Here is a 107,369-nt window from a genome sequence, read left to right on the forward strand (position 1 = left end):
GGAACAGTTTACAAGTATTAGTGCAGAGTGGCCCGGCAGTGTTCACGACGGCAGAAAGTGGAGGAATAGTCATGTCAGAGACATCGTGTCACAGTATGATGGAGCAGTTTGTCTTTTAGGAGATTCAGGATACGGTTTATCGCCGTGGTTGGATTACACCGATCAAGCCTCCACGAACGCATCAAGAACGAGAGTTCAATCTAATCCATGCTAGAGAAAGGGTTATAATAGAAAGATGTTTTGGGGCCAGTGAAAAAAGAGATTCCCAATCCTGGGAAACTGTGTTAGAGTTGCAATAAACAACATTCCACAAGTGGTAGTCAGTTGCGCTGTGCTACACAACATTGCCAAGCATCTAAAGGATGACATTTGAGTATGGGGATCTTGATTAGCGTCCCAAATGAAGATGACCAACCTGGGGTGGTTCGTATGAAAATCCCGATACAACATTAAGAGGCAAAGACAAGCGTGCCAATATGATGGCGTATTTGAATATAATATTCAGTGAGGAAATTGTTTTTTTTTGTTAAATTGAACTTAGTAAACGTTTTCATGTTTTTTCTCACACATAGCACCTACTTGCACACAATTTTGTATATATATATATATTTTTTTTTGTTTGTATGGTTTTGTTTATTTACTGAATAAAATCATCTTATTTTATATACTAGTTTTATTCACACATTACTGATTTATTTCAAATTACAAAGTTTGATTACAATGGTAAGAATTTATAAGCCAAAAGAATTACAATCCAAAGGAAAATTTACAACTTATGCAGCTTACAATGTGAATAGAGTATGGCAATCATCAACAGTTACATCAGGTTTGAGTAGACTTTTCAATGTTTGCTTCTTCATGGTTTCCAACAATATAGTTTCCTTCTCCAGTTTTGATCTTATTCAGTTTGTATTGTTGCAACAAAACAATCCTTTGCAACTGCGGTGTGAACAGGTCTTTAGTTTCATCTGCATCATGATTCGGCACCATTTTTTCACTTTTTTCTGATCTTATTTTTGTGGTGGTCGGCATCAGATTTAGTTTTTCATCGGCTTCTTTTGTTTCTTGGCTCTTCGCTTCTTCATTTTTATTTGGTTTCCCTTCAGTTTCTGTATTCGGCAAAACTTTCTTGGATGTCGTCACTGGTTGTGTTGGTGAACTGGGGGCCCGGCACTTGTGCCAACTGAAATATTAACCCGGTATTTTATGGAATACTGGGTTATCATCTTCTATAAACTCCAAGAATGTTTTCGCCCACGGTTGTAACTTTTATTTTCCTGTTTCCCGTCACTTTTACGTCAGTCTTCTTCTTGACGGTAGACTTCACATTGTTTCAATGCTTTTATTAGTTGGCCTACAGTAACTTGTTTCCCCAATGCACCACAGTAGTCCAGAACGTAAGGTTTCCCAAGCTTCTTTCTTAGCATTCATCACAGGCAGGGGTTTTTGATTTGCTAAGTAACACACTGTGATCCGAAAGGAGACGTACAAACAGAGCGCGATCAATTTTTTTCTATTTTAATTAAATAATTATTGTCAGATTCTTCTGATGAATGAACACATCTTGGTGACATACGTGGTTGAACAGAGTGAAAGAGGGATATGCCCACCGATGTGGAGTAGACTGAAAGGTAGTCGAGGGGAGAAACGTGTCGTGACAGGAACGTTAAAACTTAGCATTTTACTTGGTCTAGCATGAACTACGCCGCGAGTAAGTGCTTGGGTTTTTCCGGATTCTACTAGACTTGCCCTAGTATTTTCTACAAATCTTTATTCACACTGATTTGACCAAATACTTACTAGGACCTAGCATATGCTAGTTAGAAAGTGCTCGTTTTTATTCACTTTGTTTAAATAAATCAATACTTTAGGTAATACTTTTCCATAAAGTATTTTTATATAAATTTTAAACTTAAAAAATATAGAAAGAAGTCGGCTTTGGTGATAAAATACTTATTATTACCAATCATGAAAGACCTTGGTGACAAATATTTGCTAGCGTCATCTGATTTTTTAAAATAATTTTACAGCTTCATTGGTCTAGAGCTCTTATTAATAATATAACCAAGGCCGCTGAAGGAAAGGTCATCACCAAAATGGCTTGTACAAAGCAAACTTGAGGCACTCGAGATAAGAAGCGTTAACATACCTCATAATTTAATAGTATTTTGGGAAAATTATATATCATATTATTAACATCATGTATAATTTTTCATTTACTATTTCCACTTTTTCTGAATAAATCCAGACTTATAAAAATCGACAGCGGAATAATTTTTAAGATAGAAAAACATGGTAAGCTGTATTTTTTAGAAGAGGATACAAATCTGATTGTGGAGAAAGGGTAATAAATATCAAACAAAAGGTATACTATCCCATCTCTTTAATCTTGCTAGCTGGCACAACAGCAGTTATTTTTTTTGTGGCAGATTTTTTTTTTTTTCAAAGAGTATCAAGCCTTACAAAGTTTACAATTATTACTAAGCTTTGGTTGTTATTTTATCTGTTTTCATATGTATTTTGCTCCGTTTTCATGTATACAGACACATACAAAACAATGTTCAGTAATAAAAATTGGCGGAATTAAATATTAAAATTGAATTCTCCTTTGGATCACTTACTAATTTATTTTATAATTTAGCTAACAATAATAATACAGTAGTTCTCTTTATATAATCAGTTTAACAAATTCAATGATAAACAATCCACATATGAGTAAATTGGTAAAATTTCGTATCTTTGCAGAAATCTCAAAACCCACTAAACAGATAACTACAAATTTTCGTATGATAATCCGGAATCATAATTGCAGTTTTATAGGACACTATATCCAACATAACACTTTAAAGATTAAGGAGTATGGGAGAGTGTTGTATAAATTTATTTTGATAATTCGTTCGGTAAAACATACACATTTCCGATTCACAATAACAAAAGAAATATTTTATAACTCCAATAATACAGACTTCTATAAAATCTTTTGGCTGTTTCATTAATTTTAGTATCATAATATCTAAGTAGAATTTGTTTACTAATTCATGTATTTACTTTAATGTGCGATATTTTCTGTCTGATAAGTTTTGAATTTATGGTATTACATATAATGCTTCTTTCCATTAGCCATAAGGAAACCAAGGGTTGACCTCACAAGATCAGCTAATACGGACTATAATTAAATCGTGTACACTTTCAACATTCTTTCATGGATTTTCATTACTTTGTACACTCTTTGCAACTACCTTGCAACAACCTCTGGATGTTGTTTCTTCTGTGACGCAATACTTCAGCGGAGTTGTGAATATTGATTAGATTTGATGTTATCTTGACCAAATACTCTCTATCAGCTTATAAGAATAAAAGTAGTCAAATTGTAATTTAACTAAAATTATTTTATTTGATTAAAACCACATGTGTCTGAGAGATTGTGAGAAAAACTACTAATTGAATGAAACGTACCTATCATGATAGCCTCTTAATATGCTTGAACGTTTTGGTTACAGAAAGGAGAGGACCCAATAGCAGCATCTACAAGGAAAGCATTAATTCTATTATTTGGAAAGTGGAATACATGTTTTAATCTAGTTATTTATTGTAAAAACCAGAAGTTAAATTATGTTTTTAAAAACTATTTTTTATACTCGTGGTTGTTTTTTTAATGCGTTAATTTTTTGTTAATCATACACATTTTAAAATATGAAATTAAAAATGTCATAGTAAATATTAAAATGACTTGTTTTGTTTGGTTTTAAATGTTATTTTTTTCATGACTTTACATCAGATAGTTTATATTTGTTGTATTCTTTAAAACTTAATTTCATTAAGTGTAGTTTGTTGTTTTTCGAATTATATTATTAATAAAAAACAAAATTAGTAGTTTGATATAAGACCAACTTTCCGATATTTTTCACACTTGTAGAGAAATGTTCTACAGTTTTATTTTAAGTTTTAATTTTTTCAGTTTTCTTTAGTTCGCTCTAAGTTAGGTTTAGTTTTAAAAGGTCTATATTGTAATGTTTATTGATTTATGTAAGTGTACAACTTTTAATGTATATATAAGTTTATATCTTCACGTGGTTATTTAAAATATCAATATTTGTTTATAGTATGTATATGTTTAACTGTGTTTTTTGTACAAAATAAACTTTAATAACATGTTTTTGTTGTTTTTTTTAATTTCTAACCAATTTTTGACCCTTATTGTGTTTGTGAATCTACTGTATTATTTACATTCAACAATTCTTCTTTAGGTTTCAATTAATTAAAACTTTTCCTTTGATAAAAATATTGTGTAATCTTATTCCTAACTAAGAAATGAAACGGTATTTTGTAATAAACACAGTTTAGTTTAGTTCTAGAAATAGCCAAAAAACGGTATATACAAGTAATTAAACAAAAAACAAACTTTTAATTTGTTCTGTGTTCATTCTTGCTTTTCACAAAAAATTCTAATATAATGTACATTTCAGAGACTAATAAATGGTAAATAAAATGCACCAGAAACGTGCTAGTTACGTATTTGTTCATATATCGTAACCAATGTTTTCTTTGAAATATATTAAGTTACGTTACTTTGAAACATGACTTATACTTTGAACCGTATCATATATGTTACTTTGAAATGTAACATACACATATATTAAGTTACGAAACATGAGAGGACATTCTCGTCAGTTAGATACTTGTATGAAACTAAGCAGATACGTTTCAAAATGTATCTGAAACATTAAACTGTTTCAATGAAAAATTTATTGATACGTATTTAGATACTAATGGGTGCTATGTAAGGTGGTGGATGATCTGGAGTCAGAAAAAATCTTTCTTTCTTGCGCCTCCAGGGCACATGATATACCTATGTACTAAATGTACGGTATCTACCTTTAAATCTATAGGTTATGCTGGGAATTGATCAATCAGTCAGTCACAACATCACACCTAAAAATTTTAAAAAGAAACGTAAAGTAAAAGCAAAGCAAATCAGAGAAAAGTATAGCGGAGCAGAGCACAGTAAAAACAATGTATAATAGTAAAATAAAGGAAATCAGACAAAGATAAAGTAAGGTATGTCTTATTTTACCATTCGAAATTGGTCAAAATAATCCACTGGAAAATTGTGTTCGATATGTTGTGAGTTAATTTAGTAGTTGGAGAATATAACAATTGAATTTATTTGAATTTACTAAAACGCCTTATCATTATTGTTTGGGTGTTCCCATATGGGAAATTATGTAAAACTTTAGGTTTAAATAAACATTCCTAGTCCCTAAAACCTCAATGTTATTAGGTCATTTGAATATGTTGTATTATTCATGGCACATACAATGTTGAAAACTTCATGCCTTTTGGTAAAATTTGTATAGTATTTTCCTCATCTACTGTAAGTGTACAGCAGTGGTCTTAAAAGAATTGTCTGTTAAGTACTTAAAATGTTTTCGTAATAAATCAACACGACGTAGGATTACAATAGTGTTGTTTATAATAAACAGTATTATAATATAGATGTTTTCAATAAAAAAAAAATACTGATTCATCCAATCCATCCACATATGCATTTAATCATTTTAAAGGGATCTTCTACCTTATAAGGGTTGACTTCAATAGCTAAATACTTTATTTCCTGTCGTTAAACTAAGCAATACCTGCAAAATATCGCAAAGTTCTCAAGAGCAATATCTGCAAAATATCACAACGTTCTTAAGAGCAATATCTGCAAAGACATCCATTATTTGTATAAACATTAAAAACGTTAATAATATATATATATATATATACTGAGTACACAAAGTATCGTATCATTCAGTATTGCTAACATGTTTTAATGTACATTGAAGTAAAACTCAAACAATTGTAATATATATATATATATACACATATATATATATATATAATACATGTATATGTGTATATATATATATATATATATATATATGTATATATATATATATATATATATACTAAACACGACTGATACAGAGACAAAACAGTAGAATATAAAGATTTATTTTCAAACAATACAAAACACCACTATTTATATATATATAAATAAGAAGTACATGAAGTAAAATAACAGACACATACGTACATTTTATGTTATATTTCTAATAAAAATATAAAGTAAAAACAATGCTTGGATGATAAATTGTGAACGAATTAATATGGCACGGGATGAAAAAAATTCATTACATTTATTTTTTTATAAAGAACAAAATATCAGTAGTATTGGGTATATTCATGTATAAAAGTATATCCACTGTTTATAATCTAAAATCACTATTATATATAAAAGTATATCGTTGGAATAGTAGGAGCTGGTTCTAGAGTCTCCATTCCAGATTATAAATAAAAAACCAATTACCGTAGATAGAACAAGGATTAAACAATGATGGATACAGAGACAAAAACGGTGAAATAATAAAAAAATTATTTTAAAAGAAATCAAAGAACAAAACACACATATATTTATTGACTTTACGAAGAAGAAAATTAACTAAAATAATAGACACATGTGTACATTTGATGTTATATTTCTAATAAAATATAAAGTAAAAACAATGCTTGGATGATAAATTTGTGAACGAATTAATATGGCGCGAGATGAAAAAATACGGTAAAATTAATTTTTATAAAGAACAGTAAACTGTAGTATTGGGTTATATTCATGTAAAAAAGAATATCCACTGTTATAATCTAAAATCACTATCATTAAGTTGGGAATGCTCAGAACTGGTTCTAAAGAATCTCCATTCCAGATGATTCCCTTTCCTGTAAGATGAGGGATCATGCGAACAGAATCAATTCTTTCCTTAAACTACGTCTCTGATAACCTCTAGATTTGAACATCCCTTTTCTTCCTTCTTTCTCCAAGTCATAGAAAGCCATAAATTAGAAATACAGACTAATTTTGTAATATTAAAATGTAATGGATGATGTGTTCACCAGCCGTTTCATCATCAATCATATTTTAAAGATTCATAGTTGAATATTCCTGAGGGTAAGCATAATGTTTACAATGTTTTACATTTAAATATGCGAAAACTATTGGAAAATGAAAGTGTATGTTTATAAGTGTACTTAAAATTATTGCTACAAATTACCAAAAGGTGATAACTTTAAGCAAATACTGGTTATTGCCAAAACATTTAAAAATAAACTTAGTAAAAGAAGTATTAAATTTGTAGCTTACAAACCTATGCATTGCTCCCTGAAATCCATATTACATGTTCCGAAACAGAATTCTTTCCATCCTCCAAAGAACTCCAGTATATTGCCTGTACTAAATTGCATATAGAACCCTATCCAACAAGAATTCCTCGAATTGATACTTCGACGTGCTTTCATTTAAGTCGGCAACTGGTAATGGCTCTACTTTTAAAGTACGACAATCGAAATTTGCTTGCATTATCCCTTCTTCACAAATCACTACGCTTAGAACACCTATTTCAGTGAAAAGTGAGACAGTTGGTAGTACCTCATTACTGGTAATGTTTTAGGTTATGTTCACCCAAGTTGAACCGATATCGATGGAATCTGTAATGGTAGTAACCTGATTACTGACAACGTTTACGCTTAGAACACCCAGAGGACCCATATGAGTGAAACGTGAGACAGTTGGTAGTACCTCATTACTGGTAATGATTAGGCTTTGGTCACCCAGAGAACCGATATCGATGGAATCTTTAATGGTAGTACCTGATTACTGACAACGTTTACGCTTAGAACACCCAGAGGACCCATATGAGTGAAACGTGAGACAGTTGGTAGTACCTCATTACTGGTAATGATTAGGCTTTGGTCACCCAGAGAACCGATATCGATGGAATCTTTAATGGTAGTACCTGATTACTGACAATGTTTACGCTTAGAATACCCAGAGGAACCATGAGTGAAACGTGAGACAGTTGGTAGTACCTCATTACTGGTAATGATTAGGCTTTGGTCACCCAGAGAACCGATATCGATGGAATCTTTAATGGTAGTACCTGATTACTTACAACGTTTACGCTTAGAATACCCAGAGGAACCATGAGTGAAACGTGAGACAGTTGGGTAGTACCTCATTACTGGTAATGATTAGGCTTTGGTCACCCAGAGAACCGATATCGATGGAATCTTTAATGGTAGTACCTGATTACTTACAACGTTTACGCTTAGAACACCCAGAGGAACCATGAGTGAAACGTGAGACAGTTGGTAGTACCTCATTACTGATAGCGTTTAAGCTATGTTCACCCAAAGAACTCATATCAGTAAAATGAGAGAATTCGTAATAAAATACCAATGTATAGCATCTTGTTATTGTCTTATTATGAAATGGCAAAATTTCTAGGGATGTTTTAAAATACTTAAGATAAACATAAGAATCAGTTCATAAGTTTGTTGTGTTCTTTAAAATTAAGAATTATATCTAATTACGTAACGTAATGTAAATCAATAAGTAAGAGCGACACGTAAGTCTAGTTAAAGCGTGACATATAAATTAAAAAGTTTTATGTGGTAAAACGTTAGACCACTGTACATTTTTGTCTCCTATGCTAAAGACCTGTGTCAAAGTAACACAGCAGTTAAAACACAGGATTACTGTTTAGACAACTTCAAGTATGATAGATTATACAACCATATTACTATAAAACAACATATTTTATACACTTTAAAGACAAAATATTCTCGAAAAATGAACTGTCATGATTGGATTAAATCATTAACGTCTATTAAAAATAAGACTATTTACGCGGAAATTGAGTCTGTATTTTATAATTGAGGATATTACCAAAAATATTCACAAATAAAATAATTTGTAGGTCCATATGGTTTAACGATTAATTTAGTATTTGATCTGTTAATGTTGCTATGTGGGATATAGTCTAAATGTTCTAGCCATGTTACTTCTTCTGCCATTAGGTTTCTTCCTATCTCCCATAACTTTTGCATGTACGAGATTATCCGAAGTGTAAAAAAAGTTACTGTATAAAATTTTTCCAAAATAATCTACCGGAGGAACTTCTCTGTTATTGGTCACTCTTACGTTTTTAAGTTTCTAGAGTAGTTGTATTGAAACTCTTGTAAAAACATTCGTTGTTCAGAGAACAAAATGTGATTGTTGACCGTAACACAGTTGGTTATAGTTGGTATTGTATGTAGTAACTGTGACGTCACATAATTATAGATGTAGAGATGTTCATTAACTGTAACACCGAGAAATCTGTCTTGTAACACACAACCAATTTTTTAAATTGTTATTCATTTCATAGGTTTCGTGGAAAGGGAGGAAGTCCCAAATGTTTTAAACTGTAAATGTATACGTGAAATTCATCTTTTAAATTTCTCCAATTCCAGTAAACCACTACAATGTCTAGAGATGGTTTGTCAGATTTAACAATGGTCCATATCTTGTAACACTTTCCTGATATAGCCTTACATTCAACCGTCTTTAACTTTTTCCCTTCCTCAACATTCCAAATGTGTAAAACTGTTAGGTACGTTAAAGGAGTAACCAACGAAAAGATTGCCTATGACAATCGGATCTTCATTAACAAAAGAATCTTCAGTTGTAACGGCCATAACACTGACCGCCTCACTAGGAGAAACACTTTGAGTTCCATCAAGAAAGAAAACGTGTTTTAATTTCCCAAGATTCGTCTAAAATGGATTTAAAACAGTAAACTTGTACAGAAAATTCTTGAAGAATCAACATCATGTTGGAGTTGATCAATTGTCCGAACATGTTTTCTTCTGATACAAAGCGTAAACCTATTGGTTCTCCTATATAAACTGGAGAGCCTCTAACGTCCCACAACATTAACGTTTTTTCCACTTGACAGTAGCACATAATCGTCAGAGACAAACATGCAGAACTTGTCTCGGAAGTTCTCTACGATGCTTATATTTTCCTTGACGGATCTGCCATGTCTCCAGTTGTTCTGCAGGTGAGTCTCACGCATGTAAACATATCCGCCAGCGACAGACAGGACTCAGGGTGCTGTCCTCCAACTCCGGAGACTCAAAACTTGGCTCCACTCTACTCTCCGCAGTCTCCAGGTACTCTGCCGTGTCTTTGTTGCAGTGTGGCCTCCACAGACTGTCCTGGTTGAAGGCATCTCTCCATCCTACACTAACGCCAGAACACGCTGCCAGCTCGTAGGGTGTCAGGTGCTCTGCAATTTTATCAAGAACTTCTAGTGGGAGTGAGTCCATTGCGGTTTCTCCTGAAAATCATAAATTCTCTATAAATTACAGAAAGTTTTATTGGTTACGTATAGGTTTCTTGGCACTGTTCCACGCCAGCATAAGAATGTGTGAGAATACAGATTTAAGTATTCTCCGAGGAATTTCTGAAAGTATCTTTGTAAAGTTTAACAACAATTATATAGACTGCTATTTAATATTTTTACAATATGTGGTTCCACTCTTCGTGAAAATCTTTTTATTTATTACTACGCCGTGCAAATCGTTAAGGACTTTCTTGTCGCTATCAGTGGAGATCTAACAATGGCTGTCCTTCTTAAACACTCATTCCAGAAGGGAGACATTGGTGAGAAGATTTCATTTATAGGCCGACTCTGGATTATACACGACCTTGGAATTCAGGCTTAAGATTTATTATAATCTATCAAAGTATTTGGCCTTGGCTACGGAAAACGAATTCAACGTACATAGTGCTATTAGATAGAACCTACAATACACATTGTAGAATACGTCGGTGGAGGCACAAAGGAACATCAACATCAAATACCCTGACGGTTTGTTAACATAGTCAATCGTTTTTATAACATAGTAATAACACATTTAAATCAAGTTAAGCTAGTTGCGGAGCGTCCGAAATGCCAAAGGTAACGAAAAAACATCTGTACTATCACTGCTTCCCTAATAATTTAGAACTGTCAGGACTCAAAGGATAAAATACCAAAATAGGACGCATTGGTTAAAATTATTGTTGAGCAAATACTTGTAAACCCCGAAAGAGGGTTTAAATACATTGACACACCATTGACCTAATATAAGATGGTATAAAAATGCCTTGAAACGTATAAAGCTCTTTGTAGAAATCATCATCAACATGTACTGAATTTAATTATGATGCTATATGACCAGAAGTTCTAGGGGTCGTTTATTTTTGCGAGAGAAGTCATCAAGCTATAGCTTTGTAGTCCTAATTGTAAAATAAATCCACCAAAACAAAACATTCCCCTTTCACTATATTAGTTTTACCATTTCACTACCAAAAAACTTCCCCAATTATAAAAATTGTAAAGAAATATACATAAATGAACACCATTAACATTGCATAGTTTCTATTAAATTTCGGGAAATGATTTATTTCATAGTGCTAAACTAAGACGATTAAATTATAAACATTCCTACATCAAGAATGTACCCGGCTGGTTTAAAAATACTGTAATAAAAGTGTGGAAAAACCAGAAGTGATAAGACATTATTTATATGATCAGAAAGAAATGAAAAGTCATGAGTTATGGTGTAAATATTATGTAACTACCTCAACGAACTTTTGTGTGTCCCAGACTGAATGTTTCAAGGTCACGTGACCTTAGGGTAGAGAATGTTATTTACTTTTTAGGCCCATCCATACAGTGCCTTTTGTCTTGAAAGTGTACAGAACAGACATGGACTTTAGAGATCAATTTTACCAATACTTATCATTTTCAATGTTATTTAAATAGCCTAAACATACAGTTCTGAGCATATTAATTTTTTTTTCTTTTTTAGTCGAAGGTAACCTGACACTTAAAAAATACTAAACATGACCCTTGAATAGATGAAACTCAGCAATTGAAAAAAAGTGATTAAAAACTTTACATAGATGAAATTATTTCAATCACTGAGGCCATTAATTAAATACTACAGAATTGTAGTAAACAGAAAACCCCGGGAATTGCGCTACGATTTACAGTGTTAGGCCCCCTTATATAATTTACTTTGTTTTCTAACAATTCGCAATTTATAATGGGTTAAATTCAGGATATTGACGATGGATGGTTTGAAAGGACTTTTAAGCACGGTAACTAGAACAAGATGGTAGCGCTCAGCGGGCAGATGACCGTCACGAAGGACCGACCACCTTGCACTAAATACAGCGCTCTAGTGTTGTTAGTTGTTTGTAGTGCAGTCTTTCGCCACGACGGTTGTGTTTTGTAGTTTTTGGACTGTTTTTACTGAGTTTTATTGATAGACTGAGTATTTATCTCTCTTTAAAATGCTGTGTTGTGCCGTTACCGGTTGAACAAACCATTCGGATAATGCGTAACCATTCGGAAGGCCTACCAGCCAGACGTAAACTGAAAGAATCCTCTGTACCAACACAAAAAATACCAACAGTTCCAACTTCAAACCGACACGTTGGGATCCATTGAAAGACAAATTCGTGCAGATAAACGTAATTGTAAGAAAACTTTAAAATCGTTAATAGAAAATTTGGCAGAAGAAAGAAGCAGCGAAATTACAGGAGCCTTGGACGAACTAGAGTCAGAAAATCAACATTTATATAATAATGACGTGCAGAACGGTCCAATTAATAAACGAAAACAAAGAACTAAAAGAAAAAAATCATTTTTAAACAGAATAACTAAAATGTGCCCAACAAGTTATAACTAAATCAAAACATGATTTAATGAAATTTGAACAGATATTTTCTCAAAGTCAACACCAAAAACTTTTAAAAGCAAAATGTACAAATTGGTCTAGTGAAGATGTTGAAAAACTGTCGTGATTAGGTGTATTTTAAATAAAAGCCTTTGCGTATGTTAAAGATACTTTAAAATACCCCCTTACCAAGCGAGGCTACTATAGGAAGACGGTTGTCACAGTTCTCTACTCCTCCTGAATTTTCAGATATAAGTTAAAAAATTTACTTAAAGGGCAAATCGGCAGATTTTAGCGATGATTTTTCACAAAGACGTTGTTATGAGCTTTGACGAGATGAAGGTAAATCCGATGTTTACTACGACGCCGATCAAGACATGTTTAGAGGGCCACATGTAAGTGTTCAAGTAATTATTATTAGAAGCCTAAGTATTAATGGGAAATTCGACCAAAGTGTAACGGTTGAAACATTTATTGAATGTGTCAAGATGATTGAAGAGTCAGGGTTTTTGTATACGTAACCGAAGGTTATAAAATATTTACTATCAGTGAAGTGTAATCAAGATGTTCTGGGAGTCGTATTTTTCACTAATTAGAGGATTTGGGAAATTTTACGACTACCCTCTCTCCACAGCGGTGACACATAGAATAAAATACCCGTTATTCAGCAAAAGTGCGTGTGACATATTAAAAACAGACAATTGTATTGCTGAGCAGTGTGAAACTTTAAGTGTGGACGTTCTTAAAAATATAGACTTGGCAGAACCGGTACTAGATTGTGAAAATACAGACTTGATATAAGGCAAGTTGGAAGCGAACGATATCTATAATGAAGAATTTATTTTCATTGCAGAACCACTGATTGAAAAGTTGACTGAAATAACTAATAATAAACTAGTTTATCCTGAAGAGAACACAGATGTAATAAAAATGTTAGCTGGTTATGTAGCATACCATGTTAATAAAAAAGGCCTTAAGAGTGATTTTCAATATGGAGAAAGGACTGGAAACTCAAACAATTCTGACTGGGTTTCGGTTTTGTCAAGGGGTGCTCTAATAAATCCGTCACCAAAATAGTTAAGCATTGTTTTAGAATTTAAAAACGATTTCCAACGATTTCACGGTGATAACTTAAATAAAAGTCCTCAAGAGATGAAGAAGCTGATTGATATAATCAAAGGAAAGTTCTGTGATGTGGACGTTTTTGCTATTTTTATTTTATTTTACATTTCAACGGACATCTCCATTTTTTACAGTTTTGAACAATAATTAAACAATGAAAGTAAACAACCACAGTGACAAATAGAGCAATAACGATTAATAAACTATTTAAGTGACGAAACGGATACAAACTATGAATGACAATTAACGTAATTAATTATTAGTGTACCGCGATTTGAACTATGGAAAACAACGAACAATAACAGCAATAAATTAGCACGAAACAATGAGAATAAAACCATGACTAAATAATAATAGACAAAAAATTAACAAGAAACAATATATAAATAACAGCAACTGAGAGACGTACAGGTAAAGTATAAGAACGCGATCCTTTATAAGAATGAAAGAACTGAACAAAAAGAAAGAACTCAAAAAGAGCAATAAAGAAAAGATGAAATTTCTGACACTGCGAGAAAAAGTCAAAAAAGATGAACAAAATAAAGAATTTATGTAATGATTTACGCCAAACACAATGCACTATTGTTCAATAATTTTAGTTTTGTAACATTTCTAAATGATTAACTTAAATATATATTAATTAAGTTTGCTTATACAAAATCCTTTTAAAATTCTATTTATTAAATTGGTCTTTACAACTGTTTTGACATTTTATTCTATTCAATGTTTTATAGTGTATGTAGAAGATTTTTTCAATAATAAAATACTGTATATGAAAAAATCTCATTTAACGAAATTATTATTTAAACCCCTGAACCTTTTCGGAAGATTTGAAATGAAAAATAATTAAAGTTTTGAATGTACTTGTAAAATAGATAAAGATTTTTAAAATCAATTACCCTAAGTAGTTCTTCAGTAGTAACTACCTTAGCCTACAAAACTTAGTAAAATAATTAATTTCAAAACAAATTTCTTGACATGCGAGTCAGTGTTAAAGTAAGGCAACACGAAAAGCCAACCATAAGCTTGATAAAATCGCTTCCTGTTAGGATTAGAGCAGAGAAGCTAGGCATACATAGTGGACGGCACGGCCCGACTTGGTGCAGGTGACGTCACGGCCTCACAGTCAGATGCGCGTGAGCCCTACCGTCTAGTTCTAGTTACCGTGACTTTAAGTACGAATGTTAGGGACATAATATAACGCTCCAAGAATATTATTATCTCTTTTCTATTTCAATTTAAACTTAAAGAAATAACAGAAAACAAGATCAACCATGACAGCTCCATGCTATATAATTGCAAAATCAAATATAAAATTATCTATACCAAGCTATACATGATCAATGAATTATTACTGAGTTTTAAGGAAATACACAAACATTATTAAGTATTGGCGTGTCTGTTCTAAATGAAGTGATTAAGTTAAATTAGTAACTTTACAACCAATTACAATACTAATGTAAATTTCTTAAGAGCTGTTTAAAACTAAGCCTGGATTGAAGTCTAACTAATCACTCCAAATATGTCGTCTGTTAAATAACCTATAATCTTGCACCGCAGGACGTTGACGCAATTATCAAGGCATTCCTAGAAATATTGTTATTCCACACAATGTGTGGACGTAACACTGGTCGCTTTAGCGGCAAAGCTGACGTGGCATGGCGGGAAATATCAGGTCAGATCTTATCGTGATACTTGGAAGCATCCTTACATCCTTATCCCTACCGTCTTTTTAGTATCCGTGGTATGGCCCGGTACAGTGGTACAACGCATAGACGTACGCATATCCGACTTCCACTGACGCACAGCAGTCGTATCGATATACGTCAGCATATGTTTTTAAAACTAAAAAAGTACATAAAAGATAGCCCTTTTAAATACAAACATTATGATACTTTATTCAAATTCGTAAAATAGCATAAACAAACCTAGAATTTTTAAATTTAATACCTCAAACCGTTACACAGATAAAAAAAAATCAAAACAACAAAAAGAGAGACAGACGGACAACTAAGCAAGATAGGAATATAAATTACATAAATTATTTGTTTTGGGCTATTAAATAATATGGTCATAATTTGGGCAGTTTTTACGAGACACCCTGTTAAGAGATACTTATTGTAAAAAAGAATATATATTGGCAAACACTCAAATGATTGTGAATAATGACGTAATTATTTGGGGTGTTTTGGCTGATTAAATAACATGGTAACATTTTGGACTTTTTTTACGGGAAAGTTGCTATTGTGGAACAGTTGCAGCGCAACGGTTCTTTACAACCGTTGTGTGGCTGCAACCGAAACTACCGTAACTGTTGAGGAGGTTACCGGTATTACTGTGCCGCGCCGCTTAATGTGCGTTCGTCTGCGTATGTGCGTTATCACAGCGCGTATCAGTAACCTTGACCCGTCGCTACAGTACAGATGGAGGAATATAGCTGCGCGCACGGATACCAAATACTACCCTTTCAGTATCGCTATCTGTTCTGTGTGTTGCGTTTACGTGCTCGCCGCTGATATGAAGGCGCAATAATCTCTTTAAAAAGAAGAATCTACCAATTTTCTTGGGATGCACCTTGGTCGAGGGCTGACATGGAAAGTTCACATTGATAGTGTCTGTTCAAAGGATGGTTCAGGCATTTATTTCTTACGCAATTTGGCAAAAGTCTGTTCATAGGACATTCTGAAGACAGCTTACTTTAGAGCTAATATATAACCTAATACATCCACATTTAGCTTATGATCTGAGATCATGGGGTGGCTGTTCTAGATACAAATTAATTAGATTGTTTAGAATGCAAAAGACAGCTGTCAGAGCCATTTACAAATTAAATAAAAAAGCGGTAAATATAGCGGTACATTGTGAATAACAGTCAGGCCTGATCTAGCGCATGCGCATAACCTTTCTTTCAATTGTTCCAAGGTTGTTGGAATATACTACGCAATACAAAGAACTAAATGTAAAAATAATTGTTACGAGTTAAAACGCCGGATTATCTACTGTTTTGGAATGACACTGTAAAATACGGCTTCAAAGCCTACACCAAGAAATGAATGTCCGTGAATGAATGTCCTAATTTCCCTTATATTGATAACTGTCTTAAAGTGAAGAAAATAAGACATTCTACCACATATCAAGTCAGTTTAAATGTTGTATTCAATAGTATGGATAGTTATAATCGATAAAATTTTGCTGGTGGGCGCTTATTATACTGATGCCCGAAGTTATGGTTAGCGATGCCACATTCGCCGGTAAAGTCCTCGATTTGTGTGTCGTGCCGGCCATATGTCTAGTTCACACACATCGTATCGTGGACTGGCGGCGGCGTGGCGCCTTAGCCGTACATTGTGAATAACAGTCACAGCTTGATCTAGCGAATGGGCATCAACTGTCTTAAAGCGAAGAAAATAAGACATCTTCTACAATATCTGTCAGTTCAAATGTTGTATTCAATAGTATGGATATTTAAAATCGATTAAATTGTGTTGGTGGGCACTTATTATACTGATGACCAAAGTTATGGTTACGTTAAATCTGCTTGTTTATTAAACGTATGTTTGTTTTTAATACTATGAGTTGGTCTGTCCAAAATTTGATTTAATGTGTATGCATTATTTTAAACAATTTTTTACCACATTAGAAAGGACATTCGCATTAGCTAATAATCTATTGCTATTGTCTTTGTAAACAAAAATATAAAAGATTTTAGAGTATTAAAATGACAAATAATGAATTTTAGAACATTCAAAGTGGAAGTAATTTTTTTCAAGAGAGCAGGAAATTATGGTTAGGTGAATTTACAATATTTGCATTTTTTCAAGTTGCATTATCCTGTAACACAGCAATGGCTGGAGACATTCGGGATGAAACCATTTATAATTTTATTTTTTACTGATAGGTACTACCTCGAGGGATATTTATCATATATCGCATCCAGCACTGATAGCTGGAGACACCTATGTCACGGTTATATGAAATTTTATTCATAGAAGGTGTAAATTAAGAAAAACATTTTTGTATGAGTCTAATTCCCCAATTTCAACATTACTTTATTCTACGCATCCAAAGATGGTGTAAAGGATGTCAGCAGCAACCTATAGGAGGTTTTTCTTACAATCATCACAAGCCCACGTGATGCCCGTAGAACAATGAAATATTTACTCCGTGCTAGAGAAGTAGTTCCATATTTTAAGTTCTATAACTTTGTTATTTGCCATTTCCACCCATAGAAAGCTATTATTGTTTTGTTCAGGAGGACGAATAGGAATAGGTTATTAACAGAAAACCCGTATTTGCAGGGCCAGCAGTTAACTTAACTATTACAGATAACTATAAAATGTGTTGAAAATAAAAGAATTTACACACAAACAATTTAATTGAAATCAGACAAATGATTAAATAAACAGATGATGTCTAAAGCGGGAGAGGGGTAAGGTAAAATATGCCATCCTTTATTTAAAATACCTAGGCAAACACCAGGAAAATTCGTAAACATCTCAGGTAAATTATTACATATACACCCACAAATAATACTGCCTAAAATTACAAATATAAAAAATTTTGGTTTGATTAAGAAAGTGCACTAGATAGCTAACAAGTAGGAACTATGGTCACACATGATCTCCACCTTGCTGTAAGCGACGACGTAAAATTGGCCATAGATTCCATAAAAAGAATGAGTACCCGGACTTAGTTCCTTACGGTAACCTAACCTAGTTCATCAACTTAAAACCACACAAAATATATATTATTTTAATAACAAAAATAGGCACACCCTAAGAATGAGGTTTATATTGTAGTACAGTAGACAAAATAATAAGTGCCTATAGAAAGTTTTATCAACGTCGGCTTGTACGTTTTTGAGGTAAAGCCATCCATATATTAGATTTTACAACACGTATACTATAAAACCGGTGTGGCTCCTAAAATAGATGGAACCTAAGAATGTAGGTTTTATCAAAATCAGCTAGTACGTTTTTGCGGCATGGCCATTCATATCTTTTTCCAGTATTTGATATGTAAAATAGATGTATCTAAAAAATCAGATACGGCCTATGAATGAGGCTTACATTGTAGTATAGTAGACTGTGTCTTAAATGTGTACAAAAGCTTTTATCAAAATCGTATCGTACGTTTTTTTAGGTACAGCCATCGGTAGGGTACGATAAGCGGACTCGGTTTTTATATCGAAATTAGCAAACGATATTACTTAATCACAACCACCGATATAATCAATCGGTACTGATTTATTATTTTCAACAAATAACTTAAATAATCTATATCAACAGCTGTAAACACTTTCAAATAATACACGTAATGTTTCATTTTGACATAAGCAACATTTGATTATTAAAAATGGCAGTCAATTTAAAAAAACTACACGACATTGCTTTGAAAGATGATAACACATGTTTTATGTGATTCAACATGTTGGACGGGTAGGGTACGATAAGCGGACCCCGTTTTTTATATCAAAGAGTGTAATCATCAATACCTAATATTCGCATCTCAAATCCTAGACTATTAATCGATATATAGTATTTATAGTTCTCAATAACAATCATATGTTTTAAATTAAAATATGAATCTAATATTTACAGTGATCTAACAAATTATTATAACTAAAATTAGGAAAACTGAAGACGACCATATTTGTTCCTCTTACAGTTACAGTTGTTTCTTTCCCACGAATTTCACATAATGGGTTTTTCCGCACGAGTCCAGCATGTTGAAGTCATGAAAAACATGTCTTACCATCTTCCAAAGCAATGTCGCGTAGTTTTCTAAAATTGACTGTCATTTTTAATAATCAAATGTTAATTATATGGTATTGAAATATTACATTAAGTATTATTTGAAAACTTTTTATAGCTATTGATATAGATTATTAATTAATCGTTTAAAAATAATTAATTAGTATCGATTGATTATATCGATGGTTGTAATATCGTTTGCCAATTTTGATATAAAAAAACCAGGTCCCAGGTCTCACAGAACAACTGTAACTGTGAGAGGAGGATATATGGTCTTCAGTTTTCCTAATTTTCTTATAATAATTTTTTTCATCACTGTAAATATAAAATCCATATTTTAATTTTTAACATATGATTGTTATTGAGGACTATAAATACTTTTATGGTACTTTGAGATTATACCGACCACACCAGTATGAAGAACACAAAAATATAAATTCATAGAAACAAACACGATAAAACGAAAAAACAACTCTGTAATTACAAGCATTTCCAAGTATTGTAATCGGTATTGTTGTCGCTGTAATCTTATCTTTCTCGAAAATCCCGATTACGGCAGGCCGCGCGGCATCACATGATTTGCAAGGTACATAATTGCCTTTCCATTACAATTCAATTTATATTTATGATCAGCCCCTCTAGAATTTGATATTTTACTGATAGGTACTATCTCGAGGGATGTTTTTCTTTCGTTGACAGAAGGTGCTGCCGAAGCCCGCGCTGATGGCTGGAGGCACTCGCATTCTGGGTGGCGGAATGTGATCAAGAATAAAAACAAGTTTTGAGTGTTTTTTTCAATAAAGAGTTTAGTTTTAGTTTGGTAATGTTTGTTTTTGATGAATTTTTGTGTTTGGAGAAATGTAGAGGTAAAACACGGAAGTACAACAAAGCGACGCGACTCTGCAATCACGTTATCTACTAGACCGCTCGACTTTGACCTCTGTCTGAGGATGGGGAGTGGTTTGCGATAAGACAATTCCTGTTTAATATTGACAAAATATTGTTTTTTAAACGCTAATCTTGTAATCAGTAGAAGCAAAATGTCAAATAACGATTCATGTCTGGGTGTGGTCGGTATAATCCCAAAGTACCCTTTTATATCGAATGATAGTCTAGGATTTGAGATGCGAATATTAGGTATCGATGATTACATTCTTCGATATAAAAAACCGGGTCCGCTTTTTGTACCCTACTCCAGCCATCAATTTTCCCCCCCCAGTATATGACATGTAAAATTGATATACCAAAAATAGGTGCGGCCTAAGAATGAGGTTGGTAATATAATACAGTATACAATGTATTGAATGTGTATAGAATATTTTATCGAATTCTGCAGTTACTTTTTTGAGGTAGGCCTACGGTCATTTACAGAATTGTTATTTTCTTTATTAGGCCTGTGAAATTAAGTACAGTTTGTTCATGAAAAGCGGATTTTTAGTTTTAGAATGCCCGTTAAGTAGCCTAGATTCTATTGATTGTTTTTGTATTTGTTCAATTTAATTTAGTTTTGTTAACTGAACTGGTTCAGGAACTAGGTTAATGATAGTTACGGAACTTGGTCAGGAGTAGTTCATGAACCAGGTTAGGATTCGTGTCAGAAGATTAGCTCTTGAATCTATGGCCGGTTTCAAACTGCAGGTGTGAGTGAGGTTATGTGGGAGTGTGACAATAAAACTACCTAAGTGGGGTTTTCCCTCATCAATTGATAATTATACAATTTGACATTTAATAAAGTGGTACTATCTATAGTTATACATACCGCAAGATTTCAACTCCGACTTTATAGATGACAACACAGACAACAGCACCGATGAGAAATATCATTTATTTGTTATACTTCAGTAAGTTTACACTCAAATGTCACAAAGATAACTAAACCGAAGTGCAATGTGAAGTGACTAGAGATTCTTCAAACACTAAGAAACGTATTACTAAAACAAACCCACCTACTAATACTGCCTATTCCATCTACAACGTGAACAAAACGCCTGTCTCGTGTGTGTAGTGGCAGTGGGGCGGATAGTGATGGGGGAATCGAATACAGAATCGAATAGTATTCGAATACAGCCAGAGTATTCACATATTCGAATACATCAAAATGGAATTCGAATACTTTTGAAATGAACACAATTTCTCTGGAAGAATTGAATTCAAACCTGGAGTATTCGTTTATTCTGACAAATAGTATTCAAATAAAATATCCAAGAGCTGTATTCGTATTCATATGAGGTTTAAAATGAATACAAATATGGAGACTTTGAAATGAATAATTTAGGGGAGATTCATAATTTGAAAAAAATAATTACAAATTTTAATACTAAAAAAAAGTATAATTAATTGTATAATTATTAAATTTAAAAATATATGATATATTATAAATATATATATAATAATTATATATGATATATTATAACTGAGTTACAGTTCTAAGCAAATAAAAACAAATATGAATATTTATTTATATAGTTGTGTAAAAACAAAATATTATTGAGGTTTTCTGGCTTCAGTCTATTTCTACGGTAATTAGTGACAGGACCTGCTGTGGAAAATAGTCTTTCAGACGGAACTGAAGTAGCAGGTAAACAAAGATATTTCTTCTAAAGTTCGTATATCATGGGTATGACTTGTTTATACGAGGCACCAAAATCCAAAGTATTCGAATACATATTCGAATACAGTGATGAATTTGTGACAAACAAGTAAGACAGGTCTAGACCTGTCTGTTAGAAACGCTCAGCTGAGCAAAAGTATTCAAATACAAGTATTCGAATACATATTCGAATACAGGGGTGAATTCGAATTCACTGTATTCGATTCTTTAAAGTATTTCGATTCTCCCATCACTAGGCGGAGTCTGTACTGAGGATGACTCACTGCAAAGCTTCAGAGTGGCCAACTATGCCGCCAAATGATGGAGTGAAAAATAAATATCGTAGAAGTGCATTGAATAATAGCTGTATGACAATATTTTGTTCTTTACGCTATGGGCATAATTTGTGAATGTTATTTGTAATAAATTTTTACTTAGCACTATTAAGTTCCTGAGATATATATATTGTGTTATAGTTAAGTATTGATAATAATTCAAGTAAATAATGAATTATATCATTATAACAACAAATAAAAATATAATGTTTATTGATATTATTTTGATAACGGTACGAGTATATCCCAAGCAGTTATTAGTGAGTTGGCTGATTTCATACTTGTGATTAATGGATCCATAATATTCATCGGAGATGTGAATATCAATTTGTTAAAAGATAACCAAGAATTAATAGGTTATAATAATTTAATGATTTACAACGGTTTCTTATCCTTTCTAAATATACGTACTAGAATTGTTGTAAACTCGCAAATTTGTATGGACCATATTTTTATTAGAAATAGGGTTTTATATGTATTCGGAATTGTCCGATTTGATATTGGTTTAAAGGATTATTGCCTATTAGGACTTATAATACTAGGTAAAGAAAATAGAGAAAGTAGTGTATTAAGTACAAAAATATATTGAAAGATGTTGAATTAGAAATTGATTATAATTTAGTTAAGGAGACATTAGCTTCAGTAAAATGGTCTGGTTGTTTATCAACTGATGACGTTAATATAAGTTATAATGACTTTCATACAATTTGATCAGATATAGTAAGCTCATGTAGTTGTATTAATGAAGAGGGAAAATTGAAGAAAGCTAAACGGATTAGTCCATGGATAACGAAAGATCTCTTACGTAAGATTAAAACTAGGAAAAAACTTATAGAAAAGACCTTAAGAAGATGTTTTAAAGAATTATTACTATATATATACTGAAAAAATAAATAAAATATTTACTGAAAAACAACTACTAGGCAAGTAGACTAATTCATTGTGGCAACGACATTTCTAATCAATGGAAGGTTATAAACGAAATTGCAGGAAGAAGGAGGAACCAATACGTAAATAAAATTATTGTGGATATTGGGTTTACGGTTGTCAATGCGAGGACGGTCGTAGAGCTTATCAATAATTATCTTATCAGTAGCCTTACAGCTGTTACTGGCACCGCAGCCCGGCACTTCCTACACGCATTCCTTCTTCTTATTGCCAGTTACGGACGAGGAGATAATTACAATGGTCGACCAAATAATAAATAAGAAATCATCACGTTTTGAAAAATTTTCAATGTTATTATTTATTGTGTTATTATTCCTCATCTAATTGCGCCTGTTTCAAACATTTCAACACGGTTTGTTTACTTCATTAAAAACTAAGAAATCATCACGTTTCGACAAATTTGCAATGTTAATTGTTGTAGTATTATTCCTCATCCGATTGCACCTATTTCTCAAATTCAAACAACAGGTTTACTTTCATTAAAAACAAATGTAAAAAAAAGTGATTGAAGTGAATTGAAATAACGTATTTTCTAGACAATTATTAGTACTACTTACTTTCTGTTGTGAGGGTATTTCAGGTTGTATCTTAAAGTCAAACTAAAGTAAATATATTTCAGCATGGTACAACTTTGGTTATCACATTTATTTGGATTTTAACCATAAATTAGAACGAATCCTGTTGATAGAATCATAATTTACTATCTAAATGTTAGAGGTTTCTGTATCGAAACACATGAATTATTTGAGTTTGTGTTAAGCGAGCAGTATGACATTATTGGTCATACGTGAAACGTGGTTGACAGAAAGCATATGTGATAGGGAACTATTTGGTGATCGTTATGTTGCATTTAGACAAAACAGAATTCCGCTTATAAACTGGAAAGAGTGATGGGGACAGGGCCCGATTAACCAGTAGGCTAAGTAGGCTGCAGCCTAGGGCGCGAGACCGGTGACGATTTTAGGGGGGCGCTTCGGAGTTCAAGATGAAGTGCTTTTTTATATGTAGTAAATAAAATGGTATGGTCTAAAACTTCACTATACATTTTTGTACATTATTTACACATCCACCTAGACCTTAGATTTACTCCATTTACTTAAAAATAACTATTAAGTAGAAAAAGAAATTAATTAATAGCGATTAGTGACAACGCATAGTAATTATCGTAACGGTAGGGAAACTAAAAGGGAAATTTTGCTTCGCGCGAGGGGCGCCGCCGGCCGCCGCCCTTCGCCGTTTGCAACACTGACGCTCTCTGACAGATAGAGACAGAGTGTAGCTGCAGCTGCAGTCAGTCGTCTCCTCGTCTGCACTGTTTGTTTTAGGCCTATGGCCTATGAATTATTTGGACTTTCGTTGTGATTGATTGGTGTCATTGCTCGTTATTATAAACACTGACATTTATTCGTAAGTCGAGTAGAGTGTTTGATACTGAAATATTAGAAGAAGCAGTGGTTTGCTTGTTTTACATATGTAGGCTACATTATGAGTAAAAAACCAAGTGGTTCCGAATACCGTAAACGGGCCCGGGAGCGTAACGAACGGGAAAGTGCTCTTCTAAATAAAATTCATAGACTAGACGATTTTTTTCAATAAACCCGAAACTCCCAGTTGTTCTGCTGAGACATTGCCGGTCGTCACGGGAACTGAACGAAACGTTTGTGAGTGAGGACAGCGGTGTTATAGTGGAAGTGGAAGTGATTCAGCAGCCAGCCAGTGCCACTGCTACCGATGTCTCAGACACCACAACGGAAATTGCACCTGTACACGTCCCTTCACCACCATCAACCGAGCAAATAGCAGATTTGGGACATCAGTTGCAAGATTGTGTACCAGCAAATAAAGAGGTAACCGATTCAAAAAATCTTGATGATCCCGCTTTATGGCTGGTAAATGAGGCATTGCGTGAATACTTTGCAGTGCACAGCATCAATCAAAATGACAGTGGGGATTTTTCCCAATCAAAGCGGCAGTATTCTGACCAAAAACCGTTATTTGAACAAAGCTTGTTTTTTCAAAAAACTTGTAAATGGAGAGATTGTAAAAAGAACTCATTTAGTTTATTCCAAATCAACTGGCTATGTATACTGTGCTCCTTGTAAGCTCTATGGGGGGACGACTGCCTTAGCTACATGCGGCTTTAATGATTGGAAAAATTCACACAAAATTCAAGAACATGATAATAGTCTAGAGCACAGAGAATGTGTGAACAAATATTTGACCCGGATGAATGCACCTCAGAGAACTGATGCAAAATTACTTGAGCAGCATCAAGTAGAAGTGAAGTATTGGAGAGATGTATTGTCAAGAGTTGTTGAAGTAGTTAAGTATTTAACTTCTCGAGGGCTTCCGTTTTATGGTGAAAATGAAATTTTGGGGTCAACCAGTAATGGTAATTTCCTTGGCTGTATCGAGCTTTTGTGCAAGTTTGATCCTTTCATGGCTGACCATGTTGCTCGTTTCGGAAATAAAGGTAAAGGAGTGCCCTCATACTTATCTTCCACGATCGTTAACGAGTTTATTACTCTGTTAGCTGACAATGTTAAATCCAAAATCGCGTCAGATATCAAGAATTCTAAGTATTTTTTCGATTATTGTCGACTCTACTCCAGATGTTTCCAATGTGGATCAATTGACTTTTGTCATTCGTTTTGTAGCACCTGACGGGTCACCTAATGAGCGGTTCATAACGTTCATCCCAAATTGTGGCCATAAAGGGGAAGATATGGAGAAGGCTGTGATGAATACTCTTGAAAGTTTGAACTTAAATATCAGTGACTGTAGAGGTCAGAGTTACGACAATGCAAGTAACATGTCTGGGTGTTACAAGGGGCTTCAAAATCGAATCAAAGAGCAAAATCCTCTTGCTCACTACGTTCCTTGCGCAGCTCATTCGTTACAGCTAGTAGGTTCGACCGCTGCAGAAAGTAGTAGTAGTTCTTTTGAATATTTTGCCCTGGCACAGCAAATGTACAACTTTTTCCATTCATCTACACACAGATGGGAAATTCTCTTGTCGTAATATGACAAAGTATGTTTGACAGTCAAGACCCTTTCGAAAACTCGATGGAGTGCAAGAGCAGATGCCAGTAAAGCCATGCACAAGTCATATAAACAAATAATCGCAGCGTTACAAGACATCACTTCAAACGAAGAAAATAAAAAAGACGTACGACTTGAAGCCAAACAACTGATAGAGAAGCTCCAGTCTTTGGAAATGACCATGATGATTTGTTTTTGGAATAAAGTACTCATGAAGTTTCATGACATCAGTGTACGACTTCAATCTGAAGATGGAGACTTAGATCAGACAGCACTTTCGTACGAGCTCCTAGAGTCTTTTCTAAGTTCATTAAGAAATGAGGAACAATTTTCTAACTTTGAAAGTGAGGCAAAGCTTATGTGCAATTCTCAAGAGTACAAACAAGACAATACAAGGAAAAAGAAACCAAAAATCCCTTTTGGAGAAAGCAAAGAGGGGCACACTGAGTTTGATGGGCGGAAATCATTCCTGATAAATTGTTACTACAAAGCAATTGATACACTCCTAGGGCAACTAACAAGGAGAAAATCAATTTATGTCACACTACGAGACTCCTTCAACTTTTTATGGAATTTGAATAAAATTGAGAGTTCAATCTTGAAGGAAAAGGCAACAAAGCTAATGAATAAATATTCAACAGACCTAGATGATTCATTTCCAGATGAGTGTTTGTATCTTCAAAAATTTTTAAAAGATGATAATACATTCTATGAAGAGGAAAATGTACTGTCAGACAGAATGGAGGAAAAGAAGAAAGTCAAACGGACCGGGACTAAAGCCTACAGGCTATTGAAACATGTAAAAACCCTAAAACTTGAATCTCTTTTTTCCGAACGTGGAAGTGGCATTGCGGATCTTCTTGAGCATGGCGGTGTCTAATTGCAGCGGAGAAAGATCCTTTTCTGCTCTTACTCGAGTCAAGAATTATTTGAGGTCGACTCTACGGCAAGAAAAACTCCAGGCACTCGCTCTCTTATTTATAGAAAGTGACTATGTACAGCTCGTTCCGTTTGATGACTTGATCGATGCGTTTGCCTCATCAAAAGCACGGAAGAAAGGCTTTGTTTTAATCAGGGAATATATCGTCATGAGAAAATAAAAAGTTCTTTTGTTAACAGTAGGCCTAATAATTTTATAGTTCTAGCTCATTGTTTGTTATTGTGATTAAATGTTCAAGTCACCAAGTTGTATACCAAAGTCTAATGTCATTTCTATGTAACATAATGTACTTGAATAAACCAGAGAAAGTTGATGACCAATTTGACCATGTTCATTGATTTATTATAAATCCTTTTCAGTGATTTACAGTTAAAACGCTAATTAAACAGGCTATACGTAGCTACTAAGCTTTCTTATTAAAATGGACAACAATAAAATCTCCATTATTATGGCAGCATTTATACTGAAGTAAGAGATAAAATTCACATAATTTTAACAGCCTTAAAATTACAGTATGCATTTTAATTTATTTTGAAAAAAATAAGCCTACAGATTTTTTGAAAGTAACATTACAAAGTGCTGAACTTTGAATTTTTGTGACTATTTAATGATAGTAATCTACAAAAAATGTATAAGAATTAAAAACTCATGTAAGGTTTGGCTGTAGCTAGGACACATTTTTGTATGTCCTACAAAACCAGTGGTAAATAAGAACCCTTGATTCTCTTTAAAGAATGTTACCTACAAGTCTACAACAATAGACCATATTCCATTTTAAAGATACAAATAAATGCTCAGCAGTAAGCATCCTTTCCCTTTGCAAGTTTGCACTTTCTATAATTTTGCTGTTTTCGTTCGTTTGTTTGTGTGTTTTTAGGAAATGACAGCAAACAGCATAGTTCTTTTAACCGTTGAATTTGAACATATTACATAGCAGTTTATACATACATGTATCATTAGACCTTTGAACAATAATTAAAGTTTATAGTTAGTTGCTGAATGTTGCTCTTTTCCTAAAGTTTAATACTCTAAATGGTCTCTCTCTGTAATGGTCTTTAAATTTAAGTAAGTTGAAATTTTATTACAAAAATATAATATGGCCGCTATACAGCAGAACACTTTTTATTATTGAAAATTGACAGAGAGAAGCCGGCCGGAAACCGTTGGGGGGGGGCGCGAAGTACAAGATAGCCTACGGGCGCCAAAAACCTTAATCGGGCCCTGGATGGGGAGGGGTATCGCTAGCAGTTGACTGCCGAGTACAAAAGTATGCGAGCTGTCTGACAGTTGGCGATCAGCTGATTCGCCGCGACCTTGAATCTATTTGGCTGCCTCGCTCAAACGTATCTTTCTGTCTGTGTAAACATTGTTTATTTTATACGTAACAGTAATCGTACTTTCTGTGATGACTATTATCTTTCTTTTCAGGATTTTTAAAAGTATAGATAGATTTCAAAGTCTCTGTTTGATAGTTTAGTGATAACTAGGTGGTATTAATCTACCCGAAATTAATGGATTGAACTGCGATATGTTGTTTGAAAACACTGTGTTGAAAACATTATATGACTTTATGGCAATGCACGATCTTGAATCTCACAATGACGATATTAACTGAAACAGTACTACTTTTGATTTAATAATTAATTTAAGAAATCACTGTCTGTTGATCACTGTAGCTGTCCTTTATTGACCCTAGATGAGCACTATCCACCGTTGTGTGTAGGTTCCTTGAAAAATCTTCCTTGTTAATAATTTAACTAACAATAAATTAATATTTAACACCTATTACTATTTTGAGAAAGCTGATTTTTGCAGCTTGTTAATAAATTTAAATAACGTAAGTGGAATGAAGTTTATAGTGTAAATAACGTAAATGGAAGAGTAGATTTGGTCTATAAAACAATTCTTAACGTTTTTAATCAAAGTTTTGGCCAAAGTGGAATTAATATTTAAAAGTTAATATCAGTTTTTGTTTTACAAAAGATTATTTCTATAAAGATAAAAAAAATAAAATGTGCTAAAAAGGAATTTTTTAAATTTTATGACAGTTAGTTCAAGGATCTCATAGAGGTGTTAAACTGAAAATACATTTGGCTTATCGAGAATATATACGATACATTGAGTTTTGCATAACGTAGACTATACATTTGTCTGGAGTTTTATTAAGTCTAGACGCTCTTCTTCTAATTTCGAGTTGTGCTCTTTTGAAATAAAATTCAAAGACAAAGTGGTTCCAGTTAATCACATTTTCGATTCGTTTTTCAGACTTTTTTCTACAGTTTTCTCGGTTAACTCCGGAAGTAAACCTGTGACATCGTGTACTGAAAAACTTATATAGTGGAAACATTTAAAGGATTTTGTTTACAGTTCTAGCGGCGTGTTAAAAATGAAACCGAAGAAATATTCTGAACCTGACTGTATTCCTAAATATGTAGTAAATGGTTGCACTGAGGTATTGTGTGTGCCTTAGTGCCATTTGTCTTTACCAACCTGTATTTTTTTCCGGAGAAATGGATGGAAGCTAAGGTTGTTCCTTCTTTATACCAGGAAACATTTCGATATGGATCATCACCATCCGATTTCATTATTAGATACATTGGCTAAAATATTTGAACCCCTTCTTTATGATTATATTTTTTAATTGTAAAATCTTACCTTCTCCTTAGCAGCATGGCTTTCTTTCTTGTAAATCAACAGTCTCCAATCTAATGGAATTTTCTTTTGATATAGCATCTGAATTGCATATTGCTGGTAGGGTTAATTTAGTTTATAAATATTTTTCTAAGGAGTTTTTTAAAGTTGATCACGGTGTGTTTGGGAAGTGAATCATCTTTTTTATCATTTATCAGTTTCATTAAAACTTATTGTAAACTTCGCAGTCGGTTTGTTATTACGTTTAACGTTATGTCAAAAAGCTACATTAGCACTTCAGGTGCTCCTCAAGGATTCTATTTAGGATCATTGTTATTCTAATATTTATTATTGATCTTCATAATTATGAAACACGGTCTAAATGCCTTTTGTATGCAGATGATTTCAAACTATATAGAGAAATTTGAGACGATAACGACGTTGCTGATCTGCAATCAACGCTAAATCATCTTAGACTTTGGTAAATAGATAAAAACCTTATTTTTAAAAAGAAAGAAGTGTTTTGCTATGTCATATACCAGGGAAAACATGTTTAACTCTACCAGAATACTCTACCATGGCTCACAATTAAATGTCTTGGCGTAACTCAAAAAACGAGCAACTCTGCTTTTACGCTCGACAGTCACCTAAATGTTCCCATAAATGGATGCCAAAGGATGTTGGATTTTGTCATTAGAAACTAAATGGTTTATCTATTCAATGCATTATATCAATAAACTATAATTGCATTCATGACAAGTAGGGTGGAATATTGTGCAATAATTTGGAGGCCTTCTTTATTAAATTAGCATCGCTTCTATGACACTAATTCAAAACGATATTTTTAAGTTATTTGTATTTTAAAACATTTAAAAGAAAAAACTGTCAACAGCTATCTCAAGATAAATTCTTTATCTACAAACAAGATCCATTATTTTATTCATTCATAACATTCAACATAACTTAGCTTTTTTTAGTTGGAAAGATGTTTCTGTATGTTCCAAGAAGTAATCTTAGAAATTTCTTGGCTTTGTACACCACGTTGTCAGACAGAGTAGTTTTACAAATTTTAATTTTTAAAGGTATTGGATTTTTTTAAAATGTATAACAACCCATGAGAGTGCCGATAGCCGAGTGGTCTGACATTAAACTTTGGATCTGAGTTAGAGACAGCACAGATTCAAATCCTGTTTGTGACTGAAGCACTTTTTATCAGTATCATCGACCTTGTACTGTATCGATTGTCCCCTTAATTTTGTTTGATAAGATCCTCGCACAGGCCAGTGACCCATGAGGGGATCGCTTAAAGGGGGATCGGCCTCTCTTTTACATAAAAAATACAATGAATTGGATATATTGAATAATAATTTTAATTCATTCGTAAATAAGCTAACTTAAGGTGTTAACCGATGTTAAAGTTTAATATATTTATATATTATACTATTTGTATGTTTTCTAGTTCTGTAATATAAACAGTTAATTTGTACACAGCTTAATAGTGATTTAGTAATTAAACCTTTTCATGCACTCACACATTATATTGTTAATTTTTATTATCAACTTGTGCTGCCAACATAGCTGTTTTGGTATAATATTCCTGTAGCTATTATATACAAAAACTAACAAATAAACTACTGGTAATGCTTTCATATAAACAATTCCTATTAAGCCTACTAATTTAATGAAATTTCATCATCAATATGTTGAGCAGAATCACTTTTAGGTCCCTATCACTATCAATATATAAGTCTGCTCAAAATTAATTAACTAAATATCCCAGAATCCATTTATGATAAAAATGGTTTAATGCAAAATATACCTACAATAAACAAACTGTGGAAAGTCGTTTAACAGTAGCAATATAACTTAAATATTTAGATCAGACACTTCGGAAACTCTAAAAAACTACTTTTCCCTACCAGTGATTTTTCGAATCAGAACGCCTGGTAAAAGAAAATGTTTTAAAGCAGGCTTATAGGTTATGTTGCACTGCTAGCCAATATACTGTCTTAAAACATTACAAATCACTTGACACTGTTTTTATAAACTTGAAATTCTATTATTGTATTGTATTCTATTATTATTGTCGCATAAAAAAAAGTATACTTCAGTAAGTTTACACTCAAATGTCACAAAGATAACTAAACCGAAGTGCAATATGAAGTGACTTTGGAGATTCTTCGAACACTCAGAACGATTACTCAAACAAACTCACCTACTACAATACTGCCTATTGCATCTACAACGTGAAAGAAAGACCTGTCGTATCACGTGTGTGTGGGGCTTAGCGGGGCCTGTTCGGAGGATGACTCTCTCCAAAGCTCCAGTGTTGCCAACTATGCCGCCGGAAATTATGAAGTGAAAAAATTATACCAATAGGTTTCTCAATAGAGGTTTGCATTTTTAGGATCATTTAAATTAAAGAAACATTGTCTATTACGACTTGTAGTACTAGGCCTAGGTAATAAAAGTAGAGAAAGTGTACAAAATGCATAGAAAGTTGTAAATTTAAAATGCATTATAATTTAGTTATAAGGGAAATAATTGATAATAAATTAAATTAAGCTAAACGGATTAGTCCATGGATAACTAAAGATCTCTTAAGTAAAATTAACACTAAGAAACAAACTTATAAAAAAGATCTTATGACGATGTTTTAAAAAAATAGATATTGTAAATTACTGAAAAATTAAATTTTTAATAAAAACAACTATTTGGCAAATAGACTGTTTTAAAAACAACATTTCTAAACAATGGAAGGTTATAAATTAAATTCGAGGAAGAAGGAGAAACCAATGTGTATATTAGATTACGCTGTATAGTGGGGAGGCGGTTGTTGATGAGAGGTGGATAGCAGAGCTTATCAATTATGATCTTATCTTAAAGTGGAGAAAACAAGATATATTCATATATATATATATCATATTAAACCATATAAAATCAATATTAATTTAATAACAAAAATAGGCCTAGCCTAAGAATGAGGCTTATATTGTAGTATAGTAGACCATGTATTTAATGTGTAGGCCTATAGAAAGCTCTATCAAAATCGGCTTGTACTTTCTTGAGGTATGACCATCCCATATTTTTTCCCAGTATTCCACATGTAAAATCGATGTATCTCCGAAAAAAACAGACGCCGCATATGAATGAGGCATAACATTGTATTATAGTAGACTGTGTCTCAAATGTGTATAGAAAGTTCTATAAAAATGGGCTCGTACGTTTTTGAGGTACAGCCATAGGTACATCCATAGATTTCGTTGTTCAGTATTTCACAGATAAAATCAATGTATCTCCAAAAATAGACACGGCGTATGAATGAAGCTTACATTGTAGTATAGTAGACTGTGTCTCAAATGTGTATAAAAACTTTTGTTAAAATCGTCTAGTAGGCTACGTTTTTGAGGTACAGCTATCCATAGATTCCGTTGTTCAGTATTTGGCTTATAAATTCGATACATTTCGGAAAATAAGCGCAGCCTAAGAATGAAGGTACTAATATAATACTGTATTCTATATATTGAATGTTTTTTATCGAAATCTGCACCTACGTTTTTGAGGTACGGTCATTTATAGATTTGTTTTTTCTTTATTTGGCCTAAAAATTGAATATACTTTGTTCATGAAAACCGGTATTTTTAGTTTTAGAATGCCAGTTAAGTTAATTTTATAGATTATTTTTAGTATTTGTTGAATTTAAATAAACTATTAAAGAGTCGTCATAGCTGCAAATTTAACATGATCAACTGTTATATAATCTGAAGATTTATACACGATGTAAGAAAAAGTTTGCACTGACTATGTATATTAAGATTTTATGTGTAATTCCGAACAAAAAGTGAGAGAAAACTCCACATCGCTTAGCAACTATACACAAATTTTCTATAAGACTTGGTAAAAGCGTCTATGTCAGAAGGTATTAGACTATATCAGAACAGAATGCTTTAGATTTCAAAGTGGAAGCAAGTTAATATTTGTTTTATGAAATATTAAATAAATTTGTTTTCATACAATATTTTACTAGACAAAAAAGTTTTTAAGATAATTTTCTCTTCAAGGAAATCTTATTTGTAAAAATCGGTTAAGAAAATAGAAATTATTAGGTAGGTCTCTCATTAAACATGCAAACCAAATAGCCCATAATTTACCAGTATTTGAGCAGCTGTTATTTAAATCAGCTGTCACCGTAATTAAATTGGAACAACCGAACCTAACTACTTGACCTTTAACGTCTAATAAATTTAAAGATAACCAAAATTAACACATTTTTTTGCGTACATTCCATCTAATACAGGGAAGAAACTTGTTGAGTACATTATTCATTCTAGTATTAGCTAACCTACTTAACTCACTCTTGTAGTAAAATTAAATTGATTTACCTTGTATGGTTTAACTGTCTTACTATGTTTAGATACTAACACAAAATGCTTTTCCTATTCTAACATTTTACAATCGCTTTTAAAATTGCGTGCGTTGTCACGAGTAACAACTAGTTTGTAAGAAACACGATTTCCGCCTTATAACATGGTTAATGTTATTATTTATTTACCGTATGTAAAAAACACACAAACTAATATGTTAAAAAGTCAAATTTTAGAAATATTGACTAAACATATTATTTGATAAGTGATAGTCATTGTAGGATATTCTAATCTCCTCAACCATTTTAGATTTAAGTTGGAAGAAGTTGGAGATAAGTACCTGTGGAATAACTTTAATTTCTCTCTGGCATTCCATGTTATTTTATTGAATAGCTCCAAAGATTACAGGACAATTTGAATTATTCAGACCACTGGAGGAATTCTAATGACTCAGTTATTAGCGTTTCAGGTTGGTGCGTTCATGTTGTAATAAATTATGGGGCACTAAGTAGTTTAGAAACAAAAGTACGTATATTTTAGTTACGTGTTTCAGTGCTCTTGGTCAACAGCTTCAGACGTGGGGCGAAATTGTTTAATAATTATAATGTTAGGCTTTGCACGTGTATAGGCGCTACTTGTAACATATCTCCGACACCAAAATTAATTTTGCTTTGTTACCTTGGCCAAGAATACATCAAACACTGTGTATTTAAAATGTATTTCGTTCTTAGTATATCTAGAACCGTAGTTGCGTTTGCCTTGTCTCTACAGTAAGGAAAGTATATGTCCGTTTCGGGCTTACTTCTGTCAAAAAACAACGAATGTGGGATTTTATATGTTTTTAAATCTGTCGTAAAATTGCGATAGGAACTTTATCTTTGATATCTTCATAACAGTACTAATCAAGCATTGCATACTTAATAATATTATTTACTAAAAGTAAAAAACTTTTCAATTAAATTTAAATTAGTTTCATATTCAAGTAAAACTCAAACAATTATCATAGATAGATTTTGGTAGTAAACACGACTGATACAAAGACAAAACAGTAAAGGTAAAAAGATTCATTGTCAAAGAATACAACACACCACTATTTATAGATAAAATTAAGAAGTACATGAAGTAAAATAACAGACACATATGTACATTTTATGCTACATTTCTAATAAAAGATAAAATAAAAAGAATGCTTCGATGGTAAATAATTGTGAACGAATTAATATGGCACAGGATGACAACATTCAGTAAATTATTGTTTTTATAAAGAACAAAAAACAGCAGTATTGGGTATATTCATGTATAAAAAGACTATCTACTATTGTTATAATCTAAAATCACTATCATAAGTTGGAATAGTCATAACTGGTTCTAAAGAGTCTCCATTCCAGATGATTCCCGTTCGCGTAGATGACAGATCATGCGAAAACAATTAGTTGTTTCCTTGATCTACCTCTCAGATCACCCTTAGAAATCCTTTGAACATCCTTTTCCACCTACTTTCTCCAGGGCACACGTAAGCCATAAATTAGAAATACATACTAATTGTAATATTAAAATGTAATGGATGATGTGTTCACCAGCATTTCACAACCATATGTAAAGATACGTAGTTGAATATTCCTGAGGGTAAGCATAATGTTACAATGTTTACATTTAAATATGCGAAAACTATCGAAAGTTAAAGTGTATGGCTATAGTAGGCCTATATTTAAAATTATTGCTACAAATTACCAAAAGGTAATAACTTTAAGCAAGTACCGGTTATTGCTAAAACATTTAAAAACACACTTGGTATGAGATTTATTAGTTTTGTAGTTTTCCAACATATACATTTCTTCTGTAATCCATGTTACATCATCTGATTCAAAACTCGTTCCACCCTCCGAAAAGTTCAGTATATTGACTTTGCTAGTTACATAAAGAATCCTATCCAACAAGTATTCCTCGAATTGATACTTCGACGTGCTTTCATTTAAATCGGTAACTGGAAATGGCTCTACTTTTAAAGTGCGACAATCAAACTTTGCATGCATTCTCCCTTCTTCATAAATCACTATGTTTCTTCCAAACGCTAGAATGTCAGAAGAAGTAGTTGATACCTTTACAATTAATTCCGACGTCATATAATTGTATAAGTGAACAGGACCACATGTATCAGCAACAGCAACGAATTGGTCCAATAAAATACATTTAACATCTTGGTAAGGGAAGTCATGACGCACTTGGAAAGGGAGAAGAAACTTTAATATATTCAGGCTGTAGACACGGAATACGTTGGCAACTACGTTTTCCGCTTCATAGCTCTGGACTAAGACAAAATCTTTGGAATCATTCTCGGATTTGATAATGTTGTAAATACTTTTCAACATCTGGAACAAGTTCGTCATACACGGGAAACTTCACTCGATTTAATTCTGTACCAACATTGAGATCCCATATGTGAAGATCACTGTTGTTTGTTGTAACGTAAACAAAATATGTTCCTGTAAAATAATAAGATTTAATACATTCGTGCACATTATCGTTAGTCAAAATCTTGTCTTTGTCACCAGATAGATACGTCTCAGTCCCACCAACAAAGAAAAAATACCTCATGGGCCACTCGCAGTCACAGGATGCCTCACAGTTGTAAACTTCCACGTGATGTATCTTCACAATCACTAAACATTTTTCGTTGACCATTATAATATCACCTCCATTGAACGAGATACTAAATGGGTGTCCTAATCTTACTGGAACGCTTTTGACGTTCCAGAGTGAAACATTCACTTTGTGACTGGAATCTTCTTGTGTGTTAATGACCAAGTCATTACAAACGAAATTATACATATCATTAAGATATAAATCCTTGACCAGTATGTCATCTTTGATACAGTTACACTGCCTCCAGTTTTTCCGCAGGTGAATCTCACGCATGTAACACATCCGCCAGCGACAGGCAGGACTCAGCGTGACGTCCTCCGACTCCAGAGACTCAAACCTCGGCTCCACTCTACACTCCGCAGTCTCCAGGTACTGTGCCGTGTCCTCGTTGCAGTGTGGCCTCCACAGACTGTCATGGTTGAAGGCATCCCTCCAGCCCACACTAACGGCAGAACACACTGCCAGCTCGTAGGGTGTCAGGTGCTCTGCGATTTTATCCAGTACTAACAATGGGAGTGAGTCCATTGCGGTTTCTCCTGAAAATCATAAATTCTCTATGTACTTAATGCAATAGTACATTGCGTGTCGAATTTGGAAGATCCATTTTCAAGAGGACTATTTTTGTTATTAGAAGGTATAGTCACAGAGTAATAAGGTATATACCTTATTACTCTGTGGTATAGTCCTTCTTTAAATATCGCCGTGGGACAGAAATTATTTAGTAGACAAACGTTATAGTATAGATGTGTTGGTTGATAGGGAAATGTATGTGTGGGTGTAGGAAATTGTACAATGGATGGTATTTGTTTAAAATCAAATCATATTATTTATTTTTCTCAAGAAACATATTGTACATAGCAATATTATGAAAAACATTATGCATATCAAGTCAACAATTATCACTTTGCAAAATATACTTTTTTCCCAGGCTGACCTATATACTAACTTAACTTTTAAACTTATGATAACATTTTTACTAAAAATATAATACAACTTTGAGAAAAATATAGGGCCCCTAAGATTATAAACAATCTGATTAGGGGTTCCTTCATTAAAATTAAACCAGAAATAAACTTAAAGTTTTCAGAGCTCAGATCGAAACAGTTAATTTGAAATAGAAGTAGAAATTAAAAATCATCTAACATCACAATCAATACGTGTGGTTACTGCCTATTGTTTTTAAATTTCAGATAATAACAAAATTACTAGACTATTAATAAACAAAACAAAATCAGATAATACTACTTTTAGTCAAAAACTAATCAACCAACTTTAAACGCAGTTTTGAAATATAAATTGAACAATAATTAAATATACCTAACTTGCTATTTGTAAAAATGCCTCCGTGTTGTGCTGAATCATTAACCATTTCCCTCAATAACCTCAAAAACTTTATACAACTTGTCTCACTTTTTATGTTGCTTGGCAATTTATTAAATAGTCTAGGTGCTATAAAATTGAACGTTTTAGTATAAAATGTTGAATTAGGTTTCGGAACTTGACATTGATTTGAATTTCTTAATCTTAATGTGTAAATATTCTCCTGAACTAAGAGTCTGCCACCAATAAAAAACATTTTTATTACTTTATATAGAAATAGAGATCTTAGTGATAAAATATTTAGCTGTTGAAAACATGGAAAAGACGAATACAATTTAGCCTTCTTTAAAATCAATCTCACAAATAATTTTTGCAATGTAACAAGTGGTTTTAAGCTCGTAAAATAAGTTCTTCCCCAGCACATTATCCCATACTATAACCTGCTATTAATCAAAGCGAAATATAATGATCTTAAAACAGCTAATGGACAAATATCTTTAAAAAAATAAAACAATCGCACACTGGTAATTACTTTGTTTTTCAACCTCTCTATATGAGTTTTCCAGTTTAATTCACAATCCAAAATGATTCCCAAGTATTTCGTTTTTGAAATTTGGTTAATTTTTGAACACTGAGTGCGGGGTTTTTTTAGTTTTGCAAACAATCAATACATTTGAAAAAAAACAAATATTTAACGTTCTTTCGTAATGAAAAATCAACATACATGGATTTTTCTATATTTAATACTAACTTATTGTTTAAAAACCACCAATTTTATGAATTTAAATCCTCATTCATATTATAATTAATTAAGTCCCACGACCCCCCAACATAGCAAAGAGCAGTGTCGTCAGCAAATGCTGTTACTTTACCCTTAAACGTGCCATTGCATGTCATTAATAAATATTATAAACAGGACCGCTCCAAGAACTGATCCCTGTGGGAGTCCACAGCATATTTATCCCATTTGACTTATCTTACAATTTACTTTAACACACTGCTGCCTCTTATTCAGGTAACTTTTAAACAAATTCTGAGCTACACTTCTAAAACCACAATTATATAATTTATTTAGTAGTAAATCATGATCTACCGTATCGAAAGGTTTTTCAATATCCAAAAAATTCCCCTCACATTATCTTCCTATATTTATACCTTCATTCATTGATTCCATTAAATTATAGAAAGCGAACTCTGTACTCAAACCCAACCTAAATCCAAACTGAATTTCAGAAAAGAATTTTTGTTTTGTTTAAGAAAGTTGATATTTTTTCTTTCATGACCTTCTCATATATCTTTGTAAATGTTGAAATTAATGAGATAGGCCTAATATTGGAACAATTGCTTGCTGAGCTACTCTTATGTATTGGCATTATTTTTTAATTTTTCTGGAAAAACTGTTTTGAAATAATGAAAACATAAAACGCTCTATAGATTAGGCAGGAACACTATCACTCGTCGATACGTCTTATCTGAGCGCTGACTCATCACTGTGCAAATAAACGCTGAAAATATCAAAGAAGAAAACAATTGAAGTGTTTTAAGGAATAACCGACTATTTCAACACATTTTGCTATCTTCTTCGAGACTTCTTTAAATGGAAAACTTCAACGTAATTCAATATTCTACGTGGTTCAGATGAAAAAAATGTTAGTAATTGTAAAAAAATTTATAATAGAACAATTATTATTGATATAGAATCTAAAAACATTACAAAATATTTTCTGCCCGAATGCTCTATAGATATAGATTTAGAAACTCAACTTATGGCTATAGAATCCATATTTTTTACGATTGTGTGATAATTTAAATGCTAAACATAAACTAATATTCACTAGATTATTAAGCCCAGAGAAAACTAAGTACATCAATTTTAGTTTAAAAACAGATCAGCAAATTTTTAGTAATTCAATTTTGTATCGATGTGTCAATTGTTTGTGTAGTAACATTCAGTGCCAACAGAACTGTGCTGTAGTATCCCAGTGCGAAAATGTAAAATATTTAGGAGTCATGCTAGATAGAGAAATCAACTGAAGACACATATTGAAATTTTAAAACGCAAACTAAACAATATTTTAAGATTTTTTTAGTTTTTACAATACATTTGCACTGAAGAAGTGTTAAGAATGCTGTACTTCTCTTTGGTCAATAGTAGGCTTGACTATGGAATATTTTGTTGGGGTGGAGCCTATGAAACAAATCTAAAGCCACTTCTAACTCAACAAAAGAAATTCATAAGGTTGATTAAACGAAAACGAAGAATGGAGAAATCTTTTCCTCTTTTTGTTGATTTAAATATTCTTTCCCCTTAAATATATGTTTGTTTATAAAGTTTTTAAAAATACTTTATGTCATAAGTGGCAATTTACCAGAATTAAAAAATAGTTACAAAAAACAAATTAAGAAAGCAAGAACCAATACCAGTTCCAAAGCCTAACTTACCATTTTTTTCAAATAGTTATTGTTTTTTTGGGACCTAAAATGTTTAGTATAATTTCTCTTCAATTATTAGTTGTGAGAATATAAAGTTATTTTCAAAAACATTAAAGAAGTGGTTATTGGGTTTTGATAAATTAGATTTTCTTCTCTCTGCATAGATTCCTAGTTAATTAAAGAAAGTAACAGTACATTTTAGTTTGAATTTATTTAAGTGGATTTTCATTTGCTTTGTAACTGCAGGAGCACACTTTTAATCAATTTTTTTAGGAGCTTATAAAAAAATCAAAGTTTTATTGAAATTTTCTTTGAGCTAAAAAATGTTTTTGTAATAAAAGGAACCTCTCCACAGGCACTTGCCTCTAGAGGCCCTAGTTATTTTTGAAAATATTTTTTAATTTACGAGTGTTTTTGTTTTAATTTTATTTACAAGAATGTTACATTTTTATTTAAGTTTGCTCATTAGGTTTGTACATTGTGTACACATTTGGTTGTTTAGGTTACTTTATTGATGTATTACATTGTGTATACCATTGTATATAATGTGTTATTGTAATATTTTCAAAAATAAATCATATTCTATTCTATTCTATATATATGTATACTGTTTTTATAATCCTAGTATGGTTTTTTATTAAACATTAAATACTGTACAAATATGTCAAAAATATGTCTGCATGTTTATTTGGAGTAGTTTTATTTTGTGTAGTGTATAGTTAAAATTATGGTTTAAATCAATTATTCTTAAATTACTTATTTTGGAAAAAATTATAAACAACAATCATTCTGATTTTATAAATTATAGTAGATAAATTAATTATTTTTTATTCTAATCAGTCTTGGAAATCCTATAATCTGTGAAAAACCTTTGCTTTAAACCAACTTAAAAAAACTGAGTATTTATCCATTATAAAACGTGTTACTCTGTCAGTGGCATAGCAACCTTGGGTTGCTTATATAAATATAAGATATAGATAGATAGTTTATATAGATAAATTACTAATCATCTTAGCATACAATTACAAATAAAAAAAACAATTTCGTTTGATTCGGAAATTGCACTGGATAGCTAACAAACAGGAAGTATGGTCATTATGTAATCCCAGACCTGTTGTAAGTGATGTTATGTGTATGCATGTGAATACAACTACCTGGGTGGGATTTTCTCTAATCAATAGTTAATACAATTTGATCTATAATAATAAAGTAGTAAGTATCTATAGTTATACATACCGTACTTGAAGATGTCAACTCCGTACCTATAGCCTACAGTTCTAGAAAACAGACAACTGCCACCAACGAGAAAGAACATTCAGTTATTACATTTCAGTAAGTTTACACTCGAACGTCGGAAAGATAACCCAAGATAAGACAAACGAAGTGCAATCTGAAGTGAGTGTGGAAATTCTTTAAACACTAGAACGTAGAACTCAAGACAAAACTCCACCCACTACAAAACTGTTTAATGCATTAACAAACGGGACCAAATGACTATGTAGCCGACAGCCGTAGTCTGAAGGAAAGATGACTCACTCCAAAGCGTCAGAAGTTGCCAACTATGCCGCCGGAAATTATGAGGTTGGAAAAATAAATCCTTGTAACATGCACGTTACATATTATTGAGTCAATTTCATATACGTATCTAAGACTATGACAATGCCATTAAGACACCTGCCTCGTATCATATACGTATCAGAAGTTTCGTATTACATCCCACAATGCAACGGCCTATTGCGCATGCGTATCATGGCAATTTTGAGTTTGGTAATGTCACTGTCACTTTGCGCCGTCGTAAAGTTTCTGTTTGCATTCACTTCCTTAACCGATATTTCCGCGTTTATTTTATTTGTTGTGTTCTAGTTGGTTCAAGACTCAAAAAGCTAACTTTCATCGAAGATTTATTAGGAATTAGATAAGTTCAAATATCAGTAATTTTTTCTAGTAAACTACTATTGTTATAGTTCACCCATCTAATATTAATCACTATTTGTTTACCTATTATTACTAGACTTTTTCTAGAGTTTAAAGCTTTATAAATCGAATTTCACAGTAATTTTAAACACACCCCTTTGATATTATAATATTATATATATACAGGGTGTACATAAAGTCCTGCACTGGTATAATATTTTCTAAACGATAACAGATAAATGAACAAGATTTGGTACATCAATACTACACCTAAAAATCTACTTTTTGAAGGAATTATCAGTTTTCTGTAATATCATGGGGACGTCCCGCAAGGAGTCGGAAGGAAATCTTAAATAGGAGCATAGGTCAATATGCACATCATTTTAAAGGGCTTATCTAGCAGAGTTTAATGCCGCAAACCGCACTCAAAAAGATTGATCCAGTACAAAATGGCGGTTGTTCAAAGGTTTTACTTGGTTACATTTCATTAGTAGCCATAACCCCGGTAAAGCAAAACTGCAACCAAACGAATACTGCAAATAAATACTACATTATGATTGTCAGTTGTACAGAAGTGAATTATGACGTAGGTTATCCTCAAGGGTTACAAATTTGGTCCTAATATATTGGTAACAGTGTTTAAATAGGCTCTTACGTCAATGCCGTAGTGTGGGGGTGCTCCGTCCTGTTGAAACCAGATATTCTGGTAATGTTCTCCAAACATGTTTCGAAGTGCTGGTGTAATTTCATTTTCTAGCAAACGTTAATATGATATTGCACTTAAAATTTCCTTCAATAAAGAAAGGACCTACCAACTGGGTACCTATCACACCAAGCCAGACATTCACCTTTAGTGAATACTGCGTATGTGCTTCCCGCATCCAGTGAGGATTTTCGCTACTCTAGTACGTAACGGCAATTGTGCCTGTTTACACTTCCATTCAGCATAAATGAACAATCGTCTGAAAACACAATATTGTTTGCATCAATTTCGTTGCAATCTATTTTGGCCATCATAGTTTCACAAAATTCTATACGTCGATCGAAATCAACTTCGTTGAGTTCGTGCACCAAATGAACTTTATAAGGCTTAAAATTAGACCCTTTCAGAATCTTTTTAACAGACGTAACAGAGATGTCATGAGTTTGTGTTGCTGAGCGTAGGGACTCTTGCGTATTCTCAATAAATGAGTGCAATACATCTAAAGAGTTGCCTTCAGTTGTCGCAGTAGCGGGCCTTCCTGTCCTATGACGATCGGAAACACTTCCTGTTTCCATAAAGCGTTGAACAGTTCTCCCTACAGTTGTCTAGAAATTGGCTGCCTCTCGTGAAAGTAGTCATGAAATAAATGGCATGCTTCCTCGTGTGATCGTCCGTTGTTTCCCCAACCAACCATCATAAGAAGTGTTATACGTTCACGTTCGTCAAGCAACATAGTGTAGTTGAAGAACTACAAGCAATACGACAAACTCTTTTGTACTAAAGTGCACTGATAGAAAGGTTGGACATCACTACTAAAACAAGAAAACTAGAATAGCCTACTATGAATAGACTGGCTAATTGGATAGTCCAAACTGCGACCCAAAGATAAGAGCTTTTTAATTGTTACTGTTATCAGGTTTTCCCCGTTATCAATATATTAGGACCATATTTGTACCCCTTGAGGATAACCTACGTCATAATTCACTTCTGTACAACTGACAATCATAATGTAGTATTTATCTGCAGTATTCGTTTTGTTGCAGTTTTGCTTTACCGGGGTTATGGCTTACTAATGAAAATGTAACCAAGTAAAACCTTTGAACAGCCGCCATTTTGTACTGGATCAATCTTTTTGAGTGCGGTTTGCGGCATTTAAACTCTGCTAGATAAGCCCTTTAAAATGATGTGCATATTGACCTATGCTCCTATTTAAGATTTCCTTCCGACTCCTTGCGGGACGTCCCCATGATATTACAGAAAACTGATAGTTCCTTCAAAAAGTAGATTTTTAGGTGTACTATTGATGTACCAAATCTTGTTCATTTATCTGTTATCGTTTAGAAAATATTATACCAGTGCAGGACTTTATGTACACCCTGTATATATATATATATATATATATATATATATATATATATATATATATATATATATATGCTTCTGTTTCTCGAAATATGGCTTAAAATAATTAACTAAAACTTTATCAAGTGACTAACCTATAATATATCTTGGCTATTTTGCAAATAATCCGCGAAATTAGAATAAGACTGTTTCTACAAGAATGTGATACGACGTGTGCATTGTCTGTTCATAATAACGTGTATTATTATAATTCAAAAATTAACCTGTCTTGGCAAATAATCTGCAATAAACTTAAATCATGTTTTTACAAACTCATATAACTTAAGTAACATAATATATGTTATTGCCTTTGTATATTATTAGCTATCAAGTAGTTTACGTTACACACCATAAAATTGCCCTACAAAAAACCCATTAAAGTTTTTCAATCTTGTTTATAAATACAAACAACTTCATAAGTAAGAAATATAATTGTCCTACACCGTGGACTAATGGTTATAGTCTCGGCACTCTAACCGACAGATCACGGGTTTCAAATCCCGGGGAGGTTCAATCATGTACTTTGTACTTTAATAAAAAACTAGTGCACTTCGAAGCTGACGCTGAGGCTTAAATGAGATCAAAAAAAGAAATATAATTGTTTTTGTTAGATGTCAGCTGCTGTACATAGAAATAGATTCTTACAGAGAAAAAGACAAAACTAATTACAATAAATCAATACTTTACGTAATACTTTTCCATAAAGTATTTTTATATAAATTTAAACTTAAAAAATATAGAAGTCGGCTTTGGTGATAAAATACTTATTATTACCAACCATGCCAGACCTTTGGTGACAAATATTTGCTAGCGTCATCTGATTTTTTAAATAATTTTACAGTTCCATTGGTCTAGAGCTCTTATTGATAATATAACCAAGGCCGCTGAAGGAAAGGTCATCACCAAATGGCTTGTACAAGGCAAACTGAGGCACTCGAGATAAGAAGCGTTAACATACCTCATATTTTAATAGTATTTTGGCAAATTATATATCATATTATTAACATCATGTATAATTTTCATTTACTATTTCCACTTTTTCTGAACAAATCCAGACTTTAGTAAAATCGACAGCGGAATAATTTTTAAGATAGAAAAACATGGTAAGCAGTATTTTTTAGAAGAGGATACAAATCTGATTGTGGAGAAAGGGTAATAAATATCAAACATAAGGTATAATATCCCTTCTCTTTATCTTGCTAGCTGGCACAACAGCAGTTATTTTTTGTGGCAGATTTTTTTTCAAAGAGTATCAAGCCTTACAAAGTTACAATTATTTACTAGCTTGGTTGTTATTTTATCTGTTTTCATATGTATTTTGCTCGTTTTCAAGTATACAGACACATACAAAACAATGTTCAGTAATAAAAATTGGTGGAATTAAATATTAAAATTGAATTTCTCCTTTTGATCACTTACTATTTATTTTATAATTTAGCTAACAATAATAATACAGTAGTTCTCTTTATATAATCAGTTAAAAAATTCAATGATAAACAATCCACATATGAGAAATTGGTAAAATTTCGTATCTTTGCAGAAATCTCAAAACCCACTAAACAGATAACTACAAATTTTCGTACGATAATCCGGAATCATATTGCAGTTTTATAGGATACTATATCCAACATAACACTTTAAAGATTAAGGAGTATGGGAGAGTGTTGTATAAATTTCTTTTGATAATTCGTTCGGTAAAACATACACATTTCCGATTCAAAATAACAAAAGAAATATTTTTATAACTCCAATAATACAGAAACTTCTATAAAATCTTTTGGCTGCTTCATTAATTTTAGTATCATAACATCTAAGTATAATCTGTTTACTAATTCATGTATTTACTTTACATATGCGATATGTTCTGACTGATAAATTTGAATTATGCAATTATATATAATGCTTCTTCCATTAGCCATAAGGAACCAAGGATTGACCTTATAAGATCAGCTAATATGGAGTATAATTAATCGTGTACACTTTCAACATTCTTTCATGGATTTCACTACTTTGTACACTCTTTGCAACTAAAAATATCACCTCTGGATGTTGTTCTTCTGTGACGCAATACTTCAGAGGAGTTGTGAATATTGATTAGATTTGATGTTATCTTGACCAAATACTCTCAATCAGCTTATACGCATAAAAGTAGTCAGATGCTAATTTAACTAAACTTATTTTATTTGATTAAACCAAATGTGTCTGAGATTGTGAGAAAAACTACTAATTGAATGAACGTACCTATCATGATAGCCTCTTAATATGCTTGAACGTTTGGTTACAGAAAGGAGAGGACCAATAGCAGCATCTACAAGGAAAGCATTAATTCAATTACGTGGAAAGTGGAATACATGTTTTAATCTAGTTATTTATTGTAAAACCAGAAGTTAAATTATGTTTAAAACGATTTTTTATATTCGTGGTTGTTTTTTTAATGTGTTAATTTTTTTGTTATCATACATATTTTAAAATATGAAATTAAAAATGTCATAATAAATATTAAAATGACTTGTTTGTTTTTTAAATGTAATTTTTTCATGACTTTGTATCAGATAGTTTATGATTGTTGTATTTTTAAAAGTTAATTTCATTAAGTGTAGTTTGTTGTTAACTTTTTCGTTTCGAATTATATTATTAATGAAAAACAAAATTAGTAGTTTGACATAAGACCAACTTTCCGATGTTTTCACACTTGTAGAGAAATGTTCTACAGTTTTATTTTAATTTTTCAGTTTTCTTTAGTTCGCAATAAGTTAGGTTAGTTTAAAAGGTCTATATTGTAATGTTATTGATTTATGTAAGTGTACAACTTTTAATGTATATAGTTTATATCTTCACGTGGTTATTTAAAATATCTATATTTGTTTATAGAACGTATATGTTTAACTGTGTTTTTTTGTACAAAATAAACTTTAACAACATGTTTTTGTTGTTTTTTTTAATTTCTACCAATTTTGTCCCTTGTTGTGTGTGTGGATCAACTGTATTATTTGTATTCAAAAATTCTTCTTTAGGTTCAATTAATTAAAACTTTTCCTTCGATAAAAATATTGTGTAATCTTATTCCTAACTAAGAAATGAACGATATTTTGTAATAAACACAGTTTAGTTTAGTTCTAGGATAGCCAAAAACAGTATTATACAAGTAAAGTATTATACAAGTATTATACATAAAACAACTTTTAATTTGTTCTGTGTTCATTCTTGCTTTTCACATAAAATTCTATTATAATGTACATTTCAGAGACTAATAATGGTAAATAAATGCACCAGAAACGTGCTACTTACGTATTTGTTCATATATCGTAACCAATGTTTCTTTGAAATATATAAGTTATGTTATTTTGAAACGTATTGTACAAGTTACTTTGAACCGTATCAGATAAGTTACTTTGAAATGTAACATATACATATATTAGTTACGAAACATGAGAGGACATTCTCGTCAGTTAGATACTTGCATGAAACTAAGCAGATACGTTTAAAAATGTATCTGGAACATTAACTGTTGCAATGAAATATTTTTGATACGTATTAGATACTAATGGGTGCTATGTGGGGTGGTGATCTGGAGTAAGAAAAATCTTCCTTTTTTGCTCCTCCAGGGCACATGATATACCTATGTACTAAATCTACAGTATCTATTATACCTTTAATCTATAGGTTATGCTGGGAATTGATCAATGAGTCAGTCACAGCATCACACATAAAAATTTTAAAAAGAAACGTAAAGTAAAGCAAAGCAAATCAGAGAAAAGTATAGCGGAGCAGAGCACAGTAAAACAATGTATAATAGTAAAATAAAGGAAATCAGACAAAGATAAAGTAAGGTATGTCTTATTTTACCATTCGAAATGGTCAACATAATCCACTGGAAAATTTTGTTCGATATGTTGTGAGTTAATTTAGTAGTTGGAGAATATAACAATGAAATTTATTTGAATTTACTAAAACGCCTTGTCATTATTGTGTGGTGTTCCCATATGGGAAATTATGTAAAACTTCAGGTTAAATAAACATTCCTAGTCCTAAAACCTCATGTTATTAGGTCATTTGAATATGTGTATTATTCATGGCACATACAATGTTGAAAACTTCATGCCTTTTGGTAAAATTTGTATAGTATATCCTCATCTACTGTAAGTGTACAGCAGTGGTCTAAAAGAATTGTCTGTTACGTACTTAAAATGTTTTCGTAATAAATCAACACGACGTAGGATACATAGTGTTTTTTATAATAAACAGTATTATAATATAGATGTTTCAATAAAAAAAAAACTAATTCATCCAATCCATCCACATATGCATTTAATCATTTTAAAGGGATCTTCTACCTTATAAGGGTTGACTTTAATAGCTAAATACTTTATTTCCTGTCGTTAAACAATTAAGCAATACCTGCAAAATATCGCAAAGTTCTCAAGAGCAATATCTGCAAAATATCACAACGTTCTTAAGAGCAATATCTGCAAATACATCCATTTGTGTAACATTAAAAACGTTAATATATATATATATATATATACTGAGTACACAAAGTATCGTATCATTCAGTATTGCTAACATGTTTTTTATTAGTACATAATTTTAAACACAATGATTCAAACTATGCGAAATAAATAAAGACTAATTATAGCATGTAACAACGAATTCAACACTATTTTTTTAATCTATGTATTTCGGACTAAAATGGACATTTAATGTACATTGAAGTAAAACTCTAACAATTGTAATATATATATATATATATATATATATATATATATATATATATATATATATATATATATATATATATATTACACCTAAATTAACCTAATAAATATATATTAGGTACTAAACAAGACTGACACAGAGACAAAACAGTAAAATATAAAGATTTATTTTCAAACAATACAAAACACCACTATTTATAGATATAAATAAGAAGTACATGAAGTAAAATAACAGACACATACGTACATTTTATGTTTATATTTCTAATAAAATATAAAGTAAAAACAATGCTTGGATGATAAATTGTGAACGAATTAATATGGCACGGGATAAAAAAAATTCATTAAATTATTTTTTGATAAAGAACAAATATCAGTAGTATTGGGTATATTCATGTATAAAAGAATATCCACTGTTATAATCTAAAATCACTATCATGTATAAAAAGTATATCGTTGGAATAGTAGGAGCTGGTTCTAGAGTCTCCATTCCAGATGATAAATAAAAAACAATTACTGTAGATAGAACAAAGATTAAACATGATAATACAGAGACAAAACGGTTAAAATAATAAAAATTATTTTAAAAGAAATCATAGAACATTACACACAAATATTTATTTACATGACTAAGAATAAAATTAACTAAAATAATAGACACATGTGTACATTTTATGTTACATTTATAATTAATATAAAGTAAAAACAATGCTTGGAAGATAAATTGTGAACAAATTAATATGGCGCGAGATGACAAAATACGGTAAATTAATTTTTATAAAGAACAATAAACTACAGTATAGAGTATATTCATGTAAAAAAGAATATCCACTGTTATAATCTAAAATTACTATTATAAGTTGGAATGCTCAGAACTGGTTCTAAAAGAGTCTCTATTCCAGATGATTCCCATTCCCGTAAGATGAGGGATCATGCGAACAAAATTAGTTCTTTCCTGGATCTACCTCTCAGATCACCCCTGGAGATGCATTGAACATCCCTTTTCCTCCTACTTTCTCTAAGTCACACATGAGCCATAAATTAGAAATACAGACTAATTGTAGTATTAAAATGTAATGGATGATGTATTGACCAGTGTTTTACCATCATATGTAAAGATACGTAGTTGAGTATTCCTGAAAGTGAGCATACTGTTGCAATGTTTACATTTAAATATGCAAAAACAATAGAAAATGAAAGTGAATGGCTATAATGTATTTAAAATTATCGCCACAAATTACCAAAAGGTTATAAGTTTAAGCAAATACTGGTTATGGCATGGACATTTAAAAAGTAACTTGGTATGAGATTTATTAACTTTGTAGCTTTCAAACGAAAACATTTCTCTTGTAAACGATACATCATCGTCTGATACAAAAGTCTTTACATCGTCCGAAAACTGCAGTATATTGCCTGTAATTTTGTAGAATAACCCTTTCCATTACGTAATCCTCCAATTGATAATCCGACATGCTTTTACCTAAGTCGATAATTGAATATGGTGCTACCTGTAAAGTACGACAATCGAACTTTGCATGCACTATCTCTTCTTCACAATTCACTATGTTTCTTCCAAACGCTAGAATGCCAGAACAAGAGGTTGACACTTTCACAATCAATTCAGACTTCATATAATTGTATATGTGAACAGAACCCCGTATTTCAGCAACAGTAACAAACTGGTCCAATAAAATACATCTAACACGTTGGTAAGGGAAGTCATGACGCACTTGGAAAGGGAGGAACTGTAATCTATTCAGGCTGTAGACACGGAATACGTTGGCAACTACGTTTTTCGCTTCATAGCTCTGAACTAGGACAAAATCTTTTGAATCATTCTCGGATTTGATAATGTTGTAAATACTTTCAACAGCTGGAACAAGTTCGTCTCGGAACTTCACTCGATTTAATTCTGTACCAACATTGAGATCCCATATGTGAAGATCACTGTTGTTTGTTGTAACATAAACAAAAAATGTTCCTGTCAAATAATAAGATTTTATACATTCGTGTACATTATCGTTAGTCAAAATCTTGTCTTTGTCACCAGATAGATACGTCTCAGTCCCACCAACAAAGAAAAAATACCTCATGGGCCACTCGCAGTCACAGGATGCCTCACAGTTGTAAACTTCCACGTGATGTGTCTTCACAATCACTGAAAACTTTTCATTGACCATTATAACATCATCTCAATGAACAGTATTATAATATAGATGTTTCAATAAAAAAAAAACTAATTCATCCAATCCATCCACATATGCATTTAATCATTTTAAAGGGATCTTCTACCTTATAAGGGTTGACTTTAATAGCTAAATACTTTATTTCCTGTCGTTAAACAATTAAGCAATACCTGCAAAATATCGCAAAGTTCTCAAGAGCAATATCTGCAAAATATCACAACGTTCTTAAGAGCAATATCTGCAAATACATCCATTTGTGTAACATTAAAAACGTTAATATATATATATATATACTGAGTACACAAAGTATCGTATCATTCAGTATTGCTAACATGTTTTTTATTAGTACATAATTTTAAACACAATGATTCAAACTATGCGAAATAAATAAAGACTAATTATAGCATGTAACAACGAATTCAACACTATTTTTTTAATCTATGTATTTCGGACTAAAATGGACATTTAATGTACATTGAAGTAAAACTCTAACAATTGTAATATATATATATATATATATATATATATATATATATAATATATATATATATATATATATATATATATTACACCTAAATTAACCTAATAAATATATATTAGGTACTAAACAAGACTGACACAGAGACAAAACAGTAAAATATAAAGATTTATTTTCAAACAATACAAAACACCACTATTTATAGATATAAATAAGAAGTACATGAAGTAAAATAACAGACACATACGTACATTTTATGTTATATTTCTAATAAAATATAAAGTAAAAACAATGCTTGGATGATAAATTGTGAACGAATTAATATGGCACGGGATAAAAAAAATTCATTAAATTATTTTTTGATAAAGAACAAATATCAGTAGTATTGGGTATATTCATGTATAAAAGAATATCCACTGTTATAATCTAAAATCACTATCATGTATAAAAGTATATCGTTGGAATAGTAGGAGCTGGTTCTAGAGTCTCCATTCCAGATGATAAATAAAAAACAATAATTACTGTAGATAGAACAAAGATTAAACATGATAATACAGAGACAAAACGGTAAAATAATAAAAATTATTTTAAAAGAAATCATAGAACATTACACACAAATATTTATTTACATGACTAAGAATAAAATTAACTAAAATAATAGACACATGTGTACATTTTATGTTACATTTATAATTAATATAAAGTAAAAACAATGCTTGGATGATAAATTGTGAACAAATTAATATGGCGCGAGATGACAAAATACGGTAAATTAATTTTTATAAAGAACAATAAACTACAGTATAGAGTATATTCATGTAAAAAAGAATATCCACTGTTATAATCTAAAATTACTATTATAAGTTGGAATGCTCAGAACTGGTTCTAAAGAGTCTCTATTCCAGATGATTCCCATTCCCGTAAGATGAGGGATCATGCGAACAAAATTAGTTCTTTCCTGGATCTACCTCTCAGATCACCCCTGGAGATGCATTGAACATCCCTTTTCCTCCTACTTTCTCTAAGTCACACATGAGCCATAAATTAGAAATACAGACTAATTGTAGTATTAAAATGTAATGGATGATGTATTGACCAGTGTTTTACCATCATATGTAAAGATACGTAGTTGAGTATTCCTGAAAGTGAGCATACTGTTGCAATGTTTACATTTAAATATGCAAAAACAATAGAAAATGAAAGTGAATGGCTATAATGTATTTAAAATTATCGCCACAAATTACCAAAAGGTTATAAGTTTAAGCAAATACTGGTTATGGCATGGACATTTAAAAAGTAACTTGGTATGAGATTTATTAACTTTGTAGCTTTCAAACGAAAACATTTCTCTTGTAAACGATACATCATCGTCTGATACAAAAGTCTTTACATCGTCCGAAAACTGCAGTATATTGCCTGTAATTTTGTAGAATACCCTTTCCATTACGTAATCCTCCAATTGATAATCCGACATGCTTTTACCTAAGTCGATAATTGAATATGGTGCTACCTGTAAAGTACGACAATCGAACTTTGCATGCACTATCTCTTCTTCACAATTCACTATGTTTCTTCCAAACGCTAGAATGCCAGAACAAGAGGTTGACACTTTCACAATCAATTCAGACTTCATATAATTGTATATGTGAACAGAACCCCGTATTTCAGCAACAGTAACAAACTGGTCCAATAAAATACATCTAACACGTTGGTAAGGGAAGTCATGACGCACTTGGAAAGGGAGGAACTGTAATCTATTCAGGCTGTAGACACGGAATACGTTGGCAACTACGTTTTTCGCTTCATAGCTCTGAACTAGGACAAAATCTTTTGAATCATTCTCGGATTTGATAATGTTGTAAATACTTTCAACAGCTGGAACAAGTTCGTCTCGGAACTTCACTCGATTTAATTCTGTACCAACATTGAGATCCCATATGTGAAGATCACTGTTGTTTGTTGTAACATAAACAAAAAATGTTCCTGTCAAATAATAAGATTTTATACATTCGTGTACATTATCGTTAGTCAAAATCTTGTCTTTGTCACCAGATAGATACGTCTCAGTCCCACCAACAAAGAAAAAATACCTCATGGGCCACTCGCAGTCACAGGATGCCTCACAGTTGTAAACTTCCACGTGATGTGTCTTCACAATCACTGAAAACTTTTCATTGACCATTATAACATCACCTCCATTGAACGAGATACTAAATAGATTTCCTAATCGCACGGGAACGTTTCTGACGTCCCACAGCGAAACATCTACTTTGTTATTTAAATCTTGTTGTGTGTTGATGACCAAGTCTTTACAAACGAAATTATACATATCACTAAGATTAAAATCCTTGACCGGTATGTCATCTTTTATACAATTCCACCGCCTCCAGTTTTTTCGCAGGTGAATCTCACGCATGTAACACATCCGCCAGCGACAGACAGGACTCAGCGTGCTGTCCTGTGACTCCGGAGACTCAAACCTAGGGTCCACTCTACTCTCCGCAGTCTCCAAGTACTCTGCTGTGTCCTCGTTGCAGAGTGGCCTCCACAGACTGTCCTGGTTGAAGGCATCCCTCCAGCCCACACTAACGGCAGAACACGCTACCAGCTCGTCGGGTGTCAGGTCCTGTATGATTTTACCCAGTACTTCCAGTGGGAGTGTGTTCATTGCGGTTTCTCCTGAAAATCATAAATTCTCTATATATTACGGAAACTTTTACGGGTTACGTATAGGTTTCTTTGTACTGTTCAAAGGAAACATAAGAATGTCTGCGAATACAGATTTATATTATAAAGTATTCTCTGAGGACTTTCTGAAAGTCTCTTTGTAAAGTTTAACAACAACAATTATAGACTACTATTTGATATCTTTACTATAGTCATCTGGTGGGGATGACTTATCTTGAGTAAGACATAGTACAGTTCGGCTCTTAATTTTCGTATTTTACTAAATTTTTGGTGCTAAACTCGTTAATTCCCAACGCAAATCTTACACAATTGTATTCGTTATATTTTTTCCTATTCGTTACAAGCAATATTTTTCCAATCTCGCATCTTTTTGTTCCTATTCTTACGATAAACCGATCATTATTTCATGTTCCGTTCTGCGCCTCATCTAAGATCAGGTTCAAAGGGCAAACCGGTTCTCTTATCTGCAACTGATAAGCCCGTACTCCAGCGCTTGCTCTCCGCTTCTTCTGCATCGAGTCCTACTAAATCGATAATAATAATCTTTATTGCGTCAACAATTATTACATTGCATGCATGCGTCAAGTACGTTCATAATAATATACAGTTCCATTGCAGTTATTGCTATTTAATTGTATAACAGAACTGGGGGTTTAATTTTATTCTTGATTTCAATATTTTTCAATAATTTTCATCCCAGCAACTCAACATGAACTCTTCAACGGAGTAAAACGCCTTTGACACCAGAAGGTGTTTTAATCGAGATTTGAATACCTGTAGTTTTAGAATCAATGAGATGTTTTATTCCCTCAGGCAGCTGGTTTATCAGTTTCACACCAACTTAGAAAAATGCACTCGTTCTATGTGGTACAATCCGAAAGTTGTCCCTGCCTCTTGTCTCGTATTGGTGGACGTCACTGCCTTGGATCAACTCGCATTTGAGTCGACAGTATAGAACGACGTCGAGAATATAGAGACAGAGTAAAGTTAACAATCTAAGCTCTCTGAAGGCAACGTTGCACGACTCTCTGAAATTCAATTTGTAAATAATTCTGATAGCTTTCTTTTGAGCTCTAAATACTCTTTCAAATTTGTATTTAGAACAGCTGCCCCACAGTCTCAAACCGTAATACAAATATGGATGAATCAGACCAAATAAGGCAGTTTTTAATACATCAATAGAACAGAATTTTGCAAGGTTACGCAAAACATAAATGCCAGAAGCAACCTTAGAGCAGATGCTGTCAGTGTGAAAGTCCCATGTCAGTCCTCGATCAAGGTACACTCCAAGGAACTTAACGGATTCGGCCTCTTCCAAGAGAACATCGTCTATCATTACCGCGTGACGATACTGTTGTGCCTGTCGATGCCGAAGGCAAAAATTTATTGAGTTTGATTTTGAGCTGTTTGTTTTCAGATTGAGTCTTGAGAAATGTTCGATGCATGAATTTAAATCGATAAATGATTTCACTTCAAGATCAGTTTTATATTTCGATTTAATACAGAGTCGTGTCATCAGCATATTGAATCACCTTTCCATTCTGGATTGATGTATTCAACTTGTTGACATAAATAAGGAAGAGAACTGGCCCTAATACTGATCCCTGAGGGACACCATAGGGCATTTTGACCCTATTAGACAGAGCATTCGCAATCCGTACGCATTGTTCTCTATCTTTAAGATACGACAAGAGCCAATCGTACGGCAAACCCCTAATACCACTAGTCCATAACTGGTGGAGCAGTGTCGCATGATGCACACAGTCAAAGGTTTTGGAGAGGTCGAGAAATATGCTCGTAACACGTTCTCTTCTCTCCAGGCCATCGACAACATTATGAATAAGTTCAGTTACGGCATCGATGGTCGATTTGTCTTTCCTAAACCCGAACTTTTCAGGACAGAGAACTTCGAAGCGGTCATGGAATTTTTCAAGCTGATTGAGGAAAGCTTTTTCAAAAACTTTGCTAAGAACTGGGAGGATAGAAATTGGACGATAGTTGCTTGAGGTGCAAGGATCATCTTTTTTGTAAACTGGAATCACAGTGGATATCTTTAGTACAGACGGAAAGACACCCTGTGCAAACGAGAGATTGATTAATTTTGTGAGTGGTGTCAAAATATGCTTAAAGCACTTTTTGATTAACCACATAGACATGCCATTAATGTCACAAGACCTCTTAGGTTTGAGATCCTGCATGATACGGGCCACCTCCACCTCACTCACAGGCCGAAGGAACATGGACGAGGCCGATCTAGTCAATAACCCCCCGCATGATTCTGATTCTGATTCAAAGAACTGTCTGTTCCAGCAACAGTTGAAAAGAAATCATTAAACGCAATTGCCACTTTTAATGGATCATCAATAATTTTATTATTAATTTTAAGTTCATGGACCAAATTAAGCCGAAAGAAGTGAGAATATTCCGTAGTCGCTGGGTCTGAGGGTTGGTGTGGTCCAACACATCGATGTTGAAGTCACCGGTAATGATGAACTTCAACGATTTTGAATTGAGAAAATTTAGTAAAGTTTCAAACTTTTCAAAAAAGTTTTCGTTGCATCCATTTGGGGATTTGTATAAGCCAATCACTATAATTTTGTCCGCGGAATTTGTATCAATTTTATTTCCCCCCACCTCAAAGTCTAGATCACAGCAGTAATCCATCCTGAAGGGTTGAAATTTCAATCGTGATTTGACAAAAATTGCCACTCCACCGCCTTTAAAATTTGTTCGGTGAAAAATTGTAGCCAATTCATAATTGTCAATTCAGAACATAGAGACAGTCTCAGCCGTGAAGTGTGTTCAGAAACAACAAATATATCGGGATGCAGCTCTTCTGCCATTAGCATTAGCTCATCAACTTTATTGGTGGCAGACTGCGCATTTTGATGCACGACGGAAACTGCACGAGTTAAATTTGGAATTTTGTGAATTTGATTTTGTTTTGCTTGTCGTTTTTTGTCTGGTTTTCTTAACTTATTGTACCCCAATTCTGTTATTTTAATTTTGTTTTTTGACACTTTAGAGGAAAGCAGTTTTTTTGCTCAGTTGTGTCTGTAATGGTGCTTGATGGGCCGACTTGTCGCACCGGTGAGCGGCATTTTACTGCTTCCGCAAAGGATTCATACAAGAGTGTACGGGGATCAGATAGGGCTGGTGGCTGCAAGGTAGTCGACAGTGGTGCAGTTGGAGACTCAAGGGCTTGATCTGACTTCCGCTCATTATTTTGAGGTCCTCTGGCTGTGACGGGTTGTTGGGACGTCACTCGAGAAGCGGTAGAGTCCATTTTCCGCAGGCACTCTATTAATTCCTGGGCCAGCAGATGCTTCGTGTTCCTCTTTAGATGCATCCCATGTTGTGTAAAAGCGCCTCTCCCGATGTTATTGAATTGTAGCACCTCTGCCCCTTCGGTGCCTTTCACACAATTCTTCGATGTAGTTGTTAATCAGCACAGTCTCTTGGTTGATGTTGTGACTGGCTGGCAGGTCGTGTCTGTGAGGCAGGGTGGAGACAACAACTCTTGAGGTTCTCAGTTTACTCGTGATGCGGCGCTCGAGATGTCTGTATATATTGTACTGCTGACCCGAAGCAACCGAGAAAGCTACCGGCCGGGGGTGAATCGTCAGGTTTTGCTTCTATTAACTTGACTCCAGCTTTGCAGACACCTCCAACCATGGTTTCGCAGGTCACCATCCGACCCAAAATACCTGTGAAACTACGTGTATGGCTATCTCCTTCAATAATAATTGATTAAAAGGGAAGAGAGATTCTTTGTTTAGTATTGCCTCTTCTCTTCTTTCTCGGTTCACCACTGTGATGAGCAACTGTAGCGGAGACTTTCGGTGAAAATTGTTTCTTCTTGGGGGTTTTCGGAAGTCTTTTTTTATTGTAATGCACCTCCCATAGTTCTTTCTGCTCTCTTTCACACGCACTTTTCTTCCCCTCCTCTTTCAAGCATTAAATTTCGGCTTCAAGAACTTCAATGGTGATCCTGAGGCTGGCCACGAGGTCCCTGATCTCAGCACACCGCTGGTCTCTGCAGTCGGAGGGCAGGTCGCACTGCACGCCGCAGTCAGCCGCGGAGGCACGCCGCATCGTGTTTGCTACATAGACCTGGTCAGTATACTGCATTAATCGAGTATCTGACTCAATTGAGTGGTCTAGTACATGTTTATAACGTTCATTGAGTTGCTGTATACTGTCTTTTAACATGCTGTTTTCGGCAAGCAGGTCGGCCACTCTTTTCACTGTTGTCCAATCCTCGGAATCAGCTAGTGGAGTTGAAGTACCGACTCGCGACACGGCAGGAGGCGTCATCGGGACAATCTGTGCAAGCGATAGATGTGGGTAACCCAACATCATTCACCGGCGGTGATGGTGACACATTGGATTGACCAAACGATGTTGAAGCCCCTGCTGAGAGCCTAGATCCGACTGTAGCACACTTAGATGGAAAAATAGCCATAGTTCTCATGGTAACAGGGTGGGGGCCATGGTGTTTACCGCCAGATGATACAATTAATTAGCGTTCCATGAGCATCAGTCCTCACCGTAGCTCCACACTTTCCCCCCAGGCATCGCCAAGCTCTATCCCCATTCTTCAAACAATGGATCTCTCTGAATTTGTATTTATTGTACAGGATGAGTGGTTTACAATTCTTTGATTGTTTAACTAATAGTGTCATAATTTTAAATAAACAATTAAAATCTACAGTTGACAGGTGCAAAGCAATAAAAATTTAAAAAAATATATATAAAAGTTGCAGAATTAAAAAGGTTAAAAGTTACATAAATATAATAAATAGTGATTTTGATTATAATAATTGATAAATGAGTGTCATAATTTCAATTAAACAATCAAAATCTACATTTGACAGGTACAAAGCAATAAAAGTTACAAAATATATATATATATATATATATATATATATAAGTTGCAGAGTTAAAAAGGTTAAAAGTTTATCTAAAAGTATAATAAATAGTGATTTTGATTATAATAACTAATAAATAGATGACAAACTTTCTACAAAACAGAAAAGTAACAGATAAAATAACTTAATAACAAAAAACAAAGAACAATATTAAATAGTTTACAATTATTTACAAAAAAATGTCACACAAAGTCACACAAAAGTAGTAATTCTCCACTGCAAAAATATACTCCGGCAGAGAGTTACCGAACCTATGAACCTCGACGTGAGAGCAGCAAGCGCTATCGTTTTTGCCACTACGTTAGTTACAGATAATAGTTAATTACAGGTCTATAAAGCGCGGCGTCCTTATATAGTTACGTCAAAAATGTCTTGAAGATGAGTTGCAAGTCTAACCTTGTTAGTTGGAGGTTAGCTATTCATTTAGTACTCACGAAAAAGTATTACTTCAGTACAGTATTAATGCGTTGAATCAATAGGTTCTCTATAAATTAAAACATGCATTTCAAAACTTGTAGCTGGTCAAAAGTTTATAAATCACTTAAAATTAATTTAAAATAAGGAGCTTTACAGACGGCGTGTTAACAAGATAGGCCCAGCTGATAACAAGCCCTCCAACACACTTGACGCTGCCTTCGTAGAGAAGTGTGTCAACAACTACCTGTCAGGCGGTGAGGGACTAAGAGCGCTCTTCGCCAAGCTCACCGAAGAAGTCAAGTCTGCCGTCGAGTCTGCAGTGACGAATGCCCTCGCCAACATGCAAAAAGAGGTTAAGAAGTTACAGGATGAGGTGATCATCCTAACAAGGCGTGTGGGTGAGCTTGACGAGAGACTGGGAGAGAGGTCAGATGAGCTGGAGCAATACCAGCGCAGAAACAACATCCAGATATTCGGCGTAGAGGAGAAGATCGCTAAAGACACAGACCAGCTTGTGATCGATCTCTGCCGTGACCGACTAGGCCTGGAGATGACCCGAGAGCAGTTGAGTCGCAGCCACCGCGTCGTGAGATCTCAGCCTGGACCAGCACCAGACGGCTGTAAGAGGAGTCGTGCCATTATTGTTCGATTTTGCAGCTATAGGGAACGGCGGAAGGTTTTTGATTCCAAGAAACGACTTAAGGGATCTGGCGTCACTATCAGGGAAAATCTGACGGCCCGGCAGACGGAGTTGTTGCGACAGGCGACGGCGCGTTTCGGGGCCAGGAGCACTTGGACGCAGGATGGACGCGTGATGTGGGTCGACCATCAGGGCGCTCGGGGTGTGGCGACGAGACTGGCGGACCTTCCTGTGGCGAAGATTGGACTGGCTACACCTATCAGCTAAGACCCTGCTTTTACTTTTAATATTCACAATTATTTTGAAATTGTTTTATATTAATAAAATATGTTTTACTATTATTTAAAATACTTGTGTCTTACGTATAAAATAGAAGTAAAAATTTTTATTTATTTTTTATTCGCCGAAGTTGTGTATGTGTGCATTGCATGTATGTCTGTATGTGAATATGTATGTATACCCTTCAGCGAACCACGACATATTTTAGTTCAGTCTCTTATCTCAAAGCTGGAATACAGCCATACTATTTGTTACTAATGCTATTTATACTTGATTTGAAATTAATTACATTCGTAATACCTGTTATTTTGTCTTAATAAACAGTTTATATGCATGTTGTATATATGTATGTACTAGCTGTTACCCACGGCTTCGCACGCAAATCTTAAGAACCGAAGTCCTTATATTACTTAGTAAAAGCAATTATGCGCGATTGGCTGCGGGTAACAGCTAGTTCGTCAATAAATTCGTAGTATTTTATAACGAAAACTCTTCATTTTCAATAAAAGACCAATTACAACTAAATACCCACGGCTTCGCACACGATTTCCTACAGAAACATTGGGATATAGGAGGCATATTTCTTTTGAACGTCCGTTATTACCCTTCTGAGATAAATTATAGTCACTGAAAGATACTCCAAGCTCATGATCTATTTAAGATTTAAATTTTAAAACAGTCTCAATACGCACCTGTGAAATAACTGGAATTTTTCTCTAATATTCCATGATTTTTTTATACAATTGAACTATATTAGACCATCGTGGAAAGGAGTCAAAAAGTCGGAATTCATTAGCGCACATACAATGTAATAAATGATGGCGCTCAATGTAATTTTGAAACGAAAATAGGCATATTTTAGGTACATATTATTACAGTCTAATGATTATGCGCTTCAGCTGTTAAGCGAAATTGCGTATGGTTTTTATTTTAGGCTTTGCGCGTGTATCACTTCTGGATCAAATTAGTTTATATCTCCGATGCCATGATGAGCTTGCTTTGTTGTCTCGATTGAGAGAATATGTACACACGGAGTTTTGAGAACCATACTTCTGTAAAAAAAAAAAACAACTAAGGTTGGTTTTATAACATTCTTTATATTTGTAGCCAACGTAAGATAGTGATTTTGATATCTGCATTGCTCTTCTGATCAAGCAGGAGCATGGTTTATATTAGATAAATATTGCAATTAATGGTGAATTTTTACGTCAAATTTGAAATATATATTATCTGGATAGTAAAGTCTATGTTTAACAGTGTTTGCAGAAACAGTTGAAACAAAATTTGCTGTTTCTCTTAAGCTTACTCTATGCTTTCAAACTATAAGTGTAAAGAAATTTAAAATAGTAATTAAATGATATAAACATATATTTCTTTTGTCGCATTATATATGTTTACAAAGAACAGCTGATTAAATTTGAAAAGGCTCTTTCACTTAATAAAATATGTTTGCTGCAATGCATTTCTTACGGGTATTTCTGTAACTTTTAGAGACCAGTGGGGTGGAATCCTGAATCGGGAACGGGATAAAAAGTATCCTATGTCCTTCTCCCAGTTCTTAGCTACCTCCCTACCAATTTTCAGCCAAATCGGATCAGTCGTTCTTGACTTATAAATAGTGTAACTAACACGACTTTCTTTTATATATATATATAGATACTATATATAGCATACTTAATTCAAATATTTGTAATTTATGAACCTATTAGAGATTGTAACTATATGAAACAAAACATTTGCTCGGACATATTAAGTCATTACTAGATTAAATATTACTCATTATATATTTGTTTCATGAGCTAATCGCCTTAATTTTTAGTCCAAGTCATTAGAACAGTTTTAAGATCCCCCCCCCCAATTTACTTTTTTTACTTTTTGCTACTATTGAAATTATTTACTTTATTGGAGCGGACCAAGTGAGTAAAAGAAAACTATGTCAGTACTACTGGTACCCACGTTTTCATTGTGTGAATGTTTAAATAAAAAAAATATTAACGATTTTTACTGTCAGAATATGTCTTTCTTTATTAAACCGTATGAGTGTGTAACCGAGTCTTGTGCCTGTGTCGCGTGTCGCTCCGCCTCGTCGTGGTCTTGTCACGGCTAGCCGTGCGGGTCCTGACGCGCCCGCCCGTGCTCGACGCGGTGCCTCTGCTCACCTCCTCTACACCATGCTCTCCGCCAATCACTGTCATCTTTCCGTTCTATTCTTAAATTGGCTCACGTCAACGCTCAGTCCCTCTTGATATCATTTTAGTCTCTGAAACTTGGCTTAAATCCCATATAACTGACAAGAGCGTTGAGCTTCACGGATACAATATTTATAGATAAAACGATCCCACTTCGAAGGGAGGTGGTGGAGTAGCCGCTTTTGTAAAATCTCATCTTCCTGTATCTGTCCTTTACTCTTCCGATAACTCCAGGTTAGGGTGTCCTGAGTACATGATTATCGATACTAGTTGTAATGGAATACACGTTCTAGTGGCTGTGTGCTATAGGGCACCTGGCCTGGATTATCATGTGGAATTCGAACACTCACTTATCAATTTTATGGCCCCTTACCGACATTGTCATTGTAATGGGGGACTTTAACTGAAATTTACTGGGACCTGATAACTACAACAAGACCAACTTGACTAACCTCTTGCGTTGCTGTAATTTAACTATTCTTCCACTAAATGCCACTCACCACACAACTACTGCCGACACATTGCTAGATGTTATGGCGGTTGCTGACCCGGATCGCGTTGTGCATCATGGACAATACCCTACCCCTGGCCTTTCTCGACATGACTCATCTTCTGTGTTTACAGACTATCTATTCCTAAGGCGAGCCCCAAATTCTTATCCTTCAGAAGTTACAAATATATTGATTCAGATGCTCTTCTCAATGATGCGTGGGCTTTACCTTAGAATGAGGTAATTCTAGCCCCTACTGTTCATCTTATGGTCAATAAATTTAGCTCTTTTGTTTCTTCATTTTGTGACCAGCACGCTCCACTGCTGATAAGGAGGGTTACTAGGCGGCCAGCTCCCTGGATCACAGATGATATACGTAATTTGCAGGCTCAAAGAGATTCTGCATTTCATAAAGCAAAACGTACTGTCTACCTGCTGATTGGCTTATAACTAAGGACTAAAGACTAAGGAACAGAGCCAAGCAACAATTTCGCAATGCCAAAATAAGATTTTACTATGTACAATTTTCTGTTCAACAATCAAACAAAATCGCTATGGAAAAAAGTAAAAGAGCTTGGCGTAGGTAAAGTTAACTCTGATAAGCCTATCTCAATTGATCTAAATATAATCAATAACTACTTTATGGATATCCCTATTGATCTATCCGGGGCCCGTGATTATACCAATGAGTTGAGTGTTGTTCCACTTAATCGTGCCCGGCATCAGTTCTCTTTTGCTAGTGTGACTGAGACTGACGTTATGAGTGCGATCTTGAGAATTTCTAGTAACGCACGGTTGGAGCCAATAAAATACTTATGAAATTCTTAAGATATATTCTTCCCGTAGTCGTTCCTATAATTACAAATATTTTTAACAGATCTCTTTCTTCTTCAATATTTCCGTCTGTTGGAAAACTCGCTATTGTTCGCCCACTTCAAAAATTTTCATGTTCTGGTGACCCCTCAGATTTCAGACCTATTAGCATTCTATCAGCTTTATCTATATGCCTTGAGAGAGTGGTGCATCAGCAAGTATGTTTCTTTCTAGAATCCAATAAAATGTTGTCCAACTTTTAATCAGGATTTCGTACTAATCACAGTACAACCAGTGCTTTTTTAAAAATCTCTGAACATATACGTTCGGCAATGGACGAAATGCTTGTTACCATTTAAACGCTTTTTGATTTTTCTAAGGCTTTCGACTGCGTTTACCACCCATTGCTTCTCTTGAAATTGTCTAAAATCGGATTCTCTGATGTCTGTGTGGAGTGGTTTGGGTCGTATCTGTCAGATCGTCAGCAGTGTGTTAGGTCCAACGACAAAGACTCCTACTAGAAACCTGTGAATCGAGGGGTGCCACAGAGCTCTGTCCTTGGCCCTCTTCTTTTTTCAATTTACATCGATGGATTTGACTGATATGACCAAACACTCATTTTTTTCACCTGTATGCCGACGATTTTCAAATTTACAGCCACTTTTTTTCCGTTTCAAACTATCCAAACATTGTTGCTGATATGAACACTGATATTGACGCTATTGCAACGTGGGTCTTCAAACACGGACTGAAACTTAACGAAAGCAAGACTCAAACTATTCTTATAGGAATTTCCAGACTTCTGAGCGCTATCGACTTGAACAACTCTCCTACACTCATATTGAACGGTCGTCCTCTTTCATACAGTGACAAGGTCAAAAATCTTGGACTGACTATTACAAAAACTCTTAGTTGGGCCGATAATGCAACTGAGACTTGTGGCAGGGTATTTGCTGGTACTCAAAGTTTTAAGCAATTTGCTACATACTTACCCTTGAATTTGAAAGTAATGCTAGTGAAGACCCTGATTTTCTGCCATTTCAATTACTGTAGCGAAGTTATAAATCACATGACGGTTGAGCTTTCCGACAGATTACAACGTGCTCAAAATTATTGTGTTCGCTTTATCTTGAACCTTCGACGATATGACCATATAACATCCTTCATCAATAGTTACATCTGTTAAAGTTGAATCTACTCCGTCAGTTCCACATCCTTAGCATGTTACATTCTATTTTGTATAACGATTATTCCCTTTCCTATCTGTCTGAATGCTTTTCTTTCATTTCTGAAACAAGCAATTGGAATACTTGATGTGGAGCCTCTCTGTTATCTATTCATGTTCATAGATCCTCCATTTACAGTAAATCATTGACAGTCTCTGCTTGTCGACTCTGGAATAATCTCCCGGATCATATCAGAAGTATTCGTAGTCGGGAACGGTTTCGGGGGGTGCTTAGGGACCATATGTTTTGGACCTCGTCGGGTTGTTGATATCTGGCATAGTGTATGAGACGATGGCTTTGTAGGAATGGTGATGGATAAATGTTTGTTAATTTCCTTGTAAGTTTTATTCTATTTATTTATTTTTAGTTTCATAGAGAACCTTTATTTCATTTTATTACTTTATAAAGAGATTATAATTTTTGAATGTAAAATAGTAAATAGTAAGCTGTATTGTGGCTCTTGTTTTACAGTAATAGTATAGTTTATTAATTTATGGTTAGGTGTAAGAGAGGACTTAATAGTCCTAAACTCGCGAATTGAATTTTTTTACGTTGTATTCAATAAAGACATTTTTCATTTCATTTCATTTGTGGTTCCGCTCAATTCGTGGAACTCTTTTTAATCTATTCCTAAGCCGTGCAAATCGTTAAGGACTTTCGTGTCACTATCAGTAGAGATCTAACTATGGCCGCCCCTCTTAAACATTCATTCCAGAAGGGAGACACTGGTGAGATTTCATTTATAGGCTGACCTTGGATCCTACATGACCTTGGAAGTAAAGCTTAAGGTTCGTTATAATGTATGGCTGTAGCTACAGAAAACTAATTCAACTTACATAGTGTTGTTAGGTAGAACGAAAAATACACATAGTGAAATACGTCGGTGGAGGCAAGAGGAACATCAACACTGAATACCCTGGTGGTTCGTGGACATAGTAAATCAACCACCATAGCATTGTGATAACATATTTTAATCAAGTTAAGCGATGGAGTTCTTATGTCTCTTTAACGTAAAATTCCTCCATTAGGGAAGTAATACGAAAAATTTTTGAAATCGGGATCTTTAGACACTTCCAATTACAAAAACATTATTGTAAATATTTACCCAGTTCTAGTTGCGGAGCGCTCGAAATTCCATAGGTAACAAAAAACATTTATATTGTCACTGTTTCCGTATAAATTTAGAACGGCCAGGGCTCAGAGGATAAAATACCAACAGAGGAGGCATTGGTTACAATTATTTTTAAGCAAAAAACCGTCCATAATCTAATAACTCTCTTGTAGATATGATCATTCTTCATCGCATAGCTACCATTTAATTGCAAAAGTTCTTACTGAATACTTGAAAACCACGAAAGGTGTTTAAAAACATTGACAACATTGGCCTAATATAGGACGGACTACAATACCTTGAAATATGTAAGTTAATGCTCTTTGTAGAAATCATCATCATCATCAACCTGTACTGAATTTAATTACGATGCTCTCTGACCTGGAGTTCTAGGGGACTTTCATTTTTGCGAGAAAAGTCATCAAGCTTTAGCTTTGTAGTCCAAATATTGTAAAATACATCCACCAATACAAAACAATCCCGTTTCACTGTATCAGTTGCAACCAGAGTAATGTCAGGAAATTCCCCAAATTATAAAAATTAATAGCAAATATACATAAATGAACATCACTAACATCGCATAGCCTCCTTTGAAATTCCCAGGAAAGAAATGCTTTGATATTTCGAGTACTAATGATTTACTTCATATGTGCTAAACTAAAACGATTATATTATAAATATTCCGACGTCAAAAATGGGCCCGGCTGGTTTATAAATACTCAAACACAACTGTGGGAAAATCAGAAATAATATGGTATTATTTATATGAAATGAAAGAAATGAAATGCCATAAGTTATAGTGTAATATTCACTAACTAAATCAAAAACTTTGTGTGCCCCAGACGGAATGTTCCTATATTACGTGTCCTGCGGGTAGAGAATCTTATTTACTTTTTAGGCTCATCAGCTCTTCACAGTGCCTTTTGTGTTGAAGGTGTACAGAACGTTGGATTTTAGGCATATCACATCACTATGACTATCAACTAAGGATAAAATCTAGAAAGTCAGTGGTATAATGAACATTACGCAAAATGTCCCTAACAACAAACGGCACGGGTTTAAAGTATTTTAATTTTATTTTTTATAATTTTTTTTTCATTGAATTTGATGTAGTATGTACCGTAACGACCCTTATTTGTCCACCGTCCTTAATTCTCGCCCTTTCTATTAGAATCCCTGTTTGCCAGAGTTCGGATTCCCTTATTGCCTTTGACCTTTTTATTTTCCGCCTTCCGCTATTACCGACGTCCCGTTGTTCCTAGCCTATCTTATCTTAGCGTCTCCTCCCACGGCCCTACGTCTAGCTCTAAACCCTTCGTTTTCTTTCCGCCAATAAATCCTTATTTCCAATACACCTAAAACATCTCCTACACTTCCGTCCTCTCCGTAAACAACCAGCGTCGTCCCAATTACCCCTACTTCTACGTACCTCTTTTATCCCTGACCTTTGCTCGCACCCTAGCGGTTGTCCATGTATCCGCTTACCATTATACATTTCCTGTCCTCGTGTCCTACTATTCCGCTTTAGGCGTCGCCTTCAGGTAGTCGGCGTCGTCCCTATATACACTTCCTCTTACAATTCCCTTGTCCTTCGCTTTCCGACGTTACATTATGCCCTTCCTATTTTCCCACGTTCAGTCCGGCCTCTCCTTCACTTGACCCTTCCCTGTGCCGCCGATGAAACTTCTCGTTACCATATCGCCTTCCGCTTCTTTCCCTTCTCCATAAACCTTACCTTCTCCTAAGCAGCCCTACACGCCCACCTAATTCCTACATCCCATACATCCTGCAGCGCCGCTTTACACAAGTCGGCACATTTTCCCTTATGACGACGGACCCCTAACGAACCCATCCCTACAATAAAGAATACGGTCGATTATTCAGAAACAGCAGCGTCGCCATTTCAAACAGGTTGGAACAAGCAGACCATATAGCCCTACGGAGAGATGTTGCCGGCACCGCAGCTAAAAGCAGACTGACAATATTGGGGGGTTTGTCTGCGCATGCCCCCAAGGCCGCTTTACAAGGGAGGCAATCACAGGCACAGCTCTCACTCGTTCTTGGGAGTTCGCCACAGGTACAGCTCTTTCGTTCCTGGGATACCTCCACAAGAAGTTCTCCGTTCCTCAGAAACCGACCACGCTTCGCGACTATCAGGTAAGAAAATCACCCTGCGCTAGAGCAATCCAAGCGGAACTTTTCGTCCTGCGCTAGAGAAATCCAAGCGGAACCTTTCGTCCTGCGCTACAGTAATCCGAGCGCCTCTATCCTCTCGCCCGCTAGAGCAATCCAAATCAAATCAAATCTTTAATTGCTCGCAACAATTTCTTCACATTGTATGGCAAACGTCATAATTATTTCTAAATTTTAAACTCTCATACCACACTACTACCACATTCAAACCTCCTTATTTTTTCATACATTCCAGTCTCATGCATCCTTCGCCAATCTCAACCCACTTCCAGCGCTGGAATCAGTTATCGAATTGGGCGGTCTCCCAGTTAAACGCCAGAAACTCTTCAACGCTGTAGAATCAAATCAAATCAAATCAAATCAAATCAATTTTTATTGCCAGGACATAATCACATGTATAGCAATAGTCAAGATATTCTAAAATTAATATCTAAAATTTAAAACTTTCACATCGCCTCAAACCACATTCAAACGTACAAATTTTCAGCCAACTCCACATTTATCCAGCCAATATTCCCATTTCCAGCACCGGTAGTCAGTTTTGCTAATTGTGCGGTCACCCAGTCGAATGCCATAAAACTCGTCAGCACTGTAAAATGCTTGCGACACTAAAAAGTCGTCTTAAACGAGTTTTTTAACACCTTAGGCGTTGGGGCATTTCTTAACTGATCTGGCAACTTGTTTGATGAACCGAATACCTGCCTGGGAGGGCAAGTGTTCGTAAACCCCCGTCCTGTGTCTTCCAGTTCGGGTAGGCATCTCTGCCTCTTGTCTCATACTCGTGTATGTCACGGCCCCGGGTTAATGCACATTTGGACAAACAAAATGAGCTTGTCTCAAGAATGTAGAGACAAGGCAGAGTCAACAGTTGCAACGTTTTGAAGGCTTCTTTGCACGGATTCTCGGAATTTCATTTTTGCGATTATGCGAATCGCTTGCTTCTGAAATTTTGAATGCTCGGAAGAAATGGTTGTTTGCGCAGGCTTCCCATAACACCAGACCGTAAGTGAGGTGGGGGTAGATCAAGCCATAAGACGCCGTCATCAGTACCTGAGTAGGGCAGTACTTGGCTAAAGATCTCAAGACATAAATGCCTGAGGACAGTCTGGAACAAACGTGGTCAATGTGAGCATTCCAAGTCAATCTTCGATCAAGGAATATTCCCAGAAACTTTGAACATTCGACTTCATCCAGCACTGTGTCTTCCAATAATACGGCTGCACCGTCATTGAGATTTTCCTGATCGCAGTGCGAAAGTCAGGGACGTTTGACTTTGAAGAATTTGCTTTGAGGTTGAGGCTATTGAAGTGCTGGACACAACTGTTGACGTCGAGAAAGCTTTGTTGTTCCAGAATCATTTTGGATTTGCTGGTTTAAAACAAAGTGTTGTGTCATCAGCATACTGCACAAGTTTCCCGTGCAGTAGTGATGAGTCTATGTCATTGACATAGATGAGAAAAAGAATTGGACTGAGAATTGATCCTTGAGGGGACTCCATATCTCAGCTGCAACGGCTCGGAAAATTTGTTTGAGGTTTGAACAAGCTGTTTTCTGCGGCTTAGAAAATGAGCTAAGCCACTGAAGAGGCACGCCTCTGATGCCATGGGATTCAAGTTTGTCCAAGCAGCTTCACGTGGTCGACACAGTCGAATGCTTTAGTTAAGTCGAGAAATACACTTAAAGTGAGATTTCGACTTTCTAATCCCTCTACTACCATTTCAACAAGACTCACAATTGCATCAATTGTCGACTTGCCCCTTCTGAAACCGAATTGGTGTTCAGAAAGAAGGTTGTGATTATTCAAAAACTGAAGCATTCTTTGTAAAAAGATTTTTTTCAAAAATTTTGCTCAGAACAGGCAGAATGCCTTTGACACCAGAAAACGCTTAAGACGAGCTTTTGACGCCTTGGGCGTTTAGGGCGTTTATCATAGAATTTGGCAATCTGTTGATGAAATGAACACCTGCCTGCGACGGCAAGTGCTCATAAACCACCGTTCTGTGTCTCCCAGTTCGGTAGTTATCTCTGCCTCTAGTCCCATACCCGTGTATGTCCTGGGTTAGGGCACATTTAGACAAACAGAACAAAAATGTTTCCTAAAATGTAGAGACTGGGCAAAGTCAACAGTTGTAAATTTTTGAATGCTGTCCTGCACGACCCTCTCAAATTCAACTTTACGATAATACGAATCGCTTTTTTTTGTAATTTGAACACCCTCAGGAAATTATTGCCTGCACAGGCCCCCCCACATCACTAACCCATAGGAAAGGTGAGAGTGAATTAGCCCATAATATGCCGCAATTTAATACCTGACTGGGGCAATACCGGGCCTAGGACTTCAAAACATATATTCCTGAGGACAGTTTGGAACACACATGGTCAATGTGGTTATTCCATGTCAATCCTCGATCGAGGAGTATTCCAAGGAATTTTGCGGAGTAGACTTCATCCAATATGGAAGCTGCCAACATGACAGATGACCCACATTGGGAGTCCACTGGGCGCAGTGCGAAATTTAGCACGTTGGATTTCGAAGAATTCGTTTGAAGGTTGAGGCTATTGAAATGTTGAACACAATTGTTGATATTGACAAAGGTTTGTAGTTCCAAACCTTCTTGTGAGTTATCTCTGAAACAGAGAGTCGTGTCATCAGCATACTGCACGATTTTACCATGCCACAGCGATGAATGTACGTCGTTGACATACAACAGGAAAAGGATTGGGCTGAGTATAGAGCCTTGGGGAACTCCATAACTCAGTTGCATTGGTTTGCAAAATTGGTTTGAGATCTGAACCACTTGAGCTCTCTGAATTAAAAATGATTTAAGCCATTAGAGCGGCTCGCCTCTGATGCCATTAGATTGTAGTCTGTCAAGCAGTATTTCATGGTCAACGCAGTCGAATGCTTTAGAAAGGTCAAGGAACACACTTAATGTGTGATCCTGACGTTCTAGCCCCTATACAACCAACCATATCAACCAGACTCACCACTGCATCTATTGTTTTTGAGTTATTTTTCCTAGATTCAAATTGGTGTTCAGAAAGCTGGTTTGTTTTTATTTAAGAAATAAAGCATTCTCACTAGAAAAAGTTTTTCAAATATTTTGCTTAAGATAGGCAAAATTGAGACGGGCCGATAGTTATTTATTGAACAGGGGTTTTCTTTCTTGAAAATTGGATGCACTTTTGCAATTTTTTAGGAGTGAGGGAAAAACTCCTGAGTTAAAAGACAAATTGACTAATTGAGTCAGTGGTTTTACAATATGCCTTGAGCATTTTTTTATTAACCACATGGATCTCAATTCTAGATAATTTGATTTTTTGGCTGGGAGTTCTTGAATAATTCTATCGAGCTCTTCCTCAACTACGGGAGTCAGAGCTATTGAGGCTATTGGACTCTGTCCTACTTACTACTATTGTCAAATTACTATTGTCCATACTCCTCCTCATACCCTACTTCGAGTCTGGGCTGTGATGATATCGAGCGTTCGTATTGAGTCCACTTAGGTTTACTCTACTCTTAATCTGAGCGTTTGGTTTCACCATTCTAACTACCTTCTACCCACCCCTGGAATACACTACCCTATTTCACGACCGAGGCCTTTTGGGTCAGTTACGATACGTTACGCTGAAAATGTCGTCACAGTAAAATTTAGTATAGTGAATAAATATGAAGATGTTAGCAGTTAGTCGTACTCACATGACTTTAAGACATCTTCTGTTAAGGCAGGAAAAATAGAAGACAATGCTTCCATCATTCTACCAGGAATTGTACAAATTTAAAGTAATTTTATAGAGAAACTTGTCTTTAGATCAACAGTCATAAGACCATACATAACAATGTAAATAAAAATATGGTATCTTTAACTTCATGTAAAAGTAATTTCTTCAAGTAAAATTTTGATTTGACACGAATTTCTCTTTAGAAAAGTTATAGTGAATAGACGAGACTCAGCAATAAAAAAAAAACCCGATTAAAAAGTGGATACGTCACATGGATAAACCAATTTCATTCGCAGATGCTAGTGAGTAGATACTACAATCTTGTAGTAAAAAAAAAAAAACAGCAAAACTCCAGGAATCACGTTCAGTTTTACAGTTAGCCCGATATACTATACATTGTTTCCAATAATTGTGACATTAAATATGTGACGTTAAAAAACCTACAATCTTGCACCTCATGACGTTAACGCAAAAGCCAGGCGTTTCAAGATATAGTATTATTCCAAGCGATGTATGGACGAAAACCCCGGTCTCCTCAGCGGCGTCATCCCTACCGTCGTGTTACAGAATGGACAAAGCACCGGTCCCCTTAGTGGCACAGCTAACGTGGCTTGGCGGGGAAATCGCGTGTCAGACCTTATCGTGTTACTTGGAAGCACATCGTCATCCCTACCGTCGTGTACAGAATGGACAAAGCACCGGTCCCTATAGTGGCACAGCTAACGTGGCTTGGCGGGGAATCGAGCGTCAGATCTTATCGTGTTTACTTGGAAGCACATCGTCATCCCTACCGTCGTGTACAGAATGGACAAAGCACCGGTCCCTATAGTGGCACAGCTAACGTGGCTTGGCGGGGAATCGCGCGTCAGATCTTATCGTGTTACTTGAAGCACATCGTCATCCCTACCGTCGTGTACAGAATGGACAAAGCACCGGTCCCTATAGTGGCACAGCTAACGTGGCTTGGCGGGGAATCGAGCGTCAGATCTTATCGTGTTACTTGGAAGCACATCGTCATCCCTACCGTCGTGTACAGAATGGACAAAGCACCGGTCCCTATAGTGGCCACAGCTAACGTGGCTTGGCGGGGAATCGCGCGTCAGATCTTATCGTGTTACTTGGAAGCACATCGTCATCCCTACCGTCGTGTACAGAAATGGACAAAGCACCGGTCCCTATAGTGGCACAGCTAACGTGGCTTGGCGGGAATCGAGCGTCAGAATCTTATCGTGTTACTTGGAAGCACCATCGTCATTCCTACCGTCGTGTACAGAATGGACAAAGCACCGGTCCCTATAGTGGCACAGCTAACGTGGCATGGCGGAAAATCGAGCGTCAGATCTTATCGTGTTACTTGGAAGCACATCGTCATCCCTACCGTCGTGTACAGAATGGAAAAAGCACCGGTCCCTTTAGTGGTACAGCTAACGTGGCTTGGCGGGGAAATCGCGCCGTCAGATCTTATCGTGTTACTTGGAAGCACATCGTCCATCCCTACCGTCGTGTACAGAAATGGACAAAAGCACCGGGTCCCTTTAGTGGCACAGCTAACGTGGCTTGGCGGGGAATCGGCGCGTCAGATCTTATCGTGTTACTTGGAAGCACATCGTCATCCCTACCGTCGTGTACAGAATGGACAAAGCACCGGTCCCTTTTAGTGGCACAGCTAACGTGGCTTTGGCGGGAAATCGCGCGTCACATCGTATCGTGTTACTTGGAAGCACATCGTCATCCCTACCGTCTTATTTTAGTTCCGACTTTCACTGACGCACAGCAGTCATGTCAATATACGTCAGCAGATGTTTTTAAAACTGTAAAAGTACATAAAAGTTAGCCCTATTGAAATAAAAAACATTCTAGTACTTTATTCAATTTCGTAAAATAAACAAACAAACGTTACAAATGTTTTTATTTAATTTCTCAAACCCGTTGCACGGATAATAATATTCATGAACACAACAAAAAAAAAGAGACAGAAGCGACAACTAAGCAAGATAGTATTATAAATTATATAAAATTATTTGTTTTGAGCCTATTGAATAACGGTAAAAATTTGCGCAGTTTTTTACGAGACACTCTGTGTTTAGAGACGCAAAAAAAGAATATGTCGGCAAAAAACTCAAATGATGTAATTATAGTGATTGTTGAATAACTACGATAATATTTTATGTTTTTGCTTATTTTAATAACATGGTAAATTTTTTTCAGTTATTGCGGGACATACTGTACATGAAGTACTTAAAACATCTATGTTATTAACAACAGTGACTAATTTTGCAAACCATCGCAAACCTAAAAGAAAACAAAATTTTATGACAATAAGTTAAACTATAAAATAAACCTATTGATTTGCCAATTTCTTCGTGCTTTGTTTATTTATGGGTACTTAGTTTTAATGGCACTGCCGTTACTAATTTACCCACTACTGTAATTGGTTTTTCACCCGTTGAGTACTAACGCAGTACGCTCAGTTTAACTTCAACAGTTTCGAATCATTACCATCCTTTGTAGACGGTTTCTGCAACTGAACAAATCTAGCAACGTTGAGAGAATATGCAAGTGTAGAACGCTGAATAGAAACTGTTTCTTCTCCACAGTTGCGATCCGTCGTTTTGTGGAACAGTTGCGGTTGTAACGGTTCTTTGCCACCGTTGTCTGGCTGCAACTGAAACTATCGTAACTGTTAAGGAGGTTCCCGGTTTTATGTGCCGATTAGTGTCGACAGCAAAAAGTTATTTTTGAAAAACATATTAAACGACAAGTATATGTCGTTATTGCTATTACTTGGGTTCTCTAACCAGCCCACACAGCGACTTCAATAATATTTTGTTAATTATAAGGCACTTATTATTAAGGCAATTATTTTGAGTGACAAAACTTGTTCCGATTACACTAGTTGCTGCAGAAGTTCTTTGACGAACAACATAATATCAAAAGTTAACAGTCTAACCTCTTCTTTCCTAAATTTATAAACGTTTACTCACGATAACGCGGGACTGACCTATTCTACGACTTTAAATCACCAGACATCTATAAAAAACAAACCAACCACTACACTCAGCACAATCACCAAACAGATTGATTGAGAGAGTGAGATAAGTTATTAGCGTCAAAATGATTCCGAGAAGGAGGCTATCGCCGATGAGTCATAGGAAATTGTTCAGAGGACGGAGTGTATAGGTCTACCGCGCCACCCCTCTCGCCAATACCACACACTCAAGGCCACGCGCGCCGGTAAAGTCCTCGATTTGTATGTCGCGCCAGCCCTTTGTCTGGTTCACACACATCATATCGTGGACTGTCGGCGGAGGCGTGGCGCCGTTCATTATGAATAACAGTCACGACCTGATCTAGCGCATGCGCATAACCTTTTTTTTCAATTGTTCCAGAGTTGTTGGAATATATATAATATATATATAATATATATATATATATACTAAGAAATAACAAAGAACTAAATGTAAAAATGATTGTTACGATTTGAACGCCGGAGTATTTACTCTTTTGGAATAAGACTGTGAAATCTATGTCGTGGTAAGAAGGCCTAATTTCCCTGATATTGAAAACTGTCTCAAAATAAAGAAAACATGGCATATTCTACAATATTTCGGTTTCAAATGTTGTATTCAAAAGTATAGATATGGATATACGTTTCGATTATGTTAATAGCCGCTTATTATACTGCTTGTCAAAAAGTATAGTTACGTTAGCTTATTGCTTATTTATATTAAATATATTTTGCTTTGTTAACACTATTAATTGGTTTGTTATAACGTTTGATTCAATTTGTATGCATTATTTTCAACTTATATTTTTACCACACTAAAAATGAGATCGCGTTATTAACCTATTGCTATTGTCCTTTCTGATCTAAAAAAGGTTTAAGGTTATTAAAATGACAATTAATGAATTTTTAGAACATTCAAAGTGGAACTAACTTCCTTTCAACATAGCAGAAAGTTATGGTCAGGAGGCGAATTTACAATATTGTGTATTTTTTTCAAGTTGCATTTTTCTACAACCCAGCAATGGCTGGAGACATTCGTGATCATACCAGTTAGAATTTAATTTTTTACTGATAAAAACGGGTCAAGGGAGTATTTATACATGTATGGAGCGCCCAGGGGTCGGAAGCAGCGTGGGGTGTGTACTGGTGCATGGGGTGTGTGAGGGCACGCTTAGTGTCAGCGCTCGAATATGCGTTTGGAAAAGGTAGTATTGGCTGTATGAGAGAGGGGGGCGGGAAGAGGTAGCAAGGAATCGATCGGGGGGGGAGTGTTTGTCTGTGGGGGTTGTATTAAGAGGCGTCTCGGCGGGGGGGCGGACCAGGTGCGCGAGAGGTCAACGAAGGCCAGACTTATACACGAGCCTATCCTAATTGGTATGCATAGGTACAAAATTCTTACTAGAGAGTTATATGTTGCGAGCGAAATTGTGTGTGCGAGGAGAGAGAACAGCCTATACTTTATAGAAGAACACAATTTCATATAAGATGTGACATGCGTAGCCATCGGCAGCTCGACTCTGCATGGGTGTCTCAGCTAGCACCAAATAAGAGGTGGGGGGATAGTGGTTTCAGATAGTTTCAGTTAGACAAACAACGTCACAGGGTGGCATATGATCAGAACCACATGATTAGCCCAGATCTATTTCGACGTCAACTCTCTAATACATTTTTCACGGCAGCGTACCCAGGCAATATAAGCAAGCTTTGGCCCGCACGCCATGCGGACTTTGGTTAGGTTATCACTTCTACGAGAGACTTTTTATTCGATACTCATTCTTAGTACCATGTTAGCTTTCGGCACACAGACAACCAAACACACGCCTTTTATTTGGTGTACTTGATCATGGCAAGGGGGGAGAGGTGTACTTGACTTAGCGACGCACAAGTAGAGGGTAGGGTGTACGAAATACATGATACAAGACAGCTGCAGTGAGGGAGCTCTGTGGAGTTCTGTGAGGCACACACACACACAAAGTCTAATCTAACAGGTAGCTGAGATGACAAAGACACATACTCTGAAAACAGTGTGTGAGTAGTAGTTAGAGGAAGCATCAAGGGGCGAGGAGCGGTGAGTCTATTATATGTATCTCAAGGAGGATTAGAGATATGATAAGACACAAATGAGAGACATCTTTGGCAGCAGCCGGTATACACTCGCACTGGAATCTAACATACAAGCAGGAGAGAGAAATTTTATGTGTGCGCGGAAACTAAAGCCCAGGTCATTTAGGTTCAATCTCTACATAATCAACACTACAATAGTGCCTATAAGGACTCACTCTCTGTGTGAGAATAACTCTGCTAGGATAGAGCATTGTACTTATGTAGATACGATAGGGTACATCGTTGTAAGGAGTAGAAATGTTCTCAATCAGGCGGCGAGATGAATTGTATTCGTCTACGAGGTGCAGGGTTAAGACAGGGGGGGGGGGGGGTGCGCGCGCTGGCTGGGAATTACAATAAGCGGTGTGAGTGAGAGGGTGGGGGGAAGCTGGTACACCGTCTAGATGGATAGTTTAGGTATGGAGTTTCGATGCGATCTTGACAAGTTCTGTGGAGTCGGGAGGCGTGTGACGGTGGAGTCTTTGTCTTTGTAAGGATTCACATCTAAACGTCAACGATTATAATGATACGTGGAACTAATTCTGTAGGAGTACGTAATTCGGTAGAGATATATGGTTTGGTGACTATTTTTAGGTAATAATCTTATTGAACATATAATATATATATAGTATCGAGTGTAATGCTGCGTCCTATGCAAGTGCCTACAAACAATTGCAAAAAAAACACGACAACAGGGGGGCGGCTTATAACACAGTGTAGATGAGGATTTTAGTACACTTCTTGACAGCAAACGTTTGGACAATATAGCACACAGTCTGAACGGAGCAATTAGGACTGCGGTGTAGACAAGAGTCACTAGGCATGATCGACCAGCGCAACCGCCTTGATCTATCTATTATGCATGTCTAGAGCTTGAGGAGGCTGCAGAGAGTACATGGTACAGTCATTTGACGGATCGGGCGGTATATTAGAAATCATGGGCAAGCATGTAACGTTCCTTTCGGCTGGCGGGGGCGGGAGAGGGAGAAGGCTGTTAGGGGGGGGAGGGGAAGTGAGGGGAGAGGTAAAGTGAATATTAAAGGAGAGTTATGGGAATATGGAATATGACGGAGAGACAGACTCCGGACTCGCAAAGAATTTGGTAGAGATAATTAGGGAGCGATCGAGACTAAATATTGCGCGGGTGGGGTGATGTGTGACGGATGGTGGAGGTGGGTGTTGTTGTTTTTTGTAGAAGTCCTGTGATTGTAATGTCGGGTTGTTGTGAAAGCCACACTTGTGCGGGTGTGATATAGGGAGATAAATTTTACGAAAGAAGATGGTAGACTGGTGTAACTGTTTGATATTATGTTGTTTCGTCTAAAGAACTTCTGCAGCAACAGTTGTAATACCAGAACTAGTTTTGTCACACTCAAATATAAAGGCATAATAATAAGTCCTTATAATCTAATCAAAATATGATGGATAAGTCGCTGTGTTGGTGGACAGAGAACCCCAAGGATTAGCAATAACGGACATATACGTGTTCGTGTTGTAATATGTTTGTATGTATTGTAGGGGTGGAGGTGAGTAAAGTTTTGGAGGGATATGTTCAGGTACACGACCTGCAACAAGGTAGTTATTACAGTTGCAGACCAGACACTGCGGGGATTATAGTACCGGGTACACCGCAACTGGTCCAAAATTCGGTAGGGTGACAACGTGGAGCGCAGCACCCCGGTACTCTTGCACGTATACTCTATTGCATGTTTCTCGCACGTTGCTCAAGATTGTTCAGAATTTTTTTTCGGGTGGTGGTTGGGGGTGTTTTTTTGTTTTTTTTATTTGTAGAAACCGTCTACAAAAGGATGATTATGAGGCGAAACTGTTGAAGTGTAATACTGGTGCGGTCGGGGGAGAGGTGTAGACCAGTCGTGGTGTAAAACACTAAGGACTAGTAGTGGGTATTGGTGAACACGGCAGTGCCATTATAAAAAATCAAGGTACTCACAGAAAATATAAACCAAAGCACGACATTGAATTTGATTTTCAATCTCCGGGTATTGTGTAATTGTATGGTTAGATTGGTCCATAAAAGTGGGTTTATCTTAGTTGTGCGATGGTAAGCCACCATATCGTACACTGTTGTTAATAAATGTGATGGTGTAAGACTTTTCGTGTACAGGTATGTCCCGGCAATAACTGCCAAAAATTTTACCATAAAAAAAAAAGCATAAATACAAAAAAGATTGATATAGAGGAGTAGGTCTACAAGTCTACTATATTACATTCTTTTTGAGTTTTTTGCCGACTGTTGCGGTTTTGCGTCTCTAAAAGACAGAGTGTCTCGTACAAACATAGCGATTATTTGTGTGCGGTACTTGGTATGCCACTAGGCCCAACCACACAATCCGTAATTGCGACTAGTTGGCATCTTATTACTAGCTTGCTTAGTTCGTCCGCGGCGTCCACGTTCAGTCTTGCGTATGATGCTTCATCGACATATCATTATACATCTATGCACACAGAGTTTGAGAACTTAACTATATTAAAGCATGTGATCGACAGCGTATTGTAGATCTAGCCGCCTACTGATTTACGAAGAAATGACAAGATGAGGTATTTGATGACTTGGAGGACGAGCACTCTGATTAGGGGGTAGGGAGCCTACATATTAAGCAATCTGGAGGTCTAATCTCTGACTATGATGCGTGCGTTTGGTACTCGTCAATCGTGTTCAGAACAGCACCGTCATCTGCAGTTATCGTCGTCTATGATGTACGCAAGCGAAAGCACACTCCAGCTAAGATAGAGGCACAGTGGAGGAGATAATGCAGGACCTATATGCTGAGCAGTAAACGCATGTGTAGACATGACGATGGCTGGTGCTGCGCGCTATCCATACAGAGTAGACGCTAGATTACGTCTAATGATGATGACTGGTCGATTCACGGAAGGCCTCCAACTCGCCAAGCACTGTCGAGTACCGGATTATTACGAGCAGTAGTGTATGCCCGTCGGTGTGTCTGGTGTGTGCCTGTCGTGTGTGCGGAGGTTATCAGTATTCGAGTGCGTGCGTGTAACGCTGCTGTAGTGAGCGAGCGAGCGCACGCGCGACGCGGTGGCAGAGGCAGGCGGGGGAGCCGATGGTGCTGGGCTAGACGTGTGCGAGTGATGGTAGTGTGCTTTAGTTGTGGGAGAGGTGTTAGGGGGTGGGGAGGGGGGGGAGGAGGGGGGGAAGAGGAGGGCGTTAACTTAATTACCGAGCAGCGCGAGCGCGACGTTCCTCGTAGCACAGGGAGGTATGCTGGAGCGCAGCGCTATGCGGCGTGCGATGGCGGCGTGCGAGCGTGTGTGTGTGGAACGGCGGATATTTGAGAGTGAGAGATCTATCTCTATAGGAGGGTGGGAACGCGAAGGGCGATGATGGCGGGATACTGTCACATGCATAACTCACCGATGAAGAGTTCTCAAGTATGCATATTGGGGTTGTATGATTAATGGATAGTGGACAACACATGGATATAACAGTCTCACAAAGTCACAAGTTCATCGAGCATAGCGTGCGCACACACGACGAAAAGCGGGGACGGTGGTGTCAGGGGGTCGACAAACTTCTATACCAACAACTAGTGTTGTCTTGCACAATATAGTTCTTTTAGGCATATAAGAAATATGGAAGTGGGAGGCATACATGAGAACATGAGTATAATAGCGGGTGATGTGCTACTCTGCGAGCGAGTTCCAGATACAGACTAATCTCGACTTCGACATGGAGTCTTCAGGATGTGAAAGGATTGACAACAACAACTTGTTTTAATACGCTGAGCGTAGGTCAAAATTGGCGAGATGAACTGGAGAGAGGGCTGCGGAGCGGTCTTAAGGGTACGATAGTACAGAAACGGGTGGGGGGGTGTAGTCGCCGACACATCAGTTCTTTCTTATATCGTTCTCTCTAGTAGGAATCTGTAAGTGAACACATCCAAAACTGTGACCTGAAAGAGTTGATCGACATGGCCATAGAGTTAGCTCTAGGGACGGAATGGTCGATCTACGTAGCGTCGAACAAATTAGGTGTATAGGGGTGGGGGGGGGGGCGGGGAGGTGAGGGTAATCTCAAGTGGAGGAGGCAAGTCGTAGGATATGATGTTGGCGAACAAGAAACACAACCACTTTCTAGTATTGTCGTAATATGTTAGTCAATTGAACAGTTAGCTACGAGACCCTAGACTATATATGACTAGGATGGGAAGAGGAACATTCAGTGAATTAGGTGAACAAATGGAGTACAGGTAGCGAAGGAACTGATTCCGTGTAGTGTTGGAGCGGCTCTGGACGACACTTCTTATATGTGCTGTCATAAGATATGATTGGATGAGGAGATATTACATATTCTCTCTTTTTCGCGTATAGGTGACTCTTCAGGTGGCGGAGTTATCTAAGTTGGGGGCGGGGTGACATCGAGGAGAGGGTCAAAATAGGAGGATATTCGAGAGGTTAAGTGGCACATACAAAGAGATATAGAGAGTGAATACATATCTGTTATAGACAGGAATGGAGTAAACAGTCAGAAGTATGACATAGGAACAACGCAAGTACTCTTAGTCTATATATAGGGGCCGCGAGTAGCAAGGACCCGTAACACGTAGTAGCTATGACAAGAGCGAGCCGCGACAGCAACATATAGACAAGCATATATAGTAGTAGAGAGGCACTTCTCATTGGCAACAGGAGAGCTACCACACTGTAAACAGGTATATCATCTTAAAGGATGCAGCTAAACACAACACCATAGAGGACAATCACACAGCCCTCTCTACGATGAACACAACAGAAACAAAGACACGCTATCAGGACAGACATCATTGTGGAGTAAGGGCACGCATGAAAGACTAGAGGAGGAGAGGTCAAGACATTAGGGGTGCGTTGTCATGGCAAGGCGACACAACACTCTAGCTAAACTTGTTAGGGTATCGACAGACTAAGAACATGTCTGACACAACAGCAAGCTTCTAGTTAAAATAAGGACATGACAGAATAGAAGTAGCTCACTTGTTATTGATGACAAAAGGGAATAGGGGTTAGCACAGGAAGGTACACTTAGATGTAGATATAAACTAGGTGAGAGGAAGAGAATGGGACGGAAACTAAGAATCTGTGCAATAAGAGGAGGGAAGTACAGGTTCACATATGGACAAACAGCATAAGTATATGCGTAGTGCGGAGGATCAGAATCGGTAGTGGACATCTTCTTTAGTCCGGGGGTCAGGGGAGGGTGAGGACTAGTGTCTTATGAGTGAGAGAAGAGGGGGATGGAGAGTTGTGATGTGGCACACACAAGAGGTGTTGTGAGCAGTCTGACACTTGGGGATATGACATGTAGATACAACATAGGTACAGACGGAACAGAGATATGGTTATTTTATGCAGAGTTGCAGAGGGGGGATATTAAACAAGCGGGAGGTGTGTAGATGAGAAGGTTAGAAATTGGGGGATTTTCGGGTGGGGGGTTAATATGTTGGAAGGATATTGGTGGTTTATTGGGTGTGTGTGAAGTTAGGGGTTTAGGGTTGCTAGTGGAGTCGAAAAGGAGAGAGCTTGTGTGATACACAGAAAGGGAGCGTGGCAGCACAAAGTAGATCGTGTGTTCGAGGCACACGTAGAGAGACGAAGCAACTCTGCAGGTACATGGCATGTAGAGGGTTAGCAGGGGTACACAAGGTAGCAATGCATGGGGTTTAGAGTCTAGTCGACCAGGCGGAAAGGGGGCTGTAGGAGTGACTCAGTCTTTGGAGACATACGATTCTAAATGGGAAGGATTTTAGCTCTTTTACAATGTGAAGACATCTACAATCGAGAGTTTGCGCAGCTGCTGAGGTTTTCTGCCAGTCCTCACGGGGGTACAGGATCTGAGATTCTTCACTCATCAATAGCGTTGATTTACGCGTGTCTATGCGGATATGTGAGTAGCTACTACGCGGGAGGCGGCTGATTGTCTATGATCAGCATGTAGACAGGCATAAGTAGGAAAAGTACTGTAGGTCTCGAGTCAATGAACGGTAGCGTTAAAAGATCAAAATTCGTCATATTATTACACTGGTATACACAACAAAACTTACTATTAGCGAAGCCACATTACAAAGATGATAACAACAAACAACAGATGTTACATATGTATAATAGTCCCTATAAGTTCACATTTCAGTACACAACACACAAGAGAATCGCGAGAGAGGCAAGCCTACTTGATCTTTTGTCGACATGGTGTTGCGGCGAGACGTGTGAGCAGTCAGTCTAAAGACAAACACTGATACCTAGTACATACATGAACTTCACGGCAGCTAATTATAAAATAACTCTAACATATTCTTCGTATACATAGGTCTATTCACATACTGATCTACAACCTATTAGATTATCTTAAAATGTTTAACCAATGAAATTAACAATTCACTAAATGAAAACAAGTATGTACTGGCAGTAGCAAACTGATCTTTCAAAGGCCTTTGACCTTGTTGATTATACCATTATGTTTAAATAAATTAGAAAAAATAGGAATAAAAGGTCCTTTAATTAGAATTGTTTTAAAGATTATTTTAAAGATAGAAAGCTGTTTTGCTAGTATAGGGCAAATTGTCAGTAGTGGATATGAACAAAAATCTGGTCTGATACAAGGAGGAATCCTATCTCCAATATTGTTTAACATTTCTGTAAATGATTTAGCAAGTTTAAAATTAAAAGGTAAAATACTTCAGTATGCCGATGATAATAATAATATTCTATGTAATTAATAAAGATCTAAATATAGCCCTAAATAATATGCAACAGGATCTTGATTTGGTAGTAAAGTATTTTTTTAATAATTCAATAAAACTAAATTCTCAAAAAACAAAAGCAATAATATTCAAAACTCCAAGAAACACTATACAGAACAATAATGTCAACATTTTTATGTCATTCTCATAAATGTTTTAGAACAATAACTGGTAGAGATCAATGCAGCTGTCAAAATCTAGTTTTTCATCAAACTATCAAACATCTTGGTATACTTTTGGACAGTAATATGAAGTTTGAATTGCATGTAACCTATTTAAAAAATATGTTAAAATGGTCCTGTACAAATGTACTAAAATTACTGAATATTTTCCAGTGGCTACAAAGAGAATAATATACTTTAGTCTAGTGCAATCTTTGTTTGTATATGGCATATCTGTCTACTATCAGGCTCCAGAATATAAACTGATCCATCTTAAGAAAATATTATGTAGGATATATGAAGTGTTGTTCCCTTGCATTGAACCTAGACTGTTGGGAATTTTGATGTTTGATAATCTTGCAAAGTATATAGATATAAACAGAAAACTTTCTAAATGAAGAATATAGGATACTAGAAAATGTAGATTATAATTTAAGAAGGAGACTTTATATTGTAAATAGATATGCAAATAGTTATGGAAAATGTACTTTGGCAAACTAGGATACCAATGCTTTTAAATGCGTTACCTGAAGAAATTTTGAACGAACGTAGAGTAAATAAATTCAAAATCAAGTTAAAAAATCATCTTCTATCTATAAGCAACAACTAAAAAGGCTTACGCATTTAAGTAGCATTGAAGGAAAGAAGGATAGTCTACCATATTCATAGGATATTAGGTAAATTGTATCACACAAACACAAAATAATAAAGCCACAATTGGGGAAACATTACACACCGGGGTTTTCTCACAACACTAGGTAGACAAGAGTAAGGACAGATTTTACACTCAAACATAACACATTTGATTTATTTCAACACGGTAAACAAACATGTATAAACACTCAAAAATACTCTATAACATAGAATAACATAAAACATCTTTCAACATAGATTAAACAACGGAATAGGCAACATAAAACAACAACCAGCAAGCAATCTAATTCTGTCAGTTAACAAAACAAGTTCAACGTCATCATGATCAGGAAAGACTGTAAGTGAGTTGCAGTACCAACCTCTCTCACGCACAAAACGAAAATCCCCAACGCACAAGCACTGTAAAAACACGCCAATACCACAATCATCAAACTTGAACCATCCAATTAAAATAACACACACGCACACATACACAGTTTAAACTGTTTAAAATATCTATATCTTTCCTTAATGTAAGTAAATATGTATGTTCCAATCATAAATATTCAATTACTGCTATATAAATGTTAAAATGTTACAAGCAATAGGTAAAAATAAAATATTATGTAATTTAAATGTAGATTTTTCCCCTCAAATAGCTAAGCTAGAGGGGATAAATTGTAATAAAACTGCATGATCTGTATTATGTTTTCTGAATAAACGTTTTTGAATTTGAATTCCCACAAATTTCACATAATGGGTTTTTCCGCACGAGTCCAATATGCTGAAGTTTTAATACTCAAATGTTATTTATATAAAATTGAAATATTACATTAAGAGTATTATTTGAAAGTGTTTATAGCTATTGATATAGATTATTAATTAATCATTTAAAATAATTAATCAGTATCGATTTGATTATATCGATGGTTTATGATTAAGTAATATCATTTTTCAATTTCGATATAAAAAAACCAGGTCCGCTTATCGTACCCTACCCTGTTGGACTCGTATAAAAAAATCTATTAAGTGAAATTTATGGGAAAGAACAACTGTAACTGTGAGAGGAGCAAATATGGTCATCTTCAGTTTTCCTAATTTTTGCTTATAATAATTTTTTTTCATCACTGTAAATATTAAATCCATATTTTAATTTAAAACATATGATTGTTAATGAGGAATATAGATACTTTTATATTGATTGATAGTCTAGGATTTGAGATGTGAATATTAGGTATCAATGATTACATTCTTCGATATAAAAAACCGGGTCTGCTTATTGTACCCTACCCCAGCCATTAATTTTTCCCCGAGTATATGACATGTAAAATTGATATAACTTACCAAAAATAGGTGCGGCCTAAGAATGAGGTAGGTAATATAATACAGTATACAAGGTTTGAATGTGTATAGAAATATTTTATCAAAATCTGCAGCTACTTTTTTTGAGGTAGGCCTACGGTCATTTATGGATTTGTTTTTTCTTCATTAGGCCTGTGAAATTAAGTACAGTTTGTTCATCAAAAGCAGATTTTTAGTTTTAGAATGCCCCTTAAGTAGATTCTATTGATTGTTTTTGTATGTGTTTCATTTTGTTTAATTAAATTTAGTTTTGTTAACTGAACTGGTTCAGGAACTAGGTTTAATATTAGTTAAAGAACTTGGTCAGGAGTAGTTCATGAACCAGGTTAGGATTCGTGTCAGAGGATTAGCTCTTCTATCTATGGAATCTATGGCCGGTTTCAAACTGCTGGCGTGAGTGAGGTTATGTGGGAGTGTGAGAATAAAACTACCTAAGTGGGGTTTTCCCTAATCAATTGATTATACAATTTAATAAAGTGGAACTATCTATAGTTATACATACCGCACTTGAAGATTTCAACTCCGACTTTATAGATGACAACAGACAACAGCACCGATGAGAAAGATCACTTATTTGTTATACTTCAGTAAGTTTACACTCAAATGTTTGCAAAGATAACTAAACCAAAGTGCAATGTGAAATGAATGTGGACATTCTTCAAACACTAAGAACGTATTACTCAAACAAACCCACCTACTACAATTACAATTGAATACTGCCTATTGGATCAAGAACGTAAACAAAAAGACTGTCGTGTACATAGTACATGGTGGCGGTGGCGTAGTGATGGGAGAATCGAATATAGAATCGAATAGTATTCGAATACAGCCAGAGTATTCACATATTCGAGTACATCAAAATGGATTCGAATACTTTTGAAATGAATACAATTTCTCTGGCAGAATTGAATTCAAACCTGGAGTATTCGTTTATTCTGACAAATAGTATTCAAATAAAATATCCAAGAAATGTATTCGTATTCATATGAGGTTTAAAATGAATACATATATGGAGACTTTGAAATGAATAATTTAGGGGAGATTCATAATTTGAAAAAATAATTACAAATTTTAATACTTAAAAAAAGTATAATTAATTGTATAATTATTAAATTTTAAAAATACATATTATATATATTATATGATATATTATAACTGAGTTACAGTTCTAAGCAATAAAAACAAATATGAATATTTATTTTATATAGTTGTGTAAAAACAAAATATTATTGAGGTTTTCTGGCTTCAGTTTATTTGTACGGTAATTAGTGACAGGACCTGCTGTGGAAAATAGTCTTTCAGACGGAACTGAAGTAGCAGGTAAAACAAAGATATTTCATATATCATGGGTATGACTTGTTTATACGAGGCACCAAAAGCCAAAGTATTCGAATACATATTCGAATACAGTGATGAATTCGTGACAAACAAGTAAGACAGGTCTAGACCTGTCTGTTTAAAAACGCTCAGCTGAGCAAAAGTATTCGAATACAAGTATTCGAATACATATTCGAATACAGGGGTGAATTCGAATTCACTGTATTCGATTCTCCCATCACTATGGTGGCGTGGTGGTGGGGCGGAACCTGTAAGGAGGATGACTCACTCCAAAGTTTCAGAGTTGCCAACTATGCCGCCGGAAATTACGGAGTGAAAAGATAAATATCGTAGAAGTGTATTGAATAATAGCTGTATGACAATATTTCGCTCTTTACGCTATGGGTATAATTTGTGAATGTAATTTGTAAAAATTTTACTTAGCACTATTAAAATTTATGAAATATATATTATGTTATTGTCAAGTAATAATAATAATTAAAGTAATTAATGAATTATAGCATTATAATAACAAATAATAAATATAATATTTGTTGACATTATTTTGATTACGGTACGATTATATCCAAAGCAGTTATTAGTGAGTTTGGCTGATTTCTTACTTGTGATTAATGGATCCATAATATTCATCGGCGATGTGAATTAATTTGATAAAAGATAACCAAGAAGTAATAGGTTATAATAATTTAATGACGGTTTCTTATCCTTTTTAAATACACGTACTAGAAGTGTTGTAAACTCGCAAAACTTGTATGGACCATATTTTTATTAGAAATAGGATTTTAAATATGTATTCGGAATTGTCCGATGTGATATTGGTTTAAAGGATTATTGTCTATTAGGACTTGTAATACTAGGTAAAGAAAATAGAGAAAGTAGTGACTTAAGTACAAAATATATTGAAAGTTGTGAATTAAAAAATTGATTATAATTTAGTTAAGGAGATTAGCTTTAGTAAAATTGTCTGGTTGTTTATCGACTGATGATGTTAATATAAGTTATTATGACTTTCATACAATTTGATCAGATATAGTAAGGTCATGTAGATGTATTAATGAAAAGGGAAAATTGAAGAAAGCTAAAACGGATTAGTCCATGGATAACGAAAGATCTCTTACGTAAGATTAAAACTATGAAAAAACTTATAGAAAAGACTTTATGAAGATGTTTTAAAGAATTATTACTATATATATTGTAAAAAAAATTGAAAAATAAAATATTTACTGAAAAACAACTATTAGGCAAGTAGACTAATTCATTGTGGCAACGACATTTCTAATCAATGGAAGGTTATAAACGAAATTACAGGAAGAAGGAGGAACCAATACGTAAATAAAATTATTGTGGATATTGGGTTTACGGTTGTCGATGCGAGGACGGTCGTAGAGCTTATCAATAATTATCTTATCAGTAGCCTTACAGCTGTTACTGGCACCGCAGCCCGGCACTTCCTACACGCATTCCTTCTTCTTATTGCCAGTTACGGACGAGGAGATAATTATAATGTTCGACCAAATAATAAAGTACCGGTACCTAATAATCACGTTTTGAAAAATTTTCAATGTTATTATTTATTGTGTTATTATTCCTCATCTAATTGCGCCTGTTTCAAAAATTTCAACAACAAGGTTTGTTTATTTCATTAAAAACTAAGAAATCATCACGTTTCGACAAATTTTCAATGTTAATTACTGTAGTATTATTCCTCATCCGATGCACCTATTTCTTAACTTCCAACAACAAGGTTTGTTTACTTCATTAAAAAACATAAAAGTGATAGAACAAAACATTACACTCTCGTACATTATTCTGAATTTGAAACTTTATGTATTATGTACCAAGTAGATTGGTATTCTCAAAAATTGAAATAACGTATTTTGTAAAGAATTATTAGTACTACTTTCTGTTGTGAGTGTATTTCCGATTGTATTTAAAAGTCAAACTAAAGTAAATATGTTTCAGCACGGTACAGATTTGGTTATCACATTTATTTGGATTTGAACAATAAATTAGAACGAATCCTGTTGATAGAATCATAATGTATTATCGAATTGTAATAGGTTTGCGTATCGAAACACATGAATTATTTGAGTTTGTGTTAAGCGAGCGGTATGACATTATTGGTATAACAGAAACGTGGTTGACAGAAAGCATATGTGACAGGGAACTATTTGATGATCGTTATGTTGCATTTAGACAAGACAGAATTCCGCTTATAACTGGGAAGAGTGATGGGGAGTGGTATCGCTAGCAGTTGACTGCCGAGTACAAAAGTATGCCAGCTGTCTCTGACAGTTGGTGATCAGCTGATTGCCCGCGACCTTGAATCTATTTGGCTGCCTCGCTCAAACGTATCTTTTTGTCTGTGTAAACATTGTTTATTTTATACGTAACAGTAATCGTACTTTCTATGATGACTATCATCTTTCTTTTCAGGATTTTAAAAGTATGTCTCTGTTTGATAGTTTAGCAATACTACTAGGTGGTATTAATCTACCCGAAATTAATGGACTGAACTGCGATATGTTGTTTGAAAACACTGTGTTGAAAACATTATATGACTTTATGGCAATGCACGATCTTGAATCTCACAATGACGATATTAACTGAAAGAGCATTACTTTTAATTTAATAATTTAAGAAATCACTGCTTGTTGATCACTGTAGCTGTCCTTTATGTACCCTAGACGAGCACCTATCCACCGTTGTGTGTAGATTCCTTGAAAAACCTCCCTTGTTAATAATTTAACTAACAATAAATTAATATTTAATACCTATTACTATTTTGAGAAAGCTGATTTTTGCAGCTTGTTAATAAATTTAAATAACGTAAGTGGAATGAAGTTTATAGTGTAAATAACGTAAATGGAACAGTAGATTTGGTCTATAAAACAATTCTTAACGTTTTTAATCAATTTTTGCTAAAAAGGAATTAATCTTTAAAAGTCAATATCAGTTTTTGTTTACAAAAGATTATTTCTATAAAGATAAAAAACAAATGTGCTTAAAAAGAATTTTTAAAATTTCATGACAGTTAGTTCAAGGATCTCATAGAGGTGTTAAACTGAAAATACATTTGGCTTATTGAGAATATATACGATACATTGAGTATTGCATAATGTAGACTATACATTTGTCTGGAGTTTTATTAAGTCTAGACGCTCTTCTTCTAATTTCGAGTTGTGCTCTTTTGAAATAAAATTCAAAGACAAAGTGGTTCCAGTTAATCACATTTTCGATTCGTTTTCAGACTTTTTTCTACAGTTTTCTCGGTTAACTCCAGAAGTAAACCTGTGACATCGTGTACTGAAAACTTATATAGTGGAAACATTTAAAGGATTTTGTTTACAGTTCTAGAGGCGTGTTAAAAATGAAACCGAAGAAATCTTCTGAACCTGACTGTATTCCTAAATATGTAGTACATATAAATGGTTGCACTGAGGTATTGTGTTTGCCTTAGTGCCATTTGTCTTTACCAACCTGTTTTTTTCCGTAGAAATGGATGGGAGCTAAGGTTGTTCCTTCTTTATACCAGGAATCATTTCGATATGGATCATCACCATCCGATTTCATTATTAGATACATTGGCTAAAATATTTGAACCCCTTCTTTATGATTATATTTTTTAAAAGTAAAATCTTAACTTCTCCTTAGCAGCATGGCTTTCTATCTTGTAAATCAACAGTTTCCAATCTAATGGAATTTTCTTTTTATATTATAGCATCTGAATTGCATATTGCTGGTATGGTTGATTTAGTGTATAAATATTTTTCTAAGGAGTTGTATAAAGTTGACCACGGTGTTTTGGGAAGTGAATCATCTTTTTTATCATTTATCAGTTTCATTAAACTTATTTTAAACTTCGCAGTCGGTTTGTTATTACTTCTAACATTATGTCTAAAAGCTACATTAGCACTTCAGGTGCTCCTCAGGGATTCAATTTAGGATCATGGTTATTCTAATATTCATTATTGATCTTTATAATTATGAAATACGGTCTGCCTTTTGTATGCTGATGATTTCAAACTATATAGATAAATTCGTGACGATAACGACGTTGCTGATCTGCAATCAACGCTAAATCTTCTTAGACCTTGGTGAATAGATAAAACCTTATTTTTAAAAGAAAAGAAGTGTTTTGCGATGACATATACCACGGAAAAAACGTTTAAATCTACCAGAATACTCCATTAATGGCTCAAATTAAAGATCTTGGCGTAACTTTTGACTCGGCTTTTACGTTCGACAGTCACCTAAATGTTCCCATAAATGGATGCCATAGGATGTTGGATTTTGTCATAAGAAACAAAATGGTTTTTCTATTCAATGCATTATATCAATAAACTATAAATGCATTCATTAGAAGTAGGGTGGAATATTGTACAATAATTTAGAGGCCTTCTTTATGACATTAGCATCGCTTCTATGAAACTAATTCAAAACGATATTTTTAAGATATTTGTATTTTAAAAGATTTAAAAGAAAAAACTGTCAACAGCTATCTCAAGATAAATTCTTTATCTACAAACAAGATCCATTGTTGTATTCATTCATAACATTCTACATAACTTAGCTCTTTTTTTAGTTGGAAAGATGTTTCTGTATTTTCCAAGATGTAATCTTAGAAATTTCTTGGTTTTGTACACCACTTTGCCATACAGAGCAGTTTTACAAATTTTCATTTTTAAAGGTATTGGATTTTTTAAAATGTATAACAACCCATGAGAGTGCCGATAGCCGAGTGGTCTGACATTAAACTTTGGATCTGAGTTAGAGATAGCACAGATTCAAATCCTGTTTGTGACCCTAGCACTTTTTATCAGTACCATCGACCTTGTACTGTATCGACTGTCCCCTTAATTCTGTTTGATAAGATCCTCGCACAGGCCAGTGGCCCATGAAGGGGATCGCTTAAAGGGGGATCGGCCTCTCTTTTACATAAAAAAACACAATGAATTAGATATATTTAATAACAATTTTAATTCATTCGTAAATAAGCTAACTTAAGGTTGTAACTGATGTTGGTTAAAGTATAATATAATTAAATATAATACTATTTGTGTGTTTTCTTGTTCTTTAATAGAAACAGTTAATTTGTACATAGCTTAATAGTGATTTAGTAATTAAACCTTTTCATGCACTCACACATTATACTGTTAATTTTTATTATCAACTTGTTCTGCTAACATAACTGTTTTGGTATAATATTCCTGTAGTTATTGTATAAACACTAATAAATAAACTACTGGTAATGCTTTCATATAAACAATTCCTATTAAGCCTACTAATTAAATTAATTCATCATCAATATGTTAAGCAGACGGACTTATTAGGTCCCTATCACTATCAATATATAAGCCTGCTCAAGATTAATTAATTAAATATCTCAGAATCCGTTTATGATAAACATTGTTTAATCTAAAATATATCTACAATAAAAAAAACAAACTGTGGAAAGTCGTTTAACACTAGCAATATAACTTAAATATTTAGATCAGACACTTCGGAAACTTTAAAAAAACTACCTTCCCCTCCAGTGATGTTCGAATCAGAACGCCTGGTAAAAGAAAAAGGTTTAAAGCAGGCTTATACGAGTAGGTTATGTTGCACTGCTAGCCAATATACCGTTTAAAACATTACAAATCGCTTGTCACTGTTTTTGTAAAAATGACATTCTATTATTGTAACATAAAATAACTTATAATTAGTATTTTTTAATGTATGAGTTATATTTGATCCGTAAATGTCATGTAAGTTTGAAATGTTAAAATGTTCAGATGTCAAATTTTAAACATCAATATTTAAAGCCTGGACTGGTATTAGTTGAAATGTTAATCTATTGAGAAATGATGTATTTGATAAAAGACCCTTGGCGTCTTAATCCTCAACCAGAAATGGAGAGCCGAGAAACGGAAATTAGGTAATCCATCTCTAACTGACACCATCTGTTTGATCATTTGGTATGTAAATGATCGATATGAAACTGTCTTGGGCTTAAACATGTTCAAACTACACATTCTTACTTGTACGAAATACATGGAGCGTATTCGATTTTTATTTATGAGAGACTAGAACATTATTATAACGGTATTCAAATAATAAAAGTTCCGGTAAACTAAGGAGAGTACTACAACACCGAAAGCACTGTAATTAAATTTTGTCACAAAGTTTTAACATTGACCTTCCACTCTTTTTCTTTTTACTCAATAAAGAACTCGAAAAGTCTCGGAAATATCTTCATAGAAGTTTTTCTTATTCCGGTATGAGAAACCTATTCCCAAAGTGTGTAGCCTACAATATTTTTATAACAGCCTTAAAGAAATAAATTATTGTGCTTTATGTGATTTAAAAATAAATTATTTGTGGTACGAATCCCATTTTACTGTAATCCACAATAAACATATTGTAAACCACAGAAACCACTCAGACCCCGGTGTAACCGCCGTTTATATTTATTGTTTGAGACGAAACGCATTTGTTACCTGCTGCGTTTCTGAACCTTTGGTTTGAAACCTTTCACTTTCCAAAAAATAGATTTTACATCAATATGAGGCAGAGGTTTCATTACAGTTATGCTGATTTTGTTCCGTGAAGAATAATAGTACATATTTTATTTATAATTGTAATCCATTTTAAACGTATAATAATTATCGATTTTATAATTTAATTTAAACAATTGGCTCTCGTTTATTACTGCCCGAGCTCACTTTATTATAGTAAATTTTATTATTTTGTGTGATACATTGATAATTGCTGTTTTCTTCGTTTTCTATTGTAAATCACACAATCATATCGTTTTTAAGCGACTACAGGTTTCAGTATATGAAACAATATCTTCTCATAGACTGTATATGAAAAAAAACTATATGAAATTGGTCCAGTTTTAGTCTTATTTAATTAATTCTACAATATTGTGCATGATTATTTACACATCCATGGTTTATATAATTACATACCTGGTTCAGGTTTTACTCGTTCCCACTTCACAATTCTACACTCAGTGTGTAATAATAAACACAGCGGAATATACAGAGTGTCCCGTAACTCTCAGGACAAAGGTATATCACATTATTGCTCAAGTCACAGGAAACGTATTTCACCATATCAACAAGGGTCTGTCTGTATGTGATTTTTTTTAAAGAAACAATAGTTTTTGAAAAACTAATAATTTTAATTATACCATATTCGGTTCAAATGTTTATGACCACAAGGCCAATTGCCGAACGAATTATCATGAAATTATCTTTTTTGATAATTAAAAATAAAATTAATATAAAAATTACGTCCAATTAAAACTTTTAAAACTTTGAATATCTTATTACCAGCAGTTTTTCTCAAGAATTATAGGAATAACAGTTTTTTAGCGGATATTATCACAAATTTAATGACACCAAAATTATTAAATCAAATAATAAATAATTATTTAAAGCAGATTTACTATGACAAGATATGGTTCCCATTGAGGTTCTCAGCGAATAGCCAACAGTACAAAATCTAAATAAACGGCAGCGTTCAATGTGGGCCTTGTCTCGTCTAAAGTAAATCTGCTCTAAATTAATTATTTATTATTCGATTTAAATAATTTTAAGTCATTAAATTTGATATAATAGTACCCTCCAAAAACTGTTATTCCTTTAACTTAAAAATCGTTCTGGGGATAAAACTGCTGGTTTTTTGAAATATCCAAAGTTCAAAAGTTTTTATGGTCGCCATTTTGAAAATACTAAAGATAATTTCATGATATTTTTCAGTAACTGGCCCTCATCATAAATATTCGAGCCAAATTTACCATAATTAAATGCATTATTTTTTGAGAATTTTTTTAAATAAAAACCACATACAGACAACCGATGGGAAACTAAGCATTAGAGACCCATTTTCATATGGTGAAATATGTTTACCTTGACCTGAAAAAAAACCTGGTATACCTTTGTCCAGAGAGTTATGGGACATCATGTATATAGATTGTTGATTGTATGATGCAAATTTATTACTAAATATTACTGTTGATTTTAATTATATCATCTCATATGATAGTACTGCACATCCAAAACCAAACTCTGTTGAAGACTAAGTTTAAATAGAAGTAAACAGGAAAAAAAAGGAATTGCGGGAAGTGAGATTAATTCTAAAGCTGGTTGGGTTTAAAGCACTTACTTTTAAGTTACATATTCTTAGTTGAGAAAATTATTTTATTGCATTTTTATAATATGATTCAGTATTGCTGGAACTGTTACTACAGTGAAAAAATTCAGATTAGACATCCTTTCAATCTTACGTTACTCAGCAGTTATTGCAGTATGGAATAATATAAAATGTCTTTATTTACAGAGGTAAAGTTAGGATTTATACGTTCTTTTTAGCTTTTAAACCTTTACAACCCCCCCCTTATTTATTTGTGGTACAGACTCTTAAAACTACAGTTTATCCTATAATCAAAAGAAGGAAATCGATAGTTGAAGAAAAATTAGATAGGCAAAAGTAAGTATATGTAAACGTAATCCTGTGAAGTTCCGAAGACGAACATGACACTTTCTTAATACCAGTGCTTAAATTAAAGTGATATACCTGGGTTTGCCAATGAAACACCTGAAATTGCTTTTCATGGACGCGGCTGATTAAAAGCTTCTTGGTCGAGACTTAATGAATAAGCTACTTCAGACATAATACTAAAAATAACTGAAATACATTTACACCATATTATGCTCGTTTTATCAAACCATAAGTTTACTTTAGAAAAGTTTCGTATTTTCTTATAATCGATGGACCATACGAATTTTATTTCTCTAAAGTTCCGCACGATATTTTGAGAGCAAACCGGCCTAAAGAACTGACATTTTGCAAAAAACTTCAGTTATACATTGAAAACATTGATGTCGATTATTGTGCATTACACTCTACAACTAATTTAGCTGAGCGTTAGTGATAATTTTACATTGACTTTATAAGTAACCAACATCACAAAGCGAACTTAGGACGTCTGGACGTGAGCAATTACGTGGTGTATCTTTGTCCAGAGACTTACGGGACACTCTGTATATTTATGCATTAATTTAAATATTTTATAAAGATTTCTTTTTAAACCAGTTAGAATGTTTTATATTGATAGTTAATTTACTTATCTTTAAAAACATGTAGTAAATTGTACTTAAAAGCCAAGAATTATAATGTGTTTTTGAATCATGTATAAATGTCGCATTTATATAATTATTAATACTTGCAGATTGTTAATCTCAACTTTGCAGGCAATCCCCTGCAACACATGAGCGCCATAGACAACCTTTTAAGACATATGAAGCAGTCCTGATACAAGCAATGATGATCACAAAATATAGCTACTCTTGGATCTATTTTTGAATAATTGGATATCAGATAGCTCATTTCACAGAAATATATCTATTCCAAGCTCCCTCGTAACGGAATTTGTGGGAGATTCGTTACTATTTTCTAGGACCATGGCTCCAGAATTTAAAACTTGGACATAAACTAAATTAAAAATTATTTGATTATATATACATAAATCAAAACTTTGATGTTGTACACATAATTGTATATGAAATTGAATTAGCAAAATATGAAAACACTAGTCTTCAATATTAAATAAATTATTGAACAGTAGTTATAATTGAATATGAAATTTCTTTTCATTAGTAATTATTATAAGTGTTTCCAAAGAAAGACGTCTTTTACCAGCATAAATAGGAACGTTCCTTTAATAAGATCAGTAATAGATGGATTACCCAATTTCCGTTCGTCAAATGAGAATTTCCGGTTGAGAGCTGAGACGAAGACATCGGATGGAAACAATCTGATGTTAATGTGTTGTCTTCGATCAGATCCCTACAGGACCGTTTTGTTCATTTTAAGCATCGCTCTACGCTGACAATCAGAACTAATTTTGACCATTGATTAATCAATAATTACATCAATTAATCTTTAAACTTAGCCTAATTATTAGTATGATTGTAATTTATAACAAAAGTGTAGATTGTTTTTTGAGTTTTAACAGTTTATGATATGTAGGCCTACGAGCAACTTACAAAAAATATGCTAATCAAGTTTCTGGAAAACATTAATTTATTTCAATCAGTCAGAAGTATTCTCCCCCCCCAAAAACACTGGAATTAAACAAGTACATACAGTGTATGAGAAAGTGAATAGTTGATTGAGGAAAGTGGAGAGATGGTTAGCATATCTCTAAACGATAAAATGGAATTTATTGATCATAAGAGTGGTTATGGACAGAGAGTACTGACCCGTCAGTATCACGAGCACTAACTTAATACTCAGTGCAACATATGCATATGTTTTTAAATATTGTACTAGTACACTCTACTAGTACAATGGTATGTTAGAGTAACGGTTTAACTGCTCCATAGTCGGGATATATATATCATAAGAGGGGTTAGGGACAGAGAGTACCCAGCCGTCAGTATCACGAGCACTAACTTAATACTCAGTGCAACATATGCATATGTTTTAAATGTACTAGTACACTCTACTAGTACAATGGTATGTTAGAGTAACTGTTTATCTGCTCCATAGTCGGGATATATATATCATAAGAGGGGTTAGGGACAGAGAGTACCCAGCCGTCAGTATCACGAGCACTAACTTAATACTCAGTGCAACATATGCATATGTTTTTAAATGTACTAGTACACTCTACTAGTACAATGGTATGTTAGAGTAACTGTTTAACTGTTCTATAGTCGTGATATATATTATGGGTTATATGTATAGTACACTAACAATCTCATATTTACTAGTACATTTATACTTAAGTTGCATAAGGCCCACAGGGTATTACGTGGCGACCCGCGCGAAGGCGCTTAAATAGATTTTACTATACATTTTGTAATTTACCTCATGTTCATATGTGTTTTATTTATTTGTACTGGTAGAATAAATTTTAAAAGGTTATAAAAATAAAGGTGTGAAAGGAACTTTTAATATATTATGAAATCATGTATAAATTAATTCACACTGAATTGATCTTTCAATACAGAAAAAATAAAATATAATGTATTTGTTACGATAGTGTTGCAGTGTGTTTCTCTAGTCAAAAGCGTATCTCAGTTTACCGTATTGTGAAAGCGTTTGTTTTCCAAGCAAAAGCTTGATTCTCTAGTTATAATTTAGTTACAATGTAATTAAATTTATTTCTAAGACTTGTATCATCAACCATTTTGAAAGGAATAATGGCAGTTCTTTTTTCCCCCTTAAAGTTCTATAAAGAGGTTAGTAACTTGACACAGTTTCATATACATATTTTAAGTCAGTCTCAAATGAAATTTTTCTGCTATACACATATAACCATAAGTGTGTAAAATGTATCATGGTAATCATTACGAATGATCTGATGATCAGATACTAAACAAAATTTCCCACCATAAAAGGAGCTTTATGATTACATGATAGAGTTAATGTTTGTAATGAACTACCGTTAGATTTATTGTTGTAGAAAATTAATGTCAAATATTACATGAACTCTCTAAGGGAATTACACACTGCAGTGGACACGGTCAGCCAGCCGTCTCTCCCCAGAGCTAAAGTTTGGTAGCATTGTCAGATTGGTTTGTTGTAATTTAGAAAAAATACTGGATACATTCAGTTATGCATTTTTCAACAAGCTAGTAATATCTCCTTTTTTGTTATTTATTGGGCTTTGAATGACCTCATTGCGTTTTATATAAATAGTAACTATTATTTCTGATAAAATTTTTTGTTGAAATAAAATTTGCTACGTTTGTGCAAACACATTTAATTTATATGCCATAAATTCTGTCATGAAAAGAAATGATTGATTGATTTAACCAACAACTGCACACACAATATGGATTAAGGAGATTAAACAAATTTGACACATTTCCATCCATCACACGGAGTGACTGGAACCATCCGGCGTCACAGGGATCTCCAGATGGATGCCGTCTATCCATCATTGTAAAAAACACGAATTGTTTAGTTACTCTTGTTATCTTAAAGTTGTAACCGACTTTTTTGGTATTATCATGATATTTTTGTTATCGCGTACATTTGATTCCATGCCATGATGATCTTCCGATTATTTTCATGCTAAACTGCACTGGCATCTCAGTCCTTAATATTTATGATTCTCTTTTATAACATGGTAATATGTGTGAAGCAACAAATTATAGCTGTTAGGTTAAAGTGAGTTTAGGTTAGGTTACGTTATGTCGGGTTAGGTTAGTACAGGTTAGGCTAGGTCATGTAAGGAAAGTTAGTAGACTATAGATTAGAGTCAATAAGTGGGTTTTCAGATTTCGTTCGTTCATATGTCGTGGAATCCTATGCTGTGTAATTATTGTTAACAAAATGTAGATTTCTTATACAATGTTCTTATTAGTTGGAAATCTATTTATCTCAATGTTACAGCATATTATAATTTTTGTTTTATTGTATATGTTATTTATTTAAATTGTATTACGCCTACGCACAGACTGATCTTGCAACTTACACAATTTTAAGAAATTTATATTAGTAATTCTAAGACAAAGAATAGTCTTATGCGTGAAAAAATACATCTACATTCAAGAAAGTGCCCATTTGGAGGACAAAAACTCAAGCAGAAATTATCAGCTAAAAAGTTCAGCATCTCTTGTGGATTATAAGTATTATAGGTCATAAAAGTGAAAACTTAACTCAAACTAATTATATACTTAAACTTGAAACAGATATCTGAGGTGTCGTCGTATTTGCAATAGTTTTGTTGTAAAAATAAATACAGATCTCAGTGCAACGATATTATTAAATAATATTGACAAATATAAATTATATATTTACCAAATAAAAGTTCTATCCGCCTTATTAATGTGCCCGATCCACTGTGCTCAGGAATTTGCTCTTCTTTTGTTTGATGAATTTCGTTTTAAATATTCAAACCACTGTATATTCGACCGACCTTGAAATCAGATGTGAATATTTCTAGAACAATCTATAACCTAGAACCACAAAGATTTAATTATTTATACTTTTAATATGAATATAAGCTACACATATAAAGACCTGATTGAAAACGTGATACTTCTTCATAAGAAAAACTCCGTAAGTTATTTAATATCACTAATAAGGACTTCTTTAAGTCATAACTTTTACAATGTGGACACTAAGTTCTCAAACATTTATAATAAGATTATTATTCCAAGCTCCTTCTGGATTGTGGATTTTACACAGCTGAAGTATTTAAGAGGTATTTCATAGAACTAATTGCTAATACTGCTTATTTTGCTAGAGAAGACAAAATTGTAGTGAAAGAGATTATAATGGATTGGTGTTAACGGTTTAATCTCACACATTTAAGTGGAATTGGAATGATTAATCAGTAATGTGGTTTGTTTTACCTGAAAACGGGATTAGAGAAATGTATACTGAAGGTATTGAACCAACATATCTGGAATCAAATTTTTTACCTCGTCTCAATATATTAAGCGTGAAAATGATATTTATTTCATTGAAAGTAATCATGGAATATTATACAGTGTTAAAAATATATCATCGTAAAATAATTTTATTACTAACGTACATATGCTGAAGGGTAAAAAGGAGATCGATGTTAATATTATATAAAAATGAAACTGCAAGGCACATGAAATACACAACTGTTGTGGTTTTGTGTCAGTCGTAGGTGGTTGGTCGACGAATGCAGACGCATTGTGACCTGTATTCTGTAGTTCAGTTTTAATAATTAGTTTTGTGTTTAGTATTTTATTAGGTGCATGTTTTAGAGTTGAAGTTAACACACAACATAGTGGTTATGATTCCTAACTTACGCGTGTTACAACGCTCTTTACAGTATTATTAAATTGGATGTTTATTCACACCGCTACAGATTCGTGATTTTTTTTTATTTGACCTTTAGAGAAATGATATCATCAACAGTCACAAGTTATATACGTTTATTACGTTACTTACAGCCAAATTTAAGATTAAAAATTCCCTTGGAAAAATTCAAATGTTGATTACGTTTTAATTGCCAAAATGTCTTAACTGTATTTGATTTAGGTCTTTAGCCAAATTCTGCCTTAGTCAGGTTCTGATGATGGCATATCATGGCTTGATTTACCCCCATCTCACTTACGGGCTGGTGTTGTGAGGAGCTTGTGCAAACAATTAATTCATCAATTCATGAGAGTGTTCAAGCTGAAAAACAAGCGATCCCCATTATCACTCAGCTGAATGTTAGAGAGTCGTGCAAAGAAGTCTTCACAAAATTTCAACTGCTGATGCTGCCCAATATCTACATCTTGGTAATAAATCTATTTTGTATGCTCTAAATGTGCCATGACGAATGGACGAGACATTCATGAGTATGAGACTAAAGAAGAGATGACTACCGAACTGGTAGACACAGAACGGTGGTTTATGAACGCTTGCCTAAACAGGCAGGTGTTCATTTCGTCAATGATCAAATTACCAGATTCAATAAAAAACGCTCCAACGTCCAAGGTGTTGGCAACTCGTTTCAAACGCTTTTTCGTGCAACAAACATTTTATAATGCTAGCGAGTTTTTGGAACATGAGTGGGAAACCACCAATGAAAAAGCATGTCTGGTTCCGTCACTGGAAGTGGGAATAGTTGGCGAATGAATGGATGTAAGTGAGTTTGCAAATTGTATGTCTAAATGAGATTTCTTGTGGTGTTTATGACCGAATTTTAGCTAGTAAAAAGTATAAAAAATACATTTGCTGTGGCTTGTAAATGGTTCATGAAATAAACATTTTATTTGATTTGATTAAATTTTAAAAATATTTTTTTAAGCACAAATAGCAGCATTTGTAAGATACAAGTAAATATATTATATTCCAATGCCGTTCCATTATTAGTGGTAAAACCGAATGACCTCTTACAAACCATGTATTGCGATGTTGCCTTCTATGTAAATGTAATATAATGTTTGCACGAATGTAACGCAAACGAATGCTTGCTTTCACCCTAATATCATGGTCAATATTTGTTCCCGTGAAGTTTACAGACAAACACACGGACAATGTTGACTTCTGAGTCTCCTGTGAGTCTCTGGAGACTCAGAAGAGCCTTATGGACTCGTACATGTATGTCTTGGCTCTCTGGGTTATTTTACCATTATGTTTCTATTATTTCGTGTAGCTTTTACCAGAGCTGGTCTATGATATTTCATTGTTGTAAACATGTCTAAACATTTGAAAGTGATTTTGGTAATATTAAAATAAAAATTGGCCTTCTCCGTAAGAAAATGATCTTGTACGTATCCATTTTCATTCATAACATTGACATCTCAATGACAGATTAGCCTAAGACTTTAAAAAGTTTAAATTACTTTTACAAGAGTAAATAGTGCATTTAGAAATATATTTCCTGGTTTGCACCTCACTTAAGTGTTCTTAAAGATTATAAAATAAATATAATTTTTATGCTTTCAGAATCCCAGAATATATTTTAAGTGTTCATATTTAATACAAAACTAATGATTAATTTTTAAATTATACTGTATTTTGGTGTCTACTGCATAAATTTATATTGTTCCTTATGTCTATTTTTTGAGAAATGAGAACAACGGAATAAAAAATGTTAAATATAGTTCATTCTTGTGGTTTTGTAGCAAATATAATCGGGAAATGGTATATATTGGATTTACAGTAGGATTTAACAATAAGAATTATATAAAATAAAGGAACCACAATAAAGCTAAAGTTTCTGGATGAGGTCTGAGAACGTAGCACCTGTTAGCTCTATTTAGGGAACCACAATAAAGCTAAAGTTTCTGGATGAGGCCTGAGAACGTAGCACCTGTTAGCTCTATTTGGGAATCACAATAAAGCTAAAGTTTCTGGATGAGGTCTAAGAACGTAGCACCTGTTTAGCTCTATTTGGGAATCACAATAAAGCTAAAGTTTCTGGATGAGGTCTGAGAACGTAGCACCTGTTAGCTCTATTTGGGAACCACAATAAAGCTAAAGTTTCTGGATGAGGTCTGAGAACGTAGCACTTGTTAGATATATTTGGGAACCACAATAAAGCTAAAGTTTCTTGATGAGGTCTGAGAACGTAGCACCTGTTAGCTGTATTAGAGAACCACAATAAAGCTAAAGTTTCTGGATGAGGTCTGAGAACGTAGCACCTGTTAGCTCTATTAGGGAACCACAATAAAGCTAAAGTTTCTGGATGAGGCCTGAGAACGTCGTAGCACCTGTTAGCTCTATTTGGGAATCACAATAAAGCTAAAGTTTCTGGATGAGGTCTGAGAACGTAGCACCTGTTAGCTCTATTTGAGAATCACAATAAAGCTATAGTTTCTGGATGAGGTCTGAGAACGTAGCACCTGTTAGCTCTATTTGGGAATCACAATAAAGCTAAAGTTTCTGGATGAAGTCTGAGAACGTAGCACTTGTTAGTTTATATTTGGGAACCACAATAAAGCTAAAGTTTCTGGATGAGGTCTGAGAACGTAAGCACCTGTTAGTTATATTTGGGAATCACAATAAAGCTAAAGTTTCTGGATGAGGTCTGAGAACGTAGCACTTGTTAGCTCTGTTTGGGAATCACAATAAAGCTAAAGTTTCTGGATGAGGTCTGAGAACGTAGCACCTGTTAGCTTTATTTGCCGCGTGAAAGACTTGAAGCTGGCAGGAAGGGCTTCTCCTACTTTGGACCGAACATATATTATAAACTCTCTTAACCTCTCAAGGTTAAGATAGCTTTTTAGAGATTATAGTATATTGTAGCGTAGTAATAATGATACTATTAGATTTTGTGACTTGATTTGTTGTTAACGTTCACAGTCAAAAGAATTTTTATTTAGTGCAGTTGAAAAACTTCAGGCTCACAATTATTGTTGATGTTTATTTCAACTTGTACTAATCATGGGACTTAGTCAGCTTTTTACGATTTTCGAATTAACTGGTAATATCGATAAATGGTAATCGATAAAAATATAATATTCATTAGAGAAAAGATTGTACACAACTTTGTGGAAAAGAAAGAAATGGGAAGCACAAAATATGCGCCAAATTGAAGGAGGCAGTTTACCGCATTGTCTTACCAAAGGTGGAACACAAAGGGAGTAGGAAGCGGGACGTTAAGATAAAAAGGCATTCCTAAATGATTTCATAAAAATTTCAATAAGAAATATTATTCAATAAATAAATAAGAAGCTAATGAAATGTGTCCAGGGATGAAAACAGAACATCTTAGAAATGTTGAGCAGCGCCTTTTGGTGGATTTCGTGGAATCTCTACCTCAGCAACTTAGTGGTTCTGTCAAAGCGAGTTGAAAGTAAACAATAAGAACGTAAGTAATTTGAAATTGAATACCATAGTCATATCAAGCTCAAATCTTGAATATTTCAAATCATTCGGTATGTATTAATACCTTCTTCTTACAGCAATCACTCAAAATGTTGAACGTTGCGTTAACGGTTAATTTGTAGGTTATACATTACGGTCATACAATACAAATAATAAAGGAGGATACAAAAATAAAATAATAGCATACATTATAGAATATAGCATAAAATAGAGTAGCCTTATATTAGTACGAGATAATCAATGATATTGAAATTATCGTATTTTCCTGTAAGTCCTCTGGAAATATAAAGTTTTGAAACGAAAAAAACTGTGTTTAAATAAAGATAAAGGAGCAAAACTTTTTCTAAGCGTAAAAAATATTTATTGACAAAATCTAAGAACGCAACTTTGATAATAGTCTGCTTTAATACACATTAAATGCTAGTAGTTTTCTTGAGCATGGTGATGGTAATTCATTCTTAGGTACAGCAATTTTGATATCTTTCAAGCGTAAACATATATTAGTAAAACATAATTAAACAATAATTGTAAACTAAAAGTACGATTTAAGTTGAGAAAATTTCGCTCAGAAATATTGTAAATTACAGAAGTAAGTTACTAATAAAAACTTTACTAAATTAAGTTTTACAAACTCCATTTCCAGTTATGGCAGTAATTTTCGGTTGATATTTGGTTGCACTGAGAAACGAGGCAGTTCTGTTTCTTCTAAAAAAAAAAAAAAAATACAAAATATCTCTTAATTTAATTTCTGGGTGGTTTCTTAATAATCACTTTTAATTTGAAAATAATGTATTATTGTAGGTAAAATATATGTGTGAATAAGACCGGTTTAAAACTAAAGTTCACGTTTTGTACCGTTATTATAGCACATACATTAAATTTATATGGAGCTAATACTTTATAAATCAAAACAAACTTTTCGGAAATACTTGATTTATTCCGAGATTAAAGTTCACTCAAAATTTGACAAAGTTTACAAAACTTTAGATTCGATTTTCTTCAAAACTTCACACAATCGAACAAATCTAATTAAGAGTCTGATCAAAAATGAATTAAAATTAAAAATGAAACTAAAAATGTATACTTCTCCAAAAATGGTTTAAATTAACAAGATAAAATAAAAAGTTCTCTTCTCAAAATATTCAAAAAAATTCAATATAACACAAAAACTTGATACTAAATTTACGACCAAAATTTAATTTCACAATACTTCAAAAAATTTAATTAATTCTCAGACTCTGTAAGATGGGAAACTTTATAAATTTTAATTACAACAGTATAAAAATAAAAGATATTAACTATACGCTTGGTACGGGACTTACTACTTTGAAGATTACGGAGGCTGATAGATATTTAATACGCACTGAAGAAAAATTAAATACTTGAATTAAATTTACACTCGATAAAAAGAATTACTCTAGATCCCAAAACTATAGGGTTAGAGGAAGGAACCACCGCTTCTCTACTGACGTCTGCACCTTCTCGTCGTGGCTTCAAGACAGAACTGATCCCCCTGTCTCTCCAGCGAGCCGGGTCGGAACGTATCACCGTAGTCATCTCGATCAGCTGATTGACCGGTCTCGAACCAACAAACAATGTCCACACACCGCGTCTAGTTAACAAGAGCCTATTTTCTACCTTGATTCAGCATAAATAATTACAACTACGGTACAGTTTCTCGGATCTCCAAATTTTGAAATTGCACTCACTTCACATTTAATGAGACTAATACATTAATCTTATTCGTATTATGGTTGCCCATCACCGTAATTTACGATATTACCCGGGCTCGTGTATTGTGACTAAACGACAAGCTATTGTGACAAGATCTAATATGTGACTAAACACTCGACAAAAGGATCCGTGGTAAAATCATGTGTAAGCTCAAAAAAAA

At 34.4% G+C, this 107,369-nt stretch overlaps 2 protein-coding genes across 3 annotated transcripts; both read right to left on the bottom strand.

Annotated features, from left to right (window-relative positions):
- Nucleotides 1-9,788: 9,788 nt before the first annotated feature.
- On the bottom strand, nt 9,789-87,599 carry LOC124371879. 2 transcript variants are annotated; one of them, XM_046830244.1, is made up of 2 exons: nt 87,333-87,599; nt 9,789-10,199 (listed from the first exon to the last, which is right to left on the bottom strand). In XM_046830244.1, exon 2 carries the CDS (start codon nt 10,186-10,188, stop codon nt 9,928-9,930), a length of 261 nt encoding a protein of 86 aa, XP_046686200.1. In that variant the 5' UTR covers nt 10,189-10,199; nt 87,333-87,599; the 3' UTR covers nt 9,789-9,927. The 2 variants fall into 2 exon arrangements, with proteins under 2 accessions (XP_046686200.1, XP_046686199.1); XM_046830243.1 differs by lacking the exon at nt 9,789-10,199 and adding an exon at nt 52,259-54,788.
- Nucleotides 36,645-42,196, bottom strand: LOC124371877. The gene is made up of 2 exons (XM_046830242.1): nt 41,949-42,196; nt 36,645-37,495 (listed from the first exon to the last, which is right to left on the bottom strand). Exons 1-2 carry the CDS (start codon nt 42,025-42,027, stop codon nt 36,645-36,647), a joined length of 930 nt encoding a protein of 309 aa, XP_046686198.1. The 5' UTR covers nt 42,028-42,196.
- Nucleotides 87,600-107,369: the final 19,770 nt, after the last annotated feature.

The sequence above is a fragment of the Homalodisca vitripennis genome, unplaced genomic scaffold (genome assembly GCF_021130785.1).
Source record: "Homalodisca vitripennis isolate AUS2020 unplaced genomic scaffold, UT_GWSS_2.1 ScUCBcl_2182;HRSCAF=6688, whole genome shotgun sequence".
In the NCBI taxonomy this organism is placed as follows: Eukaryota; Metazoa; Arthropoda; class Insecta; order Hemiptera; family Cicadellidae; genus Homalodisca; species Homalodisca vitripennis.

Excerpts from the sequence above, each read along its gene's own strand:
- LOC124371877 (XM_046830242.1), bottom strand. The coding sequence starts at position 42,027 with ATGTTCTTTCTCGTTGGTGGCAGTTGTCTGTTTTCTAGAACTGTAGGC. Across the intron at positions 37,496-41,948 it reads AGTTGACATCTTCAAGTACG|GAGAAACCGCAATGGACTCA; the intron begins GTATGTATAACT and ends TATGATTTTCAG.
- LOC124371879 (XM_046830243.1), bottom strand. The coding sequence starts at position 54,777 with ATGAACACACTCCCACTGGAAGTACTGGGTAAAATCATACAGGACCTG.